At 40.3% G+C, this 125,576-nt stretch overlaps 11 protein-coding genes, 1 long non-coding RNA gene and 1 other non-coding gene across 23 annotated transcripts in view; 8 read left to right on the top strand and 5 right to left on the bottom strand.

The window, feature by feature from the left end:
* Positions 1 to 3,970: 3,970 nt before the first annotated feature.
* LOC119888366 (far upstream element-binding protein 2-like) lies at positions 3,971 to 14,000 on the top strand. Of its 4 annotated transcripts, none has more exons than XM_038698921.1 (18): positions 4,000 to 4,422; positions 5,658 to 5,760; positions 5,961 to 6,020; positions 6,242 to 6,278; positions 6,458 to 6,510; positions 6,622 to 6,693; positions 6,789 to 6,846; positions 7,866 to 8,052; positions 8,371 to 8,469; positions 8,559 to 8,657; positions 8,749 to 8,851; positions 9,546 to 9,667; positions 9,934 to 10,227; positions 10,578 to 10,693; positions 10,813 to 10,901; positions 11,275 to 11,481; positions 11,826 to 12,004; positions 12,150 to 14,000. In XM_038698921.1, exons 1-18 carry the CDS (start codon positions 4,294 to 4,296, stop codon positions 12,156 to 12,158), a joined length of 2,016 nt encoding a protein of 671 aa, XP_038554849.1. In that variant the 5' UTR covers positions 4,000 to 4,293; the 3' UTR covers positions 12,159 to 14,000. The 4 variants fall into 4 exon arrangements, with proteins under 4 accessions (XP_038554865.1, XP_038554873.1, XP_038554849.1 ...); XM_038698931.1 differs by having other exon boundaries at positions 4,013 to 4,422; positions 7,881 to 8,052; XM_038698937.1 differs by lacking the exons at positions 11,826 to 12,004; positions 12,150 to 14,000 and having other exon boundaries at positions 3,971 to 4,422; positions 11,188 to 11,417.
* Positions 14,001 to 16,410: 2,410 nt separating this feature from the next.
* Positions 16,411 to 27,938, bottom strand: rfx1a (regulatory factor X, 1a (influences HLA class II expression)). Of its 5 annotated transcripts, none has more exons than XM_038698877.1 (19): positions 27,787 to 27,938; positions 25,456 to 25,836; positions 24,336 to 24,445; positions 24,155 to 24,250; positions 23,662 to 23,925; positions 23,342 to 23,439; positions 22,820 to 23,243; positions 21,936 to 22,117; positions 21,142 to 21,261; positions 20,735 to 20,865; positions 20,422 to 20,540; positions 19,954 to 20,060; positions 19,679 to 19,830; positions 19,093 to 19,190; positions 18,288 to 18,437; positions 17,707 to 17,915; positions 17,202 to 17,355; positions 17,073 to 17,118; positions 16,411 to 16,983 (listed from the first exon to the last, which is right to left on the bottom strand). In XM_038698877.1, the coding sequence occupies exons 2-19, from the start codon at positions 25,814 to 25,816 to the stop codon at positions 16,823 to 16,825; spliced, it is 2,982 nt and encodes a 993-aa protein (XP_038554805.1). In that variant the 5' UTR covers positions 25,817 to 25,836; positions 27,787 to 27,938; the 3' UTR covers positions 16,411 to 16,822. The 5 variants fall into 5 exon arrangements, with proteins under 5 accessions (XP_038554805.1, XP_038554813.1, XP_038554820.1 ...); XM_038698885.1 differs by having other exon boundaries at positions 21,936 to 22,111; XM_038698892.1 differs by having other exon boundaries at positions 22,871 to 23,243.
* Positions 27,939 to 31,529: 3,591 nt separating this feature from the next.
* Positions 31,530 to 33,173, top strand: rln3a (relaxin 3a). Its single transcript, XM_038737471.1, has 2 exons — positions 31,530 to 31,835; positions 32,486 to 33,173. Exons 1-2 carry the CDS (start codon positions 31,676 to 31,678, stop codon positions 32,767 to 32,769), a joined length of 444 nt encoding a protein of 147 aa, XP_038593399.1. The 5' UTR covers positions 31,530 to 31,675; the 3' UTR covers positions 32,770 to 33,173.
* Positions 33,174 to 36,177: 3,004 nt separating this feature from the next.
* On the top strand, positions 36,178 to 45,475 carry il12rb2l (interleukin 12 receptor, beta 2a, like). Its single transcript, XM_038698864.1, has 15 exons — positions 36,178 to 36,292; positions 36,756 to 36,854; positions 38,899 to 39,046; positions 39,162 to 39,313; positions 39,489 to 39,631; positions 39,775 to 39,916; positions 40,545 to 40,618; positions 40,732 to 40,969; positions 41,128 to 41,322; positions 41,666 to 41,770; positions 41,886 to 42,020; positions 42,881 to 43,042; positions 43,223 to 43,286; positions 43,874 to 43,979; positions 44,220 to 45,475. The coding sequence occupies exons 2-15, from the start codon at positions 36,782 to 36,784 to the stop codon at positions 44,625 to 44,627; spliced, it is 2,145 nt and encodes a 714-aa protein (XP_038554792.1). The 5' UTR covers positions 36,178 to 36,292; positions 36,756 to 36,781; the 3' UTR covers positions 44,628 to 45,475.
* Positions 45,476 to 46,177: 702 nt separating this feature from the next.
* LOC119888308 (transportin-2-like) lies at positions 46,178 to 63,673 on the top strand. 3 transcript variants are annotated; one of them, XM_038698822.1, is made up of 26 exons: positions 46,178 to 46,313; positions 47,760 to 47,859; positions 48,646 to 48,721; positions 49,027 to 49,176; positions 49,787 to 49,893; positions 50,794 to 50,927; positions 51,330 to 51,411; positions 51,582 to 51,704; positions 51,998 to 52,116; positions 52,386 to 52,446; positions 52,612 to 52,783; positions 52,999 to 53,151; positions 54,096 to 54,321; positions 54,506 to 54,677; positions 54,876 to 54,962; positions 55,194 to 55,301; positions 55,404 to 55,562; positions 55,680 to 55,767; positions 55,964 to 56,062; positions 56,680 to 56,712; positions 57,487 to 57,582; positions 57,685 to 57,760; positions 58,078 to 58,177; positions 58,825 to 58,899; positions 59,398 to 59,546; positions 59,819 to 63,673. In XM_038698822.1, the coding sequence occupies exons 2-25, from the start codon at positions 47,761 to 47,763 to the stop codon at positions 59,503 to 59,505; spliced, it is 2,703 nt and encodes a 900-aa protein (XP_038554750.1). In that variant the 5' UTR covers positions 46,178 to 46,313; position 47,760; the 3' UTR covers positions 59,506 to 59,546; positions 59,819 to 63,673. The 3 variants fall into 3 exon arrangements, with proteins under 3 accessions (XP_038554750.1, XP_038554767.1, XP_038554759.1); XM_038698831.1 differs by having other exon boundaries at positions 46,239 to 46,388; XM_038698839.1 differs by lacking the exon at positions 56,680 to 56,712.
* Positions 47,564 to 47,632, top strand: LOC119896651. The gene has a single exon (XR_005443268.1). It is a non-coding gene; the product is annotated as a small nucleolar RNA SNORD41 (small nucleolar RNA).
* Positions 63,674 to 72,650: 8,977 nt separating the features above from the next.
* Positions 72,651 to 76,323, top strand: LOC119888323 (deoxyhypusine synthase-like). The gene is made up of 9 exons (XM_038698852.1): positions 72,651 to 72,839; positions 73,123 to 73,287; positions 73,431 to 73,552; positions 74,409 to 74,505; positions 74,806 to 74,892; positions 74,984 to 75,089; positions 75,174 to 75,277; positions 75,673 to 75,805; positions 76,132 to 76,323. Exons 1-9 carry the CDS (start codon positions 72,651 to 72,653, stop codon positions 76,254 to 76,256), a joined length of 1,128 nt encoding a protein of 375 aa, XP_038554780.1. The 3' UTR covers positions 76,257 to 76,323.
* Positions 76,324 to 80,457: 4,134 nt separating this feature from the next.
* On the bottom strand, positions 80,458 to 83,575 carry LOC119888299 (heme-binding protein 2-like). The gene is made up of 4 exons (XM_038698810.1): positions 83,343 to 83,575; positions 83,127 to 83,253; positions 81,757 to 81,922; positions 80,458 to 80,764 (listed from the first exon to the last, which is right to left on the bottom strand). The coding sequence occupies exons 1-4, from the start codon at positions 83,469 to 83,471 to the stop codon at positions 80,596 to 80,598; spliced, it is 591 nt and encodes a 196-aa protein (XP_038554738.1). The 5' UTR covers positions 83,472 to 83,575; the 3' UTR covers positions 80,458 to 80,595.
* Positions 83,576 to 87,732: 4,157 nt separating this feature from the next.
* LOC119917747 (F-box/WD repeat-containing protein 9-like) lies at positions 87,733 to 97,269 on the bottom strand. The gene is made up of 4 exons (XM_038738189.1): positions 97,134 to 97,269; positions 92,049 to 92,408; positions 91,698 to 91,837; positions 87,733 to 87,756 (listed from the first exon to the last, which is right to left on the bottom strand). Exons 1-4 carry the CDS (start codon positions 97,267 to 97,269, stop codon positions 87,733 to 87,735), a joined length of 660 nt encoding a protein of 219 aa, XP_038594117.1.
* Positions 97,270 to 101,662: 4,393 nt separating this feature from the next.
* Positions 101,663 to 106,142, top strand: LOC119888270 (F-box/WD repeat-containing protein 9-like). The gene is made up of 7 exons (XM_038698764.1): positions 101,663 to 102,383; positions 102,481 to 102,628; positions 103,215 to 104,229; positions 104,442 to 104,590; positions 104,697 to 104,900; positions 104,994 to 105,059; positions 105,368 to 106,142. Exons 1-7 carry the CDS (start codon positions 102,268 to 102,270, stop codon positions 105,440 to 105,442), a joined length of 1,773 nt encoding a protein of 590 aa, XP_038554692.1. The 5' UTR covers positions 101,663 to 102,267; the 3' UTR covers positions 105,443 to 106,142.
* A 126-nt stretch (positions 106,143 to 106,268) lies between these two features.
* LOC119888289 (guanine nucleotide-binding protein G(I)/G(S)/G(O) subunit gamma-7-like) lies at positions 106,269 to 107,230 on the bottom strand. Its single transcript, XM_038698798.1, has 2 exons — positions 107,001 to 107,230; positions 106,269 to 106,749 (listed from the first exon to the last, which is right to left on the bottom strand). Exons 1-2 carry the CDS (start codon positions 107,094 to 107,096, stop codon positions 106,624 to 106,626), a joined length of 222 nt encoding a protein of 73 aa, XP_038554726.1. The 5' UTR covers positions 107,097 to 107,230; the 3' UTR covers positions 106,269 to 106,623.
* Positions 107,231 to 108,410: 1,180 nt separating this feature from the next.
* Positions 108,411 to 116,334, top strand: dhps (deoxyhypusine synthase). Of its 2 annotated transcripts, none has more exons than XM_038698777.1 (10): positions 108,411 to 108,566; positions 109,753 to 109,952; positions 110,271 to 110,435; positions 110,556 to 110,677; positions 112,244 to 112,340; positions 112,887 to 112,973; positions 113,336 to 113,441; positions 113,524 to 113,627; positions 114,238 to 114,363; positions 115,555 to 116,334. In XM_038698777.1, exons 2-10 carry the CDS (start codon positions 109,758 to 109,760, stop codon positions 115,648 to 115,650), a joined length of 1,098 nt encoding a protein of 365 aa, XP_038554705.1. In that variant the 5' UTR covers positions 108,411 to 108,566; positions 109,753 to 109,757; the 3' UTR covers positions 115,651 to 116,334. The 2 variants fall into 2 exon arrangements, with proteins under 2 accessions (XP_038554705.1, XP_038554715.1); XM_038698787.1 differs by having other exon boundaries at positions 108,430 to 108,566; positions 109,758 to 109,952.
* A 7,222-nt stretch (positions 116,335 to 123,556) lies between these two features.
* The window catches only part of LOC119888262, a 7,434-nt gene continuing 5,414 nt past the window's right edge, over positions 123,557 to 125,576 (bottom strand). Inside the window, exon 2 of the long non-coding RNA XR_005441874.1 lies at positions 123,557 to 125,576. This exon is cut by the window's right edge and continues 5,070 nt beyond it. This is a non-coding gene — a long non-coding RNA (uncharacterized LOC119888262).

The following is a 125,576-nucleotide window of genomic DNA, read 5'->3' as shown; positions in this document are numbered from 1 at the left end:
CTTTACCAACATTTAAGAAGTTGAAATCAACAAATGTATAGTATTGTTGAAAAATGACTTAATCAATTGACCGATTATCAAAATAGTTCCTAATAAATTTTCAAAGTTTAATTGATTAATCAGCTATTTATTCAGCCCTGTATCCAATTCTCAGTAGAGAAGTCACATTTTATAGAAGAAGAACATATGATTTGTGACACTTCCCTCCTCAAAAAGATTAATTTTAATAGTTATCTATATCTGAGTTTTAAATACAACGATGTAACCAACCATTTAAAAGTTACAAATTGAAATGATAGCTTTTTCACAGAGATATAATTCTTCTATTTATACCTCATGTTAACTCATTGTTTTGTGCAGTCTGACTCACATTTGACCTGAGAAGATTGTTTTAAGTGACTGAAGATTGTTTTAAGTGACTGACTGGGGTGGGACTACATGGTCATCAACACCAGTATGACATTATCACTCAGTGTCAGCAACTGCAAATGGCTGGTGTCAGTCTCTGTGATGTTGATGAATGTGAGGGAATTCTGTAGCAACAGATTTCCCAAGCCTTCCTATGCCCAAGTATTGTTACATTAGAAGAATTATGTACATAGGCGTCTCAGGCAGGCTTAAGCTCATTAGGACAAGGACAAACAATGTGAAGAAGAGCTGTGGACAGGCTGCTTTAGATGGCCATCATGTGATTTTTATTATCTATGCCAAACTGAGAATAATACACAGTGAAATGAACTGAACTGAAAGTATATCAAGGAAGCAAGGCTGGGACCAGGTGGTTTTGAATATGAATTGCACACACTATTTATACAATTGCCTCATTTTTATCATGCTATTATTGCCATGCATTTTAATGTTTTATTGTTTAATTTTATTCTTTATGTTGTCATTATATTATCTATCTATCTGAATCTAATCTGTAGCCTCTGTTCCTACTTTGGCTTTTCATGTTAAAACAACTAAACAAATAAATAGGTATCTCATCTGATCGGAATTAAAATTTGCAGGACAAACTACTCTTCTCCCTGTGTTAACAGTATTTGTATGTTGCTGTAAATCTATGTAAAAGATAATCAGGTCACTAATTTGTGAGGCTTCCGCAGCATTTCCTAACAACATATGTCTTTTGTATTAAAAGATTTGGTTTTTATTCATACACCATTTGTTAGGTACACAATACAATTCAGCAGCACCACAAACTATGTACTAATATGACCATACAGTTAAATCAAAACCATAACGCTTGAAAAAACATTCATTAAATAATAAATAGTTTTTGCTAGGTGTACCCAATAAACTGGAAACTGAGTGTATATTTATAATTAATATAGATAATGTTGCATTAATCAATGGGGACAATTTTCTAGTTTTCTATAATGCACTTATATAGCCTAATGCAAGAAATAATGTATTTCATTCTCCAGATTTGAGGAAGGTATTGATAGGTGGGAGAGAATTGCACGGTAATCCCAGTAATAAGAGTGCAACTGGCAACATCATACTGGGTAAACTTGTCTTTGACACCAATAAAAGAACTGCCCAAAGCATTGTGAGGCAGCAAGAGGTCCATGGCAGACAGGCCACTGTGATCGATACTCCAGGCTGGTGGTGGCACTATCCACGAGAAAACACCCCTGAGAAATCAAGAACAGCGTCCATCTGTGTCCCCCGGGGCCTCACGCCTTTTATATCTAGTCATACCTCTTGGTATAATATTTCCTCAGATCTTCAAACCATCACTAAAGGAGCACCTATGATGGAGTGTTTAATCACACCATTGTGCTGTTTACTGTAGACACTCTATGCAGTGATGCAAGTTTAGAGTGCGAAATCAGTTTCAGCACTTCAGTGGATCCTTGAGCAATGTGGAAACTGAATGCATGTTCTCAATATCAGCAACAGGCAGGATAGCACTCAAGTCAAGGCGCTTTTCAAGAAAATAGAGGCAACAGTTGCAGAAAATGCCAGTAGTCACTATTCTATTAATAGTGCTGATGGTGATGCTCTGAGAGAGAAAATGGAAACAATGGTTGAAAGATCATCCAAGAGGTTTGCTGAAGTACAGAAAAAGAGAAGGAAGCGCAAAGCATTGATTGAAGGTGAGTTCCACATTTCTCAAAACAACACAATGCTTGTTCCTTAGCCATGGTCGTTACAAGACACCAATATATCATATTATATCTTATGCCATTGATAATATTTAAAAAATCCAATAACGATATATACAGACATAGTCATTTTTCAAAAACATGAACACATAACATAATCAATGATTTCTTTAGTTTAAAAATAAATTGTGACAAATATCGTAAAAAAAATACAGTTTAAAAATAAACTTATCAGTGCTCTGTGGTAGATAAACTGTATGTAATGAGGACACTGTTAGGCTCTTCATTGCATTTTCTTTTTACTTTACTTTTACTTTTTACTTTTACACCACCATTCAAAGTTTGGGGACAGAAAGAAAAGCAGATTTGTTGTCCATTACAATAACATCAAATTCATCAGAAATACAGTGAGTATTGTTGCTGGAAACGACTGATTTGTAATGGAATATCTACAGAGGCATTCAGAGACCCATTATCAGCAACCATCAGCGCTGTGTGTTGTAATGGCACATTGTGTTTGCGAATCCTAGTTTATCATTTCAAAAGGCTAATTCATCATTACAAAACCCTTTTGCAATCATAGCACTGCTAAAACTGAGTCTAAAGAAAGATAGTTATCTTTCTTTAGACTAGTTGAGTATCTGGAGAATCAGCAATTGTGGGTTTCATCAGGCTCAAAATGGCCAGAATCAAAGAACTTTCTTCTGAAACATGTCAGTCTAGTCTTGTTCTGAGAAATGAAGGCTATTCTATGAAGGCTATTCTATGCGAAAAATTGCTAAGAACCTGAAGATCTCGTGTAATGCCATGTAGCCTACTACTCCCCTCACAGAACAGCGCAAACTGGCACAAACCAGTACAGAAAAGGGAAGGGGGGTGCACAGCTGAGTAAGAGGACAAATACATTAGAGTGTTTAGTTTGAGAAACTGGGAGCTTCATTAAATAATACCCCCAAAACACCATTCTCAACATAAACAGTTAAGAGGCGACTCAGCCTTCTAGGCAGAGTTGCAAAGATAAAGCCATATCTCAGACCAGCCAATAAAAAGAAAAAGATTAGGGCTGAATCTTTTCTTTTTATGGCTTTTTCTTTGCCACACCGCCCATGGAGAACTGCACAGTTTACTCCACATAAACACCATCTGATTTATTCTATCCCCTGCTGTTTTGATTCACCAATTTCACAGTTGGATCATTTCACAATTTCAGTGTGTGTGTGTTGTCTTGTGAGTTGTTAAGTGTCAAGAAGAAGCTTCTTGGTTAACCTTAAAATACCATTATGATGCACAAAACTACATGCCTGAATATTGTCTGGCTCCACTTTCTGTTTAGCTGGCAAAACTCCCCCCAGACATTTAAGACTAGTGATGGTTGGAGCCCAGTGGTCAGCAAAGAGCTCAGCAGGCAACAGCATTCTGAGAAAAGATGCATTTGTTGTTCGTCACAAAAGAAAAACAGAGTACTGTGAAATAAGCCACAACGAAGATTCTTATTATGAAGTCAACCGAAGGGCCGCGCAGAGCAGATGGAGGCAAGGAAAGAGGCTACACACAAGATCGCTAAAAAGATAAGGCAGACGACCCAAAGACAAGCAAGAATACTAAAAGACCGAGCTCACTTCTCTAACCTTTAGACCACCATGAATAATATATAATATGGATCTATGTTCAGTCTGATGTCTGAACAGCTCATTTCATGATCTTTAAACAGGCATAAATACTGTTTATGTTGTGTTCAAGTGAAATTAAAAGCTTTCATATTCCTAACTCTACATTAAATCATTGAATGTTATGTGTTAATGTAAAATTCAGAAATCATATTTTTGACGATTTACTGTAGGCGTTTACTGCATGTCATAAAAACTCTAGAGTGGAAAAACAATGTTAATAATGTAATTTAGCACTAGTTAGCCTACAAGTTAAAGTTTCAGGTGTGTTAAGTTAACTTAACTGTCGAATTAAAAAAAATGTCTCTTATGTGAAACACTGAAACCAAAAATACCAATGCACTTTCCCCACAGTGGCTTAAATGCTTTCATGACTTGGCGAATGAACCTTCCCGGCCGCCGTCGGGTCTCCGTTGCTTTCCTTGCCCTGTCAGTTTCTCGACTTTCCGTCCCACTCCTGCGCAGCTCTGATCCTGAATTTCTGCTCACTTTCCCTCACCTGTCTTCTGGTCAACATGTCGGAGTACAATGCGGTGCCGCCAGCCGGATCCGGGCCCCTTCTCGGCGGACAGGCAGCTCTCGGGAACGGAGCAGGAGGCATCAAGAAAGATGCGTTTGCGGACGCGGTGCAGCGGGCCCGGCAGGTGAGGGATGTGACGGGCAGGAGCGTGTTTGGAGGCAGGGCTAGCTGCATAGTTAGCAAGAGGGCTAACATTGTTCACACAGCTTGACACATAATTAATATGGTTAACTCACATAGATTTAATGTTGTTAATAATTCAATATGACATTAAGCTAGTTAGTGGTACGTCATGTCATTGGTTGTCGTAACGTGAACGTTACATTAACTTACCGTTAAGCTAACGTTAGCTAAAATACTATGCGTGTGCATCAACAAACCACACTGGTGATCTAGCCAAAGTGAAATTACTTAATCATTTAATCCTACAACAATGAAGAGGCGACATTATGTGTATATCCAGAAGATGTTTAAATGTTTTCTTAAAGATGTTTAAATGTTAACGTTAATAACGTTACAGATATGATGCAAGCAGATAATTGTTATAACGTTAGGCATCAGACTGGATAAGAAAAACAAACTTATAAGACACCAGTACATCAATTTTATATAATAATTAAGATCCTATGTAATAGCTACTATATCCAGTCTTAGTGGATCACAGATGGATGGATAGATTGCATTGTTACAGGAACGCCTTTACCATGACAAATTAAGGGAATTTAATAAATAAATAGAAATTAAAAGTCAAATTACACTATAACTAAGATAGACTACATAAAATATAATTTAGAGTAAATTTAAAAAATGAGAATAAAGACTAAAGAGAAGATCATAAAGTTAATGTACTTTACATTAGAGCGCGTGAAGGAGATATTGCTAAAGGCTGTAACTTTACAGTCTGTTATGTAACATGCTCAGTCCAATGAGTAGCTTACATATGATTGTTCATTAGAGCTGCAACGATTAGTTGATGGAAAGAAAATTAATTGACAACTATTTTGATAATCAATTAATCCTTACAATCATTTTTTGAAGCAAAAATGTGAAACATTGCTGGTTTCATCTTCTTGATTGTAAGGAATTGCTGCCATTCTTTGTCATTTATGTTTGTAAATGAAGATTATTTGGGTTTTGGACTCTTAGTTGGACAAAAGAAGCCATTTGAATATGTCACTTTGGACTCTGGAAAATTGTGATGAGCATTTTTCACGATTTCTTGAATTTTATAGACTAAACAATTAATCGTGAAAATAGTCGGCAGATTAGTCAATAATGAAAATAATCGTCAGTTTGCAGACTTCGTGGTAATATGTGGGCACATTTGATGGTTGGGAGAATTTTGCGCTTGTGTTTCAGATTGCAGCTAAGATCGGGGGTGATGCTGGACCTCCATTAAACAACAACACTGCATCAGATGGCTTTCCATTCACTGCACAGAAACGACAGCTGGAGGATGCAGGTATCTGTGACTCTGCTACTCAATGTTTACTGCCTCAACACTGAGTGAGCTTTGGACAAAAGCGTCTGCTAAATTTAAATGTTAACCACCTCTGCACTGCACACTAGATGACGGCTTTAGATGCAGATGGTATTCTCTGTGCAGTCCTCACAGACACCTCACACACATAACAGTAGATGTGTTGTTTCCTCACTTGACAGACGAACCGGAGAGCAAGAAGCTGGCTGCGCAGAGCGACTTGGATTCAGCCAAAGCACTGTGTGAGTTCATCCCGCTATTTTATGCTCTGTTTACTTTTTGTCTTGTGGTGTTTATAACTCACAGATGACAGTATTTAAAATAGACCTCCAGTTGTACAGTATTCTTGTTTCAGTAGTTTGCCCCTTTATCCTTGTCTGTCCACACTCCATCAGTAATCCAAAACCTCTCCCTTGCTCCGTTTTCTCACTCTCCCTTTCTTTCTGTTGCCATCCCATTTCAGCTATTGGTGCACAGCTAGCTGCCCTTGCACAACAAAGGTGAGATCTCATAACTTTCAGGTGATGTGTATTGCGTAGACGTATGGGGCCTTTGTATCATGGCAGTGGGGAAAAACAAGATTATAGCAAAGAATGCAATAATGCAAAAAAAGTCTTCCATTTCCTGATTTGTTGCCTCTTTCTCCCTCTTTGTCATTCTTGCTTGCTGACGGTGTCAGGCCGGCCTCCAGCACAGAGGAGTACAGCGTGCCTGACAGCATGGTGGGACTCAGTGAGTGCTGCCCAACTCTGCTCTGTTTCTGTAATATAAGACATAAATAGTTGCCACTATTGCAAGTGTGACCCACCAACAACACACACTTTGCCCTCTCTTTGTCCCCAGTTATCGGCCGTGGAGGTGAACAGATCAATAAGATTCAACAGGAGTCAGGTTGCAAGGTTCAGATAGCTCCAGGTACTGTCTGCATTATTATATGTTTTAAAGTTTATAATATTATTTTCCTTTTGGTGTTGAACTTAGTTACATATGTACACTTTGTGTGTGTCCAGACAGTGGAGGCCTTCCAGAGAGGAGCGTCTCTCTCACAGGTTCCCATGACTCCATACAGTAAGTTTCAGACTTTATTCTCATTGTTGTTTTATGTAGAAGCATCAGAAATGGTCCATTTTGATGAAGTAGGTTGCCCTGTGTGCTTGTATACCCTCAACCACAAATTTTGTCAGATGGAAGAGCAGGGCTAGAATATATCAAAAGTTTTAAAACATGTTTTAATTGATGTGCTTTCCCCATTCTTTCATGCCATTTTTAAATTGTTCATCTATAATGACCTATTGTTTAATTTCATGTATGCTATGGAATGTAATATTAGGTCAGTGCCGTTCTATTAATGTGCACTGCCCCTCCTAAATCTAGCTGAATAATCATTTGCCGTTACACTCACTCGTCACTTTATTAGGTACACCTTGCTAGTACCGGGTTGGACCCCCTTTTGCCTTCAGAACTGCCTTAATTCTTCGTGCCATTCTTTCAATAAACTGTTGGAAACATTCCTCAGAGACTTTGGTCCATATTGACATGATGGCATCATGCAGTTGCAGCAGATTTGTCGGCCTGTGTAAACTGTAGCCTCAGTATCCTGTTCTCAGCTGACAGGAGCGGCACCCGGTGTGGTCTTCTGCTGCTGTAGCCCATCTGCTTCAAGGTTCGACGTGTTGTGCATTCAGAGATGGTATTCTGCATACCTTGGTTGTAACGAGTGGATATTTGAGTTACTGTTGCCTTTCTGTCATTGCGAACCAATCTGCCTACTCTCCTCTTTTCGGACCATTCTCTGTAAACCCTAGAGATGGTTGTGCGTGAAAATCCAGCCCGTCGTGCACCAACAACTTTGCCACGTTTAAAGTCAAAATCCCCTTTCTTCCTCATTCTGATGCTCAGTTTAAACTTCAGCAAGTTGTCTTGATCACGTCTGCACGCCTAAATGCATTGAGTTGCTGCCATGTGATTGGCTGATTAGCCATTTGTGTTAACAAGCAATTGAACTCATGTACCTAATAAAGTGGCCAGAGAGTGTGTATCGGCTTGATGACATGATTTTGTAATATGGATGTGGAGTAACTGGTCAGCTCTTCCCCGGCTAGGAAAGCCAAAATGCTGTTGGATGAGATAGTGTCACGAGGGAGGGGCACACCCCCTTCTTCTTGTCACGAGTCCACCAACGGGCAGGACGGCACTGTGCATGAGATGATGATCCCAGCTGGCAAGGCCGGCCTTGTCATTGGCAAGGGAGGAGAGACCATCAAACAGCTACAGGTACATCGCATCGCAATCACTTTTGCATGTTTTGACAGATGTGTACTCAGTGATCGATTTACTGAAACTTAAACACTTAAAAAAGTTGTGTTTTCTGATACATCTTAATATCTTTAGTTGTTTGTATATATGAAAGATAATAATAAGTAGAGAAAGGAAAATTTGATTAGAAAAATTTATTTTAGTACTTTATCTTTGTTAGATTTTTTTTCTACCTACTATGTCAATTGTTTAGCACCAAAAAACCAAAGCAAATTTTGTATGTGTAAACCTGCTTGGTAATAAAGTTGATTCTGGTAATATTTAATTGTGTTCCAGGAGCGTGCAGGGGTGAAGATGATCCTGATCCAGGATGCCTCTCAGGGACCCAACGTTGACAAGCCCCTGCGCATTATCGGAGATCCCTACAAAGTCCAGGTACATTTATGAAATCATCTCATTGAGTTCAAAATAAATGTGTAGAGTCGAGTTGCCATGTACTGTAATCATTGTGTTTTCCTTTTCAGCAAGCCCAGGAGATGGTGCAGGAGATTCTGAGGGAGAGAGATCATGGTGGCTTTAGTGAGAGAAATGACTTCAGCTCTCGAATGGGAGGAGGAATGGATGTGAGTTTGTGTGTGGGAGCAAAATTAGAAGTGGGATCAGTTTTCAGTTGAACCAAATCCAAGTTTGTAAAAACGTCTGATTTCCACTCAGATCCCCGTACCGCGACACTCTGTCGGTGTGGTCATTGGGCGCAGTGGAGAGATGATCAAGAAAATCCAGAACGATGCTGGAGTTAGGATACAGTTCAAGCAAGGTGCAACCCTGTGATGACTTTATAATGGTTTCATTTTACATTTTCCTCATTTGTTGATCATAATTTTGCATGAGGAGTACATTCAGGTTCTCATTAGTGTAAAGCCAACATGAAAGTTTGATGTCTCATGCAGCTAATTAATACTGTAAGCCAGTTCATAAAAAAAACAACCCTAAATGTCAATCAATCCTAATTGGGGATGGAACCTCATGGTCCTTCTTTTATACACTTTTAACTTTTCTTTTTTTTTTACATAACGATAAATTTAAATGAAAGACATGTCACACACCAGAGCTATAACCTCATTACCCATTAAAAACTGTTTACAGGCAGCTGAATTCTCTAATTATATGAATGCTTTTCGTTTATTTGTGCAGAGCAGATGCCATTTTGCTCTCTTTTTTGACTTTCTATTGACTCAGCATGCATCATTGGAAAAATGTCTGAGCGAAGGGTGAGCCTGCAAGAATCTAGTGTTCAAAGGACAATAATGGCGTAAGAGCAGCTTGCAACGGGCCTTTTTCAGTGTGATTTTTGACACCTGGGAGCAAGTTGCCAACACCTGGCTTATGTTGGGTCTTGTGTTACAGAGTTGGGTGATTCTCAGTGGGTTCAGCTCTACAAGTGACTCCTCCACGTTAGTAATGTGATTCAGTGTTAATCTCTAATATGGAGATTAAAATCTTTCTTACAGATGACGGGACTGGTCCAGATAAGATTGCCCACATCAGTGGTCCCCCTGAACGCTGCGAGCATGCTGCCCAGATCATTAACGACCTGCTGCAGAGCATCAGGGTCAGGGAGGAGGGACAGGGGGTACGGATCACTCTCTCACACATGCATGAACTGTCACACTCTAAAACGTGCTTTTCTTCACTTGTAAACTTATAGATGCAATCATCTTAATCAGTTGTGGATAAAAGTAAATGTATGGCAGCAGTCTTGAGGCGGATTTTTAAGCTTCACGATGATTTACATCAGCAGATCTAAACTTGTGAAACAGAATTATCCTTAAACTAAATCCTCAAACATAAGCAGCTACATCTTTTGGCACTGAGGCTTTCTTTCATCTCCTTCCACAGGTTCCTCCAGGTCCTCCGGGCATGCCTGCGGGCAACAGGGGCCGAGGTGGGGGACAAGGCGGTTGGGGGCCCCCTGGAGGGGAAATGACCTTCTCCATTCCTGCACACAAGTGTGGGCTCGTGATTGGCCGGGGAGGAGAGAATGTCAAGTCCATCAACCAGCAGACCGGCGCCTTTGTGGAAATCTCTCGGCAGCCGCCCCCCAACGGAGACCCCAACTTCAAGCTGTTTATCATCCGGGGCTCACCGCAGCAGATCGACCACGCCAAGCAGCTCATTGAAGAGAAGATCGAGGTACTTACTACTCTTTTGTTTTTAGTGTAGGAAAACAGAAATGCAGAAGCTGGAGTTCTCACCTGAACGCAAATGATCACATCTCCAGTTGATTTACTTAAAGGATATGATATGAATTAATTGTATCCTGGATGAGATTATGTTAAAATATCACCACACTGTGCAACTGTTCGATTAGCGGGTCAAATTGAAAATTAATTACTACTGACTATTTTGATAATGGAAAAATGCTTTTGGTGATTACTTTTACATTTTGACACATTTGCTGGTTCCAGCTTATAAAATGTGAGATTTTGATGTTCTTTTTCTCTGTACATGCATGTGATGTGTGATCAATTCATTTGTTCCAGGGTCCTCTGTGTCCTGTGGGCCCAGGGCCAGGTGGACCAGGTCCTGCTGGTCCAATGGGTCCCTACAACCCCAACCCATACAACCCTGGACCTCCCGGGGCGCCTGGACCACCACAGTGAGTAGCTCAAACTAATGTGCCACTGTGAACTCCAATTAAGAAGAACGTTTTTGAGGTCATGTCAGTGTGATGATCCAGAAAGGTTTTTAATACTAAACCATTTCTTTTCTCCTCAGTGGTGGTCCTCCAGGTCCTCACCAGTACACTCCTCAGGGCTGGAGCAACACCTATCAGCAGTGGCAACCCCAGGCACCCCATGACCCCAGTGAGTCATGTTTGACTTCACTGCCTCTCCTGGTTGTCAAGGATCAATGTTTATTTTTTGCACATTTTTGCATGTTGGCTCTCTTTATAAACATTCCTACTGCAGTACTTTCATCCCAGGCTATAGGTTTTACTGTATATGCTCCCAGTCTTTTCAGATGAGTAATGGCACTTTTTGTTTTCTAAACCTGGGAAGGTCAGCAGGAGTACTGATGGAAATGTTGTGATGAGATGCAGTGTCTTTGCCTTAAGCAGCTCTGGCTAACCCTGTCTCTGTTTCCCCCCTGGTCTCCAAGCCCGGTCTCCAGGCCAGTAGCAGGGGCTCACCCTCACCCTATGAGGACCTCACCCCCTCCACCCTGCATCTTTTCTAGGCAAGGCAGCAGCCAATGACCCCAATGCAGCCTGGGCGGCCTACTACGCTCAGTACTACCAGCAGCCGTCGGGGGCTGTGCCAGCCCAGTACCCCGCTAACCCAGCTGGAGGTGCCCAAACTTCAGGGGACCAGACTCAGCCCGCACAGACGCCGGGGGGCCAGCCGGACTACACCAAGGCCTGGGAGGAGTACTACAAGAAGATGGGTGAGACTGCCAAAGAATGCCAGCTGTCAAGCAAATAATCAACAGAAAAAGTCACTTGCAGTAGTGACACAAGATAAAAGCACAAAGCATATGAACAAACCATAGTGTACTGATTTAGCAGTTGCTGTTCTTGTTTTGTGAATTGTGACACTTTTTTGGGGGGGGGCTGTTTGTCCTTCCCCCGCTGCTGAAAAAAATCCTTGAGGAAACACTGAAGATTTAATAGTTTTTTCTATGAAAACACCCACAATTTCAATTTGTGGTTAAGTTAACTATTGCTCGTCTTAAAGTCAACGTGAGTGTAGTGGTGAGCTGGGCCGTGTCTCTTTGTCTGTCACCTCCAGCCCAGACAGGTGGTTCTGTCCCTGGGACAGCAGCTGCAGCCCCAGTAGCAGCAGGGGGAGCAGCATCCACAACTGGGGGCCAGCCGGACTACAGCGCAGCCTGGGCGGAGTACTACAGGCAGCAGGCTGCATACTACGGACAGGCCCCCGGACAGCCAGCCACTCCCCAGCAAGGACAGGTTTGTATAGAGGCTACAGCGAGGTTTTCATCATGGTTCTGTGTCTGCTGTGTCCATTTCATCTGTCTGAAAGTAATACATTTTACAATTTATAGTAAGGTCTGTGGACAAAGGATGTGCTTCTTCTCAACTGTTTGTATTTTAGACGCAGTGAGAGGTCATGGCAGAAGGTCTCTGATGCCGAGAGAATCGGGACATCAGGATGAAGATGGCCCTGAACTTAAGGCCAGACTCTAGCCTGTTAAGATTTTGGTTCTTTTAATTATTATTTCTTGCGAGAGGAAATGAAACTCTTTCACACCACCTGGATACTTTTTAATAAAAATGTGAACTGAACACACGTTCTAGTGCTTTGCTGTGGGAGAAGGGGAGGGAGAAGACTGATAATCCTGTCACGACAGGTACACGGCTTCTCAATGCCTCAAAATACATTTATATATGCCAGTATGAACATGGAAGCCTTGAAGTGCTTACTTCAATGCGGAGGAGTCTCAGTTGCCAATAAATCTATCTCATCTTCTTTTTATTAACTTAAGTCTTCTAAATCCCATTTTTAAAACACTTAACCGTCATGCACCTGTGTGATATTAACTGAATTGCACAGAGCCATTAAGACTATAATCACAATGTGTATCTGGTACTAGTAATACATCAAAGAAATCTATTTTAAAGCTCATTTGATTTGCTCAGTGTTTAGATTTTTTTTAATTGTTACATTTCCCTCTGCTGAGGCTTGCATGGTGTTTCAAGATTTTGCATATGAATTTGTTCACTCAGTATTTTGTACGAGTGGGCCATTTTGACAAATGGAACTGTACAGCGTTGGTTCATACATGTGGGATGACTAATAACTGTTGAAAGCTGCTAGAGGTAGATGATGAAACACTAAAGCACCTAACAAAGAGCGGGGACGCCCTCCCCTGCAGAAGAGCTTCAGTCGGCCTTCTGCTTGTGACATGCAAGTCTTGAACTGTGTAATGACAGGAAAGTATTCTCCCAAGAGGCAAAGCCATTAATTGTTTGAGATGAAGGTGGGAATCTAGTTTTGCACCCTGATATGTGGTTTATGTTAAAATTGTTTAATTATGAAGTCTTGGACCTCATCCTAGAGTTCCTGAAGGTTAAAAGAGTTTCTTTAAATTGCTCACAGGTTGCAGAGTTTATTCACCTTACACCAAGTTATGCATCTTTGACTTGGCCTTGGATACAAGTGGCTTTAGATGAACAGTCCTGCCATAAAAATCAGGGTGAGGATCACTATATAGAGCAGTGTGTTTGGTTTATGATGCCCCATTTTATTTTGTTTATTTGTCGTACACCCATGTGTTAAAATGTCTGGGGGTTTTTTTTTAGAGCTTTTTTTTGTGTGCTGAAAACAGAGCTTACTGAAGAAGGAGAGCTCAAATAGAAAGGAAAAGATGCTTTTATTAAAATAGGACTGGCTTAGTGTAAACAATCCTAGTTATCTCATATTGCGATTGTCAGACCTCCTTAAAGCTAACACACACTGATAGGGCGGCATTCACAGTCACGCAGTGACTTTAAAGTAAAGTGACTTTCGTGAGGAGGTTCTGTCACCCTCTATAGTTCGTACAGCTGCAGGGTAACATGTCATGTAAGGCCACGTTCAAACTCTGCATATGAACATGCTGTGATTTTGTTTCATCTCAAGTTTGCATGTTATGGCTTTTTACTTTATATATGTTGGTTTTTATGGATGCCAAGAAGAATCTGTTGATATTTTCTCTTCCCAAAGCCATTGTTTGTGTGTAAACTTAGTCTTCCAATGTGTCCCACTTTAAGATATATTGTATATGTACATATATTCAGCAATATAAGGCTGTTGGTTTTGACTTAAAGAGATGTATCAGGTATGATTCTTGTATGAATGGCAGCTGTTAGCCTGCCTTTGGCAGCAGTGTTGATAATTGTTAATAGATGACCACCAGCAGCAATACTCTGAATTAAAAAGGGGCATAAGTCAATTACTTTCAAATGTGTGTCGACAGTTTGTTGTCTTTCATGTTTGCTATGTACACGAAATAGCCGTCTGGCTCAAGATATTATAAAAGCTCTGAGATAAATCACCACTAGATGTCACTATTACTCAGACTAGTGCAAAGATTAAACCCCGTCAGTGAGAGTGAAAAATATTTTTTAGGAAGTTTTTTTTAAACTATTAACTGCATCTACACTTGCGATGTGTCTGCTAGATTAAGGCACAGCTGTCTGAATGTGGCATAGACATTTGAACTCAAACCTCGGAAACCTCAGAATAGAGACTGAATGTCTTTGCGGTTCCTGTTTCGGTGTATGTTCCAGTGTCATACTTTGTACACTACAGCAGAAGTGTGAGGAAGAACCAGAAAGTCACCGTCTGTTTATCAAACTTAAATTTAAGATAAGATTTTGGCTGCATGTCAGACAGACAACCCTTGTGTCTATAAACCACCAAGATTACATATACTGATGCACTGAGACGTGACTGAACTTATTGTTCAAAATGAATGTACAAGAGTGCAATTTTAAAAAGTCTTTAATTTATATCTTTAAAATTAAAAACATCTGAATGGCATTCTACCACCTCCAAAGGCACAGTCATACTTACAGCAGACCAAATTCATAAAACACTGCCACTGAACATCTTTTTTCTCATTTTGTTTTGTACATAAGAAACAATGCACTATAAAAATGACTAAACATTTTTCTTACTGGGTAAACAATGGCCATTCTCAATGCTGTAGATCAATGAAAGACTGGAGTGATATGTACTCAGCTGTGGTAGTATTAGACTCCATATAAAGGATTATGTGCTGGTTCGAGGCTGCCAATGCCTGTTGAAAACATGCACATCACAGCTATTTTAAAGACATTGAATTTGAAAATCCAAAAAATGATATGTTTACAACAACCAATCTTGATGAACAGTGTTTAAGAATATGGATGTTTGAAGCAAAACAAAGCCATTGGCAGGAGGGCGGAAACGCAGTGAGATGACAGCACAGTGGAGGGAGATGAGTGTCGGTGGAGGACTGTGCAGGAAGAGCCATCAGATCTCGCACCTCACCAAATTCTCTGAATCACACCGAGTGGTACGAGGTGTTCGCACGAAATCTGACACCTGCACTCAACCATTAAAAATACACCTAAGACTTCAAAGAAAATGACAAACATTTCAGATAACTCAGAGTCTTCAAGACAATAGTCAACATGTGCAAAGCGGCAGGGCCTTGGCCTGTTTGTGGAAAAGTCATCAAATGAGATAGGGTTGATAACTGAACGTACAATCACAAATCAATAATGCACACAAAGGTTGCTTAGAATGTGTGACAACACAGCACCATACACTGCACAAGAGGTTCACTTAGTGACAACAAAATTAAAAATAGAGGATAAATATACAGTAGAATATAAGTATATCACCGTTCTTACTCAGGCACAGTCCTCCTTAAAACATTTAAAGATAATTTAAAAACAATGGGATCCGGGATAAAAGCAAACAATTTTGGCACACAAGGAAAATATATTAAACTAAGGCAAGAAAATGATATGTCACAGGATAAATGAGGCCACAGAGGAACATATTAGATGGACAGGTATGAAGCACTTTGAACATAAAAGTATGACACATATAGTACCTCTCTCGTGGGAACCAGGTGTTCAATAAAAGAGAGAGGATTTTTTTTGCAGCAACTAACGTGAGCCCCAATTCCACAGCTGTAGCTTTATCTTTACAAGTATGTGTGTAGCAGCTGCGACAGGCACTCCAAGAACACAAGAAGATTTTCTTTACAGGCGAATAAAATCAAACAGGAAATCTGTACTCGTCTCCCAAATAAAAACCTGAATGCCTTGAAAAATATCTACAGAAGAAACAGTCCACACTTGGCATGACTCTCAATCACACAACCAAACCATATATATATATATATATATATATATATATATATATATATATATATATATATATATATATATATATATATATATATATATATATATATATATATATATATATATATATATATATATATATATATACACAATCATGGAAAAGTGGTGGGACTCTGTTTGTGTGTGTCTCTTCTGTATAAGTACCAAACAAGACAAACTCACCATAAGATCCCAAGCGCCTGCTGTCTTTAACAAATGTCTCTACCCCTCTGAAAGACACGGCTTTAACAGTATTTAATGAATAAGTAACTAAATGCAGCAGCCATTGACTGTTGAAGGTCCACTTTGCACCCTTCTCTGTATAAGTTACCCACACACACACCACAGTTTTTTCAAGACCACGTTAATACGGCAGTGACAGTTTTTAGGAGCATCTAGGGTGAGCAAAGGTTTCCCAGCAAGGAGACAGCGAGGCTACAGGTTGCAATGCAATGAGAGAGAGAGAGAGAGAGAAAGAAAAAAAAAAAACATGCCTGCTTTAGTTCATTTTTACAGATCAACACAACTGAGGGTTAAAATGCTTTGTGTTTCTCTTTGCATTGAGAAGGTTTCTGGAGCCACATCATATTGCAACAGCAATGACCGTGTATTAAACCAATGGGGCCAACAGGCAATTGTGTCATCCAGTCCAGGCAGCAGCAGTACTGAACGAGTATGTGTTTTGATTGTGTGTGGGAATCAAGTGGGACAGTTACAGTGTGCAGTGAGTGTTTGCACACACATGTAAAAGATCTATGTACATGTGTCAAGTGTATAAATGAGTGTTCTTTTCATCTGTGTGTGTGTGTGTGTGTGTGTGCGCGCGTGCGTGTGTGTGTGTGTGTGATCAATACAAGCAACCCACATCTAGTACAGTAATTGTGATTAGTTGTCAGCTGATCCGGTTGTGAAGAGGACCCTCTGATCAGTTCTGGCCAGCTTGGCAGGAGGCTCCAGAGACTCCTCCCCTAGCACACCTCCGTCTGAGGGAAGGGACAGCTCCTGACCTTCATCATCACTCTCCTCTTCCTCTTCCTCTTCCTCTTCTAGGATAGACATGGGTAGATGAGTTAGATACAAACAATTCTTGAAATATGACTATGGTTCGTCTGAGATACGGTAGAAACAGTGTTACCTTTGTCAGGATCCAGCTGGCTTAGACCCCGGCCTAAACTGGCAAACTAATGGCGAGAGGTGAATGTGTTAGAGCTGTAAATATGGCGTACATTATTAAGTTCATGTATGGGTGTGTTTGTATTGGTACCTCTCCCATGACAGCAATGGGGGTCTCTCCTTTAGCCTGGGCCACTCTGTGCTCTATCAGGTAGTACATGTACTCATCGTACAGCAGGCGGATCAGGTGAAAGGAACCAAAACTGGCTGCACTCCTCAGGGTCAGGTCCCTGATCACCATGGAACTGGAGAGCACAGATGGTGGGAATTAAGCCATCGGTTCACATAGTACAGTATGCTTCGTAACTTCTTCTCTAACCACAAATGGGAAGTATTTCTCAGTGGTTTCACTATGACAAAGTTCCAAGCATTACTGTTACTGTGGCCGTAGATGTTCTTTTTAAACCTCCTTTGCCCCGGTGGCACAGCAAGGGGAAAAAACTTTTTATAGACTGATCTAACATATCCTCAACAACTTTTCAAAATTGGCTCTTTCACAGACTTTCCTAGTTATCTCTTTCTGTGCAACTCACAGAAGCAGCAAAGACAACTTAAGCACAATGGAAATAAGGACATCCAAATTTTTCCCATCACACCTGTAAAAGGACCACTTGAGCAGGAAGAGCTTGGCAGCCTTAGGGAAGGCAGGGCTTTGCTGGTAGGGCTTTAGGACCTGGGAGACCACACCATCCAGCCACGCGGCCCACTGCTCCAGGGAGTTCTGCTGCTGGAGGGTCAGCTTGAAGTCCTGCTCCAGTCGCTGGACAACGCGGTCTTCACACCGGCACACCCATGAAGCCTGCTCCTGCAAAAGGTGGACAGGATGAGGGCAATGTGTCAGGGAGAGGCAGTCACACATGGCATTTAGTTGTACCAGTGGGAGGGAAGCGAGCCGACCTAATGTTTAGACACTAAATCACTACCAGGTGCAGGGTTCTGTATCTAACCATGTGCTCTACACAAACAAGGGGGCTTGGTTTCCATTTCCTGGATAGGAAAGTTGCAAAAAAGACAGAACGATTGGCACAGTGACTGAATAACAAATGAAACCTCTTTAAAACCACACGCTACAGTAGAAATAGTTGCACATGCACTAAAACCAATGCAAAATAAAACCACAAACACTGAAATTCGAGGGAGGTGACATGAATGCACAGCGTTCAGAGACTAAACCAACCTGGACGTTTGCAAAGTCGACACGGTTGAGGTCGGAGAGCATCTGATTGATCTGGGCTGTGTTCTGGAGGACAGCGCGTGCTGCCTGGGCGAGGTGGTTCAGACTGGTATAGCGACGCAGTGTCTGGGCAAATGCATTGGCTGATGTTACCTGAGAGAGCACAAGCAGAAAAAGATGAAAGGGCATCAAACACATTTTTGCATGAAGGCACACATACAGATATCTCTACAAATTTTTGTGCTACTTAGGGTCTACATGACCTTGTATAAGATTTAAGAACATAACATTGTCAGGATCACAAATCCTGGTGAAATAGTCCATTTACACTGTGAAAACACTTTTTATAAAGACAGTATGTGCAAGGAGACATGACGACAGGCCTCTAGCTACCATTGAGGACACGGAGGTCATGTCCTATATTTTCAGGGATTTGGGGGGTTTGGCCATCTGTTACGATGTGTAACTTTAAATTAGAGTGGAAATCGGCTATTGAAATATTTATCCATCAACTTAATAAAGTTGATGGATAAACTTTATAAAGCATGGACAACTTCATGAAGCAACTTTATTTAATCTGGGCCTCCTGCTTCAATATACTATCCTAGGAAATGCTGCTACATTTATTTTCACAAAAGCTGCACCACAGCTGGCAAATAATAGGACTGTATTTTAGTTCAAAATATTTCACCTAATAATTTCTAAGCTTGCAAACACTCACAAAGTTACAGTTGTGGAATGGCTGACCCTACAGGCCCTAAGAAACATGTTGTTCCACCAACTGCAAGCTAATACAAAAGGAAAGTACCTTAATGCGGACCATTTCCTCAGGGATGTTCATCATGGCATTGGTCAGCCAGCTCTCCAGGCTTTTGGCAAAATTGCGGATGGCTTGAGTTAAGGCACCTGGGGGCAGCATGAAAAAAGGGATAAGAGATTTTAACGACACAGCTGCTGAACATAGTTGCATTTCTGCTGGAGAAACAGATTTATTGGCCACATACATGCATATGCAAATTTCATATGTGATTCCAATTTAAATGAAAGACAAAGACGAAGAACATGGAAAACGTTTTGTGGCAGCAGTGCAGCAGGATGAAAAGAAAGATCCTTTTCTCCAAGCTGTGTTCAAAGAAATAAAATTGTCTGACTAAATTGAAACTGAAACAGAAAAACAGAAGTCTAAATTCCAGTTAAGTCAGTTTCCACTGAAGAGCATATGGAGCACAGTAAGAGAAAACTATGTGCTCTCCTACTACAGAGCAAATCAATCACTTTTAAGGTAAAAATATTGTGTACATGATATTTTGTTACCTGCATGTTAATCTCTGCACCATACTGTATTTGAAATAATGGTGTTTTACTACACAAGTATTCTTCTTGCAGAGCCTTACTGGGGATGGGCCTTAGGACATCAGGGATGAGGATCTCCACCAGGCCCTGGTACAGGCTGTTGTCACAGTCACGACTCCAGCGCAGCACTGGCTCATACTTGCACAGCAACACCAGGCAGGACTTAGGGAGACGCTTCTCTGACTCATCATGGCTGCCAATACACATACGGTTTTAATTACCTGCATCTTGTATACAATGGCACTGCTTCTGCAATAGGAGAATTGTTATTACCCCGTTTACGACATAAACAGAATTTTGAATGTTTGCCACTCACACAGCTAGCGTGGCATCTCCGGCCTGACTCTGGCTGAACCTCCAGAAGGTCTTCCACAGAGTTTCAACCAGGGTAAACTGCAGGTTGACCATCACATCTAGTATGGCCTGACAGGACACAGAGACTGCATCTTATACATCTATGACTGCTGCTAATACATGACTAAGCACATACAGATTATCAGAAGATCAATTGGACAGACATAAAGTGAGGAAAACGAGGTTTTTAAAAGGACATAACTTTTAATGTTGGCTGAGTACTTTTAAACCCATCTACTCACTCAGTTGTCTAACAACATTATTTTTCCTTCTTCCAGTAAAACCTTCAGTTACCATTGTCCTGCCCTTTAAGTTACAGTAGGTATTTCATTTAAAGTCTTCCACCGATGACTCGATACAAAAGGCAACCTCATCAATACTCATTAATATGGATGCCCGCCAGCTAACCAATGTGTTTTCAGTCGGTTACCTCACAGTGTTCTCTGTACAGCAGCTGAAAGCTCTTTATGTGCTCCAGCTCAATGCCCTCTGGCAGAGACTTCCCCTGGAGGTCGATGTCTGGGAACTCTGGAAGAGCTCTGGATGCATCTGGAACACAGGACACAAGACCAGTGGACACTCAAAGAAAGGTCACATTAAATGCAAAGTGTAATCAGTTTTAACTGTCAATAATATCATATTATATGTTGTAGGCATATTGTATTTTCACAAGAATGCCATCAGGCTCAAATCTTTAAGGTAAATCCCTTTCATACCTGTAGGCCTTAGTTCACTGAACTCACCTAGGAACTGCTGGTACTGCTGAACCTGGGTGCTGATGTCCACCTGCCCTGACCCCTGCTGCTGCTGCTGCTGGCCTGCTCCTGATGCTGTGCCATTGGTCATTCCCTCTACTTTATGCACAGGCTTCAACCTGATAGGAAAAGGGATACAGTACATAAGAAAACGTACATGAAACATTCAGGCCTACATAAAAGATGATGAACAATAAAGTGAAACAAAATGGCAATTATGTCTTATTATATAGCCGATAAAAAATAACATATAGTGTGAGAGTCAGTGATACAACTGTATAAAAGAAACAGACTCAGATAGAACATTTGAAAATAGATTTTCAAGCGAAACTGTTACAGTGGTGTAATGATAGAGGAAAGACTGTGAGTGTGTGTAGGGGTGTTTATGTGTGCACCTCTGTTTCTGTGAGAAGGGCTGCTGCCTCATGGCCAGATGTTGCTGGTCTTCCATCAGGCGGAGAAGAGAAGAGCCTGCCTTGATCCTCAGCCCGTAGTAGTGGTATTTAGAATTACCCCTGTTAGAACAGATGAAATATGTTTCTGTGTTCAAAATGGCAAATCTGTCTATATAAACATTTGGTAATTCCCTCAAACCTATATACATAGTCTCAATCCAGACTGGGTTAAAACATATATCTTTAATATCAAGAAATAAAATAACCAGACATACTGTATTTTTTTTCTAAACCCATATTACCAAATATTTCTAAAAAGTCAATCTCACTTGCTCACCCTCCCCTCCTGTGTGAAACTCACTCACCCACTCACATGCTGTCTGTCTTCATCTCTACCCACACTTCTTCCTACCGTAGGAGAACATTTTGCAAAGCTCCAAGGAGCTTTATAGGTCTTATGTGAGAAACTTTGCATTGGGTGTCCACTAATTGAGACCTATATGCATTCAGTGCATATGAAGAGGATGCCTGTGCTGCTGATGTGCATCACTGTGGTAGGGCAGAGATTGTGGGAGAAAGTGTTGTCTCTGCACTTCTCTCTCTCTCTCGGTATTTTGATCTCATGCATATAAAATCAGCACATTAGTCAATATATTAGTGTCAATATATTTAACCCTGTTTTGTCATAGAGGGAAGCTGTGTAAGAAAGGGGTATAAACGGACTGTGTGTATGTGCACCCTTATGTGTCTAGCATGTCTTCTGTAACAGTTTGATGTTTGATGACCTGTCTTACCGTGTGCCAAGGCGCCGTGTGCGTAGCCCCATGAACACAGATCTAATGAGTTTCCCGAAGGAGGCAGCATTAACAGGCTCTAGTTTCTGCTCCTGGCAGTGCAGCAGATAGTGGCAGTAGAGGGTGGAACGTGGCAGACTCACTCCTTCAGCTGTCTCATAGTTGTCCAGCAACCACTGTACCTGACACGCAGGCAAGGAAAAAAAAAGAAAATAGCTGGTGCAGTTAGCAAAGCCAATAGACCCAAACAGGAAACACACCTCGACATATAAGCACAAAAACATACTCGTGCTTATTTGCAAACACATTACCCACATTTCTCAGCTCAATATACAGTACATGCACACACATTTTTCTAATCAAGAAATTATTACAAACAAACAAATCCATTCACATTTACTGTTTGTTGATCATTTAGGAATGAAAACACAAATACGTTTGTTTGCGTGCCGTGGCATACAACTTTGGTATGCAATGAATTAATGACCTGGAATACTGATGGGATGTTTGCCAAACATAGGTCGGTTATCATTACCATATGGGGTTCATTATGATGAATTTGGGATGAACAATATAGTGTTGGGACATTTCAGGCAAATTAAAAAATGCCCCTCGTCACATGCACTGCAATGATATGAAAATGATGAGGTCATGGTTTTGTTTTCTTAGAAGAGGAAATCACAGTTAAAAATAGTGCATACTACAACAAGTTTTATTGTGATCTATACTAAAAGTATTATATCACCTGCAGCTAATACAAATCTCTGCATTTTTAATTGTGCTTTCCACTGGACAAAACTATGATGTCATCAGTGTGCGCCACCAAAGGGTTGTGGATGAGAACAAAACGAGAAGAAATTCCTGCGCTTGGCGCCTCTGCATACCTTCTTGTCTGCCGACGGCACGCTACTCTCCTCGCCCTCTGTAATACTCACAGTGGCTGGGGAAGCGCGGGCGGTGTGTGAGTAGTTCTGACTGTTGCCAGCTGTCCCTCCACTGCTGCTGCCCAGCATGTAACCCCCCTGGATCACATAGCTGCCTGCTGCGCCACCGTTGGTGCCTGCCCCTTCCCCTGCCCCATTGGTGGTGCCAGCAGTGGTCACCACAGTGGCCCCTCCCCCTGCTGCACTGGTGGGCTGGGCCACAAACATGGACACACCCCCTGTTGTGCCAGCAGTCACAGAGACCGTTAGAGGCGTACCAGGGGTGGAGGCCTGTGAGCCTGAGGTTGGCTGACCTTCATAATACTGGGCAGCAGTGGTCTGGGTGTACAGGGGTGTGTCAGTGTAAGGGAAGGCGCTGGAACGACTGGATGGAAGACATGAACAGGCGTGTTAGAAAGTGTTGGAGAAATGAAACTGTAAAAAGGTTCTGTCTGCACATGATGCTCAATGTTTTATTCTAACATGGTGCTGGTGGTGTAGTTGTTGTCTCCTCCTTCCACATACTGCACTTGATTGGTGTACACATGTTGCACTGGCACTGGTGTGAGCTGCTGCTGGACCTAAGGAGTGGGCGCACACACACATACAGACACACAAAAATCCAATAAATCCTTGCGCCCCAAGTTAGACCATATCAACTGTTTGATCGCCTGAGAATACATCTTTTTCGTGTTCAGTTTTGTTCAGTTTCTTTTGCAGTTATAACTTATATACATTTCTTTGCTACAGACAGATTCGTTTTCCTTCACTCCATACCATCCTCCCTTGTGTCCCTGACCTACTTGGAAAATGTCAGTTGTAGCCTGCAGTGGTGGCTGATGAGGTTGGTCTCCTATCTCTTTGTCCGCATGTACAGAGAGCAAGTACAGTGATTGGTAATACTGAAGGAGGTCCAAGGGGAGGTAGAGGGGATTGCCGCAACATTCTTGTATGTGGCCTGCTGATGCCCAGGCCGGGCACTCTGGCTTTCTTATCTCATGATGCAGCTGCCATTCTTCTAGATTGTTATCCCTGACTAACGCTGTCACCTCGGTGCTAGGGAAGAGCTGGAAGCCGACAGAGGCAGGTTCAACCACAGATGTGATTAGTTGACTAACACAAACCCAAAAAGTTTTGGATGTCACAAGTGATCTACTTTTGTGATGGAAGCTCTGCTGACATGTGTGTTTGTATTCCACAAATGTGTGTCGGTCAGTGACAGTACAAGTGATTGTCAGACATCATATTTGATCACCAATGATGAACTGTGTTACTGTGTTCTTGTTTTTAACTTACCTCTGGGCTGATATGAACAGGCTGTAGACTGGTGACACTGAGCTGGGTGCCTGGCTCAGTCTTGGCTATCTGAGAGGTGGCCTGCACCACGGACCTCTGCCGAGATAAAGATACTACATAGTTTTAAGAGTTTAGAAAACATTAATTTCATGTTGTGTTTGTGTGTACGTGCAAATTTTACCTGCTGAGCCGCCTGTACCTGCTGAACAACCTGTGTGGGAACCCCTGTCTGCACCACAGCTGGAGGGGGGCTGGAGTCTGACACACTGTCACTTGAATGAAGGGAGCCCTCTGAAAGACAAAGACGGTACTGTGAATACAGTGGAAACCTCTTATAATGAGGTGATAATTACATGGATATAAAGTAATGAAGCAGACAGAGAGAGCTTTGCCATCTACTGAATTTTTTTGACTTTCAGAATACAGTAGAGCTGTTTTCATACTATTTTCAAATTACTGTACATTCACTGTACTGTGTGTAATTCAAAGGCACTATATAGTAATACATTAATGTGCTGTATATAAAATACTTAATTTAGTTTATAATCATACTAAAGGCTAAAACAGTACTGTGCTGTTACAAATACAGTGAAATAGAACTGTGCAAATAGAACTGGCGATGGCTTCAGTGCATTTCTCAATTGTGAACAGGCCTGAAAATAAACTGCTAAGCTATCAATGCCAAACTGGTAGCAGAGTTTAAAAACAATATGTTGTCATGTAGGAGAAGACTCAAAATGAACACCAAGCAGACTACTTGATTACTAAAAACTTTAGGTAGCATTTCTACAGGAATGATTCAAACTTTTTGATCCATATAAGCTGCTGATCACTGTGAATTTGATCACTTAAAGCGTTTACCCCTGTATTTTCATTTGATTTAATTTAGCTGTATTGGCATGATTGTTTAGTCAAACAATGTTGCCAAAGCGCATAATTACATATAAACAATAAATACACATATAAATAATGAACAATAGGTTTCACATGTTGGTGACATTCTTTCACTTCCATAAAGTTATTGATATGCTGTCCTTTTGTAAGTGTACCACTCACCCATTCGACCATTCAGGCAAAGTCTCAAACTTACATAATAACAATATTTTAATAACAATTATTAAACAAGGAACTGTGTAGCGAGCCAACAAGCTAAAACTGTTTATTTTAATGTGAAAGAATATCTTAGTTCTTACAATCCATAAAAATGTTGCTTCTGTGCATGTATAACTGCAAAGCCCTGCACTGGCCTGGTCTCCATTAGTGCCATTGAGATATAATGGTATGTGATGTTCAGCCCTTACCTGTGACTGTGACAACGATGTACTGAGGAGTGCTTTGAGCATTTCCAGACTGTGTGGGAGAGCCCTGGATCTCTGCAGTCACATATTGTGTCTGAGCTGGCGGTGCCTGTGCTGTGGACTGGGCTTGACTACCAGCTGCAGGCTTCTGAGTGGTGATGGAGGTGGCTTGATCAGTAGGAGTAGTTTGACCTGTGGGTGTGACAACAGTGGGAGTGGCCACAGTAGTCTGAATCTCAGCTAGAAACTGAGTGGCGGTTGGAGGCGTTGAGCTGGCATCAGGTTGCCCCGGTGTGACGGTAACACCAGCCCCCTGGGGTTGGGCTGCTGGCTGGATCTCACCTACGTAGCCTGAGGTGGCCATAACAAGAGCTGGGAATCAGCCTAGAAAGTAGCAAAGTCATGCATTTTAGTAAAGAGATGCTCTGAAATCGTCTACTCAAATTCAAGTTTATTATCACAAGTAGAGTGAAATGCTAGTGCCCTGGCTCTCTCATACTTTGTGGTCATAAATAAATATAGACCTTCCATTCAATAACACATAACCATATACCCAGTGCACCAACATGTAACACTGCATACATACTATTTGCAAAAAGGGATCAGTGCATTTGTATGCGTCAGCTATTCAGCAGCCTGTCTGTCTGTGGAAAAAAACTGTTACTGAGATGGGTGGCGTGAGATTTGATCCTCAGGATTAATCCTGGAACTGTTTGTTTCCAGGCTGCATTTGGTTAGAATAACCTGATGTAATTTGATCATTCGAACCACTGTATACTCACTGAGGTACATACAGGGCAGGGGATAGAGATCTAGTAAGAGTTTTGCTAGATAAGAGGGATGCAATGAATCACAGCTTCTAGTAATATATTACTTTGATAATGTGTAACTGGCAGTACAGAGGTAATACTTAATATTTTTGTGACTAGACATGGACAACACTTAAGACATTATGTTAAAAGTGTAAGAAGAACATAATAATCAACATCAGATGCTGATGTGATCACTATACCGGCCTATTTGTTTCTAGTAACTTTAATCTGTGGTCAACAGTTCATTTCCTGGGGACATCAGGAATATTTCTGCATTCTCATTTGGTGCCTAGATGCGAATGAATGAGTAAGAGGAAAGTACTATTATGGCCTGTTGGTGGTGCAGCTAATGTGGAGAACGGTAGAGGACCATTGACAGGAACATGCATTTTGGTGTCTCATTACCTGTAATGTGATCTCACATCCTCTGCCATTCACATACAAAATTGTGCCTATAGCACAAGTTGGGAAAATCCCTTACCACGCTACACTAATATTGCAATGCAGACTTTTATGTTGTACACAGTTATGAGGAAATGACAGGTACACATTGTCCTAAATTTGTGATATTTTTAATTCAATATCCTAGATGCTGACTTATAAACTTCGTGCCTTTCTTCATCTTTGTTTAACGGACTATAAAAAAAGATAGGGCAGAGGAAATGGTTTACATCATACAAAACCAAATGAGTCGGTTTTAGTCCTGACGTTAATGGTCAGATGGCAACAAGAAACCCTATTAATATTCTACAAAGCTAACCCTAACCCTAAGCTGACCTGGGACCTTCAAAGCACCTGAAAATCGCTCTCCTCCGCCACGCCCATTAACATTAGATGTTAAATGTCCGCCACCTGCCCTAGCTTCTTCAACTTTCCACAATCGACAGACACGATTTTTCACTTGCATGTGCTTGTTACAACTCTGCCCTGCCTCAACAGTAACTTACAGCCAAAACTGTCAAAAGAACACTTTTAATTTGACTACCCTAATTTGTTCTCACGAATGGGGAGTAACGTTACACGGTACGTACTCCGGGACTTGGTGTTGCGTTGAGCCGGCAGCTGAAAAAACAAACACATAATGTCTTATTCCTCCGTATGATGCACGTAAATTATCGTTAAAAAAGACGAGTGCCCGTTACTGGTGAGCAGCAGCGAGCACACGTCTGTCGTGACAGCGCTGAAGCTAGCTATCTAGCAGAGATAACACGGGCAGCGAGCTAACTGGTCTCTACAACAACCGCCATTTTGTACCTTTTGCATTTGACATCGCCATAACAACGGCCTGCTTGAGTGTGCATCTGTGGCCGCGTCGTCATGGCAGGCACACTTCAGTATCACTTGCACAAACTACCCCACTTAAGAAACGACTGATTATCAGCACGACGGCTAGCTTGCAGGCTAACCTCAGCGAAGCACTTGGCTGTTATGGCTACTGACACAACAAGGTGAAAAGGCAACAGCACAATTCAGTTGAAGCATAATTGGACATAAAATAGTTCCTATATGTAAAGAGCTTCACCTCTGGTTCCACGTGTGTATTTCCCGCCGGTAAACTGTCTTCTTTTATTTTTATGGCGGATTCAGTTGTTGTTGTTGTTGATTCTTGTTGCTGGGCTCTTGTCGCCAGGGCTACCGTGGCTATGGCGCTTCGTCCTCACCAGGGCAACTGTTGCTACCCACCCGCTCCCTTCCCTCCCCCTTCTGTGCTCTGATTGGCTGAAAACTGCCAAATTGTCTTAAAGGCGCAGGAACAGCATTTTTTTTTTTTTACTACAAAGCCTTCCACGCCCATTTGTGGAACATCCCTGTCTATCATAGACATGGGTTCCATTTACACTGGGGATGCTGGAGACATGTCTAGGGTGACCATGTTTTGGTTTTCAAAAAAGAGGACAATTGGGGAAGGAGGCAGACCACATCCGCAGTGGGTGGAAGGTTGGGCCTGGGGGTGGATTTAAGTAATTGGTGATTAGTTTGTAAACCATGCACTAGTATATAACATTAATTCCAGTCAGCAGTTTAATTATGGTACACTGTTCTTATTCATTAAATCCAGTTCAAGAAAATTGCTCTACATGGTGGTTAGTCTCTAATGTGTTAATGCTAAGTGATAACTTCATTAATCATAACCATTAATGCAGAACAAGTTTAACATTTCGAAAGTTTGCTGCTGAATTGCTAGTGAAGGATGCACTTTTGGACATTGTACAGAATAAGTTAGACCCTCTCCAGTTTGCCTACAGGTCGGGCAGAGGCGTGAACTAGTGCAGCGGTGCAAATATCTTGGGACTGTGATCGACACTAAACTGGGCTTTGAGTCCCAGGCTGATGCTGTGTGTAAAAAAGCACATCAGCGCATGTACTTTTTTCGTAAGCTTCGCAGTTTTAATGTCGACACTGTTTTTATGAAAATATTTTATTCTGTTTTATTGAGTCAGTTCTCACTTTCTCTTTTATCTGCTGACACGGGTCACTTTCTATTAAACAGAAAAATAGCATGCAAGGTGTTGTGAAGGTATGCAGCAAAATTGCGGGCGCACCCTTAGATGACTTACATGACCTGTATAAGGTCAGATCCTTGAAGAAGGCGAGAGACATCCTGGCTGATCCGAGTCATCCCTTGTGGGTTGAATTTATGCTGCTGCCATCCGGGCGCAGATATAGTCTTCCGCGATGCAGAATGAATAGATTAAAAAGGTCATTCATCTCGGCTGTTATCCCCATTGTTAATAATAACCTGTAAATTCAATTTAAATGTTGTACTGTGGTTGTGTTTGTTTATTTTTTGTGTTTGAAACATGTATTTGTTACTGCTGTCTGTAAACCAAATTGCCCCTCGGGGATAATAAAGTAACCTTGAACTTTGAACCTTGAACCTTGTACTGCTCAGTGGCAAGAACAGCCTGGTAAGCATGCTTCAGGATCTTGGCCAGTCAGAAGACAGTGGGCTTTGGGGTGGAACCAGTCTATGGGTGGAACGTGGGGGTTTAAAGAGACAGGAGCATCTACAGCTTGTTTCAGACAGAGGCTGAAATGCGGGCCTGCATGAAGAGCCAGTATAAGATAGAAAATTATTTTTTTGAACTTTGAATCATGCAAAGCCACCATACAGGAATCACAGAACCACAATATATGGCTGGAAATGTAGTATAATAGGTCACCTTTAAGCTAAAAAAATACAAGCTACTGATTACTGTATTATATTTCCTTATATTTTTATATTTTGAATAGTTACCTGAATTTTGTGTTTCCCTTCATATAAATAAAGACATTTCCATGATAAATTGGTACAGAATGCAGGTTTAATTAAGTGTTTAAGGCTCGAAATCTTCGGGGGGAGGACCCCCAGACCCCCACTCATATATTTCAGCACTGATTATTTCTTCAAAATTGTGTTAAAATATCTTCTCGATTTGTTGTCATGACCTCAATAATGTGCATCGTCTCACATGTAATCTCAGCCTTTATGTCCCCACCACTTTTTAACACAAAGGGACCTTGATCATAGTCATTACATTTTTAACATTATAATGGATGCTATGCTATCCCTGGGGTCACAAGAACAAGATGAGATGAAACTGAGATTAAACTACTTTATGGTAACAAATAGTGATTTGATTCTAGTGACAGTTTAACTAAGTAGTCTTCCTTTACACTGTAGACACTCGCTTTATCTCACTTCATCAAGGTAGCTCCAGTACCAGTAAAAGTAAAGGAATAGTAGTAAAGAGGCTCATTACTGACTCTCGCCTGTCAACTCTTTTATATAATGGTAATGGATAAATCAAATACATCTGTTTACACATGTATTTCTGTGCTATATAAAGTGGGAACAGCCCAGTGAACAGGTACTCTTGCCATGGATAACCAGTTGGCAATCATCTAAGCCTAAATCACTTGTTATATTTTATTTTATAATAATGCAGCCGTCATAAAACAGAACATTAGAATAACAACAGCTTCTGTGTAGTGAAAAACAAAGTAATTTGTTAATTATTTCAAAATGATCTCTAAAAGTATACAGTATGTAGCACCAAATTATTATAGCCTGTTCATGGTTTATACACCACACATTTATAATAAAGCATGGGACATTTTCATATTGCTCCTGTGACCATGTGTCACTTCTGTGACACTGTGTTAATGAATGCCAAGGTGGACACCCTCCTAAAATGCCATTTTGTTTGCTTATCATCACATTAATTACAAATTCAGTATCTCTATTGTAATTTCCCAAACCAGCGACCTTTGACTATGTGGATACACAGATAAAAGTGTGTTTTATTTTTGTCTGACTTCTATGTTATCTGACTTTGAAAATGTCACTGGTCCTGCCTCAGTCCTACCAGTTCACCTTCTGGCAAACAGATGACAGTATAAGGGATTTTCAAGAGAAAGGGAAAATTATACATACAATAGTTATATAGGGTCTTATGTGGATTAAAAATGGCAAAACTGATCACAATGGCCTAAATATATCCTTATAGTGGTGTCAGTGAGTGTAAAATCCAATAAGGGGAATTCATGGCAACATGCGTAACAAGGCCTGAAAGGTTAATTTCATGTGTTCAGGCAATGTCCATTCATCATGTTCTTAGCATTTTTATTTTTGAAAGGAATGACTTAAGATGTTGCTCTATGTCTTGAGTGTCCCTATGGTGTATTCATTGGTGTCAGCTGCCAACTTGAAGATTCATTTTGTAATTAAAATATATTGTCTGATTTATTTATTTATTTTGCTTTGAGTAATTAATTTCACCCATAGAATATCCATGCATCCTCAACAATCTCAGTTAGGGACAAGAGACCATGATTTAGCCATTTATAGTGCCACAGTTAGTGAAGGAAATTGCCATGGCCATGGGAAACATAAAAATGGAGACAGAGTTGTAATTGGCCAGTATGCTATGAAGTTTTATTATGTCAGATAGCCTAGTCTCATACATTTCATGGTTGACATTATTAATGTCAGTATGCTCCTCACGTTAACCCTCACTACATGACCCATGATTATGGATTGTTTAACGTATTAAATGTGAGTGGGATCTGATGAAGTCATAATATTGACGGATATTAAAGTTGGCAAAAGTGCTTCTAATGCTGAAACACAATTCGATCATCGAGGCCTCTGACGTATTCGTGATTTATGCCACCTTTAGTCCGCTTTTTGTCTCCATAAAGGTCTCTGACTGTATCTCTCTTTCGAATCTGGTTTTCTCTGTGAGAAGGCCTGCAGACGCCGTGTGCATGCCTCCCATGCACGGCTCCAAAGCTCTTTATAAACCACGCCTGGGTCACCTAGAAAGTCATAGCTCTTGCAAACTAGGAGACGGAAAGCTAAGTGCTGCTCAAAGAGAATATTCTGTCTTTTAAACTATCTCTATTTTACTTGTTTTTCCTTCAGTACTATGTGGAAAGCTGTGGTACTGGCTGTGTGTCTGCTGGTTGCTGGGGTTCAGCCCATGGACAACCCAACATATGGGGTGAAGCTATGTGGCCGTGAGTTTATCCGGGCAGTCATCTTCACATGTGGAGGCTCACGATGGAGACGGTCAGTCAGGAGTGCAGGTGAGAGGCTGAAGGCGCCACATTTTCACCATTACTGACCTTGTAATGTGTCTTATCTATAATCACTTTTAGTGTTTCTTCTGGTGAACATGTATATTATTCCATCTACTGACTAAAACACACCCAGTCATTGTATGACCCACTCAAATATTTGATCCGATAATTCCTGTGGATCTCTGAATTGACTGTATGACCATGTTGTAGCACTTTTTCTGCTCATTTGTCATGATGGGATAGTCAATTGTGCAGAAAAGCATGGACGAATGATAAGAAAATTGTGCAGATTGACGGAGAATACAACTAATTACATATATATACTGAATGTTGTTTAGTATAGTTAGCCTTGTCAGTTTTACAGTATGGAAAATAAATGCAGGAATGCTAGAGCTATAATTCTCATTTACAATGTCATTAGATTTATTAGTAATGTTTGTTTTAACCCTGAAATAACTTATTTTTATGTCTGTAAACCAGGTATATTTTTGCATGTTCCCCAAGACGTCTGACACTAATTTCTTCATGCCATCTTCAGCAATTGTTTTTATGACAATACAGATAATGGACAAGGGCAGACTATTATTTTATCTCTGGGTGTAAGAGAAAAGAACAAGTATTCTCTAATGCTTCATTTGCCCATTTTACTGCCGCAGATGTTTCCGAGGACCTATTCAGCTCCCGCCAGGAGGAGTCCTCAGAGGGCTTGATTCACAACTCCGTTGTGGAGAGTTTCCTCCAAAGAAACATAGAGCCAAGCTTCACACCCAGAGACAACCCGGAGGGAGTGTTCAGCAGGCCGGCCCGTTCTTTCATCACAGAGGAGATCCTGGAAGCCCTTCGCAAGGCTGACCGCAAGGGCCGGGATGTGGTGGTGGGCCTTTCCAACGCCTGCTGCAAGTGGGGCTGCAGCAAGAGTGAGATCAGCTCCCTTTGCTAAGAGTTGACCTTTGCCATCTGAGTGAATACACACACACACACACACACACACACACACACACTGTATACACACACACACACACACACTGTATACATACAAAAACCCTGTTTTCCATTTTCTGTGAGTCTTATAGGTCATTTTATAGCCAGTGCCTTTCAGTTAAACTGCCACAAAATTAATTTTGTCATTATATTTTTCTTGTTTTATTTTTTAGTATATATGAAGTAGGAAAAGGGCTGCCATGTGTTCAAAATGTTTGTATATGTTTCTGTTAAAAATGTATTCTGGGCTATGTAATGAACAGCCTTACTTATTCATTCTTGGAAAGTTGTTTTGTGCTTCCCAACTACTATCATACACATTGTAATAAACTCTTTTCTTGTGTGCCTGAGAATTCAACAGAATAAAATGCTTTGTTAATCATTTGTCTAATCTTGTTTGTAAATTATAATTGTTGTGTAATAATTGCATGTGTTTGCTCTAAATGTGTGAAAGACTAAGAGAACCATATCATTGCCTTTTTAGGTACATGTTGAAAACTTCCTCATTTGCCAAGTCTTAAAAATAGTTCCACTTCAACTAAAATATGCCTATCCTGTCATACTGTCTATCACATTTGATACCCATACTTCCATAACAACATACTTTGAGACAGTGTCATTTTCAGTAGGCGAGTAGGCAAGTTAATATATTTAGCACATTTCAACAACAAGGCAATTCAAAGTGCTTTACATTAAACATAAAAGCTACATAGGGAAACACAAAAATAAATGTATATACTGTATATATACAATTAAAAAATAAAAACAAGACAAAACAGGAGAGTAAAAGTAATGGAAGAAAAACCTTTATTTAAGATATTTATAACAATTATGTCCTGCCCCCAGGCTGCCTGTTAAGGTCTCAGGCACTTCCTCTGTCCGGTCTCTGGCCATCTACCTGTGAGCACCAGATCCTTTCTTGCACCTCAGATCTGTGTTTGGGTCCACTCCCTTGTGTTTTCCTGTTCCACACTTGAATGAAATGTGACAATAATGAATTGACCATACTTTTTAGGTTCAAGGTTTTGAGGAACTACAAAGTTGATTTTGTGATGCCACTGTTAAAATTGAGGAGAGAATCAGAGAAAAATTGGGCTGATTTTAACCCTCGGAAGTCATATTTATTGAATAAGTATATCCTGGAGAGAAAATCTATGTAAAGGCATTGCCATTCCGTAACACATTAATTACTGGGGCAGAGTTACTAGGGTGGTCTACATTGTCATCATTTAAAGTGTTATTTTATAGTGTAAGGTTAAGATCACAGTGTTAAAACTCTATAGCACTGAGTGTGTGTGCTCCTCTCTGTGTCTAACTGCCCGGAGGCAGTAGCACGTGTGTGTGTGTGTGTGTGTGTAAGCAGGCACGTGTGCTATGGGAGCAGAGTGAGCACAGCAAGGCATCATAAAAAACCCCAGCAAAGGAAAATGTAGAAGCAGAATTAGTGAAAATTGTGTTACAAAACAGACATCAATATAGTAAGAATGTCCTGTCTATAGCACACAGAACAAAAGACACCAGTTTATTCCACAAAGTCAGGTTATGGTTAAAATAGCATGATCAGCAGAGGGCATGCCTAAGACACAGAGAGGGGGAGCATTGCAGACAAAAAACAGACCTCAGTCAAGAAACAGTCATCAGTGATTATCCTTAATCAGTATTAATAATCATTCTTAGTCATTTCAATCAGTCTTAATCATTTTTATTATCTTCAGTCAGTATCAGTATCAATAAGTAATCATTCTTAAATCGTCATTTTTAATCATTTTATCATTAATTAGTATTAATCATTAATCATTCTTAATCATTTTCTTTTTACCTAGATGTGCCTTGTTTTTTACTTATAAGTAGTGAACTGTGGTCATGAACACAGAAACAAGCTTACGTTAGATCCTTGAGTGGGAGGAATGACTGCAGGAAGAGCCTGCAGGTGTTTCGCCTTGTCCAACTGTCATCTACTGTACATTATGGCTATAGGAGAGGCTGCAGGTGTGCAAAATCTGCCATCGCTGTGACAGTGCATGCTTTGTTCTGCTGTTACGATTGCATGAGGAAACTGCTGATGTGTTAATCTGCTGATATTAAGACTATGTGCTTAATTACTGATTGAGGGGTTGATTGTCAACTTCCAACCTCTAGTTATTATAGCCAGTGTGAACCTTGAGTGAACTTGCTGAAGGAATTTTTGCTTAGCATTTTCACGACAGATAGTGGATGTGCATTTTTATGACAGATAGTGGATGTGCATTTTCATGATAAAGAGATGATAAGCAGAAAGCAGAAAACAGCCAACATGACATCAAGATTGCTGTAAGGAACCAAGCATTAATGCAAAATGCAACTTTACTTATGTTATTCTCATATTAATTGTTTAAAAAATATAATTGTGTGTCAAATTAAACATGCGTAACCTTTAAAAAATACGGTGAGACTGAAGTTGAGATGTAAATGGTGAACTTCTTATCCAGTAGTAAAAAGATGTAGAAAGTCAACAATACAGTGATAAATGACAGCTGGAGAACAGCGATAATTGGTAAAATAACACATGTAAACAGCAGAACTGCAGAGGAAAAGAAGTTCATCATGAGGAAAGGAGCGGGCAAACCAGCCCAGAGGGGGATATATAAGGCTGTCTGCAGACCTTAGGATTGACTTCATCCTCTGGCCTGCTGGGATGTTGTATGGGTTTATCTGTCCTGTATTGGAATAAACTCTTTTGCACCAACTCTTGACCGTCTCCAGAGAAGTTTTTCATTTCAAATTTATCGACTATTGTGGGAAATTAATAGAGTATTTTTTGACAAAGTTTATAAAGCTGGTAAAGGTGGGGAACAGGATTAACTGGCCCAGCCTGGTCGCACATCTGACCCAACATGATCAGTAGTTTTAGTTCACTGGATGGATACAGTGGATTTAAAATAGATTCATTTTGCTTTGGGAGTTATGAGAAATTTATATATTTAGTGCCTAGTGCTTAAAAAATAGTTCTTTTTGAATATATTTGTGAAATTGAGTTTCTATAAGATGTAGAATATGAGATGTTATTAATACATTTCTAATAGTTTTGCTTGGGATTTTGACTTCATTAAAGTCACACCCTCCAACAAAAAGTTGGAGACCAGGGGTGAAAGGAGTAGAATTTCCTTGTTGGCTCTTCCTCAATATGACATGACACAGCCACTATCAGCTACAGGAGTCATAAATCAAATAGCCTACTTTTCTCCATCCAGTGACTGTGTCCCGAACACGTGGACGTTCAGCAGCCAAGAGTGCAGAAAGCACAAGAGTTGTGAAAAATATTGACAGTGCGCACGTGATCACTGTACGTGCGTGTGTTCGCTTACGTCATTGGTAATTCCGAAATTGGGCGGGGCATCCCGGTAAACTGAAGCGGGCAATAGTCATTTCACAACAAACTTTTTAAACCGTGTTTTGCATCACTGCAGAATGCACGACAGAATCACAGTGTGTCTCGTCATGAGGTAAATAATGTATGGATCATCGCTATTGATAGTTAGAGAATATTGTAGGACAGAACAGCTTGCCATAATATGAGACAGGAAAATATTCAGAAACTGTAAAAGTTACGAGGTCCGGATATGGCTACTCTCTACTGTTCTCGCAGTGCTGTCATGTATTACTTTAAACCACTTATTTATTGAGTTATTTACTTTTGAGTGTGCATCTACAGGAAAATGTGTCTGGCACATAGGCTGTCGGTGTGTACGTTATTTATGCCAAAATGCTGTGCGTGTACAGTTAGGCTTTGTGTGTAACGTATTAACGACTCCACATGTTGGTGATTCATATTGCTCACAAATAGCCTAACTTCCATTTATTGCACAAAAACACCGTCAAAGTGCGTGGTTTAGAGGAATGTAGCAGTTACAAACTGTAGCTTTTAATGGTCGATACAGTGTGTGTGTGTGTGTGTGTTCTCCACAGGCACTAGAGGCCTGGGTCCAAATGTAATGGCCACATTTAGGACCAGATGGCTTCTGTCCATCTTGCTGGTCAACCTGTCGAATTATTTTTCTCTAGCAGGTAAGTTAGGCTTATGAAAGACATGTTACTCAAATACTGTAAAAGTTAAATTCTTCTTTTTTTAGGTTCCTATATTGTTGTTGTTTCTGTTGTTGTAATTGTATGGTTTTACTCCACTGCATTGGAGGTGAGTATTGCATTTCTTGGCTCCTCTACATTTATTCAACAGCTAAATATCACTGCTTACCTTGCTGGTTAAAAAGCAAAACAAAATACACAATCAGCTTGTAAGAAGTGATTTATTGTTAAAGAACAAAATAGATAGGCTACTTTCCCTACTAAGGTAGAATTTCATCCAGCTACAACATTCACATGGTGCTCACAGTTTAATGCAATATAAAGTTTATGTAAGCTTAAGTGTCACTATTTAAGTAAAATACATAAATACTTCATCCACCACTATAAAATTACCCTCGACAAAATACACAGTATATGTTTTCAAAACTAACTGTAATAAGAGCTGGGTGTTTTATGTGCAGCACATGTTCTGCTTCCGCTGAAGTTGTAACATCAAGCTTAACATTAAGCTTAATGAACACTTAAGGACACTTTGTGCTAAAATAAGAAGTTCACATGCCGATAGTTTGTAGACTGACCCCACAGGATTTTGCATTAGTGTCTGTATTCAAGAGGAAGTGGAAAAGATACACTCTTAACACCCAACCTCATTTCCTGTTAACGTTACTAACAGTGTGCTTCCCTGCAATGTGCTGTGTGCAGGCATCAAGTTGATCACCGCTAAAAGTGGATAGACTTACGAGAAGTGAGCAAAGGTGACTCGTGATAAATAGAAACAAATACGGGGGGTGAGCTTGCGGGTGTGGGCGGATAATACCATAAGTGAATGAGACTCTTATATACTGTGCCTATAGTCAGGTTTGTATGATTCGCTTTCTGGTTCCCTTTTCAATCTTAACTCTCATTTTTTCTTGATTTTAGAATTTCTAGCAGCAAAGGGTAGTTGTATCCACTAGTATCTGTTTGTTTTGTATAAATCTTTGGTAGAAGGTAGTTTTTGTGACTCATAATATCCTGGAGGTTTGCCTCATTGGATCAGTACCTTTGCTTGTTATGACTCATGGTGGTGGCGGTTTGGATTAAATATGTGCCACTGCCACTAACTTCACTGCTTTATTTACTTGATAGCGTGGCGATAGCCGTGGCTGTAAAAGGCATTGTGTTTTCGGGCTGTGCTACGTCCCATTCTCACAAACGTGATTTCTTCAGATTTGTCACAAACATTCACTTGGACTCAAGAATGAACTTATTAGAATCTGGTGGTCAAAGGGCACAGACCTCACAACACATTTTTGATCATAACGTAAGAATTAATTTGCTAATTATGACCACATTTCACCCAAATATATAATAGGATAAAATGACGAAGTGATGATATTTTATATCCAAAAGGGAAAAGGTCAACTTCACTATGACATCTTGACATTTGTATACATGAAACACTTTAAGGGAATTTCTTCAGATAGCCTTGCTAATTGTGACTAAGTGAGTTTCACCTACAGCTCATAGAGCGGCTACACATCTAAAACTGCCAAGAGAAAACAAAAGTACCACATTTTGTGTAGCTATACTCTATAACAATCTATCTTTACATAGTAATCGAGTACGTGTACCTGCCTAGCTAATACATCTATGATAGTCCTTCATTAATCAGTTAACAATGTATATCCACTGGAATCATAACAATATAGTGATAACTTTGTCAAAAAAAACACTTCATACCTTTTTATTCATTTATTTCCAAGTATTCAATACATATATGAGTCTTGACAGACATGATGTAAACTGCAACTTGACTGGTTGGCCAAGGCATTCTCGTTTTCCCACTAAATGATCTAATGGATCTGCATAGCCTATTGTTTTCAGAGAGTACATTAGACATATCTTCAGATGTCTTGGTTATACTACACTGCCAGTTGATTTGGGGCACCTACCTAAAACTAACACAGCCTGAAATTTTTTTTGTTACAGATTTTTGTGCAGATAATCACTTTGGTTGTATCCCTTATTCCCTTTGTTTCTCCAGGTCCTCCTGTTCCTCCCTCTCGCCCTAAGTGCTATATCCCATTTGATGAGAAAACCGATTCGGTAGATATCAACTGTTCTTGGGAGACGAGGCCAGACCCTCAGATCCCAACTAACTACAGTCTGCACTGGGAGCCAGCAAATACAGAGTAAACACAACCAAAAATATTCCTTGTGTTAGTCATCTGACAATGAAGATAATTATCTGCTAACCCTGGGAGATGCCTTTTGAATTACTTTTACTCGTCTTGTCTTGTCCTCCAGGGAGGGACATGGGATCAGTGGGACCAGTATGAATGGTTTAATCCATCGTGAACTCTTTTCCAACCATGGAGAGCTTCGTGTTTGGGTCCAGGCGAAGAACCAGCACGGCTCTGCCAAATCTGAGGAAGCTGTGTTCAATCCAGCAGATATCAGTGAGTCAGTCCGGCACATTCTCGTTCATGAATACAGCCGCCACCAACAATAACACTAATAGTAGAAGTAGGCTACTTTATGCCAATCAAAATAACTGACTTGTAATTTATCTTAAAATTATTATATAATTATTATATTTCACTTTAAACTGTGTGTTTCCGTCCCTGTTTCTAGTGAAGCCGCCCCCTCCTAAAATCCACTTGAGCCATCAGGATACATTAGAGATTGAGTGGAGTCACCCCTGTGATCAGCTGCACCTTTCTGTGGGACCCTGCAGAGTCCAGTATCGGACTGAGGCAGATCAAGTCTGGTTTGAGGTGCATTTGGTTTAGTTTTGTCTTCCACTTTTCTTCCTCTCAAAACTCAAAGATAATGTTGCAAGATAACTGTATATTGTTGATTGACTAAAGCTTTGTCAACTGAATGCATTCCCAAGCTTGTTTTTTTTCTTTCTATGCAGGAGGAGGTCGGAATCTGGAGCAGCTATACATTTGATAGTCCGCAGCCCTGCACCGTTTATGAATTTCAAGTTAGTTGTGCCTGTGGCACAGGCTTGACAAGTGACTGGAGTGCAATCCTCAGAATACGAAGCACAGACACGGGTGAGTCCTTATTTGTGTTTTGAATTTGCAAAAGGCCGATAAATGTTTATTTTTCCTTCTGTTTGTTTTACTGTTTTTAACTGTTGAGTTGTAAAGCAAAGGAATAGATTGACAGTTTGGAAAATGTGCTCATTTGCTTTTTTGCAGACAATTAAAAAAGCAGAGGTGCTGATGGCCGTATTTTATTATCCTTAGGATAGAGTGGTTTCCCCTTGTTTACAGTTTTTGTGCTAAGCTAAGCTAAACAGCTTAGCCTTTACCATACAAACATGAGAACATCGATCTTCTCATTTATATCTTAGCAAGACAGCAAATAACTGTAATTCCCCAAATGTTGAACAATTCCTTTAAGTCAACACATGACCACAATTACATTCTTCACTATATAATCTTAGTTTCAGTAGGTGCAGTATGGTGACAGTAATTCTGCAAAGATGAAACAAAATACACTTACTCTAATACTCTTAGTCTAATCTAATTTACCCCAACAGTGTTTTCTCCCCCACTCAACAAAATAACCATTTTCTCTGCTAAAACCGAGTTCCACAAACAGGCACTGGGTTCTGATTTTGCCATAATCTCTCTTGTTTTCTCTCCTTCTTGTTGTCTTTTTCCCTCTCTTGTTCAGCCCCTGTGGGGCTGGATATATGGCAGGACTGTGGGACATTCCCTGCAAGCTTCGACTGTGTTCTGATCTGGAAGGTAGGTAAACAAATTACCCACAATAATTATTCTCTGATCAAAATAATGAACCAGAGTCCCACGTAATGAAAACTCATCCCTCACTATCCTCTCCTTTTCTTCTTCACATCCAGAATCTTTCTGTATCTCAGGCTTGCTATTTCATTCTGGGATATGAAGTCATTCTGTCTTACAAAAACGGCACTGCCATGTTGGTGAATGTGTCCGCAACTGAGCCAAGGGGCCAGTTGGTGTGTGATGAAATGCAATGCCAGTTTACTTCCTCTCTAAAGGATGTATCATCAGTCAGTCTATCAGCCTACAACGCCCATGGTACCACAGTGCCTTCTTACCTCGCTACTCCAATACAAGGTATCAATTGCCCAGGCTGCCATAAAAGTATGAAAAATCTATAAGTTAATAGTTATAGTTGAGGTATACATGTCTGATTAAATTCTCTAATCCTTCTTTTATATTTCTCTGTTTCCTGTGGCTCAGCAGAACTAACAAAATGTTTCTCACTTGCAAAGATATAGAGAAAAATGAGCAAGATCTTCACCTCAAGATGGATGAAGAGTACCTCACTGTGTCCTGGGATCTGCCCTCTCAGCTCTCTGACAACCTGAAGGAATATGTGGTACAATACAAACAAGCAGGGTATCCTCCGGGCCAAGGATTTGATTGGATTAAAGTGAACAAAAGCCAAACAACAGGGATATTTAAAGGTCTGTTTGATATGGATACTTTCATATTAATACCAGAGGGAATTGGAAAAGAGGGGCAGCAGTGGTTAGCACTGTCGCCTCACAGGAAGAAGGTTGTTGGTTCGAACCCCTGAAGATTACTTAGACAGCGGCCTACGTATTTCAAACATCTGAATGAGCAACCCCAGAAAGTGTTAGAGAACCTTCATTTAAAGGAACCTTCACTAACTAACTGACTAATCACTGATTACATTTTCATCTTGAAGAGCGAATTCTTAAAAAGCACAAGGACTTGTTAGAGATGTGTTTTACTTGACTGTTTTCAAAATGGCTGTCTTACACTGATGTGTGTCTCCACCTACAGGTCACTTTAAAAAGTACATACCCTACCAAGTGTCACTGTTCACAGTGTCTAACAGCAGTAAATGCCGTCACCTTTCATCTGCTATTGGATATTCTCTTCAAGGAAGTAAGTATTTATGTATTGTTCTTTACTTCTTTTAGGTAATTTTGACCTCTCATCTCTCCTCATATCAAATGGAAGACAAACTTATCCTCTTTTCCCTTTCTCAATCACTTTTCAGCCCCATCCGGAGTGCCGTCTTTTAAAGTGTATTCCATTGCTGCCACTAGTGTGACCCTACAGTGGGAGCCTGTTCCCCTCTTAAAGCAGAATGGGGTGATCCTGTACTACCAAATAGGAGTAGACAGACAAAATGGTACATATCAACAACAACATATAATACAGTTGCAGTAATTAGGAAAGGAAACGTAGGAGACCCAAGGGAATTTTGCAAAGATTGTGTTATAAAAATAGATCAGATATATTTGTCAGTAGATCATTTTTAGCCACGTTAGCGGCAAGGCTCTATGGATGACTATCAGATGGCGATGCCCTGAACTTTTCACTAGAGCATCACCAACAATCTCTATCTCAACAACCCTTTAATGTTTTGGCTGTAAATTTGTTAAAGATTTTAGCGTCACTTTTAAGCTTCACATATGTGGCCTTAAGTAAAATGTCTCAACTATGGTATGGATAGCCATGGAATGTGGTACACACATTCATGCCCCCTTTAGGATAAGTTGTATTAACTTAAGTAAAAACTTAAAAAAATTTTTTTATCTAACACCATCATCAGGTCAGATTTTGAAATTGTCCAGTTCTTTGGTTAATGACTAAATACCTGCAAAACCAATGACATTACCATCAGCCTCAGCTGCACTTGTATTTAGTGCTGGTTAGCAAATGTTAGCATGCTAACATGCTAAACTAAAGTGATGAAAATGCTAAACATTATACCTGCTTCACATCAGCATGTGAGTTTTGTCATTGTGAGCATGTTAGCATGTTGACAATATTTAGCTCAAAGCATCACTGTGCCCAAGTACAGCTTCACCGAGCTGCTAGCATGACTGTATACTCTTAGTTCAATTACCTTTCATATTTCGCTACAAAATCAAAATGTATGTGTAAAACAAGGTAGTAATTAGCTAAATAAATTAATACTATAGTTAGCTTTTTTGTCTCTGTCAGCTATTCTCTGATTACTCATTCCAAACTACTTGCCTCTCCTAGTGTACAATGTGAGTGCATCCCCTCAGCATGAAAATAGGACGTTTGAGCTTCCGCGACTCAGTCCGGGACAAGAGTATGAGGTGTGGATAAGAGCTGTAACTGTCGCCGGGCCTGGAGCAAATGCCACCACAAGCTTCAAAACCAAGCACCGTGAAGATTTTGGTATTGCATCACATCTTAACAGCTTTTTTTGTTGCATGTGAGGAGCTTAGGATCAGCTGTATGACAGAGGTTTTCAGAGGTGTAATTTGATATTTATTACAACATAATAGATGGAATAATCATTCCAGGCTCAATTAGTTAATCTCTCTTATCTGATTTCTCTTTCTCTCTCTTTTTTAGACAACTTAATACTAACCCTGCTTGGAATAATTATTCTGGTTTTAATATGCTGTTTTTTATACAGGTGAGAAAATCCTCTTTTACTCATGTTATATTTATGAAGGTATATTCTCCTATCTGTGTCGGATCTATAGACATTTGCATTTATTCATTTAGCTGACGCTTTTACTGCCTCTGGAGCAGCTAGGGGTTAAGTGTCTTGCGCAGGGACACATTGGTAGATGTGTCACAGTGGGGGATTGAATCTGGGTCTCTCACACCAAAGGCATGTTTCTTATCCACTGCGCTATCACCACCCTTAAGATATAGACATGGTACATTGGTATTGTTTTCCTTTTGTTGGTAAATACTTTGACTAGCACATAATTTGGTGTTATCCATTCTCAACTAATCTTTAATAACAGTGAGTAAAAAAAAATTATTCAGGATGAGGATGCTGAAACTGTTTGCATTGAGTAAGCATCAAAAAAGATATTAAATTAAAATTCTCACCAATCTTGTCTCATAAAATGTGACCGTGAACATTGAAGCTAAGAATACATGAATGTAAATGTTTTTTTTTTTAAAAAGTAACCTTAAAGATTGTGGAGAGTTTATGTGATTGTGTGGGGTTTGTTGTGGGATTTTTTTTCACTCTTGTGTGTCTTCCAGTGTTTGTCGAGGAGAAAACAAAGTGTGTCCACTGGTGCATCCGTGTTTCAATGAGAAAGTGCCAGATCCTCGCAATAGCCATATTTTCAGACAGATGAAGCACCAGGTGAGAGACTGACCGAAACGATAGGACCACTTTTGTCTTCTGTGAGCCGTGGTCTAATCTTGGAACAGGGTTTACACAGATTGTTTATCCTTAGTAATGCCAGTATTTTGCTATTCCACTGTTAACTGCTTATCCTGTCTACAAGTGCATGCTCACTAATGTGGTCAAGTCATAGTTTGTTACTTTATATTACCAAAATGCAAAAAAAAAAAAAACTGTCTCTGTGTGATCTCTCTGTAGATTAATGACCCCTTGGCTTGGATCTGCATTCCTGTCTATGAGCCACATCCCAAGATCTCTCTGTTAGAGATTGTGGAAATCCAGCCCAGGGCTTTCAAGTCCTCCCTGGAGAAAACCTCAGACCCTGAGGGATTAACTAGGCTAGTGGTCGGCGATGGGTGCACACAGTTTGACTGCCAAGATGATCAGGGGGAGGATGCTGTCATAGCAGAGTGTCATAGGACAGACCACAGATTTGGGAGAGAGGAGTACAGCAAAATGATTGACTCTGATGAGGAGAGGGACAAGCAGCAGCAGGAGGAGGAGGAGGACACGGGAGATTGTTGGAGCTCATCAGAGGAAGAACCATTTCCTTCAGGTTACGAAAAGCACTTCATGCCCACAGCTTTGGAAGTACTGGAAGTTTGATGAAGTCTCCACGTTGCCTCATGGACATTAATCTCAGTTGTGTGTTGTGCAGGGGGGGAAAAGTTGAAATGTGATTTTAGATATTGATCCTCTGGACAGGCTTCTCTCTGCAGAAGCCTGGAGACCAGACTCAAATGATTGGATTTGTCTCCAATTGCAAATGACAGTCAGCCCTCTCTCTACCCTGGCTTCCACTAATGCATTTGTCATGTAAAACATGGATGTAGTGTTTGTGATGTCACCCATAGATTTCAGAAAAGGTGAAAGCCTCATTGTGGGTGCCTCCTGTCAGCCACGGCTGCTGCCATGCCAGAGGTGGAACTAAGGTGGGCTGAATAAAGCCTGGTTGCTGAATTACCTAGCTGCTAGCCACCTGAGAGGGCATGTCCTTAACTATGCATAACTTTAAGCCTTAATATTATTGACCAATTATACCATAGACCAAAAAATGTGTTGTACCAGGTTGTAAACATGTTCATTTCTGCTGTAAAGTTGGGCATTTTAACATGGGGGATTGTGGAGATTGACTCCCTTTTGGAGCTAGCCAGCTCCAAAAAGTGGCCTTTTGATGAATTGAGTTTTTTTGGACCTAATCCCAATCCTGCTGAAGTTATTAAATCCCAGAAGAGCTTGTGAATGTGTACATCTGTAAATCAGAAATGCCTCTATAACCTATAGATGGATTTAAAAACTATAAAGCTACAAGAACTGTTTTGAACCCACTGGATTTATATGTTAACAAATAAGGTGCTTTATTTTACATTGTTGCACCTTAAAATTAAATGCATAAGAAATTAAATGTACACTTGACATGTCATATATGATGCAAACAAAGTATTCCAATAAGGCCCTTGCCTCAGATTTTTTTTTTTAACTTATTGAAGTTAAAAGTTCACTTTAGTGATACAGCCATGCTGGTGAAATATTGTAGGCCTACAGTATGAATCAGCACAGTTCCAATACAATTGTCACAAAGCCGTAATAAAGTATTGCACCTAATAATAAAACACATAAAGCCACAATACATAACACGTCAATTTTATCCAACAGCATGTTACATATACAGAACAACACAACAGTGTCAGATAGTGAAGGTGCACATTGGATTCCTTACTAAAACACTAGGTGTTGAAATGCATTTATGAGATACACTCTTACAAAAGATGTACTGTAGGCTAACGTTACATCCTAGCAGTGATAAAAATTACACGATCATTCGAACACTTAAGCTAATAACATTTATAAAATGTCAAATTCCAACAAAAATAAAGGAAATTCATTACAAAATATGAATGTTTTTAATTGAACTTGTACGCCTTTCATTTGATAATAAAAACAAAATTACTAGAATTGAGGACATTTATCAAATTATTTATTTTTGTGCTTTATAGACAGTCAAATACCTGTGAAAACCTGTGATTTATAAATGTATGACTTACATCCTGCGATGCTACTTTGTAGGCCTAACGTTACTTTATTTTCACTGAACGGTCATTTTGTACTTAATTATTAACAATTAATTTCAAAATATGACCTGTAATCTCGCGTAGTTAGCGAAATGTGTACTGAACGGAAGCCGCCATAGGTCAATTTCAAATCGGCGTGCTCATTTGAACAAGAGGAACCGCTACGAAACACGGGAGAGGAGCGGCCCAGTACTGATAATTCAACTTTAAAGTCAATATTGTACGTACAGTATTGGTACGCTTGTACTCTGACAAACATTTCAGACATATTACATCGATCAGACCGCCTCATCGGGTAAGGTGTTGTGATAAAGCGAATATTAAAGCAATGCATTAGCCTGGCTAGTAAGTTAGCATTAGCGTTGTTAGTCAAACGTTACTGCTCAGGCGGCTTAGCGGCTAACGCCAGCTTGCAAAACGTGTTCACCAAGTTTGTACAGATTATTGGCTGCCGACGTTGTTACAACCGCGATGCCATACTTGTGTATCATGATGTTAGATTTTTCTTAAAGGATGAGTCGGTACATGGCTTCCTTTGGTTAGCAAATGCCGGTATTTGCCCGTTTTTTTTATGCCGGGCACATTGTGACCACCCATCCTGGAACTGCCCTGTCGACCAGGCCGTAGCAAGAAGGACAACTTTAGTAGCATCAGGTCAATTGTGTAACATTATAGGCAAGACAAATTGTGCGTAACAAACCGATAGGTTAGTCGATAATTGACGTTACTGGGGGAGTGAGCTAACCAGTGCGGTCAAATGTAACTAACGTTAGTTAACGTACACCACACGGACTGCTAGCTTGGACCGTGCAACGCGGCTCTGCTACAACAGCTAGCTGCAACTTGTTTCCTGACAACTTTTCTCGCACACTGACCAGCCGCACACGAGCCTTCAAGTAAATCGAGATTCTCGGGCCCACGTGCTGTGTACAGCAGTGTTGTACAGCAGTGTTGAAATTAAAACGAGAAATATAGAGAACACAGCGTTCCTGTAATTTGGATCAGTAGGCCGGGTGGCGGGGGGAGGATTAACTTGGAGCGGTGGTTAAGCCGGGTCACAGATTTTAGCTGGTCGTGTTGTCTAATGTCCTCGTTTTTGTGCCGCAAGCCGATTTCCAATTACAATTTTAGGTCTTAGCATGCTGGGATTCTCATGCCAGCCGCTGCTGCGTGTCGATTTTATCCCTTAAATGATCCCATACCCAACTCTAGGAGGCCCCTGTGCACCTTGAACCTACACCATGTGCACAACTTCCTACATATACCCCTCCGCTTATTTCCTTTCTTCCTCAAACGTTTTTTACATGGAGTGATTAGATAAAGTACTGTATACAGAGATGTATATGACTTGTCAGATTATTAAACAGGAGCTCTTTTTAGAAGTGTATTGCAGGCTCAAATTAGTTTGCATAGTGATTGCCAAAGACGTTTTAGACTTTAAAGAACATCCTTCACATGTGCATATGGACTTTGGAAATGATGCATCAAAAAACATCTGACTTCCTCTGATGGTGTTTGTATTCATACTGTCTGATCCAGAGACCACTTGCTTAGCTGTTTTTCCTTAGTTCTACTTAGTAGTCTATGTAAATTATTAGAATTCACTGGAAAACATGCATAGAACTCAATTTAAAATGTTAATTTATGTGCGTGTGTGTTTTTTCAGGATGGAGTGGCAGCCAGATGAGCAGGGACTTCAGCAGGTCCTCCAACTGCTCAAAGACTCACAGTCACCCAACACAGTCACGCAGAGAGCTGTCCAACAAGTATCCTACCAGTGCTGCAATGATTAATCAATTAGTTGTCAACTATCAGTTAACTGAATATATTTGGGGTTTGGACAAGACATTTGAGGACGATACCTTGGGCTTTGGGAATCACTGATAATATTTTTCACAATTTTCTGTCATTTTATAGAACAAACAATTGAAAAATCAAGAAAATAATTGTTAGTTGCAGCCCTATATCCTACTACAGTGTAATCATAGTAATGCTAGTTGATATTTTTACTGAATGGTGCCTCTCTAATGATATGCATGATTTTATGCTGGAGCCAAATGCAAAGGGATTTTTACCTGTGGTATGTTTACATTTTTTAATGTTTATATTTATTATCAAATTGGTGGTTGAGTGTTTTCCACACGGTGAGGTTTATTCTGTCATTGCCCAAAGTGAAGGGGTTGGACAGTTGTTCATATGCTGGTAACAAGCCTCCTTTATCTTATAGTTGAGTCAGCTGCAAAGCTGGGGATGTCCCCCTACCAAGTATGCAATTGCGCATTAATGCACTGGTGCAGACTTTTAAATCTCTTTATCCCCTTTTAACTGTATTTATGCACAGAATTGTTCTAAATAATGAATTACAAAAATATTTGTATATATATGTATTTGAGTGACCTACCCAAAAATATTGTATATGTGGAAAACACTGGTGATAGAGGAACGCATGTCCTTTATGTTCTTGAGAACTGTACACTTGTCAAACACATTACTTCGCACAGAGATCAAAGGCTGGTTACTCAAAGTGAAATGGTCCTTAACTGCCGTGCTAGAAACTTGAACAACTCAACCAGTTCCCTGACTTCAACAACTATCTCATCTTTGTCCTCACACGGCTCAAAACTGAAGGTGAGTAGCCAGATTGGTTTTCCCCTCTCTCAGCCATATATAACACACCCATATCATTGATCCACAATAATGAAAGTACCTCCTATATTCCCCATACATTTAAAACCTGCTTGTACTGCATGTCCCACTTGAACGTATAGTATATTGTGTATATAATAGTTAAAATACAAACATTTTAAATCAGGGCTTTGTTCATCTTTTATCCAGTATAGTAACAATATGAAAATGCACACAAACATAATTTGTTTGGTCGTTTCTCTCAACGTTTTGGTGCCTTTTTTTATTTTTTCTCTCCATCTTGTCAGACGAGCCAACTCGCTCTCTGAGCGGTCTGATACTGAAGAACAATGTTAAGGCCCACTACCAGAACTTCCCCCCAACTGTTGCTGACTTCATCAAGCAGGAATGTCTCAACAACATCGGTGATCCCTCACCACTCATCCGTGCCACCATTGGTGAGTTTGTATGTGTTGTATCAGCCAACCATCTACAAACCCAGTACACCCACTCCTCCCCTGCTCCCCTTCTGTCACCCTCTGGAGATGATGCATAATATCACCTGAGTGCCTGTGAAGGTATTTGTATTCATACTGTCTGATCCAGAGCTGCTGCTAAGGTAACTGCTTATTAGGGCTGTGCAATTAATCTTATTTTCAGTTATCACTTTGGCTTCTAACGATTATGCAAACAAAATTATCAAGATTAAATTAATATTGTGCTGCTATGTATTTTACAGTGATTTTGTTTTCCCTTTCTTTACGGCTGTGTGCGCTCGCCCCTCCCTAAAAGTCCAAACTCACTCTCAGCCTGGCTGTGGAGTGTTTAGTTCAGCTCAAGTTGAGATGACAGTGGTTTTAACTGCTGTAACTTGGTAATCACCATTATTAGCTTATTTTTACACTGCATAAATTAGCCTAGCGGCTAGCTTGCTCTCTAAGATGCTGTATAAATGTAATCATTTTGGATTACTATTATTTCATAGGCTATTTGGGATTTTTGTATTAATGCATATGTCCTGCTAATTATAAATCACTGTCATCTTCTGTCCCTCTCTTGTTCCTCTAGGCATCCTGATCACCACCATTGCCTCCAAGGGAGAGCTACAAACATGGCCCGAGCTGCTGCCCCAGCTCTGCAATTTGCTCAACTCGGAAGACTACAACACCTGCGAGGTTTGCGCGTACCCTGTGCTTCCCTTATTCTTTGGTCTTATTCGTGCTATAGAAAGTAGGGCTGTCACTTTCTTTAAAAAATACCCACACAGGTGATTTCACTTATTCTGGCTGATAAAATCGCTGCTCGAGTTGAATGTGGGCAGAGTTCTGGGAATTACATGAGCTCCCCAAACTTCAAGTGTAGATAAAAATGCATAGTTTGGACATGCACCTGTGTGGGTGGCCCATGGGAGTCTTATCGAGAAATATCAGAACTCCAAATAATAATGCTGCATGTGTTTTTTTTTTTTTTTTTTTTTTTTTTATATAATGTTGACATGTAAAAGGAGGAATCTGCATGATCTAGTGCATGATTTCTGTTTTGGATGTTTTTTGTTCATGCATTTGAATGTTTTGAAACGTCAAGTGACACTGTCTGAAACATCGGCAATTCTTTTTCAAAAGACACTTGGTAGAGCAGCAGTCTTCTTGAAAGGCAGAGTATCTTCAGTATGGAATTAGTGATGTGTTTATTTTGAATATAGGAAAGGCACAGGTGTAACGAAATTAATTATTGCTCTCTAGATGTGCTCATCAGCGTGCATATGCAATATGTGATCCCTGGATATGGCGCACCTTAATGGAAGATGGCCTGAAGTTATAAGGAAAATTCATTTTTTACATCACGAAATTGTATTAGTTGCGTCAATGTTTGACATATAAAATATCCACAGTGAGAAAATTTGACTGAGCAGTTTAAAATTATTTCTGTAAACATTCAGCTGAAACAAAGACTGCGCAGCACATTCAGTACTTTGGCTTCAGTCGTAATTTCTGATGCAGTGTCATTCTCTTCTCTGTGTCCCTGTTCGTTTGCGTTTTGATTTGACAGCCTCTCTGTGTATGTCCGTGTCTCAGGGCTCGTTTGGAGCACTGCAGAAGATCTGCGAGGACTCGTCGGAGCTGCTGGACAGCGACGCTCTGAACAGACCCCTCAACATTATGATACCCAAATTCCTTCAGTTCTTCAAACACTGCAGCCCCAAGATTAGGTACAGGAGAGAAAGGGGCTCATTTCTGATTAGTGTCTGGGCGTGATGCATAATATAGAACATCTGACTCACCATGAAGGTGTTTGTATTCATACTGTCTGATCCAGATATTCTAATCTTACTGTCCCTTTCCCCCTTACACTTACATACCACTTAAAAAGAGTTGCATTAAGATTCAATTAGAAATGTCTTTCTCTCTAAAATTTCCTTTTTTCACAAAAATTAGCACTTTGCAAGATGAGGTGTTGGCTGAAAGAGACCAAATGTTGCCGTTCATAAGTTGTTAAACTGGGACTTCATGTATTTTTAACGCACTCTCTTTCAACACTAACCCACCTCTCTGGTTGAGTCTACCGTTAACAAGTTACACTGGCTTGACCAAGTTTCCTGTCGTCCCTGCAGGTCCCATGCCATAGCCTGTGTGAATCAGTTCATCATTGGCAGAGCCCAGGCACTAATGGACAACATTGACACCTTCATAGAGGTAAGCTTGCTGTCTTTGAGTAGCAGACAAGAGAAAGTTGTGTCATTCCTCATTTTTGAAATTTGCTTTGTCCACCCATTATTTTTATTTCTTTTGTTTATTCCATCCTGCTGTTTTTGCCCTTTTAAAAAGTCAAAAGATTTCTTGTCATTCCTTCTCTCTCATACTAGAGCCTGTTTGCGCTGGCAGCAGATGAGGACTCTGAGGTTCGAAAGAATGTGTGCCGAGCACTGGTCATGTTACTGGAGGTCCGGATTGACCGCCTCATTCCCCACATGCACAGCATCATCCAGGTAAGTGTCGTACAACTGTCCAATCAGCTGTGGACCTCTTGGATGTCCACGTAATTTGACGTGTGAAAACAATTTGACCACGACTCCACTCATGTTGCATCTGGAAATGATGACAAACCCAGCTCATTGATTTACGATGATACCTATAGTTCCTATTGTTTCTGATCCAGATTTGCCAAGGCTATGTGCTAGACTCAGTTACATAAGTGTTTTTCTCAGTCCCAGCTCATTCTTTTTTGATGTGTCAGCTCACACTTCCTAGTCTCAACACATACTTTTCTCATCTCCTGCAGTACATGCTTCAGAGAACACAGGACCCTGATGAGAACGTGGCTCTGGAGGCCTGTGAGTTTTGGTTGACTTTAGCAGAGCAGCCCATCTGTAAGGAGATGCTGTCTGGACACCTGGTGCAGTGAGTAGCATATTAACTGCTGTTAATGCTATGTGTGTTCTGGGTCAATTACCAAAAAAGATAACCATGAACCTCCATTGATATATGCCTCTGTGATTGTCTTTTTTTTATTATACTGTGAAAGATTTGGTTATCACAATAAAAATTTTACTTTTGTTCTCTCTGGGTTTTACTGAATAGCATTTCATACAGAATCAATGCCTTCTTATCCCCTTATGAGGGATTATGTTTGACCAAGCAGGTCTCCTCCTTTTCTCCCTTTAATATAGACTGACACCTATCTTGGTAAATGGGATGAAGTATTCAGAGATTGACATCATACTATTAAAGGTGAGTTATCTGTGTTCTTATGTTTTACAATAGTGCTGATGGTCTGTCTGTCAAAAGTTACAGCTAACACAGGATAATGTTTTGGAAGTGGCCCAGGACTGTTTTTAAAAGTGTCTCAAAGTATGTATGATATAGCTCAAGTTAAACTTGTGTGTTTTTGTCCAGGGTGATGTGGAGGAGGATGAGGCAGTGCCAGATAGTGATCAGGACATCAAGCCTCGTTTCCACAAGTCGCGCACTGTCACCTTGCAGCACGAAGGAGGGGAGGGCGAGGAGGATGAGGACATAGAAGACGACGACGACGACGATGACGACACGCTGTCTGACTGGAACCTGCGTAAGTGATGGAGAAATGCAGTTACAGAGGCTTGCCAAAATGTTGAAGGGGCCATTCTGAAGGCTTAACAGGATGTTGTACATTTAGTCAGTCTTTTGATCTGAAGTGTGTGTGCGTGTGTGTATATGGATGGATGATGTCGGGTCTCCCGTAAAACAAACTACCAGCGGGTTGAGATTTAATAGATTGTAATTGGGCTTTTCTTTTTGCTGTAGGAAAGTGTTCAGCCGCAGCACTGGATGTTCTGGCCAACGTGTTCCGTGACGATCTGCTGCCCCACCTCCTGCCGCTCCTGAAAGGACTGCTCTTCCACCCTGACTGGGTCATCAAGGAGTCTGGCATCCTGGTGTTGGGGGCCATAGCTGAGGGTAATACTCACAGTAACTACAGATTTGTTGTCAGGGATCAGGGATGCCACGAGCTATCTGGAAATGATGAAAAACCCAGCTCATTGATTTACAATGATACCTATAGTTCCTATTGTTTCTGATCCAGATTTGCTAAAGGCTTGTGCAGACTACACGAATTTCAGCAGGAAATGATGCGAACCTACACAGGAAACAGCTGTTTGTTATTATAAAGATACCAATTATAAGGACAAAAAATATAGGTGAAAGAATGGATTAGCACATGCAGGTAGCAGGGATTGTCTGAGCTACAGAGAGTTGGAGGGGAGTAAATAGTGTTTTACAGTGGGGGGAAAAAATGGCTGCCTGCTCTCATTGGCTGGATGTCGAGTCAGCCAGCTCCTCCAGATATTTGAAATGCTAGATATCTGGCAGACGTCGGCGATGTGTCAGAAATGTGTTGGAGGAATTTTGATGCATCGTTGTGTAGTTCACACATAACAACTGACCCCTGATCACAGCCTGATGGTCGCTGAACTTGCTGAACTGCAAATTGGGCTAAAAATTGTGTAGTGTGAACTAGGCTATAGGCTCTTTTCTAGGCTGTTGTGCAATAGTGGTATTTTTCTCTCAATCCTCACTCATTGTTTGGTGTTGTCAGTTCAGTTTGCCCTTTTAAATTAGCTAACCTCATACTTGTAAAGCAACAATATGAAACGGCATGCTGAAAGTAGGTGAAATTTATTCATCTCCCACCTTTTACGAGGGGACAAAGTGCTTTAGAGTAATAAAAAGCATGATTAAACAATGAAACTTAATTAAATAATAACATAATTAATAATATTTTTACTCTAAATCATTAACTGCAGAAGAACTCTTAAAGGGAAAATCTGTGATTATTGTGCTTTTGTAACTTATCCTTTCCTCTTTTAATTTTCTCATTGGCTCCTCTCTCCATGCTTCAGGCTGCATGCAGGGCATGGTGCCCTACCTGCCGGAGCTGATCCCCCACCTCATCCAGTGTCTCTGTGACAAAAAGGCCCTGGTGCGCTCAATTGCCTGCTGGACCCTGAGTCGCTATGCACATTGGGTGGTGTCCCAGCCCCCAGACTCCTACCTCAAACCCCTTATGACAGAGCTCCTTAAACGCATCCTGGACGGCAACAAGAGGGTGCAGGAGGCGGCCTGCAGGTGAGCCGCTTCACACTCCTCCTTTGTATGTGAATATGATGAAAATCCCAGCTCATTGATCTGACAATGATAGACTTTGTTCCCATTTTGTTCTCTGATCCATACTCTGCATGTATCATTCTGTAACCGGAAGAACAATATATAAAGATGAAATATTAATTTGTCCTCATGCCGTCCATCCTAGTGCGTTTGCAACCCTGGAGGAGGAGGCGTGCACAGAGCTGGTGCCCTACCTGAGTTTTATTCTGGACACACTGGTGTTTGCTTTCGGGAAGTACCAGCACAAGAATCTCCTCATTCTCTACGATGCTATAGGAACTCTAGCAGACTCAGTTGGTCATCACCTCAATCAACCTGTAAGTGTTACCCTTTAAGATTGTTACCATTGGTCTAAGAGTGGTATGGATCTTTCAATATGATTGGGGGGGAAAAAGCAACACAGAAAATTGACTGACAAAATTAATTTGTTTTGTGTTGAAACCTTTTTAATCATACGTCTTGAGTTTAAAAAGTGGGGCAAACGTTGATTTTTACTCATTTATATTGTTTCTCAGGAGTACATTCAGAAGTTGATGCCCCCCCTTATTGCCAAGTGGAATGAGCTGAAGGACGAAGACAAGGATCTCTTCCCTCTACTAGAGGTAAGAAGTTGTTTGTTTTTATTTATTTTTTTATTCTTGCACTACAGGAGGCATGCTGACCCACACTGAGTTCAGATTATGAGCTTTTCCTGTATTGGCTCTTTCACACTGAAATGTCACAGAAAGGAATCTGAATACAGTGGTCACTGATGTAGGATTTTGACTGCTTTTTGTCATTTATTGGTGGGCGTACAACCCAAACATCAAATTGTGCATGTCTGTTTCTTCCAGTGTCTGTCGTCTGTAGCCACCGCCCTGCAGAGTGGGTTTCTACCTTACTGTGAGCCTGTCTATCAGCGCTGTGTTACACTAGTCCAGAAGACACTAGCTCAAGCTATGGTGAGAATGCAAACACGCACCCAAAATAAATGTCCTGTGTATTTATTCATCTTTTTTTCAGAGGCAAACAAACATTGAAACATGTCTGCTCTGTCTGTACAGATGTACAACCAACACCCAGACCAGTATGAGGCTCCTGACAAAGATTTCATGATTGTGGCTTTGGATCTGCTGAGTGGCCTGGCTGAGGGTTTGGGGGGTCATGTAGAACAGCTAGTGGCCCGATCTAACATCATGACCCTGCTTTTCCAGTGCATGCAGGTAAGGAGTGTGTGTGTGTTTAACTTTGCAAATGCAACCACACACAACATGTAACAGGGCAGTTTCATACATATTTACTGTACGTGTAACACTACGATGTCTGGTCTGTGTTGCCAGGATACTATGCCTGAGGTGAGGCAAAGCTCTTTTGCTCTTTTGGGTGATCTAACCAAGGCGTGCTTTCCACATGTTAAGCCCTGCATTGGTGAGTGTGCTTTATCAGAACCCTGACTGGCTGATTGTGATACTTGTTGTAGACACAAATGGTCCAATGTCTTAAATGAAAGGCTATACCAAACTGGAGGTTGTAAAGGAATTGTGTGTGTGTGTGTGAGAGAGAGATTGGATGTCAATCTGTTGGTGTTGTAACCAGTGTGTGTGTGTCCATGTCCTCCCTCCAGCTGAGTTCATGCCCATCCTGGGGCTCAACCTGAACCCAGAGTTTATCTCAGTGTGTAACAACGCTACCTGGGCCATTGGAGAGATCTCCATGCAAATGGGTGAGTGGGTTAGAAAGCAGGTTGCACTTACTGTTGATGCTTTTTCTGTTACCTTTTTTGGTTGCGTACACTGAAAACAAGGGTCCAGCATCTGGATATGATGAAACACCCAGCTCATTGATTCAAAATGATACATTTTGTTCCTATAATTTCTGATCCAGACATCGGACACCTCATGTTGGTCCGGGCTCTAGGTGGCACAGTTGAGTGCTTGGATGCACGTGTGTGTGTGTGTGTGTGTGTGTGTGTGTGTGTGTGTGTGTGTTTCAGTGAACAATTAAACCAATCACAGCCTTTGCCTTTCCGTTGCCATTAATTGTGGTTCTTGTGTGGCAGAACATTTTCCACAGTTCACTCCGGGCAGAGCAGTTGTCTAGTTGTAGAAAAGTTCAAATCTTTCTCAGAACCTAATGCAATTAGGACTTTGCCAAACTTTGCCTGATTGGAAAAGGGGGGAATTCAGTGTGCTGTTCCCCTTTGTCTGTCATTAACACTTGTGCACCGAAACCCTACCTCATTATGCTTGCGTACTGCGTGAGCGTGTGTGCGCGTGAATGCATGCCTGACACATGCCCATTGTGAAAGATCCAGTGACACTCTGTGTGATCTCCTTACAGGCACAAGTGTCAAGCAGCAAACAAGCAATCCTGGTGAGCGTGTCTTTTAGATCAGCCGCTGCAAAATCAAATGAGATTTTTCTTATAGAGATGTTGAGACTTGCCTCTTTTTTTGTGTCTTGAGATAAATTCAGACCTGTACTGGTCGGGAAGCCAACTTTAAGTGAAGGATGTTATAAAGAAGTTTTATTGCAACATGTATTTTTGTGTTTGCAAAAGGGTTTTAGTGGATACCAGTGAATTAAATCTAGTATCTGTTTTGCACTTCAGACAAAATATTGTGTTGAAATTCACGCGCTCAATAAAGGTGTACAAATGCACATTGATACTGTTATAGTATGAATGTCATGTTGCATAATAAATGCAGGGAAGCATTCTTACTATGTTTTACTATAAATAAACGACCATTGGAGCATTTCTCTAATTTCCATTTTTAGAAATTGAAAAAAGGACTTAAAAAATCTAAATTAAACTTTGACGTATACATTGATAGCAGCAATGGTTAGATCCCCCCCCCCCCCCGGCCATTAAGACTTCAACTTCTTGCTGTCACCAATGCAATAAAGTAATCTGCCATAGTTAAAACGTTTGTTTATTTCATGGGAGTTTTCTATTTGTTTTTCTTTGTGCTGCTCTTACTAGTTTAAAGTAGGCAAGGCTCAGCGTGTGCCCAATTATCATCAAAGTCAGAAGCATAACATTGTGACAACTGTCACCTTGACTCCTCCACCCTGCAGGTGGACCAGTTTCCTCAGACACTTGATGTTGTGCGCTCTCTCTGCTGTGTGTGTGTGTGTGTGTGTCTAGGTGCAGAGATGCAGCCATATGTGGGAATGGTTCTGCCACACCTGGTGGAGATCATCAATAGACCCAACACACCCAAGACTCTGCTGGAAAACACAGGTACACACACGGTCATACACTCTAAGCTGGGCTGTTTAAAATGTTGGAAAGCGTCCGATGTGGAATTGAGGAGAATTGTTTTTCTTGTCCCTGTGTGTGCAGCCATTACTATTGGCAGACTGGGTTACGTCTGTCCCCAGGAAGTGGCCCCACAGCTGCAGCAATTCATTAGACCATGGTGAGTCACACGTGAACATTATGTGGGTATCGTGAAATACCCAGCTTACTGATTTTAAATACGACACATTGTTTTTTATTTTTGGCCCTTATTGCACTATGTAGGAATTAACTTTCACCAGTTAAGAAAACTCTGGATATGATGAAACACCCAGCTCATTGACACAAAATGATACATTTTGTTCCTATATTTTCTGATCCAGATATAGCACACCTGTTGACTGCTTGCATGCAGGTTTACAAAACACAGACCCTTAGCAACTGAACTGATGAATCAATACAGTCCAATTTTTGTCTCCTCGTCATACCTTTTCTCAGGTGCACATCATTGAGGAATATCAGAGATAACGAGGAGAAGGATTCAGCCTTCCGGGGAATCTGTGTGATGATCGGCGTGAACCCTGCAGGGGTGGTGCAGGTGAGGTGATATTATCCGCTTTTCGACCAAAAGTACCAGGGACTTTAGTCCCCAGATCTCTTTTCAAGGAGCTAAAAGGTTCCTTCAGCTCTTTATTGTGTGCGTTTCCACCGTGGTCTTAAAACCTGCGAAGATTAGGCAAATTAACCAGCTGACGTAGGCTGAAGGCCTATACTGCGTACAAAGCGATGCACAGGCATCATTATTTGTAACCTCTATCCATGAGCAACATTTATAAATGAACATCAGATTTGATTGGAATATAATGAAAAACTAAAACTTTTTTTTGGGAGTATAAATGATAAAGTTAACCATTTAATAACAAACTGGACAAAACCATCAAGTTCTTAAAATAACTCCAGCACAGAGAAAGCAACACAAAAATAAAATCGACAGTTTGGAAGATTATTAAAGCATTTACAGCTGACGAGCAGCAGATCTGCTGGCAGCATCACGTCTTTTTAGCCTGAGCATCAGAGGAACCTGATGTTTAACGAGCTTAATTTCCTGCTGTAATCAGCTGTTCTGCTTGTTTTGGAGAAGAGGAGTCAGACTTCAGCTCTGTGTAAAAACTTTCTGACTGATGAAAACTTAACAAGAACTCTAGACCTCACTGTGTAATGAAGTAACGAGCCCTCTCTCTCCAGGACTTCATTTTCTTCTGTGATGCTGTGGCCTCCTGGGTCAACCCCAAGGATGACCTGAGAGACATGTTTTATAAGGTGAGTGCCTTATCACTGATCCCATCTCGTCAAACACATTGATCTGATTGATGGACCTAGTGAGCTGTGATTAAAGTGTTCCTTCCCCTCATGTAGTGCTAGCTCACCATACTCTATGATGATCACTATCAGACATTCGAAATCTGATTACATGGTGTGGATGGTTTTTGAGTCTGAGATGTGTGGATAGAGCTTTCTGTTTTGTGGAGGGAGAGCAGTGGGACATTTCACTCTCACCAATTAAATCAATCACAGTGTCCATTGAATGTCGAATGTTTGCTAAACTGTGTCTGTCTAATCACAATTTGCCTTTCAAAACCAAAAACACAGGAAGGGTTGGGGCGGGGTTTAGCAAACAGTCAAGTTCTTTGTTACCTCCTGTGTAGATAGGTGTAAGTCAGCAGCTACGCCTGAAATTCACCCTTAAATATCCTATATTGAACATTCATGGAAAGCGCTTAGTCAGCCTCCACAATTGTTCTTGTGTTCTTTTCCAAGATCTTGCATGGCTTCAAGGACCAGGTCGGTGAAGAGAACTGGCAGCAGTTCTCAGAGCAGTTTCCTCCTCTGTTGAAGGAACGCCTGTCTGCCTGCTACGGCGTCTAACCAAACCATCCCCTTGTCCACACAGGACACCAACCTGTTAGGTATGTCCAGCAAACGTCTCTTCGTCACAAATCTACAGTCCTTACCCCTGAGACGCCCTCCCCACTTCTGGAAATGATGAAACTCCCAGCTCATTGATAAGCAATGATACATTTTGTTCCCAAATGATTTCCCTGATCCAGAATCAGACTTTTCACCATCTGTGCATCATCCGTTTGACCCCTGAAACACTCATCGCACCTCTACATTTACCAATTGTTCACCAAAATGTGATTTTAATCTCTTTTCTCTGTTCCTCTGTCTTTTCTCCCAGGTTAATGTACGGGAGGGTTACTGGGGAACTCATTGCACTGCCCAGATTGTGGGGAGAAACGAGAGCTGGAGGGATGTGACTGGCCTTGATCCTCCACTCAGCGGATGGCCCCCTTTCCCCCCGCGCCCTGTGTGTCTCTGTAAGGGAGGGTGGGAGGAGGGTGGTGGGTGTGGGAGGGTAAACTGGGGATATACATATACCTCTCGGATTAAACGCCTCACTAAATCCAACACGCTCAAAAGTGACTGTCACCAACAGCACCGCAGGGATAATAGGTAGGCGAGGGCAAAAAAAGGGGCTGGCTTTGACCTCCCTTCCTCGATTTAATTATTCTGTTAAGATAGGTGACGGCTGGGAGGGGAGGGGGGTGTCAGATAGGATAGGTACATTCTAAAAAAGGAATTATCTGAACCAGCATAGGGTGCCACAGTCCCAAATTCCACAATGCACGTTGTCCGTAGAATGACTCGCACATGTAGATGCGTTTAATCGTGCCAGAGGCTAAAAACATGAGACGCTTTTACTATGTAACAATGCAGGAAATGTGCACAAATTATTTGCACAAATTTTCACCTTTTATGGTGAAATTGCATAAACCAATTGTTGTGCATATACATGGGTCTTATTCTCTTTTCACATGTACATTTAGCTGAATTTAATTTCCTTCCTCTTCCCTTGGTTGCTGAATTCCCCTCGAATCATAGGTTTCTTCCCCCCCCCTCTCATTCGAGGCAAAAAAGATGCAGTAGGTCTGTCCTCAAGCTTTTATCACCGCAGTACCAAGTTATTGCATGACATATATCGCCTCTTATGTGACGCATGTTTTGAGTGAATGTCTTGCTGCTCACTTGATTTATTACATAAATTGTCGTCCGTATGGAGAGGCTGCCATAATTGGAAGCTGTCGGGTGCGTGGTTCTTTTGTCCTCCCACTCATACATGTTGTCTAATCAATGTCCCTATAGTTTAATGGTGGCTGCTTGTGAGACGACCAACTATAGGTAGATTTAATACGGCAATCAGCTCATGTCTGATTGGAGAATCGCCCACTGCAACACGAGTTCAAATACTGTAGGCATATTGAGAATCCTTTTTGCTGCTGCTTCGTTTTTAGAGTATTTACAAAACGGACTTAATGTGAGCGTTAAGACATCACCAAGAATGAATTAGTTCTTACCGATTATAAATGCACTTTCTTTTTGTAAGAAATTTAGAGTTTCAAATGTAAGACATACAGTAATATACTGAGATATAGTTTTCTTTTTGATAAGTGATTTTAGGACTGTTAATGGCTTGCTAAAGTAAGCATAATATTAAGCAATGGTAAAATGACTAGGGTAAGCCTCTTAACATAGTTTGATAATGTAGCTCCTCCTAAAAATGGATTGAATAGGATTTAAGAGGAGGGGGACATCTTAATTACAGTATTTTGGATCCATGTCTCTGCGCACCTGTCAATCCATATCTGTGTTTGAGTGTGTCCCTGTCTATTTCAAAGTTTTCTGTTAAATGATGGCTGCTTGAGCCATCAAGGCTTCTCGACATGGACATTGCATGCTTTTCAAAGAGGCTTGTTCCCTTTTTTTAAGTCGTTTTATAAAAGGTCCTCTTGCAGGGATCTACCTTATAAGAGCTTTGTCAATGGCAATTCAAATCACTGCTGGACTAATAAGGTACTTCTCCAGCTTGTGATCAATCTAGTGATTGTTGTTGCCATATGTTCACCCGTTGATACTGTGTAGGATATGCCTGGGAATATACTGAGTCCTAATAGTTCTCCCCTGACACTGGTTAGCTTATGAGAGAGTGGTGGTCTTTATCCAGCTTTAACTTTTAGTCATTGTCCATAGTGGACGCTTGTAATGAAAGTGTGTATGGCTGTTTGCCTGTTGGTGTTTTTACTATAAAGGTGTGTACGCGAGTAATGCTTAGATGTAACTTTGCACCAGCCCTACAATAAAGTTATGTCTGGGCCATAGTTTGAGTCATGCCTGAGTTGAAGTGGCCACTGGGAAGATCAACATTTGCTTGCCAGTTAACATTGTCAGTTTTATCGTCGGGATGCTCAAATCTCCTGAAACAGACCGTCACAAATGGAAAACACCTAAAAAATTTTCCTGAATATGAACTCACATCAGTACGTTATGCATTTTACAGAATTTTTCTTCCTTTTCCCCACGACCTAGGTGACATAATTATTATTCTTTTTTTTTTGTAGCACAAATGTTGCGCGCGTGCATGTATGAGAGAGAGATGCGTGTTTCGGATACCTGACCACTTCTGTAAGCTGCAGCGCCCCACAGGGTGAATACTGAATGGTATCATCTTGAGGTTTAACTGGTAGGCAAGCATTGAGAACTGAGGTGGCCACTCACTGATCACAGGCCAGAAAGATGTTTTTGGGGAGGCATTCATTGCAATGTTTTTGGGAAGGATGCAGCTCCTGTGCCACAAAGAATTGGTAAAAAAGTTGAGGCTTTACCACTCGCCATGTTGTAATACACTAAGCTATATTCATAAGAAAATTTAAATGCAAGTTGTCCAATTGTGTTTTTTTTTTATTTTTTTTTTATTTTGATGCTCATGTTGTTTTTAATTTATTTATTTTAGTTTGATGGGGTTTTTTTTGTGCTCCAGTGCACAAATTGTTTTGGACTTTAAAAGTTTTTTTTTTTCCCTTTTTTTTAAAAAAAAAAAAAAATTCTTTTTATTTAAAGAATATTTTGTTTTCGTTGTTTTATAGCGGACCATTTGATTATGTCAAATTTGATGTGGTTGGACTGAAGGACAGTCTGTACTTGCATACCTTGGGGAAGAATGTGGGAAAACTCATTCATCACTTTTGTTTCAATCTGATATCAAGGCTGGCAATTGAATTTGATGTACCTATTTTTTTTTTTTTGCTCAACTGTGGTGCAGGTGGGATGTTATCTGATGTATCCCTTTTTTATTTAATTTTTGTGAATAGGGGAAAATAAAATTTTTTTTCTATTAAGCTTTGAGTCGACTGAACATTTTGTTCTGTGTGACCAACAGAAACTAGATCAATTTGGGTGAGACTGGGAAACCATAACAGGTAGCATATTTTGATATTTTATACATGTGATTTGTTATGCACCAAAAATATCAAAGCAAATTCCTTTTGAGTAAACCTTGGCAATAAAAGCAGATTCTGACGTGCGATGGATAATCACGCATGTCCTAATCCACTCTTCAGGTAGGCCTACATCCCGACCCTCGCTTGCTCCTCGGAGCAGAAATGAAAGGAGCCCTGAGCAAAGACGAGACGAAACCCTGATGCTTTGACAACTACCTCACGATAGTATTACCATTTTTCTGAAAATGCAATTGGGACAACAGCGGGGTATCTACAAAGACAGCCCAAAAAATATTCATAGGCATTGACAGTCATTTCCAATAAGAGGAACTGTATGAGATGTCATGCTGTAACAAACACAACTGAGTGGTTATGTGCCCTAATTTTGCGATAACGTAAGTAACTGAAAATCCTGCCTACAGGGTACAGTGCTGATAAACCGCTGAATTGTTGACCATGACATCCTGCAGCACCTGTAAACTTTCAAGAAAAACAATTATGTAATGTCACACATGTATGTCTTTTTTTTTTTGTAATTACACAAGATGAATAAGGTATATACAGGTATATAAATATTTTAATGTTCTTCCCTTCTAACCCTGCAATTAGCCAACATAGTAATATCAGGAGCGCAAGCTGTATTATACACTATTATCCCATACGAACGGTGTGCTGTTCTTACTCTGTATAACACAACAGTGCCGTGGGATGGAAAACGAAAGGTTTATTCTATTGCTTACATTAAACTTCTCACTTATTAATTTCTTTGCTGTCTTTTGGGGAATTTGTTGCTCTCCTTTTGCTACTTGCTATTTTTGTTTCACCTCTGAGTGATGACCACCCCTTTCTCTTGTTTTTGCCCTTAAAGAAAAAAACACTTACTGCCAGTCATAGTTGTTGTGATATCATAACATTTAACAAAATGTGCCAATGTGCACCTAATAAGTGTGTGTGTGTGTGTGTGTCTGTGCTTGCATCATCACAGTAGTCAGACACTGAAGCGTACAGGTCTTAACACTAACATTTAAACCTGGTAAAACAATTAAATCGGGATGGTTGGGTGTGTATGTAAACTTGTATACTAGAACAAACTTAACTGTATACTTAATAAACACTACTACCATGTGCCTAATTAAAGCAAATATTTGTACATCTTGAGGTCTTAATAAAAAAAAAAAGACCTGTGTGTCAATGTGTGCATATTCTTAATCTGAGTCAGACGGTGCTTGAAGTGGACCGGTACGCAGCACCGGCACTTCTACATTTTACTCTTTGGCATACTGGGATTTATGCACCTTTTTCTTCCCTGCCCTCTCCCAACCAAGACAGAGTAGGGAAAAGATGGGGGGCCAATGCACACATATGTGAACAACATTTAAATGGGAGCACAGGTCACTGTATTGACAAATAAATGCTGGTAACCCTGGAGTTTAGGCTTGGTGGACCTAGAGACTGCAGGGTACTCTGTAAAAATATTGACATCAAGAAAGTCCCAAGGCTTACGTATGGGGGATGGCACTTTAAAGTGTTAAAACCAACTTCAGCCCTGTCAGCCATTGTTTAACTAGCAATATTAGCATGGTGGTTTGAAATTACCAGGGGAAAAATGCATGACATGTTGCCTAAGAAACTACGATTTAATTATATATGTCATGCTATTTTATCTGCAATGAAAGTATAGTATAAAAAAATTGACTTTCGTACCTCAAAATCATTTTTTTCTCTCTATATATTCTGAATGTGCCTGTCCACAGCCTTGACAACCCCCATGCCTGATCGGGGAGGAAGTAGGTAAATACTGATATCACACCACTCCTATCTTTTTATTTATTTATTTATTTAAATAATTGGTGGAATTAGTATTGTTACACTATGTCATGTTGAAACCATACCCGGTCTTCCCTACCAGGTGGGTCGAGATGGTTGATTTCTGCACTGAACAAAATTAGAAACGCAACACTTTTGTTTTTGCCCCCATTCATCATGAGCTGAACTCAAAGATCTAAAACCTTCTCTGTGTAGGCCTACACAAAAATCTCTCTTCAGAAATCTGTCAGAGACTTTGTCATTCATTTTGTGTCGAATATTTCATTCGAACATAACTTTATATATTTACGAAAAATAAATATTCTTTTATGAAAAGATTGATATTCATTGTAAAGAAAAGCCTATTTATTTGAACTTCTTTAACTTAGCCTATATGAAAAATGTTACATTCACAAATACAACATTTCAATATAAATCATATGGGCTACGTTGTTAACCTGTGAATGGTGACGTGACAATATCAGTGTAGTTTCTAAATAAAAAAAATCTACATGTTAACCGGCGGGTGTCACAAGGAACGCAAAATGAAAGAAAGGTCCCCATTCGTGCAGCAAAGGGTGTTACACAACAAGCCAGCATCGGTGCTGACTCGGCATTTGAGGGTTTAACATCCCACTATCACTCCGCCCTCATTGGTTTCGGATGACACTCAATGTGACGCATGAACGCGTAAACGGAGTGGAAGTAGCAGTTTCGGTGTCGGAGTGGAAGCGGCGAGGGTCTAGTTTCGGAAAGGCCCAGAATCTCTGTTAGTGAGCACTTCTCCTTTGCCGAGATAATCCATCCCCCTCACATGTGTGGCATATCAAGTTGGTGATCAGACAACACGGGTATTGCATAGGTGTGCCTCAGGCTGGCCAATAAAAGGCCACTCGAAAATCTCGGTTATAACCTGCACAGCACTGAAAAATACAGAGTGCCATGTTAAAAAAATAGATCTTACCCCAAAGGTTGCTGCAGATTTCATGACCTAGCCTATTAAGGAAGTAACCCAGCAGCAATTCTACCCTCAACTGATGATCTGGTAAATCATCTAATTAGCCTACCAAACTCAGGTCAGCTGTTAGCCTTGTCAAACAAAGAAAGGCCAACCCCAAACAATGCCCCCTGGAAAAATGACAAAATGAAAGAAATATTGTTGTGTAGTAAATTACATGTCCCCCAAGATATATTCCAGGAACATCTTGGCATGTACAAGAAGGCAATCAATATAAATATATATATTTTGAAGATTGTTAAAATATGTTTCTGTGGGGCCAGTAAAAGTGACACACTATACCTATTACACTGTATTCAGAGACACATTACATTTGATATTGTCACATGTTAAGTAGGCAGTGTTTGCCATGTATGCTAGCTAACGTATTACTACCTTAAGAGGAGTTTGCGAAATGTCAGATCACCGACATCAGCCAGGTTTGTTTCCTCTTTATTTCTGTGGTAATGTTAAAGAGATTTGGAATTGGACAGATAGATTGGTTGCTGACATGTATTTTTAAAATGATGCTTAAATTTAAATGCACATAAAAATGTTCATGTTATTTTCCACAGACAGACATTCACCATCAACACAATATCCCCAGAGAAACTACAAAGAGTAAAATTATTCTTTCCAAATCATGATAAAATCACCCAAATGGCCCTGATCCCACACAGAGTTGAAAATGGAAATGAAAGGTTAATTTCCCACTCCTGTGGCTTTTTAAATTGCAATTAGTGTCCGTGTATAAATAGTCAATGTTTTTTAGCTCTCACTTGGATGCACTGAGAAGGCTAGATATTGAGGCATGGGAAGCAGAAAAGAACTGCAAGACAAGGTACAAGGAACTCCATAAAGATGGAAAAGAATAATAAAAAGATATCCAAAGCCTTGCAAATACCAATCAGTACTGTTCAGGGATCTCTTGACACCAAGCCAAGGTTCAAAGCTGCACACGGGACTTTCCAGCATGACAATGACCCTAAGGTTCTGGAGTGGCCATCACAGTCTCCTGACCTTAATGTCACTGAGCCACACTGGGGTGATGATCTCAAATGTGCGGTTCATGCAAGAAGACCAAAGACTTGGTCCTGGAGGCATGGGTCAGTTCATTTTTTTCTTTGTTACCATGTTTTGTTTCATGATTGTACCATTCCTTTATGACCTACTGTTGAATGTGAATCTCATGAGAAATAAAAAAACATCTGTTTTGTGTGCTCACTCATGTTTTCTTTACAAATGGTACATACATTACCAATTCTCCAAGGGTTTGCAAACTTTTAAGCACAACTGTACCAAACATGGGCAATTCTCCACACTGCAAACCTACAAATCTGCAACTGCACAGGAGCATTGTAAGGAATAGATTGGGGGCATGTTTACACACTCTTTGGAAAGATCTCTTTTTTTTTTATTATGAATTTTAATTTGTGACCTGAAAATGAGCTAAAGTTTAGTAGTTGTTCAATAATTTAGCATGATCTGGTACAGAACAAATATTTGTCTGAGAAAGAGAGGCATACAGTGCATTTAAATTGAAACAAATGTTGGCTTTGGAGATGCTTAGAAAAGTCTGTCTCATAGCACAGAGACTACAAACCTCTGCTAAGGACATGCAATTATTTAAGTTGATTATTTAAATTAGAAATTGTTTCAAAATGTACATGTTGACCCAGATTTGCATTAAAATACCCACAGGCTTTTGACTAGGAGGTTGAAAAATGTTTAACTAGCCTAACATAACGTTTGCTTTACAGGCTTGTAAAGGACTGCGTAGCCTACTAGCTGCATGCATAATGAGCTGCATAAAGTAGCTGCAAACACATTATATCTTCAAAGATCTATAATACTCACTATACTGAGATCCATGATACAAATTGGATGGAACAGTACAACTTTCACCAAGTGTAGTGAGAGTGAAAACCACTAGTAACTAAACAAACCTTAAATCCAGAAACTATTGACATCTCCCCTGTACAGAATCAAACTTCCCTTACCTCCTGTAATATATAGTTTTTCAAATGATGATTCACATTCTATTAGTTAAGGTTATCATAATAAATGAGTTGCTCATAATAAATAGTTTGTTTAAAGACATTTAATGTAAAAAGTCTAAACAATAGAAAAGCTTCAGTTATATTGATAGATTAGTTCTAAACCGAGGGGATGCTGTTACATGACCAAATTAATCATAATAAGTGAGTACTAGGGTATAGGGTATGGGTATCCATTCTGGATATCTTAAGGTATCAACTGAAAGAGCCCAGTATCTAGTAGTAGGCTATCAAAACCTCTCCAGTCAAACCAGTACGCTACGATACTTTTTAACCAGACCCTGGCAGTATGTCTATTTGTATGGTTTTGAAGCCAAACATGCAAGCAACCTAACCACACCTAAAGAAAGAGAAGGGCAGCTTTTTTTATGTGCCTCCACCATAGCCATGTATAAAAAAAGGCCTGCATGCACCTCATCCATGCATGATTTTACACATTTTACGTCACTGTCTGGTATCATTTAACACTTCTCTGTAAATTTTTATTTGCTTCACATCACTTGTCAATGATCGATCACTGATCACTCAGTTCCATCAAATCACGTAAACACTTTTGTGGTGCAGCAGCGACAGCTAATTTTACTCACGGAGCTTCGGGCTGCAGCTGCAGCTGTTTCAGATGTAGTTGGTGTGATGGGCTGGATGTGCAGACTCTCTTTTTCCTGTGTTTGCTTCTTTAGACTCTTTAGTTAGGTGACTTGTTTAAAAAGACTCCTGACTCGTTTTCTTTTTTTTACTGTCGTCTTTTTGGAGGAGGTTTCCGACTCACCACTACAGCAAAAAGCACTAGCGAAGATCTCTAAATTCAGTTTATTGATCGAAAGTTAAAAAAATAATTATTCGTTGTTAACTTTCAGCAAACGCATCAAAAATTAACTTAAATTTGTTTCCCACAACTTATTTATTTATTAAGCTGTAGTCTTTCCCCATATGATACTTCTCTGTGAGGATGACCTAATTAGGATGAGCAGCAATCTGATACAATTGCAGTTGTTCAGGAATGGTTGGAGGAACACAACAACAAAGTTCAAGGTGTTGACTTGGCCTCCTATTTCCCCAGAACTCAATCCAATCGAGCATCTATGGGATGTGCTGGAGAAACAAGTCCGATCTTGCTAACGTCTTGGTGCCGGATACCACAGCACACGTTCAGAGGTCTAGTGGAGTCCATGTCTCGATGGATCAGAGCTGTTTTGCAGCAAAAGGGGGACCCACACAATATTAGGCAGGTGGTCATAACAGTACACAAAATATTAAAATTTACACCAATTGACTTCTGATGATGTTTGTGGATCCTTTACGAGTTCTCAGTAACTGTTTTCAGGTTTTAAATGTATTGTGCTATGATGAGAATAATAGTCACTGTAAATAAACCGTGTGTACTCAGCTAAAGAGAGAATGCTGTTCTGCTGCAGGCATGATTCATTTTACTTCCATGTGTCAATATTTACCTCTGGGTATGATGAAGCTCTAGGTGACTGAAGACCTTCATGAAAGACTGTACTGATGTCCTAGGAGCTTGAAAATGTTTAACTAGACTAACAACATTTGTGTAAACGTGTTTGCTGTGCAGAATTGTAAAGCCGGTGAGTAAGTAAGTAAGTACATAAACTTACTTGTATAGTATAACTCATTTGTATAGTGTTGTTTCTGAAACCCTGACTGAAATTCATCATATCATTGTTGTATATACAGTACAAATTTATATACATACTGTATATACACTCAATGGTATCTTTATTAGGTACACCTTGCTAGTACCGGGTTGGACCCCTTTTGCATTTAGAACTGCCTTTATTGTGACATACTTACAACAAGGTGTTGGAAACATTCCTCATATACTTTGGTCAATATTGACATGACAGCATCACGGAGTTGCTGCAGATTTCACAGCTGCACATCCATGATCCAAATGTCCCGTTCCACCACATCCCAGCTCTGTTGGATTGAGATCTGGTGACTGTGGAGGCCATTAGAGTACATTGAACTCATTGTCATGCTAAGAAACCAGTTTGACATGATTTGAGCTTTGTGACATTATTATCCTGCTGGAAGTAGCCATCAGAAGATGGGTACACTGTGGTCATGAAGGGATGGAAATGGTCAGCAACAATACTCAGGAAGGCTGTAGCATTTAAATGATGCTCAGTTAGTTCTAAGGGGGCCAAAGTGTGCCAAGAAAATATCCCCCACACCATAACACCACCACCACCACCACCACCACCACCTGCCTGAACCGCTGATACAAGGCAGGATGGATCCATGCTTTCATGTTGTTTATGCCAAATTCTGACCCTACCATCTGAATGTCACAGCTGAACTCGGGAATCATCAGACCTGTCGTTTTTCCAATCATCAATTGTCTAATTTTGGTGAAGCTGTACGAACTGTAGCCTCAGTTTCCTGTTCTCAGCTGACAGGAGCTGTGGTCTTCTGCTGCTGTAGCCCATCTGCTTCAAGGTTCTTCGTGTTGTGCGTTCAGAGATGGTATTCTGCATATCTTGGTTGTAACAAGTGGATTAAGTTACTGTTGCCTTTCTGTCATCTCGAACCAGTCTGCCCATTCTCCTCTGACAACAAGGCTTTTTTGTCCACACAACTGCCGCTCACTAGATATTTTCTCTTTTTGGACCATTCTCTGTAAATCTTAGAGATGGCTGTGCGTGAAAATCCCAGTAGATCAGCATTTTCTGAAATATTCAGTCTGGCACCAACAACCATGCCACTTTTAAAGTCACTTAAATCCCCTTTCTTCCCCATTCTGATGCTCGGTTTAAACTTCAGCAAGTTGTCTTGACCACGCCTAAATGCACTGAGGTGTTGCCATGTGATTGGCTGAATAGCTACTTGTGTTAACAGGCAATTGAACAAGTGTACCTAATAAAGTTGCTGGTATTTAGGCTTATATATGTATTTCATACAAACATGATACAAAAACTTTTCACCAGTACAGTATTTTAGTCTGCCTGGTGGACTAGGTAGGAAACTGCTAGCTCTATTAAAGGCCTAATTTAAGTCCTACCTGTCAAACCCTTTTTTGCATGTTTTTATGGACATGCATATTGTTCAGATTTAACACTGACTGTCGGCAGCTTAAATGACAGTTTAACACTGACTGAATGCAGCTTAAAATTACACTGTAGGCTGTAGCCTGCAGCAGCTCTAAACTGCATACCTGCTCATGTCACTCCGCCCTCCTGGTCTTTAAAGGAGTATAAATTGTGCTACTACTTGTGTTTTTTGGTCAAATGTGCATGGACATCCAAAGGACAGATCTACATCCTTAAGAGACCCTCTGCTAGCAAACTCAACAGGTAATGTTCTAATCTCTCTGCTCTACATGAAAGAGACCAGAGTAGGCTAAAAAAGTGTAGAGAATGATTTTTATAGGTCTACTGTCTATAACTGTGAAATATAAATTGTTTGACTTTCTGACAGGAGCAGGTAGGCAAATATATGGGCTGTGGGCATATACTGTGTGTATATATATATATATATATATATACATTCATCAGGCTGCATTGCTTCTTATTGCCTATTTATTTATTTACAGCTGTCGTGTATCTGTTGTGAAGTCAGTGGGCTAAACAGTGCTGACACTGAGCTGACAAAGAGCAGTGTCTGTTGTGTTAATGCTAATATGTTTAACAATAAATAGCTACACACAGTATATCATGCTTAAAAACTCCTCCTGCATTCTGCCTTAATGTAAATATTCAAGCTAGAGGTGTACCAGCTGTCTGCATTTAACTAGAATGCTCATTGTGTAGTCTGATGAAGACAGACTAATACACACTGTGAATATTTTCCTGGTGTAAATGTGGCAAGAGATGGTGACTTACGTATATTCACTACTTTACCTTTACCTGAGAAAGACCACCTGAAATAATTCCAGTCACATCTACATCAAATACTTAAAAAAAAAAGGCCCATTGTTTTATTTTCTTAAGTTACTCACTACTCAAGTCATTTTTTTAGTAAATACTTTTGTACTCTTTCTCAAGTAGTTATTTTGATGACCACTTATACTTCTACTTAAGTATTTGTTTTTGCAAAGTAACAGTACTTTTACCTGAGTACAGTTTTTGGCTGTACAGAAGGCAGAAGGGAGTAGGTGGTAAACATATATATATATACCGTGACCCGACCTCGGATAAGCGGGTGAGGATGGAGCTGTTTGGAACCTTTACCTTCTGCATTCTTTGCATTGTGTATGTACACTGTCATCTTCAGGTTCCCTCTAAGTAAAGTGCACCTAGAATACTTAAATGTTGCTTAACTAGAGAGCAGAGGATATAACACATGTGTAATTTCTAACTTAAAAAAACTTCCTTTTCTTTGTTCAGTTTAGTTTTGTTCACAAAACAAGAAATTCTACTGCCAGAATGGGCAGGCAAACACTCACTGGATAGGCCACAAACATAATGGTAGGTAGCTAATTAAATAACTCTCTAAATGAGACAGAATGAAGTGGAGCAGAGGGAGGACTACGCAACCAGGATCTGGAATAACAAGTTAGGCAAAGCAAATGATTAGGCTGATCAATCAAAGCAAGCTGTTGGCCATGAGTGCAACAGTACAAGGGCCTCTTTACAGTGAAACCTCAATAAGGTGAGGTGGCGGTGCAGGAAGAACAGAAAGCAGGTGGCTCATGGAGACAGGCTTAATCACAGATATGTGGACTGGACCTAACAGTAGGTGAGCACGAGATTATTGCTCTCCACCAAAAGCAGCCAGACTTTATTACCACTGTGGAAAGGAACAGAGGGTCTGTGTCAGCGTGTGGACTGGTACACATATATGGACTTGGCCAATGTAATTTGGAGAATAGTGCAGAAACTCTTATCATGTTATATTATTGTTCTTTCAGACAATATGGCAAACCATAACCACAAAATTGAGAATATCTACAGAAAGTCCATCCCTTTACCAGAGGGTACACCAATGGTCCAGGGCTACGACTTCAACCAGGGCGTGGACTACCGAGTCCTGCTGCAGTCTTACCTCCACACAGGCTTCCAGGCTACCAACTTGGGCTTGGCTATCCAGGAGATCAACACCATGGTGAGAAGGGTGCTGCACAGGGAGAACTTGGCAAATGAGCATGTTGATCATTTTAAGGACTCATTAATTTTTTTTAACCTTTGATGCAGTGTAATATACTGGCAGCAGTGCATACACCAACAGTTAGATGAATGATTGTTGACCTTAACCACGTGACTTACCTTAACCCGTCATCTGTCATGAACTACACTCTCAATGAAGTCTATAGTAGTGTGGTTGGTTCATTATATCTAGTAAATTGAAAAGGCTATGATTATGGTTTCTAATCTAACATAATGCACAGATCAAGAGGCGTCAGCAACCGGTGAAGGCATTGAATGGATGTGTTGATGAAGGCCCATCAACCTGCCCCTGTCGGAGGAGCTGCACCATCTTCCTCGGTTACACCTCAAACCTCATCAGCAGTGGAGTCCGGGAGAGTATCCGCTACCTTGCAGAACACAAAATGGTACGATTCTTTTCAACTACACTAACAATATGTCCCTAAACAACCTCTCAGGAAATATTTGAATCACATGGTCTACAGACAGCTACTACAGAGCAGCACGTTACATGTGTTCCCTAATACAGTGTGTTTCTTTCTTTTTTTAGGTTGATGTCTTAGTGACCACAACTGGAGGTATAGAGGAGGATCTGATCAAGTGTATGGCCCCAACTTACATGGGAGACTTTACTCTGTCTGGCAGGGATCTGTTTATAAAAGGCCTTGACAGGTAAGTTTGGCTAAAAATAGAATAGGGAATGATTTTAAATAAGTGAACTAGCTGAGCGCCTTTAAAATTGTGATCATTAAGATTTTAGTCCTGATAGTGTTCATGGTGTGGTTGCTGGAGAAACAGCAAGTTTGGGTTAAAGCAGCGATCACACCATAAAGTGACAGTAGCTCATTGGCGTGAAATACAGGAGGTGGGGTGAGAAGCTTAATGACGCTGTGACAACTTCTAGCTTATAGTTTGCCACTTCGCTCTACTACCATTTGGGCACAGGTACTGGTCCCTGAGGTGCTGAAGGAATTGTTTGGGCAAAAGCCTTATCCCTGCAGCCACAGCAGCCCTGATCAAGATGTCTCGATGAGAACACCAGAATCTTTGCTGTCACCTGTCCTGTCTGTTGTTGGTAATGATATATGAGGAGGAACACGTTGTTCGTTAATTGGTGATGTACAGTGCTGTGAAAAAGAAGTTCCCACTGGGACAATAAAGTCTAAAGTCTAAAGGGGGGGAAGAAGCTCTCCAAGCTAATGCGCTTAGCTTAGCTGTGTCACTAATAGGTTTTTTATCATACAGAAATATGTTTCTGTATGATTGTCTGCAAACTCACAGTGTTAATAAAGAAATCAGTAAAAATAATTGTAACTGCGATCTGATTTCATGCTGCACGCAGAGCAAGTTCTTCTCCCTGCAACAGCACAGTAAAGTTGGCTATCTTGCTAAGGAGTTAGAGATGTGCATCCTGTCTCCACCACTCAATAATAAAAACTGCTAAATAGAGATGTTGAGTGTCTATTTAAAAAAGAAAGACTGTAAGGAGAAGAGCATTCAATTCTCCCCTGTGTCGCTTCTGTTGCAGGATTGGGAACCTTCTGATACCCGAGGAAAACTACACTAAATTTGACAAATGGTTGATGCCGATCTTGAAGCAGATGCTGCTCGAGCAGAACACTCAGGTATGTGAACATCTGTCTACCCGTTTCCCTAAAATGTCTTATATTACAGGGAGTGTTAAAACAAAATTTTTAAATGTGTGTATACTCAAAACAAACCTAATTTGATAACATTTCATATTTTACTGAAATATTAAAAACTCAAATTGCTCTGTTTTAACAAGGCTTTACAACAGAGCAGAGCTATGAATTCCAAGCATTTAATCACATGTTCTCTTATTGTGGCATTTGAGATGTCCTGGTCCCTCTTTTGCCTTCAGCTCACATTATAGTTTTATTTTTCTGTGATGTGTCGTCTTTCAGGGCGTTAACTGGACACCATCTAAGATGATCCATCGAATGGGCAAAGAGATAAACAACCCGGAATCTGTTTACTACTGGGCCTACAAGGTGAGTCCTGGTATACATCAGGAGTGTGTTTTGTGTGTTAACCAATAATTAATTGAGCTGTTACTGAGCAGCGATCTGGTGTCTATTTCAGAATAACATCCCAGTGTTCTGCCCTGCCCTGACCGACGGCGCTATAGGAGACGTTTTGTGCCTCTTCTCAGCTGAGAACCCTGGCTTCAGAGTGGACATAAATGAAGGTAAAACGGTGTTCATTGGTGACATACCTTTCTCTGTCTCTGTGGTTATTTGTTGGTCTTACGCATTACACAATTTGATTCCAGATATTACAAAGTTGAACAAGATGGCAGTGGCTGCCAACAGCACAGGGATAATCATCCTGGGAGGAGGTATAGCCAAACACCACATATGCAATGCCAATTTCTGGGTGAGTTTTTGCATTTTTGAGTTTGGTGTTGTCCCAACTTCTTTCAGAACGTTGTGGAGAAATGCAGTCTGATATTTAAAAAGTCTTTGAAGGCTGTAGATTATCTCTCTCTTGTTTTCATGGTGTATGTGTGTGTGGGTGGGTGGCTGGGTGGTGGGGTGTGTGTGTGTGGTAGGGGGGGCATGATATGAAGAGGACAGTAGAGATGTAACAGGAAATGAAGGTTGTGATTTGCGGTGATCATATTCTGAATTCACTGATGCATTTGTAGCCAATTCTTGATGCTCAATGCCTTAAGGTGGAGCAGGAAACAAATGCTAAACTTTTAGGAAACTGCGTGATCATTCAATGAATCAATAAAGCTTGTTTTAATAAACTGATTTCTGTCCTTCCAGAGGCAGGGAGCTGACTATGCGGTATATGTAAACACAGCTCAAGAGTTTGATGGTTGTGACTCAGGGGCCAGACCTGATGAGGCAGTGTCCTGGGGCAAAATCAGAGCAGATGCTAAACCTGTGAAGGTATATAGTATTACATGCTAGTATCAATATTATGTTGCATTCACAAGTTTTGGAAACTTTGATTTGCACAACACCTGTTTTTTACTTGTTAAATAACCGGTGCATAGTCTTGCCAAACAGATTAGTGCATACATGCAAGAGTGTTTTACTTTTCTATTTTAACAGTTACAAGCTCTATGTATGGCAAAACAGAGATTGTGTGCTAAACCTTATTATTTAATGATGTATCCTCATCTCAAGCAATAAAAACAGACATACCAATATGGGGATTTAGTAGAATTTTTGTTTTCTGATTCAATACATTGCCTGTTTTTCTTCCTCTTTAGGTGTCAGCGGATGCTACCATAATCTTCCCATTATTAGTGGCAGAAACCTTCGCTGTTCATGCTGATAAGAAGGCTACTGGCACAAAAAAGGAGTCCTCAAGTCCTACAGAAGTGGCAGCAACACCTGTTTAAATTCTCTATCTGTTGGTTGTGGTGGAAATTGTATATTTCCTTGTGAAGAAATTAACAAATAAAGAAGTTACAACAATTAGTTGTCTTTGTGATTGTAATTAATAATAAGAGTTCAGCTGAAGGGCAGCTCTCCACACCAAAGTGTGTTGAGAGAGACTGACCAAGAGAAACAGAAACAACAAACATTTACTGCTAGAGAATAGTTGTGGAGTCTTCAAGAGAAGCCACAGTGAAAATTTATGTTTACATGAGGCAACATGCACGATATCAGGGTCCTAAAACAGGCACTCTCAAATGTAATGCAGAAATTATTAATGCTGTTATTTACATTTTGACAGTGTGTGAAAAGTCTTTTTTGATTGTCATATAACAGTGAAAATAAATGTTATGCTGGTAAACAATGTGTTAGTGGTAACCTGTACAAAGAGAACATAAGTGGTCCAAGAACTGATCCTTGTCATGCTAACTCTTATTACAAGTTAACTGAAATAACGGTGACATGTATTGGCTATAATGATAAAGAATTCATCCAGCTTTGCCAACCACTCTGGTACAGCATTCAGACCTGTTTCTTACAGATTGACCTGAGTAGTGTTTGGCTTTGATCTGTACATAACAAGGTGTTAATGATGCCAACCATGAACCACGTCTCCTGTTTTCCTGTTATTTCCCTGATAATGTCAAGGGATTTATCCCAGCAGAGATTTCAAACTATCAAGAGAAGCCCGTGTTACCAACTGAAAGCATAAAGTTCCACATATATGGTATCACACTTAATGATAGCACAATAGCAGGAAATCAAGGGTTTGGACACAATACCAGACATCCAAAGCAAAAGCAGGTACAGTTCAAAATCAATACAAACATTTATTTGTCCCATTTCTTCCCAAATGGATCAAAGCAGCAGTCGGTAACAATTGAACATACAATGCAAAACCTTCCACATCTCTCTCTGCTGCTTGAATAACGCCGCTATGAAGTTTTCCCCTACTATGCTAGATATGTTCACATGTGTTTTGTACTATATGCTGTTACTTAGGAAAGGAGAGCTGGGCAGCTAGTGATTGTTTCTCAGTCATTGCGTTTGCAAAACTTCTGAAGGCGAGCATGCAGGAGGACGGGTGCTGCGCAACCCGTGCTTGAGCAGTGATTGACACTAAGTTAAGTTTGTAGATCTGTAGATCAGATATGTACTGTATATGTACTATTTTGTCTGTACTGGAAAATAAAAAATATTTGAAAAGTTTCAATCTGGTTTCAGGAAGTACCACAGCGCTGAGACTGCCCTGCTTAGAGTCACCAATGACCTTTTAATGTCTGCTGATGATGGCATGTGTTCAGTCCTAGTACACCACTGACCACAACATCATGTTAAGCCTTGTGCAGACTACACGATTTTCAGAAATATATAAAAAATACAAGCAATATTAACTTTTAAGGACACTGAGACCATTTTACATGCCTTCATCTCATCACGCCTGGATTACTGCAACAGCCTTTTTACTTGCTTAACTCAAAAATCTGCTAATTGACTCAAGACTGTCCAGAACTCAGCTGCCACACTTTTAAACAGAACAAAGAAATATGACGCCATCACCCCTGTTTTAGCTTCATTACACTGGCTCCCAGTTTGTTTTAGAATTGACTTTAAAATTTTATGGATCACTTTTACAGCTCTTCATGGCCTCTCACCCTGTTATATCTCTGACCTTTTAGTCCCATACGCACCAGTACGTACCTTAAGATCCTTGGGCAGAGGTCTGCTGGCTGTTCCAGAGTCTAGACTGAAAACTAAAGGGGAACAGCCTGCCAGAGGAAATCAGGTTGGCTGAGTCAGTGAACTCTTTTAAGTCCCTTCTTAAAACAGCCTTTCCCGATTTTCTATTTTCTATATATATTTTATATTACTTTAAACGTGTATTTTAGTCTCTTAAGTGTTTTGCTTTTATCATGTATTTGTTTTTTTTATTGTCTTTAGGCTTGTTAAAGCACTTTGTAACTTGTTTTTGAAAAGTACTCTACAAAGAGATTATTATTATTGTTACTACTGTCAGGATATAGTCACATTTTCACCAAAAAGTTTAATTTTATTAAAGTTATCTACTGACCACTGCACCACCCCATTCATCAGTTTATGTGTATGTCTCCATAGTCGTGGTAGCACGGTGGCCTAGTGGATAGCACTGGGTTTGGACACCGGTCGTCCCAGCCTTTGTGTGGAGTTTGTATGTTCTCTCTGTGTCTGTGTGGGTTTTCTCCAGGTGCTCCGGCTTCCCCCACCATCAACAACATGTTCGCTAGGTTGGTTCTCCAGTCAGTGCTGTTTGACCTGGCATGCCATTTCAATCTGAGTTGGTCCCCACTGCTCCTTTCTGGGTTGGGTTAAATGCAGAGGATGAATTTTGCCATATGTATGCGACAAATAAAGTATGTTTACGTTATTTGATTGGCTTGAATACTCCAAATCTTCTTTATTATGTCTAGTCAATTTTTTCCAACAAATATGGATGTTTTTTTCCCAATTATGCATTTTTAAACAGCACATCCAATCCATGCAGGTGTCAAAAAGCAAAATAAATACCCTTCTCCATTATCTTCCCACTTTAAAAAAAAAAAAAATCTAAATAATGTTTATTAAAATAAAGTTTCAACAACATAGACATGCCCAAATATAAAATAAAGTAAAACTAAATAACAGTGAAAACAACCTTCATATATTTAAGTTATATCATATGGCAGTAAGGTCTTTGTTCAGTTGTACTTTTGGCAGGTGTCGGTAGGGTTGACCTGTAGTTACCGTTCTACTCAGAAAGACAGGAACAACCTGACATTGACCACATATGCAAAACATAGATAAAATTTTAATTGATAGGTGCAAGGACAGATGTGCAATGTTTATTACAGCAGATATGGCTGGAGCAAGAAGCATTATCAGACAACAAATATATCATCACTAATGTGTAAAAAGTGAGAATCACTGCTGGTAAATACAACATTCCTGAAACTAAATGCAACAGAGGCATCCGTCTGTCTGCTGACCAACAATGTTTATTAAACTGGAACTGCAGCGACATAATACAAGACTTACAGGAACAGTAAAGACCTTGAATTAAAGAATAAGTATAGAGTTACTATTACAGTCATACACAAACAATACTGGGCATGCAAAAAACCACACACAACACTGTTTTAATTAAATTCTGCCCAAAGACGAGATAATGGGCCTCATATTCTTTCTAGAATGTATTCATGACTGAATAAGTAAATTACAAAACTAATAACTGTTATAATAACTGTTGATGTGGGTTGATGTCATTGAAGGTGAAAATGTTTTCCATGTACTGGTGGGCTTTTATGCTGACTTATTTTTGAGTATCGCTGTATGATATACAGCGGCTAGAAAAAGTATGTGAACCTTTTGAAATTTCATGGTTTTCTGCATAAATCTGTCATAAAATGTGATCTGATCTTCATCTAAGTCATCAAGGGTATTGACAAATAAAATGTGTCTAAAATAATTCTGCTCTCTCTTTTTATCATTCAACACTCAAAATGACAGTGAAAAAAGTAAGTGAACCCTTATAGTCAATAACTGGTTTCCCCCTTCATACTTTGTTTTCATGATAATATATTGGGTCCTTTCTACGCCAGGTGTAAGTGCTGTGTGGTTCGTCCAGATAGTTCAATCCTAGTTTCATCAGTCCACAAAACATTTTGCCAATACCGCTGGGAGTACCAATGTGCTCTTTTGCAAAGCACTTTTGTAAGCAGTGGCTTCCTTCCGTAGATACCCTGCTTGCTCAATGTTTTACGTATTGAAGACTCATGAACAGAGATGTTAGCCAGTTCCAATGATGCCTTCAAATCTTTAGCATTGTCATTTTGACTGGGCGCCCACTTCTGGTTAGAGTAGCAACAGTCCCAAAGGGTCTCCACTGGTGAGTTTCTAAAGTCTTTGAAGTCACTTTGTAAACTTAACCAGCTTTATGTAAATCAAAAATTCTTGATAGTGGCGCCTCTGTAAGCGACTCACAAGCATGTGCTTCTTGTGCAGCACTAACTCCAAAAGTAGTCCAAGTAGCTGTAGTCCCACACCCATTTTCTTAACAAGACTCCAGGTGTGTTAAAACCTGACTCCAATTAGCTTTCTGGAGGTCTTTAACTCAAGCACTGTTTGCAATAAAGACAGGAGGGATGAGAATTTATTTTAGGCATGTTTTTATTAGTCAATACCCTTGACATGAATGAAGATCAGATTGCATTTTATGACAAATTTATTCAGAAAACCATGAAATTCCAAGAGCTTCACATACTTTTTCCTGCCACTGTATGATGCACACTAGATCCAGATCCAGATCTCATTGTGGTGAGTAACAGAGAAAATGGGGTCATAGCCAGCCCCACTGCAAGTGTTGGGATTAAAGGTTTTCCCAGCTTGAACCAAGGCCTCACGAAGCATCCTTGCATTTTCTTGACCATCCTTGATGCTTGGAGGACCATCAAAGACCCTTTTATGTTATGTGAAAAGAAGGACAGAAAAAAGTTTTAGATTACGTCGAACACTTTGTTCACCGGAAAGTTTCATTTGCAGATTTTTTTTAACACAAGTTCTGCTTTTACTCAGAGCTTAGTTGTAGTCAACTCCGTAATCTTATATAGTTATCTTCGCTTCGACTGACTCATTGATAGTGTTTATTGCGTCCTTTTAATGCATCAGAGACACGTACCCATCAACAACACTGCAGCTTCTGGGATATTGTGGCTGGTAGCGATGACAACGCAACACAGAAACACTACTTTGGGGACTCATTCCAGGGACCCTGTAATGTCATACCTTCCCAATGGCTGAATGGGCTTTAGCCAGCCCATTTGTGGTGCGTTTAAGCACAATAAATCATTTTTCATGAACATGTTTCAGAAACAGTCTAAAGCAGCTACAAGCAATTCCTCCCTATTAAAATAGATTTTTGAAATCTGAGCAGGAAATGCGTTCCCTCCTGACTTTTACTCTTGGAACGGCGTTCCCCTGTGTACCCCCAATTTCCACCCCTGCCTGTGTGAATAAAAGTCAACTTGTAGTTTGCCAGTTAAACGCAGAAGTAGGAAATATTCAGTTTGCATTAGCAGTAACCTAAAACAGTATTTTTCCAGGGAATGTCACCATATACACTCAGTTCATTATACTGCAAAAAAAAAGAGAAATCTCCCTCTCTACCACCACCTTCATCAGTGGGCCATAGGCTCAATCACTATTGAGTTACCTCATTCAGAGATCAATAGTGACTTTAAGTATTTACATTGTTCGTAGTGAAGAGTTTGAATTCTCAGTTACAGTAAATGCTGACCCCAATAAAGGTCAAATCTGGTTATTCATGTATTCAAGTCACACTTTTGTCTCATAGCTTTTGAACAGTAAACATGTTACATGATTTAAGTGTTTAGTGACCGTTAAATGAAACCCAACATAATGAATTGAAAGATAGAAGCAATCACTGTTTACCTGACGTAGACCGTGCCTTCAGGTCTGCTTTGCCATGTGACTGACGGATCAGTGTTTTCAGGCTTTGTTGTGTTAGGAGGAACAAACCAGGACACTGACAAATCCTGTGTGGCATTATCTGTGATGGTGATCAGCACTGGCCAGGTGTCAACAGGGATCTTATAACCTGGAAGTGACAAACACGTTACAAAATGGTAAAAGATGATGTTCCTTTATTGATCCCCATAGGCATAGGTGTCATTTACGCCATCACTTTTTGAAAGCATTTGTTCTGAAAAATAGCTTGTGACAAGAAATGTTAAATAACAAATGAAAATGCTTTGAGAAAAGTTTATTTGCACAATAAGAAAACATGCTATGAATATAGAAGAAAGAAATGTGCAATGTCCAAAAAAGTAACTTAAGCTAACAAAAACAGGCTGCTGATTACTGTATTATGTTGCATTATATTATTTTGAATGGTCACCTGCCAATTGAATTTTGTGTTTCCCTTTACATAAATAAATATCCACCATAAATTTGTGCAGAAAATAAAGTTTTTAAAGCTCAAAATTTTCTAGGGCACAAGGATAGTCTCGTGAGCTAAGTGTATTGTCACACCCCTAATCTCAGCCCTTATGTCACCAGCACTTTAACATAAAGTGAAACCTTTTCCCGTAGGGGAAGTTAAAGTTGGCACAGCAGCACAGGGGACTGTAGTGCAAAGAGTAAAATACAATAAAAGTAGAATGTTGTCAAATCAAATACAAGTTAAACACACTACACAATCAAAAATAGAATATGGTATCCATTTTGTATCCGCATGTGCAAAGTAAGCAAACATCACTGCAAGAACACAGGCAAGTTTCTCAGGAAACCACACAATGGTTTGTGCGCTTGTCACCATTTACACAACTTGTAACATTTCTTGAAGGCAAAGTCTAAACAGATTTTTAGATGTTTGATGAAAAACAGCTACAAGTATTGTAATTTGTATTAATGCTTTTCACATCAATGTTGATGTGTTCTACTTTGATGCACCACAATAAGACTTGCCAGGATTCTATTCTCCACCCTTTTGTTCTTCTAATAAACCTCACCCATTTATTGAGCTCTGGTTTTGTCCCCCCCCCCCTATTGTGTGTGTGTCACATCCTCATTCAGTAGGTAGTTAATAACTATGCAGTGAATATTCTCATTTGATGCGTGAAGTTATTTTGGTCATCAACAAACTAAATTATAAACCTGCTATTCTCTAATGACCTCTTTAAATATAGTAGTATTCAAGTTATGGTTGTTTAACGCACATTGATTGCACAGATATTGTTCAAATTAGCATTACAAAACCAGGACTGTATGAGTGAAACATTCAGTTTTGGACCCCGACATACCTGCATCACTCTGTCTCTTGCAGTAGTCAGTCAGCCTTGAACATGCAGCCATAAAGTCAGCTACCTTATCGCTTTCCAACTTGGTGGTAATCCATTCAGTGGAAACATACAAACGTGTCTCAAAATCCTGTAGACAACAGAACATAAGACAGTTTTTGTACATATACTCACAGCATACCAATGGTGCATGTGTGAGTGAGCAGCTCTGAAGTCTACCTGGTTTGTCTCAACCACACTGTATTGAGGACATTGTTGCTGATGGCAAAAGTCTGGAGCCGTCCAATCTTGTCCTCCGCAGAACGACACCAGGACAAAAGATACCAGCATGAACAGTGGCTGCGCCATTTTCCCGGACTCTTTAAAGTAACTCAGCTTCAAACACACTCCTGATGCAATAAAAAGGAATGATAAACTCGCATCAGCATTACCAGTATATCAGGTCACACAGACACTCGGCATGGTTCTCCCTCTCTGACAGTCACTGCCACACATATACTCACCTAAAGGATTATTAGGAACACCTGTTCAATTTCTCATTAATGCAATTATCTAATCAACCAATCACATGGCAGTTGCTTCAATGCATTTAGGGGTGTGGTCCTGGTCAAGACAATCTCCTGAACTCCAAACTGAATGTCAGAATGGGAAAGAAAGGTGATTTAAGCAATTTTGAGCGTGGCATGGTTGTTGGTGCCAGACGGGCCGGTCTGAGTATTTCACAATCTGCTCAGTTACTGGGATTTTCACGCACAACCATTTCTAGGGTTTACAAAGAATGGTGTGAAAAGGGGAAAAAACATCCTGTATGCGGCAGTCCTGTGGGCGAAAATGCCTTGTTGATGCTAGAGGTCAGAGGAGAATGGGCCGACTGATTCAAGCTGATAGAAGAGCAACTTTGACTGAAATAACCACTCGTTACAACCGAGGTATGCAGAAAAGCATTTGTGAAGCCACAACACGCACAACCTTGAGGCGGATGGGCTACAACAGCAGAAGCCCCCACCGGGGGTACTTCCAGCAGGATAATGCAAACATTTCTAAAGAATGCTTTCAGCACCTTGTTGAATCAATGCCACGTAGAATTAAGGCGAAAGGGGGTCAAACACAGTATTAGTATGGTGTTCCTAATAATCCTTTAGGTGAGTGTAGTTTCACATGCATTTGTTTTTGTAAAAGTCTATAGATATTTAATTTGTCTTTTCCTGAATGATTTATTGTTTTCATGCACATGGATCAATTCCGTTAAGACTGGAAATTGTTGTGCTGTAGTAAGTAGTGGTAAGTAAGTGAAATGGATTTAATATAGCTCCTTTCACAGAGCAAGTACTTTACAGTGATAAAAAATTGCAACAATGAAACAGTGGAGCAATCAGACAATTACACGTAAGCATCAAACATTATTAAACCATAAAAGGCATCAATCAATTTAACGTGTTCTATCTGTTCATGTGATTGCGTTTTCATATTAACTGGCAGCAGGATTAGAATTTAAAGGATTGATTCACATTTGTCCAAGTCTGTGGCGGAAACTTTAACTTTAATTTTTGGATTTGGATTCTTGGCCATTATAAATATTTGGAGTGTGTGCATAGTAGCCTGTTTTGTGTGCACAGTGATGCAAAGCGTAGTTTTGGATGTGCCCAGTGGGCACCACGTGTATTGATCATTGTCAACTAATGATGACAGCAATGTTGACTGCACAATCACTTGGTAAACTAGTAAAAAAAAATAAACATAGCTAGACTTTTCAGTCTGTTAAGTCTTGTTATGTCTGTTAAGTACTGTTAATCAAAAGGCTTAGTTTTTATTCCAGTTTACTAAAGGTTTAAGTAGTCTTTGTTTGAGTTCCAGTTCAATGAAACATTCTTGAAAGTCTGGGAAGTTACACTGACTGAAAATAACTGCTTGTCAACATTCCTGCTGAGTGAGTAAGTCATTGTTAGCAAAAGCCGTTGATCTTGTGAAGTCTGCATTTTAACAAAGCTACTTCCTCCTGATCTAATGCCGTCTTCATGTCATATTAGAGTTTCCAACTAGTAAAAAGCTTAACACACAACTCATAACTACATCTGGGAAGCTGGGTAAATAAACACAAATTTAATGGATATAGTGTTACATTGTCAATGCACAGACATTTTAACCCTTACATGACCAACTCTGTTTTCTGATGAAACATACAAATGTCCCTTCCAATATCCAGTTACTACTGAATTGTCCCTAGCAAAAATCTTTATCAAAAATTACTGATATCCGTCAGTGTCCAATCAAAGTATTTGGTACACAAACGGTTACCAGGTCTCGTTTTCTGCTACAAGTCCAATGCATATTTAAGTTTTAAAAGCTTATGCCCCCTCATAGTGGACCACTATGAACCTCAGTAACCTTTCTTTCTAAAAAACGACTTACGACAAATCTAATGATTTATTCAGACCATCAAGGGGAAAAGTGTGTTATATTGTAGGCTAATGTATTTTCCATCATGGTGCTGGACATGATTTTCTTGTTCCAGCCAACATAAAATATTCACCCTTGATATGGAAGTCATGGATGACTGGGATTTAAGGTTTGGTTCATTCAAACAAACAAACAAACAATTTATATATGAGAAAAGAAAATCAGTATCATGAGCACTATCATGTCCCCGTTTCACCTCAGTGTGAGGTGTTTTTATTGAAATTTCTTTCTGAAGTTCCAGTGAAAACTATTGACATCGTGTTCTGTGTGATATAAACACGTTACTCTTAAACATTTTATATGGATTTTTCAAAGGTGTGATCACCACAAAAATTCCATTCACTTTCAATGTTTTGTGTTGGAAATTTGAGAGACAGTTATCACAAAACCTTGGCAAAAACAAAAACAAACAAACTGCAGCGGTAAGTGAGAAAATGTTGTTGAAGCTATCCAATAGTGTATGCAGTCTTCCCCTTTTCCTTTAGCTGACCTAAATCTAATGTTAGACTCAAATGCTTTACCTAAGTGATGCTCCATATTTGTATAGCGCCTTTCTAGTCTTTTTGACCACTACATCTGCATTAACCATTCACACACATTCACACACTGGTGGAACAGCCACCAGTATCAGTTCAGTATCTTGCCCAAGGACACGTCGACATGCAGCCTGGAGGAGCCAGGGATTAACGGGCAACCCGCTCTACCTCCTGAGCCACAGTTGCCCTGGTCAAGTTGTCACCTGGAGATCTCATGCATGTATTCTAAGCGGAGACAATGAGTCTGCAATCATACGAGACTCCAAGAAAACGTGGTTATATGTTAGCCCTGAGTCTGAACTACAGTGTCTCGCTATCAGCCCAGCTGTTATCACCCTGACAGGGAGAGAGTTTCTACAGGTATTTCTGCCTAAGGACCTGTAGAGTCTGGCTCTATGATTGCCCCCATGTTCCTGCTCAACACCTGTTGCTAAAATAATTAGGGCACTAGAAGTGCCAGGGATCTATTGTAAAACGCATTTTTGAGTGTTTGAAGGAACTCGGCAGGTAGGGTGGCCCAGACCTCTTAGAGAACTACACAGAGTTCTTCTATCATTCTGGTCTGCCTTCTTGCAGGCCATCCCAAAGCTCTCTTTTTTTGCTCTGAGGAGAAAGAATTGAGGAGCAAGGAGGGATATGAGGATCCATGAACAAGGGTACATGAGAGCAGCCTTCACGGAAGTCTTTTACTGGCCAACACACCGCCTTATTGGATCTCAGTAATTGATTGGATGCTGCAGCTGATCTGACCAAACAGTTAAATCACAACATCACTGAAGTTTCATACCAGAGTGAAGACAAATAACAGATTAAACTTGAGTTATCACAACCAAGTTTTATGTTTTATTAATTTTTTTTAATTCACCATCTAGTTAAAATTCTGTGTTAAAGAAGGAAGAAGTGATTCTGCAGGAGGTTGATATTTGAACTCAACTGCCAAACAAATGAAGCCCTCTCTTGAGAGCTTCCCCTGAAGATCCGACCCCCAAATGTCACGGTCCACGCAACACATTGACGACTCACTAACGAATCGTCACATATGACGCTTGGTCAAGGCCCTTTGGCATCGCCTTTTAACGCCCTGGGTACCCCTCTTGCATCATTTATTGACGTTGGGTGGTTGGGGCGGTGCAGTGGGTAAGACCTATGGTGTGGGAGACCCAGGTTCAATCCCCCACTGTGACAGATTCACCAATGTGTCCCTGAGCAAGACACTTAACCCCTAGTTGGTCCAGAGGTGTGCGACCTCTGACATATACAGCAATTGTAAGTTGCTTTGGATAAAAGCGTCAGCTAAATGAATAAAAAAATGTAAAATGGCTCTGCGGTCAAGTTAGCAATGCTTAACAACAACAAATATACAACAATAAATATGCAACGTCCGGTTTGACTTTCAGAATAAAACTGTTGACCTGGAGAGTCTGTCCATCAGCAAGAAAAGCTTTTAACATAATTACTTTTCATTCAGTGTGAAGAATTCCTGTGTGTCAGGTTTGACATGAGTTACATCATTTAAATTTCAACCTGAAACATTTAGGCTAAAAAATCATTTACAATGTTCAAAAGGCACCAAGATTATATTCTGGGTTAAGTAAATAATAGTAAAGGCAATTCTGTCAGTAGAACTGATCCTGTGCCTCCTGGAAGTACACAGTATAAACACAGAATGCAGGTTGTTATTCCTGTGCAGGTGTTTGTTAAACAGGTAACAGCTACAGAGAGAAAACATGCTGCTCTGGCAGTGATAACTACATTTACATTTACTCATTTGACTCTTTTATTCAAAACGACTTACATTTGAGGAACAACCTACAAGCATCACTAAAGCACTGATAAAGCAAGTATACAGTTAGAGATCTACAAGTGACAATAGATACTACTTGTAAGAGCAGCAATGAATGAGTCATTCCATGAAACAGGAACGATTTGAATCCCTCTGACCATTTTCAGTGTATTTTATCAATTGGGTCACCAAAATCTACTTTTAAAAGCTTTGTATATCAATATGAATTGAACATACATATTGAAATCACATACATTTGATCTTTTTAATCAAAAATTGTCAGGTGACACCACCTACTTTGTCGTGTCCCTGATGACCTTTTATGAAAGCGTACTTGGGATATGACTAATAGAATTTTAAAAAGGTCCATTTTTTTTCTATTTACATAAACATGTATCGTTTTTTTTATGCTGTTAATGTTTTTTTTCCTAAATAAATTCATGATTCATTAAAATAACATTATTTAGCTCCGTACCTCAGTAACCCTCAACCCTGTCACACAAATCATTCCACGTAAAAATAATGAAGTGATAATTGTGTGACAACAACAGTAAATTACATCATATAAGTCTTCTAAACAACATTGAGACAGGCAAGTTACCACCTTCTTTTATATCTATATATTAGTCATTGATATTGTGATGTTGTGGTGGTCAAGCTTAATGCCTCAAATAAACACAGAAAACTATTACTTTTGAAAATTATTTTGTTATTTCAACAATAGATATGATTTCTTAACCTCATGCAGACTATGTGCTCTCCTGTTATTCACCACATTTAGAGCAGTGGCCATTTTGAGGGAAAAAAATCACAACCCCATCACAATCAACCCCGTTACTTTTTGATCATAATATAGTTGTGAGATTGGGTTGTATTGTGTTTTAACACCACATGCATACAGTATGTTAAATGTATTAATGCCCATGTAAAAGCTGTGTGCTCTGCCTAGAGGCACCTTTCTTTACCACACTGGTAAAGTAAATAAATAAATAAGTAAAATAAATCTACTGTCCTTTTGATTTAATGTTTTATAACTAATAATACCAGTTTATATCAATGTGCGGCAAGAATCTCCGACCATGTTCCATAACACTGTAACCACCGACTCTGCCTCGTTATGAATACACTTTAGTCACCATTTACAATTAGTGATATAAAATGGTAGCTTATAGTAATGTAATTCCCACTGTGAGACATACACCATTGTGTCCCTGAGCAAAACACATAAAAGCGTCTGCTAAATGAATAAATGTAAAGGTAAAGGTAAATGTAATGTTTAAAGTTATATAGCATGTCTTACTTTAGTAAAGTGTTAAAATATCTATCCCTGTATAATTTATTCCAGGTGGACATAATACCATATGAACTAATTATAAGACCTTATAACACGTAATTGTTTGCTTTAAATAAAGTGACACACATTTTGCGCAGGAAAACAACTTTAATTTATCTTTCTTCAACAATCTGTATGAATTTTGAACATTTTGCAATTTAGCACAAAAACACAACATAATTACATCAAGAAAACTCATTGTCAGGGTGGTGAAAAATCGCTCAAGAGAAGACCTATTGCCGACCAACATCATGTAAGAAGAGGCTCAGATGTTGTCACAGATGAATGCCAAGCCTATGGACAGGCCCTAACAGATGCAGTGGACGATTAAAGACAACCACTTCACAAAACGTAGCCTATTAAAAGACTAATTGAAATGGGAATTGGGAATACTGTTAGCTAGCGCTAACTGCCTTCACTTTTCCAGTAGTCAACTTTTCAGATAGTAGTCCTCAAAAATATGAATACAACTCCATTATTACAATTCAAGTTCCCTTTATTAGAATCAAAACTTTAAACATCTTCTGTCATTTCTCCATTTAACAGACAAAAATAAGGCACATATTGCATAAAGCTGAATATACAAAGTAAGTGACTGCTTGATCAGATAATTAACCGGCAACAATTTTGATAATCATTCATCAAGGGAAAGCCGGTGTGTTTGCGGTGAGAGACCAGAGGTAAAGGTGTGTGAGTGAGTGCAGGGAGAAGTTGAGGCAGGCTCAAAGTAGGTGCATTTACAAATAATAGAAATAATGTCCATGGGGATTAAAACATGTGTGGTGTCCGAACAATAATGCTGCGATGATGTGTTGAGAAGAAATCCGCTTGACACTGTTCTTGATGATAAAAGTTTATTACATCAAGGAGTTCAGCATCAATTACAAGCTCTGCAGCAGCTTGGAGAGAGACCCAGCCCGATGACCACTCTGTCTCTCTGTACATCAAACACAGCTTATATAGGACATGTTTAGGTATCTGTTAGATACCATATAAGGGTCTGAGTCTGCAAACTAAGGCACCAATCCATATAAGGGAAAAGAGGTGTTCAGATCTGTCCTGAACACAGACTGAACATCTATGGGGTATGGATCACACATAGTGACTTGTCAATCAATTGGCACTACCCCGATGTAAACGGTGACGCACGGTTAACGTCTGGACGTACGGACAACCTTAAGACGCAATATGCGTCATTTCCGATTCTTCTTCCTGTATGTATCCAAAGACAACAACAACAACAGCAGGCAGACGGATAATGAATAGTTCGGGGCAGATAGCAATCGCCTTGTAAATGTCAGTATCTCTGTATTTTCTACCGTCAACAAAAGACATTATATTCATGTTTTTGACAACATGAATAAAAAAATTGGTTTCCTCCTCGCTCCAGAAGTACGGTGCTGTGCGGCGTCTCGCCATGTTTACCTCGTTTACTTCCGTATACTGCACGCGGGTTTGGCGCATACAAGAAGTTCCTCTACTCAAAAGACCAAGATTCCTTGCGAATAGAACATGCGCAGAACACAAATCACTGTGGGGATATGCCGATACGCGTTTACATGACCAAAAATTCGGGTTAGAAAAGGGGTGCCCCAGGTATAATATCCCGGTTTTTAAAATCCGGGATATGAGCATATTCGTGTTTTTGCCGGTGTTTACATGGCCGTTCGCGACCGGGTTATTGCTAATATCCTGGTTTTGAACGGGTTATTGGCTGCATGTAAACGCAGTCAGTGATGATTTGGGGTGCCATGTCATCTGCTGGTGTTGGTCCACTGTGTTTTCTGAGGTCCAAGGTCAACGCAGCCGTCTACCAGGAAGGTTTAGAGCACTTCATGCTTCCTGCTGCTGACCAACTTTATGGAGATGCAGATTTCATTTTCCAACAGGACTTGGCACCTGCACACAGTGCCAAAGCTACCAGTACCTGGTTTAAGGACCATGGTATCCCTGTTCTTAATTGGCCAGCAAACTCGCCTGACCTTAACCCTATAGAAAATCTATGGGGTATTGTGAAGAGGAAGATGAAGGCCACTATCAGAGCAACCTGGGCTCTCATAACACCTGAGCAGTGCCACAGACTGATCGACTCCATGCCACGCCACATTGCTGCAGTAATTCAGGCAAAAGGAGCCCCAACTAAGTATTGAGTGCTGTACATGCTCATACTTTTCATGTTCATACTTTTCATGTTCATACTACTTCAGTTGGCCAACATTTCTAAAAATCCTTTTTTTGTATTGGTCTTAAGTAATTAGTTGTCAGTTTTAATCATCACAATTAAATGAAATAAACATTTGAAATATATCAGTCTGTGTGTAATGAATGCATATAATATCCAAGTTTAACTTTTTGAATGGAATTACTGAAATAAATCAACTTTTTGATGATATTCTAATTATATGACCAGCACTTGTGTGCACACAAACGCAGACCAAAGAAACTACATGTGTGTCTGCATCTACCCGAAGTCTCTTCAATCCTTTGCGGTCATAGACAGCCACAGTGCAGTCTTTACTCCCAGAGATGATGTACTTGTCATCTGCAGCTAGGCACATTACAGCGTTACCGTGGAGACGGAGGCTTTTCACCAGGGGTTCAGCAGTTGTGGACAAAATAATAACCAAGTGATTTGTCTTTGTGATTTCTTTGATAGCTGCTAACTGCTAAGACAAAAAGACATAAAATAAATGTTGAAGTGTGTAACACTGGTTTTAAGTCATGTGTCACTCCTCTATCATCAGATTTATAGAACTTTTTTTTAATCACACTATGCCATTAAATTGTAATCCAAGTCATATGCTACACCTGCTTACCTCTGGTGTCATACATGCTGACCCTCTTGTCAAATGTACCAGCCAGCAATACATCTGACTGACAAGACAAGCAGAGGACAGCGGCCCCTGCCCTGATCAGGCCCCTCTCCGCACCACCTGCTTGAAGGTCCCACAGCCTCACTGTGCTGTCAAAGCCCCCTGAGGCCAGCAGAGGTCCCTGAGATGCCAGGCACCAGACCCAGCCCCTATGGGTGCTGAAGTCACCCTGCCCTCCCAATGTGTGCAGCAGCCTGCCACCAGAGTCTGCATGTAGATCCCACAGTTTAACATTCCAGTCTCTGGAACCTGTGGCACAAACTGTCCCCTCTCCACCCAACAGGAGGACTGAGTTGACCTGCACTGTAAAAAAAATTTGTTCTTTGACAGTTTTATTCCTTTTTATTTCACAGATTTTTCCTGTTTTTTTGAAACACATGAAAATTTCAAGAAATGAATTGTGAATTTACATGTCTAATGTAAAACAACATGAAAAACCTGTAGCTGTGAATAACCATAACATTTCTGTTATCTTAAGGAAACTTTTTGGTTTTTTTTCACGTAAACAAACTGTTACAATACATTCAGGAATTTCCCATATTTTCACAAATATTATTTTTCTTATTTGAAAGAAAAAAGAGTTAAATTTAAGTATATACTTAGTAAATACTGTAAAAACATTTCTTAAACTTGGTACAATTAGTAACAGTTAACTGTAACAAAAAACATTTGTTCTGTAACTTGACATAGATTTTCTTGTTAATTGACAAATATCTCCTTTAATTATGGATATTTGGATAAATGTTATTTTAATCAGTATATTGTGTCTACAAGTATTGTTAAACTGTCAGAACACAGTTTTGATCATTGAAAACAGCCATAATTACTGTAATTTCACAGCCTTTTACTTTTATTATAATTCTTAGATTACAAGTTAGATTAACATAGTATATAATTGCCCCAAATCGCCCGATGTCAGCTGGGATTGGCTCCAGTCCGGATAAGCGGTTGACGATGGATGGATGGATGGATGGATAATTGCCCCAAAGTGGTAAAATTACAGAAAGGTAATATTTAATTTATTGTTAAATGACAGGTGTTGTTGAGTTTTAAAAAGTTACAAACTTAATGTATTCCAGTGTTTCAGTGATTTTCACCAAATGTAAAACTGCAGGGTTTTAGGCCAGACGATTGCATCAGAATGTTGATTAAACCATTGTTTGCATTTGTGAAGAAAACTGACACCTCTTTGTTCAGTGCCAGAATTACTGTTTTGTTTTGACTGTTTCATTGACACTTAAGATAGGGTGTCAACCATTTTGTAGACAAGCCCTGTTGTTCTCTATGATTAGTTTAGAGTAAAAGGGTAAATGGGTCACAGTGGGGGGATTGAACCTGGGCCTCTCACACCAAAGGCATGTGTCATATACATTGCGCCATCACTACCCCACAGACCTTTTAAAGTACCACCACAATACAAATTCCCACATCTGATACTATTTATAGACCATTTATTCAGTTCCATGCTCACAACACATAAGCCACACAAGTCAAACATTTCAGTGTAAAGAATTGTTCTCCTGAACCAAAAGCAGTTTAGTTTTTATTTACCTTATTGACGACATTTTCAGATCTATTCATTAGAAACCTAATTGGGTCAACATAAAGAATATTTTGGATACTGTTAGACACAGCTCCAAGATTAAAGTGCAATCTGAATGTAAAGTAATTGGAAAGTATTTCTTAATGCTGGCATTTTGCTTTGATAGGACTGTACAGAGACATGAAAGGCAAAGGAGAGGGGAAAATGTCGGTTTTACATACAGTGAACTTAATGCACAATCCAAAGACTTCTTCCCTGGTTTCAATATGATATTTTATGACTTTCTAAAGCCAGTTTTTTATCTCTCTATTTTTGTTTCTCTGTTAATTAATTTGGTATACAAAATACAAATATATCAGAATCAGTTTTATTGCCAGGTATGTGTACACATTCAAGGAATTTGACTCAGGATTGTACATTGCCCGCGATGTGCTTACTCATACAAAAATAAAATAATAATATAATAATAATAAAATAAAGACACACAAACTACAGAATAGACAACACTAACATACACACTATGAACAAAACAATATAGACATATTGACAAATAGTGCAGTGATCAGAGTGCAAAGGGTGTAGAGTAAACTATTCTCATTATGTACATGTTGAAGGTGGATATGATATACAGGTACACATACACATACATGCATACATGTACACATGTACACAGTGTGATGGAGCATAGCGCAAAGGATGCTGGAAAAAATGAATAAGTCCTATGACCTTGAGGTAAGTGTACTGGTATACAGTATATTCAATATGACATAGTATGAACAGCACTGAAATAGAGAATGGTGAATAAATAAATAATAAGTGGAAACCAGTAAACAGGTGGCTGATTAGAGACAGACTTACTGGGTTATTGCACAGGAATTGTTCCTGACACTGTGAGTCAGAAATCAGCTGTTCATCAGAGTGATGGCTTGTGGGAAGAAACTGTTCCTGAGTCTGTTGGTTTTGGCGTACAGTGCTCTGTAGCGCCTACCAGAGGGGAGGAGCTGGAACAGGTTGTGTCCGGGGTGAGATGGATCTGCAGTGATGTTTCCTGCCCGTTTCCTGACTCTGGAAGTGTATAAGTCCTGAATGGAGGGCAGGTTGGCACCGATTATTTTTTCTGCAGTCCTGACTGTCCGTTGTAGTCTGTCCTTGTCCTTTTTGGTGGCAGATCCAAACCAGACAGTGATGGAGGTGCAGAGAACAGACTGGATGATGGCTGTGTAGAAGTGGATCAGCAGCTCCTTACGCAGGTTGAGCTTCCTGAGCTGACGCAGGAAGTACGTCCTCTGCTGGGCCTTCTTAATGAAGGTGATGATGATATGCAAGTAGAAAGACAAGTGCAAATGTGAAGTTTTTCTTGGCAGTCCAAATGAATCCATTTGGTATGCAAGCCAAAAGTACATTTTCAGATTCGACTGACTTTGCGCCTCGCCCGTGGTCCTCGCCACCTCGCCGAGCTGGGCACCTCTGAATGACCTAAAGAAACCACTTGGGTTCTTAGCTCAATTGGAAAGCATAAACAACGGCAAACAAAATCAACAGTATATCTATCCAAGGTCTGCAAGACATTAAGAGTGTTTCCCTTAATAATTGGTATGGTGACCAAATTCTGGAAATGTGTTAGTCCATAGCCCTCTCCACAGAATTGGGAAAGAATTCAAGTCTGGTGGCTACATGGCTGCAAAAATGACAGAGCAGATAACCACATAAGCAAAAGGCAGATGATCTACACTAGCTTGCTGTTCCTTGCATCCAAAAAGCTTGACAGCGTTTGATTTACAATATAACTGCACTTAAATAGGACTGTGTGATCTGACGGTATACACTATATTGCAAAAGTATTGGGACACCCCTTCCGAATCATTGAATTCAGATGTTCTAATCACTTCCATGGCCACAGGTGTATAAAATCAAGCACCTAAGCATGTGGACTGCTTCTACAAACATTTGTGAAAGAATGGGTCACTATCAGGAGCTCAGTGAATTCAAGCTTGGTACCTATGCAATAAGTCCATTTGTGAAATTTCCTTACTACTAAATATTCCAAGGTCAACTGTTAGTGGTATTATAGCTAAGTGGAAGTGATTTGGAACAACAGAAACTCAGCCTTGAAGTGGTAGGACACATAAAGAGCGGGGTCGGCGCATCTGCAGAAGCTGCCAACTTTCTGCAGAGTCAAGAACTACAGACTTCCAAATGTTGTGTGGCCTTCAGATAGCTCTAGAACAGTGCGTAGAGAGCTTCATGGAATGGGTTTCCATGGCTGAGCAGCTCCATCCAAGCCTTACATCACCAAGTGCAATGCAAAGCGTCGGATACATGGTGAAAAGCACGCCGCCACTAAACAGTGCAGTGGAGACGTGTTCTCTGGAGTGACGAATCACGCTTCTCTGTCTGGCAATCTGATGGATAAGTGAACAGTATTGACATTTTTTAGAAGAAAAATCTAGTATTTGCAGGTATATTATGTAATATTTTTTTTACAATTATTACAATACAACAAATTACAATACAATTTGATTACATTAACAAGATTTTTGTGAAATTATATAATAAAACTCAATTAAAAGCAGCACTCTACTATAAATTTTATGATTATTTGTATTATAGTAGTTTAACTATATTTAAAAGTAATTTAATTGTTTTTACAGGTGTATAAGTTCTTAACAATAAGCCCCAAAAAATGCACAAGATTCTATGCAAAATTAAAGTTACAGACTGTATTGTCATTATGGAATATTACCGTATTTTTACGACTGGGTTATTTACTGCTATATTAAGGCATTTTTCTGGCGCCCCAGCTGCCGGAATATGTTTTTTCAGAATTTATTTTTTAACAGTGTGGGCAATATGGCCTGAAGGTAGGGTGATGCACCAGGAGGCTTTTCACCAGGGGTTCAGCAGCTGTGGACAAAATAATAACTAGAACTGCAAGCAGTTGTAAGCGGGGTCGAAGCCTCCCTGTTACGGTGGGTGTGAGTTGAGCAGGTTGGAGGACCCAAACGCAGGACGCAAGGCAGAGGAGGTACGGTTCAAAAAGGTGATTTATTTAACAAACAAAAAGCGAGCACACTTACATACTGAGTGGCTGAGTCAATAAAAAGCCAAATGAGAAACTAAACCAAAATCCTACACAGGTAATCCAAAACTCCAAAACACCAAGAGCAGAAAATAGAAAGACGAAACACTGGAGGAGACTGAAACCACGACTGACAGGGAGTAACACCAACAATGACCAGGCGCAAACTGAGGGAACAAACAAGTATATATACACACATGGGTTAACGTGCTGGGAGGGAGCAACACAGGTGACTGGGATCAGGTTAACGAGGGAGGCAGAGAGACAGCAGGAAAACAGAGAGGCAGGCAGGCATGGGGCAGAGTGAATAACCAACCCAGCCCACTTCGGGCTTTGACCCCTAATAATAAAAATCTGAGCGAAAACAATAGGGTTCCCAGTTCCGCTTCTACCTCCTCCTCTCTACCATCTTCCTGTCCTTCTGGCTGCCCGTCCTGCCCCGCCCTTTGCTGCTGCCTCACTTGTTCCCTTTCCTCCTGGGTCTGTCTGGCCACGAGGTGAGCTTGGCCAGTCCAGCAGGTTATCAGCTGCTCCATCTCCATGCAAGCTGAAGGCCAGTCAAAGTCCTCCCTTGGCCCCACTGGAAAGCCAGCTTTGGATCCTATTAGTCTGCGTGCCCGGAGCTGCCAAGCGGTGCTGTCCTTACCCACATTACCCAATGCATGACAGACCTAAAAAGAGGAGGAAGAGGGATTCAAGAAAATGTCCAAAATCTGCAGGACTGATAAAGTCTTAAAGGTTCCCAGTAGACTTTCATGGTAGCACCACGGAGCAGTATTATTTATGAGTGGTCGTGGCCCAGTTTGTTTGCCTGTATGTGCACATGCACAAGGAAAACATGACAGATATTCCTGCTAATGGTTTCATACTACTTCATACAACAACATAACAACTAACTTAAGGCTTGACGCTTAAGAGGCTTGGGATGGGATGGACGCGGAAGGAAGCTTGCAGCAGACCGGAGGACTTGCTTGAGTTTGAAATTGAAGGAGTATACGATTTGAATAAGTGGATATTTGGATCTTCTAGTTGTAGAATTGGGTGTTGTGTGGAACACAGTGCAGGACTATTGACCGACGGCCTGTAGGCCTATAGGTCTGGAACAATAGTCCTGCGGAGTTCCTTACAAAGTTGGACAGGATGGCAGGGAAGGAGACAGATGATCGCAACAGTATGGAGAAGAGGGAAATTGCATGGATGAGGGGGGAGGAAAAGACAGAAGGAGAACAGGAAAGCAGGTAGTTTTAAGAGAGAAAAAAAAATGCAACTAGTTTAAGCAAAGCGGAAAGCGAGGGAGGAGAAAGTGAGAGGAAGAATCCAAAGGCAGGAGTGCTTAATGTAGTGATACGATTTGAGGGGGAGTGGGGAGTAAAGAAAATTGATCCATTAAAGTTAACAAATCATTTGAGTGCAAGTGGGGAAAGTAAATAATGCGAAGGTTTTAGGATATGGAAACTTGCTAATAGGGTGTAGTAGTGAAGAGCAGGTGGTGAAAGCAAAGAGGATGACTAGCATTGAAAAAATCAAAGTGTCTAGGTTGTAAGAGTTGGAGAAGAAAGGATCAATGGTAGTAAAGGGGTGATTTCTGGAGTTACTCTTAAGCCTAGTTCACACGACACGATTTTTAGCCCGATTTGTCGCTTGTAAATCAGCGGTTGATCGGCGGTCGCCAGTCGTTATGTGTGAACTAACATTACACAACGATTCATCAAAAAGGCTCTCCGACACATCACTGCCACATCGCTGACCTCTGCCAGATATCTAGCATGCCAAATATCTGGAGGAGTCGGCCAACTCGAAATCCACATCCAGGCAATGAGAGCAGGCAGCTACTTTTTCTCTGCAAAACACTTTTTACTGACCTCCAGCTCTCTCTGTAGCACAGAAGATCCCTGCTACCTGCTGTGCTCATCCATTCTTTCAACCATATTTTTTGTCTTTATAATTGTTATCTTTATAATAAACAACAGCTGTTTCATGTGTAGGTTCCGTCATTTCGTGTTTCACATTACATGTGTGTTTTCTTGACAAAACGTGGTTTGGAGACCAGCGTGGGGTGACGTTGTCGTTGTCAGCTCGTATAGTGTGTAACCCCCTGTCACCAATCAGTCACGTAATGTGAATGCCACAACGACTTCAAGACTCTCGTCACAAGACGGCAAGTCTGGTAATGTGAACAGCACGGCCATTAATGGCTTTCCTCAGTATTTGATTGGTCAGTGTACCAAGAAGGAACTATAGGAATTGATCATTATCCAGTTTGGTGCAAGATAAACATGGCAACATGTGAGAGTACATGGGCACATGGATCTTTGAGAGGGCTAATTGGGAGAAATTGTTGATGTAAGTGATATATATCTAAGTCAGATTAATGATGCGATGAACATAGAAAAATTGGACAGTAAATTAAAGCATAATGGCATAAAGGCATAATATTGGCTGCATTAGAATCAATTCCTAAAAGTAAAGGCAGAGCAAGGCATAAAGTAGTACCATGGTGGGATGAGTGCAAGGAATCAGTGAGAAATAGAAATAAGGCATTTAAACTAGTTAAAAGAACTCATAATTTTCAACGTCTGATTCAGCACAAGCAAGCACAGGCAGTAGTAAGGAGGCCAATAAAACAGTTAAAATGACACAATCGAGGAAGTATTGTGATTCAATCAGAAACACATCTGAGGTTGGGGAAGTGTGGGGAATGATAAAAAAGAAGGGGCAGGGGGGTGGAGTTACCCGGTTCTGGTTGAGGGGAATGAGACAGCAGTAACAAATAGGAAAAAGGCAGAGTTAATGGCAAAAGCCTTTGTTACGGTGCATAGCTTAAATAATTTGCAGGAAGAAGAGGTAGAGAGATAACAAAAATGTGAAAATATGGAGGCTTTAGGTAGAAAAAGTAGTATGGATGATGGGCAAAATGCCCCCTTCAGAATAGGAGAGTTATGATGGCACTAGATAAAGCAGGACAGAGGGTGCCGGGGAAAGATGAAATATGTTATAGAATGATAAAGCATCTAAGTGTAGGAAGTCTGGAGAAATTATTAGTGTTGTACACAGAGTGTGGGTAGAGGGAATAATGCCAGGGAGTTGGTAGGAGGCTATAATTATTCCAATAAGGAAACCTTGAAAAGATGCCAGCAGTCCTGGAAGCTTTAGACCAATTGCCTTCACTTCACATATCTGTAAGTTAATGGAACGTATGGTGAATGAGAGGTTAACGTCCTGGAAGAAAGAGATATGGTGGCTTCATATCAAAGCGGTTTCAGGAAGGGAAGGAGTACTATAGATCCAGTGCTGGGGCTAGAAGATGAAATAAGGAAAGCTCAAGTAAATAAAGAGACAATGGTTGCAGTATTTTTTGATCTGGAAAAGGCATATGATATGTTATGGAAGGAAGGCTTGCTAATTAAACTGAACTTAATGGGTGCTGGAGGGAAAATGGATTATGGACTTTTTAAATGAAAGAACTATTCCAGTGAAGCTAGGAGCAGAATTATCTAGCCAATATGTTGTAGAGAACAGGACACCTCAGGGGAGTGTAGTAAGTCCAACTTTATTTTCCATTATGATAAATTATGTAATTGTAAACATTCCAATGGATATTGGGAGATCATTGTTTGCAGATGACGGAGCATTGTGGAAGAGGGAGAAATGTGGAATATATAATTAAGAAAATGCAAGATGGAATTAATCAAGTCGAAAAGTGGGGAACAAAATGGGGTATTAAGTTTTCAGTGGAAAAAACAAAAGTTATGTTCTTCACAAAAAAGAAAGCCAGGGAAGGGTATTTGAAATTGTATGGAAAGAATTTAGAGAGAGTTGAGAGTTTTTGTTTTTGGGGAGTGTATTTGATGTGAGATTAACATGGAGGGAACATATCAGATATGTAGTTACTAAGTGTAAAAAGTTATAAATCATGAGGTGTCTTGAAGGATTGGGGTGGGGAGCTGATGTAGCATCACTAAAATACTTAGCCTTAATAAGATCAAGTTTAGACTATGGAAGTATTGTATACCAAATCTGTATTGGCAGACCTGGATGATATACAAGCTCAGTCTTTAAGAGTGTGTTTGTGTGAGTGGTTAGAACTTCTCTAGTATGTGCTTTCCAAGTTGAGGCACGTGAAATGCCATTGTGGCTGAGGTGGAAAGAGCTCGGTGCTAATTACTGGGTCAATCTAAGAGGGCATGGAGATGGTCATCCAGCAAAAAAGGTGCTGCAGGCATGCTGGGAGAAGAAAAAAACAAGTTTTGGTTGGACAGGAGATCAAATTGACAAAGGACAAAGGAGTCTAAAAAAAAAAGAGTTTGGTGCAAATGTGGTGTGGCCTATTAGACCTGTCTGGGAATTAGAAACACCATGTGTAGATTTGGAATTACCTAAGATTAAACACAATAATAAGACTGCTGATTTAACTAGTGTATATTATAGCTATAGGGACAGTAAGTATAAAGAAAGGATTCACCAGATGGGTCGAAGGACATGCAAACAGATGGAACAGGGCTTTTTCCTCTTCAAGCACTGGAGACATTTACATGCAATCCAAAAAGAGAGGGGAGCAAAGCGGAAAGAGCAAGTGGTGATAATAAGCAGGCTGAGAATTGGACATAGCAGTCTTAACAACACACTTTTAATTATAGGAAAAGATCCAACAGGTATGTGTGAACAATGTTAGGAGGTAGAAACAGCAGAACATATTCTTACAACATGCAGGACATTTATTCAGGAGAGACAAGAAATGATAACATAGTTACAAAAAAATAGGGCGGGTAGATAATATAGTCAAAAGTTTGTGGAGAGAGTGTGGAAGGCAGGAAATGGATATTTGTTTTTTGTGGGCGACTGATTAGATAGGCGGGTTTAAGAAACCTGAGGGTGGCAGTAATGCAACTCTATGGATGCCAACTGCCGTGAAAACCATCAAAGAGGTTGATGACGACATCTTTCTACACCGGAAGTGGTGTTTAGAGTGTTTTGAAGTTTGGCTTGAAAACAGATGATGGTTGATATCCATGCATTAAAGCTACAAGAGATTACAGTCTGAATTTGGTTAATATAGCGACAGCGGTCACCATTTAGTTACACTGACTGCGGCGACGACTTTTGACCAGAGGCTAGCTTTGTCAAAGCCTCGGCTTGTTTTCAGTAACCTGAAGCTAACGGTAACTTGCTGTCAGTTGCAGCATTAAGTTAACGTTAGTCGATTTCTGTTACGAGAGTTGTGTTTTATATGTAACAGTCATCTGTTGCAGATAAAGCTATCAGGTGAAATCGAAGAGAAAATGTCTGTTTTCGTGGGTAGCTAAAGCTTTCTTCAAGCAATGTATCTTTGAATTGTAACGTAACCAATGTAGCTGACGCTAAGCTAACTTAAGCCCTAAAGAGCTAACATTTTGTCGATATTTCATTGTGACAATATTTTAGGTTTTATGTACTGAAACACATACAGCCAGTAATACAAACAATAGAGGCAGTTTAAAGTAATGTTTGCTTACAGTATCTGAGTTAACGTTAGTGGTCTTGTGCTGAGAGGAGAGAAGGTGATGTCTGAGGTCAGGGTTAACCTGCATGAAGCAGAGGCAGGGACTTACCAGGATGGATCACCTCCTGACCCTGTGAAAGCTCCGAGCAGTGAAGCTTCTGTGCCTAACCTGCAAGGGTAAGACTTTCCTTTGTGCTTTTATTAAATGGCTGTTTATATCGCCATATGATATGAGATTAATAAGCAAGTCATATTGGTCTAATACTGCTTTCAGTCTTCCGCTTCCTGGTCACTCATCTTCAGCAGATGTTAGCCCCTCACCTTCTGCTGAGGCAAGTGGCTTGTTGTCACTACCATGGGAGATGGTAACCCACATTGCCTCGCACCTTCCTGCTCAGTGTGTCATCACGGTGCTGCCAAAGGTTAGTTTTAAAGTTGTTTTGGCCCATGACTTTCATAAAATTCCTTTGAAGATGTCTTATCATCTAATTTTTTTGCTCATTTGTGTTGCTTCAATCTAGATTACTAAATCACTATCTGATATCTTTCCCTGTTTCACTGTATACTCCCAAAGGTGACTACAGGAAAAATACTAGGGCTATTGATCGTCAATCAAGTTTGTTTTTAAAGCAGTTTTTTGCTTGACAAATTAAACACAAAAAAATTAGTTCCTTCTTAATAAAACATTTGCAAACCTGATATTTTAAAAGTATTTTAATTCCTGCGTTGTTTACATTCAGCAAGTAGTATTCTTCTTCCCTGTGTTTCTTTGTGCAGTACTGCCACCTGTACATGACTGGAATAGTATGAAACCATTAGCAGGAATATCTGTCATGTTTTCCTCGTGCATTTGCACATACAGGCAAACAAACTGGGGCACGACCACTCATAAATAATACTGCTCTGTGGTGCTACTAGAGGTCAGAAAGTCTACCGGGAACCTTTAAGACTTTATCAGTCCTGCAGATTTTGGACATTTTCTTGAATCCCTCTTTCTCCTCTTTTTAGGTCTGTCATGCATTGGGTAATGTGGGTAAGGACAGCACCGCTTGGCAGCTCCGGGCACGCAGACTAATAGGATCCAAAGCTGGCTTTCCAGTGGGGCCAAGGGAGGACTTTGACTGGCCTTCGGCTTGCGTGGAGATGGAGCAGCTGATAACCTGCTGGACAGGCCAAGCTCACCTCGTGGCCAGACAGACCCAAGAGGAAGAGGAAAGGGAACAAGTGAGGCAGCAGCAAAGGGCGGGGCAGGACGGGCAGCCAGAAGGACAGGAAGATCGTAGAGAGAATGAGGTAGAAGGGGTGGGAGTGGTGGCGCAGGAGGTTGCATATGGTGCTGATGAAGGGATGGAGGTGGAGATGGAAGGTGAGGATGGTGAAATGCAGCCCATCGTAGGTGGGAACCACCTGGCAAGACTAAGAGAGGAGTTGGAAGAAAGACTGGAGGATGATGCAGCAGCACTAATGGAAGAAGAAAGGAACCACAGGATGGTGTTTGATGCTGATGAGGGGCAAAATGGTGCTCTTAATCACCAAGAGGACTTGGCAGACCCCAGGAATCTGGGTAATGGAAGACAGGTAGATATGGAACAACGTCAACCCACCAGAAGTCCTAGCCCACCCCCAGCGCTGGAGTGCATCACCCTACCTTCAGGCCACATCGCCCAGGTCAACTCAGTCCTCCTGTTGGGTGGAGAGGGGACAGTTTGTGCCACAGGTTCCAGAGACTGGAATGTTAAACTGTGGGATCTACATGCAGACTCTGGTGGCAGGCTGCTGCACACATTGGGAGGGCAGGGTGACTTCAGCACCCATCGAGGCTGGGTCTGGTGCCTGGCATCTCAGGGACCTCTGCTGGCCTCAGGGGGCTTTGACAGCACAGTGAGGCTGTGGGACCTTCAAGCAGGTGGTGCGGAGAGGGGCCTGATCAGGGCAGGGGCCGCTGTCCTCTGCTTGTCTTGTCAGTCAGATGTATTGCTGGCTGGTACATTTGACAAGAGGGTCAGCATGTATGACACCAGAGGTAAGCAGGTGTAGCATATGACTTGGATTACAATTTAATGGCATAGTGTGATTAAAAAAAAAGTTCTATAAATCTGATGATAGAGGAGTGACACATGACTTAAAACCAGTGTTACACACTTCAACATTTATTTTATGTCTTTTTGTCTTAGCAGTTAGCAGCTATCAAAGAAATCACAAAGACAAATCACTTGGTTATTATTTTGTCCACAGCTGCTGAACCCCTGGTGAAAAGCCTCCGTCTCCACGGTAACGCTGTAATGTGCCTAGCTGCAGATGACAAGTACATCATCTCTGGGAGTAAAGACTGCACTGTGGCTGTCTATGACCGCAGGGCAGGCAAAGGCTTGAAGAGACTTCGGGTAGATGCAGACACACATGTAGTTTCTTTGGTCTGCGTTTGTGTGCATATATGCTCAGATACACCTGTACACCAAGACTAACTCTAACCAACACCTCCATTTCTAGCTGAGCTCTTACCTGCTGTCCATGAGCCACAGTGGCTGTGAAGTGTGGGCAGGAGACAACAGTGGCATGCTCCACTCCTTTTCCATGCAGGCGGGGACCTTAAAACCCCTGTCCCAGTTTGATGTGGGACACACAGCTTTGGTCACTGGCATCCACAGGTCCCCTGGAAGCCTTTACACTTGTTCATCTGATCGTACTGTCAAGGTACGATGAGGCAAATTCCTTGTTTCTTCACCTATTTAGCTGACCAGCTGTTACTGAACAGTCTTCAGTGGTAATATCTTGTCTCTATTGCAGGTACATATCCCGTGTGCTCCTCCAAGGACATTGTGCACACTGCATCACCAAGCTGGGGTCAATGGGGTTAGTACTTTTTACGACATCTTATAGACCATTAAAACGTCAAATTGTTAACCTTTTGAAGATGATGTTATAGCTTTATTATCTATTTGGTAAGATGACAGATACTTTTACCAACAAATAAATAACAAAGCAGATACAGTAAATAAAATGGACTTCTGCACAATGTCATAATCAGAACAGTATCTGCTGTCTGTGAGGTGTTTCTATGTTTGTAAAGATGTAATTAATTAATCTGGGCTCATTCTCATTTTTTTTCTCCCTCTCTCACACATACCTATACACCACCTGTCTCTGTCTTCACCTGTCAGCTAAGTGTGGATGCTGGAGTCCTTGCTGTAGCCTCAGGAGATGTGTGTGTGGAAGTCTGGAGGCCCAGAAACTGAAAAGGCAAGACCTGCAAGCTATGTGGCTAGACTTGAAAAGTAGGTGGAGACAAGAGATGAAGGTTATCAACATCATACTGGTCTTTAGCACTTTGGAATTTGAAATACACGGAGTCAACAACAAGTACACTAAACACTAAAAAAGGTAATTTGTGTTGGTTCACCCAAAAGCCGTGTAATTCCGTGTTTGATCTTATTCAGAGATTTATTAACAAACAGAGGTACACATATTTAACACATGAAATGTGCTTATTGCTAATGTTTGCCCCATGAACTTATTTGCAATTTTGTGCAAGTACTCAGAGCTGTTGATGTCACTGCACTTGAGAATGTTTGTTGTTTAATTGTTGTACATTCAAACTGTGGAAACTAGTTCATTGTGTTTACGTGCTCTCAAACTGAGTGAATCTGTTAAAGCAAACTGACATTGAACCAAAAGCATTAGTTACTTTTTTTTTGTGTCAAGCCCTCTGTGACACCAGTTGTATTTATAAAGCTATTTATTTGAACACAGCAATGCTAATGTATATAATCTTTTTTTGTAGGGATGTCTGCATATGCCTTGTATGTTTCTGTGTGTTAGTTTTAAAAATGTATAACAAATTGCTTGGATAAATCAAACTACAAATCATTTGCACAATACTTGACAGATGCATCCATTAAAACACATTGAAAGACCATTAAATGATTTAAAAATCTAGTTTCTGAAGTATTGGCTGGGTTTGTTCACTGACCTGTGGAGAGCAGGAACAGCTTTGAGCTGAACGTTTGCATTGGACAAAGCAGCTATTATCATTTCAAATAGATACCCAGTATATTTTACAAGTTACCCATGTAATTCTAAGGTTGAGATCAAAGCTTTTAAGGGACCTTGAAAATACTGTTATATAAAGGAGCAATATTAATTAAAGCCTGTCAGTGAAAAAATAAACAATTTACGAACATAAAACTATTATCTGTACTTTTCACGTTTCCCTCTCACCTACAGTATGCCCAGTGATGTCTTTAACATTGGCTTGGAACGCAGAGTCTCGGAGGAGGCGCTTTAAGGGAGAAATTAGCCTAGATGTAAAAAAATACTAAATGGTTTGTATTGTCCACATTTGACTGGAGAAAGTCTGTGGTTGCACTCTCAGACAGTAGTTGTCCATATGGCAGCTGGTCATCTCTACCCAGGACTGTCAGAGAAGCACACAGGTCTTCTTGTCTTTGAACGGATTGGACGAGGCGGCGATGCCGGTGAGCAGAGGGTCGCTGCGCCTGTGGTCCTGACAGTACCGGACCAAGTCTGCTGCTGTCAGGGAGATCTGCTGGGATAAAGGTGACCAGTATGTTGTTTCACAGGATTTCAGACATTGTAATACTGAAATAATAATGTAACAAACTATTTGACATTGGATGTTTATAAATAAATAGATGGATAATAGAGAGTCACGGAGCACATCAGTACACTGCATATATTCTGAACTATGGAAATCCTCAGCTGATCTTTAAGTGGTGCAGTTCAGGTATATGATGACAGAATGCATGTAGTTAGATTATTCAGATTCTTACAGACCTTGATTCTCTCCATGCTTGCCTCCACTCGAAGTTGATCCACCAGTTTTTGTGTTTGAACAACACTGTTGCTGCTGCTGCACATCTTTTCTGACATTTCCTTAAGTACAAAGACTGCAAGAATCCTGCTATTTGTAGTCAATATCCTTCAACACCAAAAAGAGCCGCAGGAAAGTTATGTATTTTACCGGGTCCAAAGAATCAGTTCAGGTTGTGCAGAAAAGAGAAGCTCCTGACTCTCCTTTCTCACCTATAGGCCTTACCCCTCTTTTTATTCACTGTTGGGGGCAGTTCAAAAGCTCTGTGATATAAAAGGTCATTCAACACAGGGTTGGAAATGTCACAAACATCACACATCACTTCACAGCCACCACTGATGAAACGATTATTGGCTAAGGCATTATGCTGTGTGTTAGGTATGTGTTTTGCCTTTAAGCCAATTGCACTAGTCACCTTTTTTTTTACAAAAGGTGATTGGCCAGAAAAGGGTTGTCTGTATATACAATAATTGAAAGGTGGGAAGACTTTCATTTGGTACATTCCTATTAAATCAGTGCAGAGAAGGCACTGCTAAAGGGGGTGTGACACTATGGTGAAGACATATAATGTGTTCCTAATAGAAAAACACTTTCACAAGGACAGGTATTAGGTATTTACAGTTTGTTTATTTAAGTGCTGTAAAGTTTTCAAGAACTGGGGATTGAGTATTACCATTGTTTCGGCATTCATACTGAATATTTTGGATGGAAATATAGTAATTTTTAGACCTAGATTTAGTTGAAATCTGCAGTTTCTAGTCACTTTGTGTGACATTTTACCTGCAGAACATATGAGCTTGTAAAATGCCACGCAGTGTATGAGCTGAAATAGCCAGCTGTATATGGAGCAATTTACACCACCTTTCTCCATCTCAAAGAGGCTACAAGGTGCAGGTTTGACCAGTGTTCTTGCCAAAAGCAACAAAAATGTAAAGCTGTGACAGACACCATTCTTCACAATGAGTGAGGTTAATACATGTGGTAAGTACAGTTCACTTCATATAATTAATACTAAATAACTACATACATTTTAATAGCAGAATATTGAGTTTTAATGGAATAATTTGAGTTCTTCTTGCACCACTAATTAAAAAATGCTTTATTAAAGTATTTAATTATTAGAAATAACTGAATATGGTAAATAGAAAGTAAAACAGAAATAATAAAATAATAAAATTGTGCATGTAATGTATGAACTATAATTTTGACTACATTACCTCAGTATAGTTTTTCAAGCATATACTGGCCTCCACGTGTAGGTAAATAGGATAGGACCAAATCACTATGGACTTCACACAGATACGATTTCATGCACACGATTGTGTTGTTGTAATTAATTGTTTACTAATGGGATTTGCGCGTAGTTACTGTTCTGTCATGTTTGTCCATTCACACTTTCCGTAGTGCAAACACGCTTTACAGCTGACCCATGCGTTGTCTGCAGAAATGCTAATTGTCAGTAACCGTCTTCATTGACACTTGATTACTACTTAACCATCTCCATCACTTAACGTCTCTTCAAAAAACAGGTACGTCTTCATCTTCATGTACTCATGAATAAAGCCACAACAGCCAAACATCAGCTCACTGTTAGCTTGTGTCCTAGCTAACATCAGACCACATTGATTCTGCGATGTTATCCTGCATTATGTTCAATTAAGTAATTCCCTGTCCAGGGGACCACAACGTACAGGTAACTGTTATTCCAAAATAGGTGAATCTTACAGCTGGACAACAGAGCCTTAACGTTTGTTTTCGGGTTTATGTTTTATGAGTTTCAGTGAATTGCTACTTACTGTTAAGTGTGTGTGTTGTTTTTTTTGTCGCAAGAAGTTAGCTGTGCTAGCAAGCCACACAGTTTTCAGTTACAACAGGACTGTCTTTAGTTTTTATGCCATAAGACAGTAATAGGCAAATAGTGGCTAGTGAGCCAAGTCTGTCAATTAAAACGTTGGTCGAGTTGGAGCATTTTTATGTACTTAACTTGTCTACTTGCATAACAGTGCATCATATTTTAGGCTGTTGTCATATGTTTTGTTTGTAAATCTTTATTAGTAAAGTAACTAGTAACAGCGGTAAGATAAGTGTAGTAGAAAAGATTAAAATATTTCATTGTTTAATGTAGTAGAAGTAATTCACAGGTACCTCACAAAGTTCCTACTGTCAAAGGTTTCGTCATAATGATTTATTGTGTGTAAAAAGTAAATGAACCTATTTTAAATGAAATCTATATCACAAAGGACAATAAAAGTAAAGGGGTCTGAATAATGTTTAATACTGAATATGCAAACACTGCAGTAAACAATTGGCTTGTTTCCTCCCCCTCCAACTTGCATTTGCACTTCAAAATAAGTCTCAGGCTATCTGGATATAATCTGGATATTCATGGCTGTTCCGGTAACACTGCCTCCTCTGGGTCCTCACTATTGATCAGTGCCATTGCCTAAAGCTCCTCACCTAGAGGCCGTCAAGAGAGCCGATCCTTCAGGATGTGTTTTGAAAACGTTCAGTGATGTTGGGTTATAAGCGCAAGTCAACTTTTCTCAGCTGTTCATGTATCAGATGCACGTGTTTCTTGGCGGCATGGGAGCTCACTCATGGCTCAGTTGTTCTTTACATGTCAGTAAGAATAGAGCTGCCATTGTTACTTGATCAGGGCTCTACTGGGAATCTCCTTTACGATAAACACTCTACTAACACGCTTTGTTTTTGCAGTAAAGATGGCAGACCATGCCCCTTCTGTTGCCATGGAGGCCGTCCTTAAGCCCAGTTGTGACCTCCCAGAGGACATGCCCAAGATCAGAGGCTACGACTTCAACCAGGGGGTTGATCTCCAGGCGGTGCTAAAGTCCTACCTCACCACAGGCTTCCAGGCCAGCAGAATGGGCTTGGCCATTCAGGAGATCAATCACATGGTGAGAGTGATTCCTGTGTAGCATTTTGTATCTTACAAAAAACTATTTACTTATTTACCTCTGTTAGCCATGCAGATGAGATATTTTTGAGTTATTTGTCTCTGAGATTTCTTCCTCTACCCCAGTACAATTGAGCACAACGACACAAAAATACAATAACAACAAACCAGAAACATGCACCTTGCTGTAATGATTTTTTCTTTATAATTGTTCTTTTGACATTTTTGCTTTTATAGTCAGTGCAGAGAGACAGGAAATGTGGGGAGAGACAGGGGAGTGAATGTTGACCATTATTGTCTGATGACTCCACGCCCACAGATAGAGAAGCGTCTGGAGCCAGTGGAGGCAGATGAAGGAAATGAGTGTCATGAGTCTGGTGAATCCCCCCGCAAGTTAGGCTGCACCATCTTCCTGGGATACACCTCCAACCTCATCAGCTCTGGAGTCAGAGAGAGCATCCGTTACCTGGCAGAGCACAAAATGGTACAAATTTATACACTTGTCGCAATTATCCAGGTACCTTAATATGTCAGAGTTAACATCTAAAACAATCAAGCCTGGCTTGTGACTAGTTTATCAGAGTCTGTCTTACTACTGTGTTAGGTGGATGTGATTGTAACCACAGCTGGAGGCATAGAGGAGGATTTAATCAAGTGTCTGGCTCACACGTACTTGGGAGACTTCAGCCTGCCTGGCAAGGACCTCCGCCAGAGGGGCATCAACAGGTTGGTAACTGCTGATATAATACACCACGTTCACATCCTCAGAACGATGCTGATGGCTGCCATAAAGGTGGCATTTTACACCGAGCTTTAAAGAAATCGTTTGACATTTTGGGAAATACATGCATTAATTTTCTTACTGAGAGTTGGTTGAGAAGATCGATACCACTCTGGTGTCTGTATGGTAAATTTCTAGCCAGAAACCTTAGCTTAGCTCAAAGTCTGAAAACGGGGAAGAAACCTGGCTCTGCCCAAAGATAACAAAATCCAGCTACCAGCACCAAAGATCACCAATTAACATGTCATATCTCGTTTGTTAATCGTGCAAAAATTACAGATTCACAGTGTTAGGTGGGGTTATATGCTGTACTAGTTCCTGGCCACAACCAGTAACTTCCTGAAATCTCTGCTGGTTGACTGGCAACTGATCCCGGCCAAAAACAGTCCATCACAGTAATAAATAATAAAATGTGAATTGTCTTTTTTTTTTTTTAAAACTTTATTTTAAACTAGTGAAATATAACATTCTAATCACTGAGCTTTAGAGATGCCGTTAGGAGGATTTTGTTTCCTTTAGACAGAGCCAGGCAAGCTGTTTCCTCTTTTTTCCAGTCTTTGTGTCAAGCCAAGCTTACTGGCTGTAGTCATATTTACCAGACAGACATGACATCTTCTCATCTAACTCTCGGCAAAGAATGTGTCTACTCTAAGTAAGTGAATGTCAGTAGCAATACCTTTAACATCAGTCTTGGACCAGCCTTACCCTTCCCTGCTTTATTAACTGAACTATATCTCACAATAACCTAATCAGTAGCAGACAAGCAGTGTACTCAAAATGAAAGAGGACATGGTGAAGGTGTTTAGCAGGCAGATATTCGTCTTAAAAGTAGCTAGCTTATACACTGAACAAAATTATAAACGCAACACTTTTGTTTGTGCCCCCATTCATCATGAGCTGAACTCAAAGATCTAAGACTTTCTCTATGTACACAAAAGGCCTGTTTCTCTCAGATATTGTTCACAAATCTGTCCAAATCTGTGTTAGTGAGCACTTCTCCTTTGCCGAGATAATCCACCACCTCACAGGTGGCATCAAGATGCTGATCAGACAGCATGGGTATTGCACAGGTGTCCCTTAGCCTGGCCACAATAAAAGGCCACTCGAAAATGTGCAGTTCCATCACACAGCACAATGTCACAGATGTCGCAAGTTTTGAGGGAGCGTACAATTGGCATGCTGACTGCAGGAATGTCCACCAGAGCTGTTGCCTGTGAATTGAATGTTCATTTCTCTACCATAAGCCATCTCCAAAAGTCTTGACCTGACTGCCACTTCTTCGCACAGCCATTGACGACAAGTGGACCAACACTCGACAGGCCACAATCAACAACCTGATCAACTCTATGCGAAGGATGTGTTGCACTGCGTGAGCCAAATGGTGGTCACACCAGATAATGACTGATTTCCAGACCCCCCCGGACACCTCTGTTTATGTCTATCCCTATTTATGTCTGGTCCCTGTTCATCCCCTTTGTCTTACCCTCCTCCTTTGTCATTGCTGGATGTAGGATAGGGAATCTGTTGGTGCCCAATGACAACTACTGTAAGTTTGAAGACTGGTTGATGCCCATCCTGGACCAGATGTTACTGGAGCAGAACACAGAGGTGGGTCTCTCTGAGTGGTTGGGATATTGTTTGTTTTGCACCCGGCACAGTTGGAACCTGTAGTATGAAATAGCAGTACTTGTAAAGGTCAGTGTATACTTCAACGTTGAGAATACGTGCTGTTGTGAGCATTTTATTGTGCATTGGTGTCTGCAATGGCGACTGAAACTAAACAGCAGTTTCTTTTAGTAAAATTATTAAAATGCAAAAACAAGGAGGCGTTGGAGGAGATGGTGTGTATGACACTTGAACCGGTTGAGGTAGAAGAAGGACAAACCAGAAATGCAATGCTACCAAGTTGACCAATGGCAGTTCTTGCTGTCACCGCGTCGAGTAGTTACATTTCTGGGATTGTGCGCATCAAGCTACAGCGTAGGGTACGTGACAACAATGTAGATTCAATGCAGTCTGAATTGGCTTTTAGCCTGATGGGGACACAAAAAAACACGTTTTCCACAAAGTTGTGCAGTCAGGATGTTCCTAACTTGTCTTTTACAATATTCTCTACGTCATGTGATATTTGACCTTTGACCTTTCTTATATCAGGGCACACATTGGACTCCCTCCAAAATGATCCATCGTCTTGGCAAGGAGATCAATAATACAGAGTCTGTCTACTACTGGGCGTACAAGGTGAGTCCTGGTTTATATTGGGAGAGTATTACATCACAAAGGAAACAAAAGGACAAGAAACATTAAGTCGTCATTAGTGAGTTTGTGAGGGAAGTTTGTCAAAATAAGTTTAAAGTCAATTTACTTGCAACCATAGTACAAGTCATCATTTCAAAAATGTTATCCGATGTATATGGATTAAGAATGAACTGTAGTGTCTTTGGTTGGTGGGCTCATTAGCACCAGTGAAATCAGTAGACTAGAAGTTGTACTAGAAGGCAGTTGGAAACTGTTGATTGAACTTCATCCTGCTTCTTGACCTTGCTAACCCTGTTTTATTTGTATGTATTTATCAGTAAATGTGGTGTTATGTTCTGTTTCAGAATAACATTCCAGTGTTCAGTCCTGCTCTGACAGACGGCTCTCTGGGCGACATGATCTACTTCCACTCTTTTAAGAACCCTGGCCTGGTTTTGGACATAGTGGAAGGTAAAAGCAACGTAACTGCTACAGAACAGGATTGCCACAGCTGTCATCTGATGTTCATATCATGAATCCCCCCCGCCCCCAGATATTCGCAGGTTGAACGGCCAGGCGGTGTTTGCCAAAAGGACGGGAATGATCATCCTGGGAGGAGGGCTGGTCAAACATCATATAGCTAATGCTAATCTTATGGTAACTAACTTCATGGGATCTTTATTTTTTACTTCCTGTTACTCATACATGACTTATCATCAGGTTTTGTATACACTTCGGCAAAGGTTTGAGAAATGAAGGTGGCTTCAGTGGTGAAATGTACTTCATTGAAGTATTTCCATTTCATGCTACTTCATACTTATTTTGCACTACAAGTTAGATCAAGATTGTACATGCAAATACTATGATGTGTTTATAACGTAAAATGCATTGTTACTGTTCAGATAGTATATTTTTATATATATGATGTAACAGTTACAATAATCCACTTTTCAACTATAATAGTAAGTTTTACTTTACTTTACATGATAATGCTTTATTAATAAAATGAATAATAGTACAACATTTACACAGGGTCACTCACACGTTTTAATGAATAAGTACTTATTTTTTATTAACTTAAAAGTATTGGTGTCCACTCTAGATTTAGATATGCCTGTATTGGTTGTGGATAGTAATCTCTCATTATAAATGGACCTAGTTGACTGTCATACAGTAGAAGAACACAGCAGTCAGGAAAGCAAACCTCCTCAAATACAAAAACATGCAAAACCAGTTTCCTCTTATGACGCGCTGTATCTCCTTCCAGAGGAACGGAGCTGACTACGCTGTGTTTGTGAACACGGGCCAGGAATTCGATGGTTCTGACTCTGGGGCCAGACCTGATGAGGCCGTATCCTGGGGCAAGATCAGAATGGATGCCAAACCTGTTAAGGTACCGTTATTTATCCCAGCAATACCCATGACCAGTCCAAAAACTAATGTCAACATTATGTTCAATTTATCACAATTATACTCCCCGATACCCTTTTATTGAAAGTTATTGTGAGATGGCTTCCCTTCTTCTGCTTCACTGAGTTATTTCATTAACACTGATCAGCTAACATTATGACCACTGACAGGTGAAAAACACTTAATTTTCCAGTTACCATGGCACCTGTCAGTGGGTGGGATATATCAGGCAGCAAGTGAACATTTTGTCCTCAAAGTTGATGTGTTAGAAGTTGGTAGAATGGTCGGGCGTAAGGATTTGAGCAACTTTGACAAGGGCCAAATTGTGATGGCTAGACGACTGGAATAGAACATCTCCAAAACTGCAGTTCTTGTGGGGCGTTCCCGGTCTTCAGTGGTCTGTACCTAACCAAAGATGGAAAAGCGGTGAACTGGCGACAGGTTCAGGTGCAGCAAAGGCTCGTTGATGCATGTGTGGAGCGAAGGCTTGCTGATGTGGTCCGATCCAACAGACAAGTTACTGTATGTGAAATTGCTGAAAAAGTAAATGCTGGTTCTGATAGTAAGGTGTCAGAGCACAGAGTGCAACCCAGTTTGTTGCATATGGGACTGCGTAGCCACAGACCAGTGAGGGTGCCCACACATGGCACCAGGATGCACTGTGGTCCTGCCACCTACCTAAGCATTGTTGCAGACTATGTACACCCTTTCATGGAAAAGGTATTCCCTGACGGTAGCGGCCTCCTTTAGCTGGGTAATGCACCCTGCCACAAAACAAAAATGGTTCAGGAATGGTTTGAGGAACACAACAAGTTCAGGGTGTTGACTTGGCCACCAAATATCCATGATCTTACTCCAATCGAGCATCTGTGTGATGTGCTCGACTAACTTGTCTGATCCATGGAGACCTCACCACGCAACTTACTGGACTTCATGCATTATCCATGCGTGGAGGCTGAGTAATAGCTAGCTGGCCCCTTGAAGCTGGAAATTAAACAGATGTATCCCCGCTTTGTCCTCAAGGTGTCAGTGTCTGCACACTGTTTAATCCAAGGGCTGCAGCATCAACGCACCAAAACATAAATATATAAACCAGAGACTGGGTCCAGTTAAGTGGTGTGTAACAGACATACATAACAGAAAAGTGATAAACTGCTCCGTTCTTTGTTCCCAGGTGTATGCAGATGCCTCTTTAGTCTTCCCTCTGATGGTGGCAGAGACCTTCGCTCTCCACGCTGACAAGCTGACTGCCGGCAAGAAAACAGATTAAACGTTTGCCTCCTTAAATGCTCTGTTAGAAACAACAACCACCTTTGTTCCTCTAGTTCTTCCATTGCTTGACTAGGTGCAGATAGAAGTCTGATCTTCTAAACATTTCTGTTGAATATTTAATTGCAGCATAACAATATTTACTTGTTAAAACAAGTACAGTTTTTTCCCTTGCCTATTCAGACAGCTGAAATAGCATGGAGAGCATGCTATTGCATGTACCAAAGAGTCTGTCTAGTGAGCGTGTGTGTGTGTGTATGTGTGTGTGTCTGAGAGAGAAGCACACTCATGAGGTATTGTTATTTAGCCAAGAGTTTTAATTTATTTCGCTGTAGTAGTGGCTTGACACAGTCACATGACTTGAAAATGACTATTTTGCTTCACAGTTTTTATATTAACCAAACCTCTGTCCAACTTTTACAGATGTGCCTGTATAGCCTAATAAATGATAAATGAATCCTTTCTTCCTGTATTAAATGGGGTTTTAGTTACAAATAGTCTTTGTGCAGTAGGTTTGTGTGAGAGGGCCACAAGGGGTCCACTTTATTTCACATGACTGTTTGTGATCTTTGTTGTATAAAAGGATATACACATTTTTTTTGTATTACATGGCACGCAAGACCTTAGTGCTGATCTGTAATGAAAATTAATATCTAGAATATTAAATAAAGTTTAAAGCTCTTCAGTTGCATTTGAAATATGTCCAGGAACACACAAGTGAGCCACTTGTGTTGCTGTTGTCAGTGTAACAACTTGAGAGGTACACTCAGTGGCCACTTTATTAGGAACCTATACAATCTATTACAATTCAGTACAGTAGCTCTACCTAAGTGATTTTTTTATAATGTTCAGTTTTTGTTGACATTGTAGGAAATGTGTAAATTCAACTATATGTTAATTAGTGAAATCATAGCGGTGTTGCACAAAAACATTAGGCATCATAAAAGATAGAAAAATAGTTTTTATTGTGAGATCCTCACCGTCGAATCCCCCGAGGGGCTCATAAGAGCATCACAACTTATGCACGTGTGGTTAGCACTTGCTCAGAAAGTGGGACTCTCAGCTCCTTCCCTTTCTTCTGTCAGCAGAATCAACCATGCAATCTGGTAACGATGATAAAGACTTTTTCCCATCACAAAACATCAGTTTGCTATGGTGGGAGTGGATATTTCCTCTGGCTAATCACTGCTCCCATATCCTTTACACCCAGTCATATCCCAGTTATATTTACAGGCTTTGCAGTGGGTAGTTTTGGTATCAAATGTGTATATAGCATCTTTACTGAAGCCTGATTTTCTCCCTAGGGTTGTTTTAAGTGTCAGAGTGTCTTTTTTTTTTAGTGGGAATGGTGACCTTTTCTTTTTTGGAAACAGATGGAGAAGTGGAATTGGAACTGGGATAAGGTCAACTTTCCCTAAACCTCGGCCCCATGTGTCACGCACACACACACACACACACACACACACACACACACACACACACACACACACACACACTCACAAATTGGGCGTTCCTGTCTTTGTACAAACTGCTTTTCCATTCAGTCTTTCTATCATTTCCTATTGGCGGTGGCACTGTGTGAGTGTGTGTTTACCCAGGGCTTGACAGTTAAAAGATTTTTTTAAAGGGTAGTGGTGTATGGATTTTCAAGCCTATAGAAAGTTATGTTTGTTCTGTGCTTAATGGAAAGATTACAAGGAGACTGAGAGTCTCCGTTTGAGAGACTGTGTGTGCGGTGTGTGTGTTGATGAGCTGTAGTCACGCTACGATAATATTGTGTGGTGTCTGCACAGAGCAGACAGTGTTTGCCCCCTCTTCCTCTGTGGAACAATCGGTACACTGTGTGTGATGTGCAGGGCCGCAGCAGTCATAATGGCAATTATGTCTTCTCCCGGACAGATTGGCAGCTTTTTTTTATGCTGAAAACCAAAGGGCCAGACAGAGAGGGAGAAAGAAGAAGGAAAAGACGAGGGAGAGCTGACCTTCTGCACAGCTGCAGGGTGGGGTGAATCTGTGAGGAGTGGGGGGAACAGAAAGGAAATACACAGCGGATAGATTTGTGCACAGTTGCATATTTATATCAAAATCCTGTCTATGTTCCCCACACACATATTGTTTCAGGTTCATTTTTTTTCATTAAAGTCTCTGAACAGTGGCCTCATAATGTTAAACCTCCCTATTCCAGATAACAGAAGAGAAGTGCTGATAAAAATGCTGATATATTTGTCTGAGTCACCTTCGGTTAGCTCACAGCAACTTAACAAGCAGCCTTGATGACTATTGGCCCTGGGCTTTGCCTCTCAGGCTGCTTACAGTCTGCTCTCCCGTATTGGTGAAGAGCTGTGTCCAAAACCACTTCCTATTTACTATATAGTGCACTACAGGCATGTGCACTGTCAGTGATGATGAAATCTGAATAGTGCTCGCTATCGAGTGACCATTGGATAGGGAGTAGGGGAGACCTGGGGTGGTTGTAACATTTTTGACATATCTGTCTGTATCTCGGAGCTCTTTTAAGCCAGTGCGTTCAAAATGTGATACAAACTTGTTGCATGTGTCTGCTATAAAATTTTTTTATCTCTGCAACTCAGACAGAAAATGCATGGTTTAGTCTCAAACACAAGGAGTGAAATGTTACTATTCACCCCATAGTCAGGATTAGTTGTAACATATGCCAGAGTAAAATGTAACATGTAATAATTTTAAAAGCTTTTTATTTAACACGTTAATTTGTGTGTGTGTGTGTGTGTGTGTGTGTGTGTGTAAGGGTGATCCAACTGTCAGTCATAGTGGTGACATGGTAGTTAACATTATAATACAATTTAACAAAATGTGCTAATGTGCACCAACTGATTATTTGTGTGTGTGTGTTTTTGTTTGTTTGTCTTGCACCATCCTCACAGTGGTGACAGACATATGGCACTCCTGTAGTGCAGGACCTCATGGGCCCACAGAGAAGCCAACAGGTCTGGCACTAACATTTGAATGTAATAATACAACAATTAAACATTATTGTCAATGTCTGCTACAGGGTGCTACTTTTTCCCCATGTGGAATAATTTGTAAACTAAGCATGTTAAAGGTGCGTTCCATTTGTACTCGGAACTCGTTTTCCGAAGTATATTCCAAGTTCTGAGAACGAAAGTGACAAATGAGCTTTTTCTCAATACAGAGTTTGCGAAGTTTTGACTTTAAAGCTCGGGCTTGGCAAGTTCAGTACAAACTCCCAGGAACGGGCGCACGCAGTCAGTCATTCAGCAATTGGAACAGCGGACTTGATGACGGCCAGACCCGTTAGCGGGCTGGACATCACACCTCCGAAAACGTCATAGCAAATTTTCAAATCAGCTCTGTCTTGAGAAATTGACCACATATTTGGAGTTTAAACAACTATATTCTCCCATAAAAAACTTTGTGACACAATAACAGCAGTATTATAACTTACAATTGTGAATTTCCTCCCCCGAAATTTTTGCTTTTTGACGGCGAAATGCATTCTGGGATATCTAGCTATCCGAAATCCACAAGTCACCACCGATGCAGGCTCGGTAGCCTACAACGGGCAGAGCGAGAACACATCCGGGTATTTGACTGTACTTGGCTAGATGCAGACTTTTGAATTGAGTACTGAATTGAGAGTACTTGGGCTGTGACTAATGACGTTTCACAAGAACACAAGTACAGACAAGAATGCAGATTGAGAAACAGCTATGGAACGCCCCCCGATGTCGTAGTTCCTACTGATCAACTGGACAAACTCAGAGGACCCAGAGTTCCGAAAGCAAGATGGCTGCGAAGACCATCTATTGTCATTAAAAGCTGTGGTTTTGAAGTTTTTCTAGCACTTCATTTTTGTATCCAAGTTAGTAAGTCTTATACACAGTAGCCTACTGTCTTACCGTTGCCCATAGGCGTGTTGCTACGATAATGTTATGTGTGAAATACCGTGTTTATCAACTTGGCTAAGTCAGTGTTGCTAACAACAACAATGGTTGCTGTTGCTACAACAACACAGCCATCTTGTTGTCCAACCTTGTGTGGCAAACATAGACTGTATATAAGAAATGGAAGTAGACATCGTGACGTCACCCGTTGGTTTGTGGACTGCCGTTTTGGTGGCAAATGAAATACATCTGACTCAGGTTTTCCTTTTTTTTTTAACGCATATGACATCGATCCAATCCCCGAGCTCCGACTTCAGAGATATAAGTAGGTACGTGACTATCACCACCATCGCGGCTGCCGTCTTGGTTCCAACAGACGTAACTCGGGATTTTCCCTGACAACTTGCAATGTTATGAAAATAATTCCTCCTGTTGGCTTGTTTTTTGTGGAACTTCCGGGTTCTGATTGATTACACCACCAGAAAAACCATAGATACCTCCTCGTTTCAAGTCTCCGTCTTTCCCGTTGAAATACTGGCATTTTGAGCAAGTCAAAGTTTGTCGGTCAGAAAATTGTCTCGTTTTTTGCTGAAAGTGAGTAAAAACATTCTTTAAACTGTAATAGACATTTAGTTTAGTTGCTAAACTACAAGTGAACGCATTTTCAATGAATTTGAACGACGACCTTGGGAGTTTTTTTGCTTGCAGAATCTGTTTCCATTGGCTAACAACGTAAGAAGCAGCCAGCAGAGTGTGCTTTAGCTGTGCTGCAGGGTCACATCTTTTGCTTTGACTTCAGTGGAAAACAGAGGACAAAATAAAGTGACTACTTTTGGCTGTCAAATGACCAGTGTTGTGCGATTATTGAACCTATAAACATGGTCTTGGTATCATTTTAAAGGATATTTCAAGCTCTTTCTATCTGTACAATTTGTTTTAGCATTTAACCATGTTGAAAATTTTGTTCACATAGCTAATATAAGCAGTAGCAGAAGAGTGAATCAGGTGATTGGTAACTTGTTCCTGATTTGAGAAACTGGACGTGTTACAACTGACCCCTGTTACAACCATCCCCGGTCTCCCCTAGTGAATGATTGAACAAGGGGGCGATTTGACAGACACAGCCAAGTTTGTTGTTTGTTAGCTGTTATGCAGCCTTAACGGAAAACCTGCAGACACTGCTCAGGGAGAATTAAAGCAGGCTAGTGCAAACCTTTTTAAGGGTACAAAAAAAAAGTAGACCTAATTCATATTTTCAGTTAATATTCTCCTTAAAATACGCTAAAATTAAACCTCGGTAATAAGACAACCCCAATGCGTTTTTGTAGTAAAAATATCATCTTTCATCATCAATTTGAGAGTATCAGGCATCCTACCTGCTAACCCCCGTATGTATTGAGCCTAATCTAACCCGTTGCATCGTCCTCCTCCTTATCTCCACCTGTGTTTACCTGTTATGTTACCATAGGAACTCCCACCTCTTTAGTGGCAGGTGAGGGAGTGTAAAGTGCGTGGGTGTAAAGGAGGGAGGAATAGAGACATTTACAGGGCGAGGAGGGGCCGATGGTGAAAGAAAGATAAACATTCAGATATAGAAGGCGCACAATAAAGCAATAAATGTATAGAAGGCAGGCGAAGACGTTGACAAATGGAGGAGAAAAAGACCAGTGATAAAGGTGCGTTTTGTTACTTTCTCAGAAACAGGAAGTTGTCAGTTGAACCGCCGCCTCCTCTTCTGACGCAGCTGGCTGAGGATGATGACGGCCGTATGCCAGGGTTGCTATATTAACCACGCAGCAAGGACAAACATCCGGCAACAGCTAACTGCGGTGTCACTGTTTTACATCAAATTTGTTATATCCTAATCATAGCTTAACCACTATCACTGGTCACCCTGGTGACTGTGAAACAAAGAGGATGCACGGTGACAGGTTTACCCTTTACCTTTCTGACTGTAAACCCTCTGCAGTCCATATTCACCTCTACATACAGTGAATATATTATTATTTACAGTCACATAACTACAGGTCTATATAACGTAGAGACAAGCTGAGAAGAAAGTAAGTGGTGATGTGGGGTTTTCACACAGCAGGCTGATTTGTCTGTAGACCATGAAACATGTTTCGGGGTTATTATGTTCAGTGTTTTACAGTGAGACTTTAAATCAAAAAGGCACACAAACGAGTTGGGTGAAATAACTTTGCATGTAAATATGGGTTACTGTAGATTTATTTATTTATTTATGTAGTAAACATCGAGTTTCCCCTTGCGGGATTAAATAAAGTATATCTTCTATCTTATTCTTCTTCTATTTCTGTATTTGTGAGTAGGCTAAAATTCTGAAACAATGCTTTTTTTTTTTTTTTTTTACAAAGTAGAACTGTCCTACAATAATAATTTGAGTGATAATGATTTAAGATTTATTCACCTCTACATACAGTGAATATATTATTATTTACAGTCACATAACTACAGGTCTATATAACGTAGAGACAAGCTGAGAAGGAAGTAAGTGGTGATGTGGGGTTTTCACACAGCAGACTGATTTGTCTGTAGACCATGAAACATGTTTCGGGATTATTATGTTCAGTGTTTTACAGTGAGACTTTAAATCAAAAAGGCACACAAACGAGCTGGGTGAAATAACTTTGCATGTAAATATGGGTTACTGTAGTTTTATTTATTTATTTATTTATGTAGTAAACATTGAGTTTCCCCTTGTGGGATTAAATAAAGTATATCTTCTATCTTATTCTTCTTCTATTTCTGTATTTGTGAGTAGGCTATAAATTCTGAAACAATGCTTTTTTTTTTTTTTTTTTACAAAGTAGAACTGTCCTACAATAATAATTTGAGTGATAATGATTTAAGATTTGTCAACTTTTATAGATGCCTGTTTAATTTTGTCATGTAGGCTGTTTTATCTTCCTGTCCTGCTTTGTTAAATTGACAAAATCAGAAGTCAGGCTAGGGTAAGGACAGTTTAAAAGTGTTCCACTCCAATGTACAGAAAGTGTGACCTGTCACATGACGTTGTGGTGCAGCTTAAAGATTAAACTAATGTCAGAGGAGGTAAAGTAATGATAGCAATTTTTTCATATCTCTTGTGGGTTCGCTGTAAAGGAAATGATGCTCCTGTTACAAAGATACAGATTTCAAGCAATGAGGTAAGCATGCTAGCAACATGGACGCCCTGCACACTCCAGTACATTTATTTAAAGTTAAAGTCACTATGTGAGAAATAAAGATACCATATCAAAACATTAAGCAAAAATTACAAAATATGATTTTAAAGATTTTTAATTACTTTCATTTTACCTTTAATATTGAAGTGAAGCATTATTTTTGTAGACATTGATTTGTATTTTTGAATTATTTCTGTAATTTGAATGAATGTCAGTCTTTTATCAATGGATGAGAAAAATTAGTGTGCAGCTTACCTCTCTAGAATAGGTGTGCATTGTCTGTTTTTTATTGACAGTAACATGGTATCATGAAACTTGATAACAATCTTTCAGTTTCATGATTTTTTTTTTCTCCATAGTCAACATTTCAGCAAAACCTTCAGATATGCAAATGTGTGGAATAAAGTGTGAGACAGTGCAGACTTCATAAGAGACGGTAAGGTAATGCTGCATAACTACCGTGACCTAACCAAAGCAACGCATCATAAAATTTGATTTTGATGAATCATAGATTTAGGTTGAGAATAGGCAACCAGGTGCCATGAGAGTATGGAGACTTTCATTCCAGCCGATGACAAAAGTCAGCGTATTACACTGATGAACACAAGCGAGGGGAGGTACTACGGTTTGTCAGGGAAATCTCTTGGTGTTCTCTCTGTTTGGAATGAAAACTGGCATTTGATTTTCTGTTCCTGACTGAATCCAAGAGGAGAAGAAAAAAGTGATGGAGAAAGGTAAAGGACGAAAAGGAATATTTATACTTTTTCAGTGTTGTCTTAGTGATGTAAGAATTATCATATAATTGAAGGCATGGTTGAAAAAACACAAGAGACATATACTGTTTTTCAAAAAGCTTTAATGTTGTTGAAAACACACACAGTAATATCAACTTTATATTTATTTTATACATTTTGGTTTTAAAAGCAAAGGCACATTTGAAGAAATCTCTGGCCCTCATGTATTTAATTTTTTTTTTTTTTTACAAACATGGTGTCAACAACACAATAATAGACACAATAAACAAAAACGACACAAAGCCATTTTGAATTTAAATCATCAAAAACTCAAAAGCAAAACTTACAGCAGATCTTCTGGAAAAATATTTTATTACAAATGGTACACATTTCAAAGTCTAATTAAATTTAAATTTTCACATGAATTATATAGTTTAAATGGTTTCATGAAAATTGTATATTTTAATGGTGCATAATATGAGACAGAAGACATAAATCCAAGTAAAGTGTTTCATTACAGAATGTACAAAAATGTTGCAGCTAGGAATTCAGCGAGACAAATCACTGTTTAACACAAAAACTGACTTTAACAATGTTGTCAGTTATTTCAAAATAGATTTATTTAAAAATGCATGTACACATCCAGACTAAAAGGCGACATAACAGGCTACAGTTATTATAGTGGTATTAAAGTGCACAGTGTGTGTGTGTGTGTGTGTGTGTGTGTACTGTGTGTGTGGAAATGAGACCAGTCCCCTGTTCCTGCTGAACTGAGCCAGCCAACGTCACACACTGATTATCAGCACAGCAGGCACAGGAGACCGACCCAGCAGGGGGACAGACAGACACACACACACACATATACAGGAAAGTCAGACAATACACACACACAAGTCAAACAAACAGACACTGACGCTCATGCAGAAATCAACAAGTGGAAGAAAAAAGAAAATATGAATGCAAAGTCCCACACTTGCTACCCCCTGAGAGACAATGATAGCCGGTGATACAAATGATGGTATAAGGTGACGTACTCCTTGCCCTACAAGAACAGGTGCAGCCCTCAACACTAACAAGACAGTTGACATTTAACAGACACTGACACTGAAGCCATACAATTTCAGCTAATTCAACAGATTACTAGTAATTACCATAAGCCTATAAACCGTGATACCTGCTTCCATACACCCATCTTGGCCACATTTTTAGTTTCACGACTCAAAAATGAGTCATCCGTGAACCACAAACGGACTCGACCTAACACATTGTCACGGTAGAAGTGATTAGGTGTGAGTCTCAAGTATGGTGGGACCATAAAAAGAAGGTCCAAGAATCAGTCTAGCAAATGAGAAGCACGTTTTTGCCTCTTTATTGACATCAGGCTGTTTTAAAAAGAGAGTGCTTTTTTATAGTGTTCACATGTTAAATGTCACTGAGCTACACTGTAGTCAAGTTTCCAATTGAATTGAGTACAGATTTTTACCCAATTTCCAGAAAATCTGCAAAAGAAAATGCACTTTTATGCGTGTTTCCATCTACTAAACAAATATTAGGATTTGGGCAGTCGTGGCATTAATTGTCCAGTCAGGAAAATGTGGCATTTGTGTTTGTTGCATGTGATTTGAGGACGGTTACAGTCTCCTCATTGAAAGTTAAAATGCTCATAAAAAACAGGTGGATGGAAACCCACTTTATATATAAAGAGTTTAGTTAGAATTTTAGAGGATGCAAAATGGCTCTATTCAGCAGAGGTGAGCAGGTTTTTGCAGGAGATGCTATCATGCTCGTCAGAAGTCTGATGTTGATGTGAAGAGCAGTGGTTTGAAGCAGTGCGGCCCCTCCCTGACCTTTACTCTCCCCCTGCAGGCTGCAGCCCTGTGGCGGCAGAACTTAACCACTGTGAACATAGCAGACACTCACTGTTCACATGTGGGTTAAGTCCTGCTGCCGCACAGCCAGGTCATACGAACGTCTGTTCGTGACAGGGAAAGAGATGGGTGTGTTTGTGTGCGAGTATGCAAATTAGAAACATGGGCGTGACTGTGTGTGAGTTAGCAAATTAGTGTTTGTGTGTGTGTCTGCGTTTGTGAGAAAAAGAACTTGCTTTCTTCATGTCAGCCATTG

The sequence above is a fragment of the Micropterus salmoides genome, unplaced genomic scaffold (genome assembly GCF_014851395.1).
Source record: "Micropterus salmoides isolate LMB-PRFRI ecotype aquatic unplaced genomic scaffold, ASM1485139v1 Ms_hic_scaffold_10, whole genome shotgun sequence".
Classification (NCBI taxonomy): domain Eukaryota; kingdom Metazoa; phylum Chordata; class Actinopteri; order Centrarchiformes; family Centrarchidae; genus Micropterus; species Micropterus salmoides.
This window is presented reverse-complemented; position numbering and strand designations above follow the sequence as displayed.

What these genes read in the sequence shown, in the direction of transcription:
- LOC119888366 (XM_038698921.1), top strand. Translation starts at nt 4,294, where the DNA reads ATGTCGGAGTACAATGCGGTGCCGCCAGCCGGATCCGGGCCCCTTCTC. An exon ending in AGACCATCAAACAGCTACAG is followed by an intron (nt 8,053 to 8,370) that starts GTACATCGCATC and finishes ATTGTGTTCCAG; the next exon opens with GAGCGTGCAGGGGTGAAGAT. An exon ending in TCATTGAAGAGAAGATCGAG is followed by an intron (nt 10,228 to 10,577) that starts GTACTTACTACT and finishes CATTTGTTCCAG; the next exon opens with GGTCCTCTGTGTCCTGTGGG.
- rfx1a (XM_038698877.1), bottom strand. Translation starts at nt 25,816, where the DNA reads ATGGCCACCTCAGGCTACGTAGGTGAGATCCAGCCAGCAGCCCAACCC. An exon ending in GCAGTACCAGCAGTTCCTAG is followed by an intron (nt 20,541 to 20,734) that starts GTGAGTTCAGTG and finishes CCTGTGTTCCAG; the next exon opens with ATGCATCCAGAGCTCTTCCA. An exon ending in AGGAAATGGTCCGCATTAAG is followed by an intron (nt 18,438 to 19,092) that starts GTACTTTCCTTT and finishes GTGCTCTCTCAG; the next exon opens with GTAACATCAGCCAATGCATT.
- rln3a (XM_038737471.1), top strand. Translation starts at nt 31,676, where the DNA reads ATGTGGAAAGCTGTGGTACTGGCTGTGTGTCTGCTGGTTGCTGGGGTT. An exon ending in ACGGTCAGTCAGGAGTGCAG is followed by an intron (nt 31,836 to 32,485) that starts GTGAGAGGCTGA and finishes TTACTGCCGCAG; the next exon opens with ATGTTTCCGAGGACCTATTC.
- il12rb2l (XM_038698864.1), top strand. Translation starts at nt 36,782, where the DNA reads ATGGCCACATTTAGGACCAGATGGCTTCTGTCCATCTTGCTGGTCAAC. An exon ending in CCTCGCTACTCCAATACAAG is followed by an intron (nt 40,970 to 41,127) that starts GTATCAATTGCC and finishes TCACTTGCAAAG; the next exon opens with ATATAGAGAAAAATGAGCAA. An exon ending in TCAGACAGATGAAGCACCAG is followed by an intron (nt 43,980 to 44,219) that starts GTGAGAGACTGA and finishes ATCTCTCTGTAG; the next exon opens with ATTAATGACCCCTTGGCTTG.
- LOC119888308 (XM_038698822.1), top strand. Translation starts at nt 47,761, where the DNA reads ATGGAGTGGCAGCCAGATGAGCAGGGACTTCAGCAGGTCCTCCAACTG. An exon ending in AAGACTACAACACCTGCGAG is followed by an intron (nt 49,894 to 50,793) that starts GTTTGCGCGTAC and finishes TCCGTGTCTCAG; the next exon opens with GGCTCGTTTGGAGCACTGCA. An exon ending in ATCTCTTCCCTCTACTAGAG is followed by an intron (nt 54,963 to 55,193) that starts GTAAGAAGTTGT and finishes TGTTTCTTCCAG; the next exon opens with TGTCTGTCGTCTGTAGCCAC.
- LOC119888323 (XM_038698852.1), top strand. Translation starts at nt 72,651, where the DNA reads ATGGCAAACCATAACCACAAAATTGAGAATATCTACAGAAAGTCCATC. An exon ending in ACCTTGCAGAACACAAAATG is followed by an intron (nt 73,288 to 73,430) that starts GTACGATTCTTT and finishes TTCTTTTTTTAG; the next exon opens with GTTGATGTCTTAGTGACCAC. An exon ending in TAAACCTGTGAAGGTATATA is followed by an intron (nt 75,806 to 76,131) that starts GTATTACATGCT and finishes TTTAGGTGTCAG; the next exon opens with CGGATGCTACCATAATCTTC.
- LOC119888299 (XM_038698810.1), bottom strand. Translation starts at nt 83,471, where the DNA reads ATGGCGCAGCCACTGTTCATGCTGGTATCTTTTGTCCTGGTGTCGTTC. An exon ending in GTGTGGTTGAGACAAACCAG is followed by an intron (nt 83,254 to 83,342) that starts GTAGACTTCAGA and finishes TGTTGTCTACAG; the next exon opens with GATTTTGAGACACGTTTGTA. An exon ending in GAAGGCACGGTCTACGTCAG is followed by an intron (nt 80,765 to 81,756) that starts GTAAACAGTGAT and finishes ATAACATAAAAG; the next exon opens with GGTCTTTGATGGTCCTCCAA.
- LOC119917747 (XM_038738189.1), bottom strand. Translation starts at nt 97,269, where the DNA reads ATGGAGATGGAGCAGCTGATAACCTGCTGGACTGGCCAAGCTCACCTC. An exon ending in CAGCATGTATGACACCAGAG is followed by an intron (nt 91,838 to 92,048) that starts GTAAGCAGGTGT and finishes TTTTGTCCACAA; the next exon opens with CTGCTGAACCCCTGGTGAAA. An exon ending in AAGGATTGAAGAGACTTCGG is followed by an intron (nt 87,757 to 91,697) that starts GTAGATGCAGAC and finishes GTGTACTTCCAG; the next exon opens with GAGGCACAGGATCAGTTCTA.
- LOC119888270 (XM_038698764.1), top strand. Translation starts at nt 102,268, where the DNA reads ATGTCTGAGGTCAGGGTTAACCTGCATGAAGCAGAGGCAGGGACTTAC. An exon ending in CATCTGATCGTACTGTCAAG is followed by an intron (nt 104,901 to 104,993) that starts GTACGATGAGGC and finishes TCTCTATTGCAG; the next exon opens with GTACATATCCCGTGTGCTCC. An exon ending in ACCAAGCTGGGGTCAATGGG is followed by an intron (nt 105,060 to 105,367) that starts GTTAGTACTTTT and finishes TTCACCTGTCAG; the next exon opens with CTAAGTGTGGATGCTGGAGT.
- LOC119888289 (XM_038698798.1), bottom strand. Translation starts at nt 107,096, where the DNA reads ATGTCAGAAAAGATGTGCAGCAGCAGCAACAGTGTTGTTCAAACACAA. An exon ending in CAAGCATGGAGAGAATCAAG is followed by an intron (nt 106,750 to 107,000) that starts GTCTGTAAGAAT and finishes TTATCCCAGCAG; the next exon opens with ATCTCCCTGACAGCAGCAGA.
- dhps (XM_038698777.1), top strand. Translation starts at nt 109,758, where the DNA reads ATGGCAGACCATGCCCCTTCTGTTGCCATGGAGGCCGTCCTTAAGCCC. An exon ending in CGCCAGAGGGGCATCAACAG is followed by an intron (nt 110,678 to 112,243) that starts GTTGGTAACTGC and finishes TGCTGGATGTAG; the next exon opens with GATAGGGAATCTGTTGGTGC. An exon ending in GGTTTTGGACATAGTGGAAG is followed by an intron (nt 113,442 to 113,523) that starts GTAAAAGCAACG and finishes CCCCGCCCCCAG; the next exon opens with ATATTCGCAGGTTGAACGGC.